This window comes from Anopheles nili, chromosome 2 (assembly GCF_943737925.1).
Source record: "Anopheles nili chromosome 2, idAnoNiliSN_F5_01, whole genome shotgun sequence".
Lineage (NCBI taxonomy): Eukaryota > Metazoa > Arthropoda > Insecta > Diptera > Culicidae > Anopheles > Anopheles nili.
The window spans coordinates 28,478,723-28,618,950 of NC_071291.1; the positions used below are offsets into that span (position 1 = coordinate 28,478,723).

General features: G+C 47.7%; 13 protein-coding genes across 23 annotated transcripts; 7 read left to right on the top strand and 6 right to left on the bottom strand.

The window, feature by feature from the left end:
• Positions 1–2,592: 2,592 nt before the first annotated feature.
• On the bottom strand, positions 2,593–3,678 carry LOC128720077 (uncharacterized). The gene has a single exon (XM_053813723.1). The coding sequence runs from the start codon at positions 3,643–3,645 to the stop codon at positions 3,412–3,414; it is 234 nt and encodes a 77-aa protein (XP_053669698.1). The 5' UTR covers positions 3,646–3,678; the 3' UTR covers positions 2,593–3,411.
• A 12,976-nt stretch (positions 3,679–16,654) lies between these two features.
• On the bottom strand, positions 16,655–31,730 carry LOC128720791 (protein hedgehog). Its single transcript, XM_053814489.1, has 3 exons — positions 31,356–31,730; positions 20,921–21,182; positions 16,655–17,301 (listed from the first exon to the last, which is right to left on the bottom strand). Exons 1-3 carry the CDS (start codon positions 31,728–31,730, stop codon positions 16,655–16,657), a joined length of 1,284 nt encoding a protein of 427 aa, XP_053670464.1.
• Positions 31,731–46,776: 15,046 nt separating this feature from the next.
• On the top strand, positions 46,777–55,973 carry LOC128720802 (ferrochelatase, mitochondrial). Its single transcript, XM_053814501.1, has 3 exons — positions 46,777–46,876; positions 54,465–54,612; positions 54,709–55,973. Exons 1-3 carry the CDS (start codon positions 46,777–46,779, stop codon positions 55,670–55,672), a joined length of 1,212 nt encoding a protein of 403 aa, XP_053670476.1. The 3' UTR covers positions 55,673–55,973.
• A 1,135-nt stretch (positions 55,974–57,108) lies between these two features.
• LOC128732090 (regulator of G-protein signaling 7-like) lies at positions 57,109–59,853 on the top strand. Its single transcript, XM_053825253.1, has 5 exons — positions 57,109–58,067; positions 58,163–58,276; positions 58,354–58,479; positions 58,567–58,858; positions 59,794–59,853. The coding sequence occupies exons 1-5, from the start codon at positions 57,109–57,111 to the stop codon at positions 59,851–59,853; spliced, it is 1,551 nt and encodes a 516-aa protein (XP_053681228.1).
• A 1,527-nt stretch (positions 59,854–61,380) lies between these two features.
• On the bottom strand, positions 61,381–62,303 carry LOC128720812 (DNA repair protein XRCC3). Its single transcript, XM_053814512.1, has 3 exons — positions 62,270–62,303; positions 61,868–62,208; positions 61,381–61,800 (listed from the first exon to the last, which is right to left on the bottom strand). The coding sequence occupies exons 1-3, from the start codon at positions 62,301–62,303 to the stop codon at positions 61,381–61,383; spliced, it is 795 nt and encodes a 264-aa protein (XP_053670487.1).
• A 305-nt stretch (positions 62,304–62,608) lies between these two features.
• Positions 62,609–64,610, bottom strand: LOC128731483 (twinfilin). The gene is made up of 4 exons (XM_053824605.1): positions 64,586–64,610; positions 64,337–64,414; positions 64,168–64,279; positions 62,609–64,105 (listed from the first exon to the last, which is right to left on the bottom strand). Exons 1-4 carry the CDS (start codon positions 64,608–64,610, stop codon positions 63,289–63,291), a joined length of 1,032 nt encoding a protein of 343 aa, XP_053680580.1. The 3' UTR covers positions 62,609–63,288.
• Positions 64,611–65,300: 690 nt separating this feature from the next.
• On the top strand, positions 65,301–69,791 carry LOC128730701 (cyclin-G-associated kinase). The gene is made up of 5 exons (XM_053823778.1): positions 65,301–65,433; positions 65,839–66,212; positions 66,285–69,362; positions 69,440–69,601; positions 69,681–69,791. Exons 1-5 carry the CDS (start codon positions 65,301–65,303, stop codon positions 69,789–69,791), a joined length of 3,858 nt encoding a protein of 1,285 aa, XP_053679753.1.
• Positions 69,792–72,664: 2,873 nt separating this feature from the next.
• LOC128720823 (uncharacterized) lies at positions 72,665–88,561 on the bottom strand. The gene is made up of 7 exons (XM_053814523.1): positions 88,476–88,561; positions 87,138–87,496; positions 86,950–87,073; positions 76,758–76,997; positions 75,390–76,423; positions 72,880–75,313; positions 72,665–72,794 (listed from the first exon to the last, which is right to left on the bottom strand). Exons 1-7 carry the CDS (start codon positions 88,559–88,561, stop codon positions 72,665–72,667), a joined length of 4,407 nt encoding a protein of 1,468 aa, XP_053670498.1.
• A 3,139-nt stretch (positions 88,562–91,700) lies between these two features.
• LOC128721056 (uncharacterized) lies at positions 91,701–92,105 on the bottom strand. Its single transcript, XM_053814764.1, has one exon. The coding sequence runs from the start codon at positions 92,103–92,105 to the stop codon at positions 91,701–91,703; it is 405 nt and encodes a 134-aa protein (XP_053670739.1).
• Positions 92,106–120,034: 27,929 nt separating this feature from the next.
• Positions 120,035–120,730, top strand: LOC128730484 (probable salivary secreted peptide). The gene is made up of 2 exons (XM_053823534.1): positions 120,035–120,296; positions 120,376–120,730. The coding sequence occupies exons 1-2, from the start codon at positions 120,117–120,119 to the stop codon at positions 120,547–120,549; spliced, it is 354 nt and encodes a 117-aa protein (XP_053679509.1). The 5' UTR covers positions 120,035–120,116; the 3' UTR covers positions 120,550–120,730.
• Positions 120,731–120,959: 229 nt separating this feature from the next.
• On the top strand, positions 120,960–122,121 carry LOC128720260 (helicostatins). The gene is made up of 3 exons (XM_053813920.1): positions 120,960–121,273; positions 121,369–121,535; positions 121,988–122,121. The coding sequence occupies exons 1-3, from the start codon at positions 120,960–120,962 to the stop codon at positions 122,119–122,121; spliced, it is 615 nt and encodes a 204-aa protein (XP_053669895.1).
• A 2,750-nt stretch (positions 122,122–124,871) lies between these two features.
• Positions 124,872–126,318, top strand: LOC128720570 (uncharacterized). Its single transcript, XM_053814244.1, has one exon. The coding sequence runs from the start codon at positions 124,872–124,874 to the stop codon at positions 126,150–126,152; it is 1,281 nt and encodes a 426-aa protein (XP_053670219.1). The 3' UTR covers positions 126,153–126,318.
• A 1,988-nt stretch (positions 126,319–128,306) lies between these two features.
• LOC128722201 (V-type proton ATPase 116 kDa subunit a 1) lies at positions 128,307–137,289 on the top strand. 11 transcript variants are annotated; one of them, XM_053816055.1, is made up of 9 exons: positions 128,307–128,423; positions 128,490–128,795; positions 130,685–130,785; positions 134,410–134,536; positions 134,617–135,996; positions 136,081–136,126; positions 136,160–136,324; positions 136,410–136,581; positions 136,657–137,289. In XM_053816055.1, exons 1-9 carry the CDS (start codon positions 128,307–128,309, stop codon positions 136,757–136,759), a joined length of 2,517 nt encoding a protein of 838 aa, XP_053672030.1. In that variant the 3' UTR covers positions 136,760–137,289. The 11 variants fall into 11 exon arrangements, with proteins under 11 accessions (XP_053672030.1, XP_053672023.1, XP_053672029.1 ...); XM_053816048.1 differs by lacking the exon at positions 130,685–130,785 and adding exons at positions 132,455–132,549; positions 132,966–133,007 and having other exon boundaries at positions 136,081–136,324; XM_053816054.1 differs by lacking the exon at positions 130,685–130,785 and adding exons at positions 132,455–132,549; positions 132,966–133,007 and having other exon boundaries at positions 136,111–136,324.
• The last annotated feature ends 2,939 nt before the right edge of the window (positions 137,290–140,228 follow it).

The window sequence follows — 140,228 nt, forward strand, 5'->3', positions numbered from 1 at the left end:
TCAATTATCCTTGAAAATCTATGCTGAATAAAGAATCTTATTTTACATGTAAGTATCCACTTTTAGCGAAAACAAAACGGTCTTGCTAAGGGTCGTTTACTATCCGTAATTAAAGGCGAATGTTTTTCTCCAACTCTTGCGGGTGGGCTGGAACACTTTCACCTTTTTAACATATGGTAAAATGGATCATCCAACCTGAGCCATATCACCCAGCAGGTGTATTTTTAGACGAATATTTTTCTATGTTGCGAATTACCTCACCCTTGCAGATATTTGCGCCCATGGTAGTTAGTGTTCACACCAATTTTAGCATTCATTTGAGCCACCCTTACACGACTCGGAAAGTTTATCCACACGCTGCCGCTGTTGCTGCTACTAATGAGGTGTATATTTCCCCAGTCTCGCAAGCATAACTCCACAGCAGCAATGCTCCACGGTTAGACAGCGCGGTCCATTACGATTAGGGGTGTTTATTTATTTGCTTTCTCCACGCCCTCCACGGACAGTTTACAGCACTCGCCACCCGGCCGGGAGCGGATTGATTGAGCGTAGGATTGCCGGCACCGAAGCGCGAAATGGAACCACCGATCGGAACGAATAGCCCTTTTCTTTTCGGGATCCGCTTGCCTAATCGAACGCGCACGAATCGAATGGATCACATTTAAAGCCAGCGAAATTAAAAAGTAAAGCAAATGGACGAAAAATCGCCCTCCTTCCCAACAGGGATCCGGGCGGCCGCAGGATCGTGCCCTGTAAATAGGCGACATCATTTATCTTGCCGGCTTCGTTGGTGGGCGACTGCCGCTGCTTCCGGTCGCTGGTTTTAACACCAATTTTCCGATGATTCGATTCGTTCGATGCTTTCGGCGTGGCGAGACGACCACCCGAACCGATAATACACCTACACTGCCGTACAGCTGGCGGATTGGCTAATTAAATTGAGCCAACTTCTCCCTGCCCCCGAGGGCTGGGACGGACGCGTTCGCTGGAAGTTGTAATTTTCTGTCGAGCGAGTGTTTGGCGTGAGTTTCCGGTGCCGGTGTGAGATAATTTGCACAGCAAGCCGTCGGGAGTCGTGAGAGAAAAATAAAAATGACGACGGTGTTGCTCGTGCTGCCCTTGTCTGTACGACGAATTTACGTATCAATCTTCAGGCCAAATCGGACGAATTTGCTGGGGAAGATAGCAACAGACAGCAGCAGCAACGGATGGGAGTGATTTGGGTGGTGGAATCGATTTGATTTGGCTCCAGCCGAGCGTGAGATCAGCTCGAGGTCGAGCTCAGGTTGCTAGCGACAACCTGGGGACGGGAGACCGCCAGAGAGTAACCGTCGAACGTTTCTTTTTTAAATCATCTTAAGGTGAAATACCGCGAAATGAAACACCCAAACCACCCATTTGTTTATGTCTCGTTAGGGACACTATCGGCGGGCCGGCATGATTCGATTTTATTACGTTCACAGCACGATGGAGGCGCCCAGTCCGCGACATCAATACCAATGTTTTATTTTTTTTTTGCTTCTCATCTCATCTTTAATTTTGTTTATTGTGCACGAATGTTTGTGCTTCACCTCGAAGCTTTTGTCCTGCTTTTGACGACTTGGTGCGCAAAGTGCGTGTTTCAGCATGGAAACCATCGCCGAAAGTAACGGTGGAATAACAATGTTGCGATTCGAGACACTGCCCCCAATGCGATGCGGGCAGGCGAGCCCGAAAAGCGAGTAAACAATCACATCCAATCGTATCCCAACCACCTTCAAGTCCACACACCCACACAGTGCGTCCCTGCGAGACCCTGCGAATCCCACCTGAGAACTGCCAAATGCCGGATTATGCTTTTATCAGCAGTACACGCCACAGCTTCTGGTGCGTATGAGTGGGCTTTTGAATTGGGGTTTTTCCTTCGGAACCCTCTTTCGGAATGTGTAAAAAAAAACGAGGCACTAGCAACCGATTACCTGCAAACCGGCAGGAGGCTTCCCGCCAGCTTTCCGGCAGCGGCAAATCAGTTTCCAGCGTGTGCGCACGGGACTGTGAAGCTTGTCAGAAGCAGTAACTGGTGGTGAAAATGGGCCAGTCGGAAGGAAAAGCCCGACCACCATCAACGTCGAGCCGGAGCCAGGACGGGCCGAGTGCGTTGGACGGGTTTTGCACCGAAAATTAAACACATCAAAAACAATCGACGGCTCTCGGCGTTCGAGCTAGTTTCTGGCACGTTTGTGCAGCCCTTTTGTGTTGGCACAACCGCAACCGGAGAACGGTGATCAAACGGCCGGCTCGATCGGTAGCGTGCGTGGTGTTGACGTGACCCATTGGGCAGTGTCGCTGGCGGTAGACACTTTAAGGTGCCTTATCTGAGCGTAAATACATGGTGTTTAGCGCCGACTGGCCAAATATTTGATCAAGAACCAAGCATTCAGACGTTGTAAATGGCACCCCGTGAATTGGTACACCAGAAAAATAAAACAACCTACCATCCAGCGGAAACTAGCAACCAAACTCAATGAAGCTTTGTTGAAGTAGTATGCTAAAAATTGTACATGGACACAGCATTGATTCTAAAACGTTTTATTCATCACACTCCACGGCCTGCTCTTCAAGGAATAAGTACAGGGGATTTAACAGATACCTTAAAATTATCCACTGCTGAATGTAAAGGAAATGCTTTTAACACCAGTTCAACAGCACAATAATACCGCAGATTCTAACAGAAAGCTTTATTACGAAAAACTCCATTCGTACGGTACATCAACGCGCGGTGATGGTTTTCCAGCTTTGGTGTGCATCGAGCATCGAAAACGCTACAGTTGTGCGGTGCTCCAATCACTTCGATGTACCACGCGTCTCGACGGACACACTAGCGCCTGTGATCGGGTGAATTTGTGTTAATCCACCGATAAGGACACGTTCTTCTCGGCGGATGGAAATGGGCACCGAAGCACGTCTCGAAAACAGACACACGGTATCATATGCATTCACGCGTAATCGCGCTTTCCCACGATTTCCATCCGCATTTTGTCCGCATCCTTCTTCTATCGACTAGAGCTAACAGATTGTGCTTTAAGACACGGACAAACACTCACGTACACACACACACACACACACATAGGCAAAGGGTGTGCTTTCGCTTTGTACAGGATTCGTAGAGCCGTGGATAGCGTGGAACCAACCACAGCAGTCGACTGAACCGAGCTTATTTGGATGGTTGCCGCTTTCGGCGTGTTGCGGTTCGTCACCTGCATTAGCTTCATGGTTTGGTCAGCTGCCCGGAAAGGCCCACACGGCACCGGCAAGGCGAGGACGGGATGCCGCAGGATGGACAGCTCGGTCACGCGTAACAACCGAGAGGGCTTGGGCTTGGCAGGTTGCCGTGTTCTAGAGCGAAGTGATGGCCTCTTCGCCCGCCCTTAGCTAGACTTTCTCGATCTCCGTTTGCTGGCTAGTGATGTTGGTGATCTCCGCCATATTGGTGCTGTCGCGTAGTGTGCGTTTCGAGCCACGCGTACTGTAACTTCGGTCCAGATCGGCGTCCCGCGAGCAGCACAACTGCCGGAATACACAGATGTAGCAGGCCAGCAGCGAGGTCATCAGGATCGTGCCGATGATCACCGTGATGACCAGCAGCACGCTGACCTCACCCTCCATATCACGCGGGGCAGCTAGATGCGTTTTGGGCGCCACCTTTGGTGGAGTCGGTCGAGTCGGTGGAACGAATGGTAAGTGATCTTCTCTACTGGTGCACCTACACACGCTGGGTATTGGATGCGGATGCAAGGAATTGACCTGCAAGCCAATTAACGGAACGTCCAGTTACAACTTGTTCTCATGCGCGTGTCTGAAAATGGAGCAAGAAAACTTTCATTTAACAAGCAGCATCAACACGAAAGGTAGTAGGATGTTTTAAGCTATGCCAATGGTTGAAAGCACGTAAGCATCGTTATTGGTCATTTGCATTTAATTCTCTCCATCATTGGTAGTGTACAGTGACCCTCTTACATCATAAAATGTCGAATAAATCGATGGCAGCCACTCGATGGCAGTTCAATCCCACACGCTCATCATCGCTTAATAAAGTGGATCGTGACCGGGGTTTCGAGCAGGTCGGTAATTAAATTTAGGAATTTTCATTCAATAGCACACCATAGCTTTTAAAACATCATGCATTCAGTACCACCATCGATGGCCTTCAATCACTGAATGTTCGCTAGGGAGCGGCTAAAAGCTCCATTTCAGGTTTCCACCAGCGCGATTCAAATATTGATTTATCTCTCGCCTCGGTCGAAATAAACAAACAAATGCAAAACGGGCTCTTATTTTATGGGTATCAACAAAGACATGCTAATGAGTCGATTTGGGACGATCGGTACGTTACCACTCGTCCAAGTGCTCTTCAAAGTGCGCCAAACTCCGGTCTGGCGCAAACCCTCCTTGGCGGATAAATCATTTCGCAACGACCGAAATGGCGAAAGGATGACGACCCGGGTCTTACTTTCTACGTGCCGTGTTCTTTCTCCGGTAACGGCTTTCGGGCAGGCTGTAAAATTCACCAAATCGCGTGGGCTCTGAAGCGTGCCGATAGAAGTCAGTACTGTTTGTGTAACGTGCCGCCAGCTAATGTGGAAATATTTGAAAAGCCCGCCTCAAAAACGGATGAACAACGCGCGAGGAAAACGCGAAACGCGAGTTTTGTTTACGCCGAAAGTGCGGGGAAATGATTTGCGATTGGAAAAGAAATTGAAACGAGCAGGCGAGCAGGTTGAATGTAGCGATACTTATACGGTTTTGTTTTGGCCGACTTGTATCGCCCGATAGTCCCTTCCAAAAGTATTAGCATGCGTGGCGAGGGATGTTTGCAAATCACTTTCCACGAACACGGCCACAGGGATATTGAAAACGATGCAACAATCCTTACTACGCGTTTTGTTTGCTTCCTCACCCAAACGTACGAAATCTCACCCGGATGGGCTCAACATTTTCATCCCTGGGTTCAAACACATTCTATAGAAGAAACAAAAAAAAGGACCCGGTTCGGGACCGATCTGCTCCACTGATCCGAATGTGATGACACCGAAGGGTTGAAGGCAAAAGGATCGGGTGCACAGCTTTCCCGAGTGGAGCATCCGACGAAGAAGTTTTTAATTACTTTTTGCGTAACATTCAATTTGTGGGCAAACAATTCGTCCCGTCTTTTCACTCATGCCAGGCTCCGTCTCGTTCACTCCCGGCTGAGCCAACGTGCCGGCAGCAACTGGTGGAAGGATATTAATTAAAAGGTAAAGCAAATCCGTTTTGCCGCAAAACGAACGCAAATGTTGATTTGTTGGGTTTTTGTTGCCACCCGCACCAAGGCGACCTGCTGCCCCCGAGCTTGGGAAATGCCCGGAACCGATTGTGATGGAGCATTCCGGCATTGTTGCATGAGCCCACGCGTACAATTTGTTTCCTTATCCATTTTTTTTATCACTCCAAAGCGGAGAGGTAACACTAACAATCGCCTCGAGCTGGGTGGAAAATTTTGCGGGAAAGCAAGCACGACCACAGAGAAGCGTAGAGAGAAGAGAGAGAGAAAAAAAAGATGAATGTTACCGTGCCGCACTGGGACTTCATATTTAAGATCGGAGGATTTTCTTGCTTGGGTATGATTGTGAAGTTACACTACACGAATGTTTTGGTATTTCACCGTCCTTCGCTTGTTTCCATAACGCACCAAATCAATTAAGGAGTTTAATCTAACGATTGTTCATCTTGGCATCATTAGGACCCTCGGCATCGAATATATATCATCGTTTACTACTATCTTTCAACGCAAGTTATGGCAATATGATAAAACAAATAAAGCATGAGTTATGCTGTCTTTAATTCATGAAGGATAGCTAGTGCTTTATGATTACAATATGTTTGCTTGTTTCAATTGCGCATTTTCAAAATTCTAGCAATTTTTTAGCAAGGAGAATTTTTCCTTTCGGTTGTTTTCGGAGGGTTTCCCCTAATCTTCTTTATAGTAGCGCTGTCGTGAGATAACTTCAAAACAAGGAAAAATCCCCTTAGCAAGCCGTAACGGAACCTTAAATTCGCATGACTACCCAAATCCCTCTTCCGGAGCATCTACCCGAATGGTTTTATTATGCTTTATCGTGCTTGCGTAAACACAAATTAGGAGCCAGAGGTATGCTTTACGCGACTCTAGCGTTTACTGCAATGGTTAATTTTTCATACGTATATTATAAAAGCGTCCTGTAAATTATAAGGCAGATCTGTTGAACTTGCTTCTACAAAAATGAACTTCATTTTTTACTCCACCATATTTCTACTTACTACTCCAATGATTTTTTTTTTCAACTGGCTCTATTAATGTAGCAAATCTGGAAGGAAGTAAGCGTTCATCAAAGCATTTGTACATCGAACTACATCTAGAATTCCTTTTCAGATTGAATATTTCACAGTTTGGAAAGCTAAAATATTCTCTGAATATAGAATAAATTAGGGTTTCTATCTGTGTAAAAGTATGGGCGTAAAATTTCCCCTAGCAAGGATAATCATTTTGAGCTCGTATGTCTATTTTTTTTTTGCGTATGAACAAACTTTCCAAAAGCTATATTTGGCTCGCGATCCTCACCGAAAAAAAAACACATGTTCAATAAACCATCTGATAGCAGAAAATGTGAATAACTTTGCAATGACCCATGCAATAGCGTATTCTTTCGGTACCGCTACAGCTCACTGAATTTGTCAAATAAACGTGGAACCAAACAGCTGGTAACCATCGCCACACGTGGCTTCTCCAACCAACATAACGTGCACCATGTGAGCCATGAAAATTGAACATGCGTCATTCATCTGATGGGACATAGTTGTGGCTTTGGATCCAGTAGGTCACCCATTTGAACCATTTGATTTGGTTTTTTTGCCAGCGTGAAACTTTCTTTCAATTTAGCAAATTAAATTAAACTCTCAATCGAAGAAGGGCTCAATCGTATCGATTTCAAGAATAGTTGCTATGTTTACGCATCAGTCGCACAAGTTCGTTCGACGACCGCAGTTTGATTGCTGCACTCAAACTGCACCGCAACACAGATGCAATACCTGCATCAAGTGGTTGTAATGAGTTTTTAATTGAAATCGATTGCGTTGCCAATGGTGCCAATCGTGCAAACGATGTGGTGTAGCGTAAAACTGCGACCAATTTAGCAGACAAAGGCTGCGCTGGTTGAAAACGCAATTCAGTTGCTAACACCCCACAAAGAGATAATGATGGTTTACTTTCAAGTTTACTATGTTTTCGATGTTTCATTAGGCATTTATATAAGGTAGTGCACAAAAATGTTTTGCAACCATTTCATAACGATGATGAAAAGCCTCTTCATTTTTCGCGTATTCGATATTTTCAAGAGAAAAAAAACCCAGCCAAATTTCAATCAATATCCTTGAAAGCCCAAAATATGAATCCTGAAATCGGTTGAACCTCCAATAACTCTTGGAAACTTTCCGCAATGTTTTGTCTTTGTCACTCTCCACTTCTCTGACCCGTTATCCGTTATTGATCAAAGGTGATATTTTCCAACAGGGCCACAAACATGGCAAATCCTCACCGTTGCCCACTCGAACCACTCCAGCAGGGCGAGCGGACGGGGGAAAATTAATAATCCTACCTGAAACTTTTCATTCAATTACAGGACTTATAACCCCTAAGCCTTCCCGCTAGAATCGTCGTATCGTTGGATTGATTTTGGAGAAAAAGCACTACGTTCCTTGGCCCACTTGCTTCGTCCTTGGTCCGTTGTACCCTGTCACGACCGATGTCGTCCGGTCACGAGCGGCTAATCAGCAGGCATTACGATGACGATGTGTTATGTAAGCCGTCTACTCCCTCTATTACAGGAGACTGAGCACCGTTTCACCGTGCGGCGTGTGGTTGTTCGGCAGGAGAAATTTGGCCTAACTGTGAGGGAAAAATCATCGAAATGTGCACGAGCACGACCGCAAATTCAATCACCTAAATCCTCCCGAAAATACCTCACTGACTCCCACCGGTGGAAAGGTCTTAGAGGTGACATTTTTGGAGTTTCGGCCATCTCTCCCGGGAAGACAGTAGCATTAGGCTTAACGGGAACAAAATTATCAGTCCATCGCCAGGCTACCTTCGCTCTTTGCCGGGCAGCTTCGTAAGACGAACATTCATCGTACGGATTCATTCCCACACGATATCAACCTACGGCCGTTACGACCCACGGCAGCAACCTACGACCGTACGCCTTAAAGCGGCTGGGGACTTTAATTTGGTGCGCTTTCTGTTACACGCGCTTTAAAAGCTTACACGGCTCATGCTGCCGTGGAATTATGTCGGGAAGGTTGTGCCTATTTTTGTAAACGTGCTCTAAGCGGAGTCGGAAAACCTTCGGTAATGAATGATTAATTAGGCTTGTAAGCAGCGCTGGTGTGTGCGGATCTGCAGCTTCTTGGAATATGCGAATTGTTCCCGCTCGTACCTCGGGCTTAAACAAACTGGTCCAACTCCCCTAGAGTGACGCGGATTTCGAGCAACACCGGTGTGGAGGCTAATTCACCCCGGATCTGGTACATCCTCTGAACAGCATACTCGGCGACGCCATGAACCGGCCGTGGCTCATTTTACCTATCACTTTTCTGGAAAATTCAAGCTCTGTATGCGTACGATATCGCTCATTTTCTACGTGAGAGATAATTGAAAAGCAAGCAATATTACACAGCTCAGTCCGTAGGATCGCTTTACATCATGTAGAATGCTTCACGCAATAATTTATCGCAAGGCGTTCGAATACGTCCCAGCTTGCCACGCTGGAGCGCTCGTGGCACGTTAATGGCGTGAGTTGTTTTCCCGGTTTGTTTGCAAGGTTGGGTTCTCAGCATCGCCTCGGGCCCGCTCGTTACGTTCCATAGTACGGTAATCTGCCTTATTCACGTTTGTTTACTATCGCGTAATCAGCGAAATTGAAACTCCGTATGGATCGGTTTTGGAGACGAAGGAACACATAATTGTATCAATCCATGCAGCTCTTCGAAAACCCCTTCAAGCAGCAACACGTGGTCAACGAGGGCACTATCCTCAACGTTCGGTTTCGCGTCAGCTCCTGGATCGAATCGATACGGGTTGAGATATAGTTTTCCTTCACCGGAGTCGCAGAGTACGTTGCCGGAGCAACTGAACGAGTCTTTAGAACACCTAATTTTCTTCCCGTGATCCTCCCCAACGCGGTAAAACTTTCCAATTGGATGACCGAGCTCAATCAACCGCAGCTGACATGATGTTAGCGCTCGTGGTGCGGACTTGCTCTCAGGACATTCCGCAGCAGAACGATGGATTCGTAAGGACGCAAACTTTCGATGCGCTGGCTACCTGTTGTGTCGTGGGCTTGTCCAATTCGAACCGCTCCACTGGAGTTGCACGGTTTTGCGACATCATCCATCATGCCGGACGGGTTGGTAAACTTTGCTCGGAGTCGTTAAATGCGACAAGATACTCTGCTCAAGCGTGAGGTTAAAGTGAAAGAGAGAGAGCAAGATAGATAAAGAGAGAGCTCAGATGGAAGTGAAAAAGGCAAACATTGTCCTCTGCGTTGCTCTTTGCCAGAGACGCCTTCGTTCGGGTTTTATTTTTCCTCCCTGTAACCATGGGTTCGAGTGGGACGACGTCTTTCAAATTGTTACACTTCGGTGTTAGCAATTTCTTGGAATTATGACTGTCCGGCAACCGAATGGGTCGGAATGGGCCAGCAACTGCCCAAGCGAATAGGTTGGTTAATTACGGGAAACGGGGAGGCGACAGAAACTTTTCCCATCACGAATGGAATGGCAAACAAAGCTGGCCTCTGAAATCACCCGTTTCTAAGGGAGTTAGCAAGAATTATTCGCATCCACTAATGGGTCGTGTTGCAGCCACTCGTTTATGTAGGCAGTTCGAGGGATACACAACCAAGTAGGCGGTGAAAAAAAGACAACATCGGAACAGTCTGCTCACATGCGTATGAACCACAGCTGACATTTATCCCCGCTGAGCACCGGTATGCAAATGAAGCAACCCAACTCTGACAAACAACCAAATCGCCCTTCCTAGTAGTATTTTTTACACAGTCGCCCTGTACAGTACAGCACATTTCCCGCGCAGGACGAATGCTCTCGCTTTGTGGTTTGCCCACCGTGGGACGTTTCGCATATGAGCTAAAAGCTCCAACCAACGGTCCCCTTGGGTGATGGTTGATTTTTCCACAAGATGCAATCGCGCGGTGCAGTCCGGGAGGGAGAAGAATTTGGGTGCAGAGAATGCGACCATCTACCGAGTGGTTTGCGAAATTGGACGTTCGATCGGAGATGATGAGTGACATTTTCCCGAGATACGAAGTCTCCGAGGTATGAAGGCTCCCTCGAGACATCCGGCCCGTGGTTGGTCCTTGATTGGTCGTTTGCGTGCCGGAACGATGGGTAATTCCACCGTTGTTACATTTCGCTCTCTAAAACGTCGCGCTTTTCACATCCCCGTACGCCCCCATCTGGCCATCTCGAACAGGCCACCGGTTTTCGCGGTTCCGGAATCCAATTCACGATGGCATCCTTCCGTTTCCCGGTCCGCTCGGAATGAAAGCGTGTTAATGAGAAGGAGAGCGTACATTTTCCTTCCGATCACCGCCGTATCCTGCGTCCCTTTGGAAAAGCCTTAATCAAAACGAAAAAGCAGGTCGCGCAGTTTTTTTTCCAATCCCAACGGTAAGGAACAGTAGCATCCAATACCCGTGGGAATGGAGCAGATGATGCAGGACGTACGCTAGTACCGTTGGAGTCATCAATCCGAATCGAATCCAATTTTCTTCGCGCAACAAGAAGCTGTTGTGCGTTTGTGGCGAAAATGGCGTAGCATAAGAAACCCAGAACGTCACCGCACCACGATCTGGATCATTGCCGGCGTAACGATAACGAGCCCGATGGTGGAACGCCTTGACGGTGGCAATCAGCCGAGGGCCCAAGCCATAGCGGACTATTATTGCTTGCGTTGTTCTGGCCGTCTTCGGTACAACCGAAGCAAACCGTCTGGAAGCGTGATTGGCGAACGGAAGAACTGCAACTGCAGATGATCTCGTTTCGCGTTTTGCCAATCCAGCGCAAAAGGACGTTCGACCTAGTCGGTAGATGACCGGTCTCCGTGCAAAAAAAAAGGCGAATCCACCGTCTCCCTTGACAAACGCTCATTGCTCGTTGGCTCGTTGAATTATTGGTGCGAGAAACAAAAGCGATGCTCAAGATACCGAAGCTTCTTTCTCAGTGTTTTATGAGAGCGTGTGCCTTACGAGACGGAGACAAAAGCAGCCACAATTACCCGCTTCAGTGATGGTGGACGATCTTTGAAATTTAATCTGATCCCGCAGTTATTAGGTTCCGTGGGTGGTGAACCTTCATTCCGCTCAAGAACGATGCGTGAAAAGCTTTTTGCTCTCGCTTCTCGAAGCTCAGCGTGGTTCGATTCTTTGGGTTTTTGTTTTTAGCCGTCCTTCTGTATCATGATAAGAATCGTCCACTTCCTGGCACCGGAATTGGAGCGAAAGAAGTGTATTATTTGACCGGCCCATCATCCGGTGCATTGACGGGGAAAAGCGTATCGAGCCGGTATGTGAATTGGTGCTTGACACCAACCCTGGAACCCATCCAGGTAGACAGTGGACCCAGCTCGGGCACGTAATTCTCTCACGCAAAACTCGTCCTGATAAGATGAGGTTCCGTGCCTGGGAACCTGTTTCCGGACTGTCCCGTTGGATGCCATCTAAGCCGCTCCTGAATTGGAACCCAAAGCCGATCCGTGCGAACGTGATTGGATTTCCCGATGGAACAAAACGGTGCTCTTTTCCGGCCACACGCACCCAGTTCCGCGAGAGTAATCTATCAAGCCACACAACCGACCCACGCATACACACACGTACAGGTGGTAAGCAGTCTGAGTGGCATGTGAGCTGGGACGCTTTTGGTTTCGGTTTCCTTTTCTTAGTAACCCTACGCCTTGGTTAGAGTGAGCTTACACACGTCGGTACACATCCGGTACGGTGAGGTGTGACGAAGAAGAATGATAAATCTGCCACTCCAACAGGCACGGTAATGGAATTCCCGGCGCAATCGTTGAAATAATTTCATTGTTTCCGGCGGGTAGAATTTGCTTCGGTGCCGCCCGTTTTCTACCGGATCGTCGTTAGGTTGAAAATTTAATTTCAAACGCCCGTATTTGATGGTTCGAAGAAAAAAACCAGAGGCCCGAAATCGAGCTCATTTTTGCCGGAGGCACCAAAAGGCAATGTAGCCAACGTTAGATCTCTTGAAAACACGATGTAGACGTTGCCATCGGCAGAATTATTCGATCGTCTCACAAGAAACCCAGCGTTGTGCTGGTTTGCGTCCCGGGAATAACACAATTTATCACTGTCAATCAGAAGCTGCATTTGCGAGACAGTCGGCGATTGCTTAAGACGCTAAGCTTGCCCGCATCCGACATCGACAATGGAGGCGCCTGGTACTGCTTGCGAATGGAGGCGCCTGGTGTTGCTTCCTAATGGAGGCGCCTGGTGCTGCTTCTGTTTTGTGAACATACTTTCTCTGGTACGCTACAAGGCACCTCCTTTCCATCATGAATCCATAATGTGTTCATTAACCTTTTGTCCAGTGTTTCGGTCTCAAGTGTGCGTGTGTGTGTGTATGTGTGTGTGTACGCGCAAGTGGCTGTATACGAGTGCGCTCGGATCGCACCCCGAGAGTCAACTTTTGACTTTAAAACGCTAATTTTAGAAGCACATTTCGAGCCATTCGACTCTGCTGAGAAAGTGGCCCCCAGGGAGGAGGGTGGTGAAATCAGATGAAAATGGAAAACAGGAACGTGGGTAGGGGGTTAAAAATGAATTTCACTTCAATTACATTACCCGACTCGCACGCCCCGTCAGCTTACCCTCCACGGCTATCAGCGTTGTACGGGGTTTCTGTGTTCTACTCCCCGGAGCACTTGACAATGGTTTGCGCAATGGCACTGTGTTGCTGTATCGAGGCTAGTTCCTCTTCATCGCCTCTGTATCCGATATCGGCATCTCGAGCGGTGCCTGCGTAAACGGTACTGAGTATCCGGTATTTCGATCGTCGTTACGTTAATCAACCGTCAGCCAGGAATAACGATTCCAGCAGAAACCACTTTCGTTCGAGCGTTGTTGCCACCTGTCACCTAGCTTTCCTGTGCACTGGGCCACTGGAAGGGTACTCTGTACTCTAACTGCACTTGCCGGCGTTCCAAACGAATGTGGAAGGTCGTAATTTAAACCCCTTCACGCGATGATATCACTCAGCACCGGAACGCGCCATTTTCATGCCAACGTAGTTAGCCGCTTGGTCGTAAACATTAACACATTACCCCCACACGGCCGAGACGGGTAACTTGTTGCTTGCAGGTTGATTCAGGACAAACGTCGCACACGTCCCAGCGGACACGCAGAACAGCTGCTGCAAGCTGCAAAACCTCACCGCCAGACGGCCGAACGGTTAGTCCGCCAAAACGAAACTGAAACCATCTAGTAGGCGCATCAACAACACTGCCAGAGCACGTTGCTTGGCTCTCCGAGTTCGGTACTTTGGTTCTTTCGCCCATGCTCACTTGGATAGCCACCCACTCGCGTTCTCTTTCTCGCACACTCTCTTTCTCTCTTGTTTTCCCGCTGTTACAACGCGCTCGGGGGTTTACTTTCGTCGCTTTCGTAGTATTTCTTACGGAGTTATTTCACTGAACCTGTGCTATCTGCTGTTTCGCGCCACAATTTACCTTCCAAAGGGCCCGTGGGGGGAGTACGCGAGGGGGAGAACAAGCCAATGGCAACGGAAATGCCAACAAGGCGAACGCTCATAAACGACATTTAATCGGCGGTAACGCGCTTTAATCCTGACAAATGTAAACAATCGGCCAACAGCGGCGTCCAACAGGTTGCGTAGAAATTACTCCCCCGTGCGTGTGCAAGCGTGTAAGTGTGTATGGTCTATCTGTGGAAGTTTGTTGCGAGTCGAAGATTCTGTTAAGAAGGCACGGTAAAAATCGAAGCGGCGATAAGGTGTATGTTTGACTTTATATAGGCATTTAAAATATCGTTAAAAGTTTTGTTTACCTTTCTGCTAGTCTATTGGCGTTTTGCTTGGTTTGGCTGGGAAAGATGCAACGTTTATTTTTCTAGCGAGCATTACGAGGATGAATGGTGAATCGTCCAAAGGCAAACGAAGGATCAGTGTAAAGTGAAAGTGACACAAGTCTTTCTACACAGCGCGTTGAAACGCTTGGAAAACGTAAGAGAAATCACCTATATGTTAAAACGGATGTCAAGGCAGGAAGGCGTTTTATTCAAGCAATCGATCTACTAGAAGCCCGTTTGTTAAGCAAGTGAAACAAAACGCAGTAACAAAAATGACCTCCAAAAATTAATAGAGGATTCCGTAATAAAATCAAACACTTTATATGGCAATCATTTTGGGTTTGATGGCAAAATTTACTGCGCACGTATGCAATCGATTGGGTTTTAATGAGCTACAAAACGATTCAGCGAACCATGTTAACTGTCGCGGCTATCGTGGTTCAACGCAATATTTGTTATCCAACATTTTGGTGACATATTGCCAACATCACCCGTTTTATGGTAAATCAATTGCATATTAACAAAAGGTCTTTTATGAGCTATATTCATACCAAGTGGGAAAGGTTGCGTATCTGATTGAGTTGAATGAAACCTGTTCTTAGTTTAGCCCTAGAGAGTACATTTATACCGGAACAGGAAGTCGAGGGAAACAAGTTAGTTATTTAGACATTAATGTTATTTCGAAACAGGTTTGCTAACAATCGTTGTTTAGTATCAACCTAATATTCCTCAGAAATCATCACAACGATATATTTTGTAAAAATTTTAACCAGATTTAACATCCCAGCAAGCAATGTAAACAATTTAATTTGAAATCAAGATTTTCGAAGGAGTTGTTTTTCGTGCTATATCTAACCTATCAAACCAACCCTCGTTAAACTTTCCTTTTACCACGCGCTGTTCAGTACTGTAAGAATTTTGCAACTAATTTGGAACGTATGTACAAGAAATTGACTCCACCCCGCACGTCACTACGAAACAAAAATATTTAATAAGGTAAACATGATATACAAATTCATTTTTTCAGATAAAATGAAAATCACAACGCAAGTAAAAAAAATTGCTACTCTTTGCATGCATACTATTGTATATACAATGCTATTTTATTCGTTTTTAAGTCATAATATTCATTCGAAAACTTATTGAAAAAAGCATGGCAGTTCACACATCTTTTGCAAATATATTATTTGTGAATTGGCGTGTTTCTACCTATGTACTTTCCTTCGTTTACTTGTGCTGGCATTCGGATATTTATTTTTTTTTCTTTCAGGTATATACAACAGAGGTTCAGAAATTGAGTCCAGGTGAAATTAAAAGATCGATTTGAATTTTTTAAAAGACATCTTCATGGAAACTTGAAGAGAGATCAACTTGAAGCCTTGTTCCAGAATCAGTTCCGAACGTACCCAGAATAAATGAAGGATGAACAATTCGCCGAATGAATCAAATGAACACCAACGCTACCTCAGTGAAACAAGCTCCGGTAGAAAAGTTACGTTCACGAAACGTTGCTTGAAATATTTCACCCATCCCGCGAAAGAACTGAAGACGAAACGTTTCCCGGTGTCAGACGAATAAAACGTAGTATTTTATTTAGAGAGTTTTTAAAATTATATATCACGGGTTCTGGTTTGCTCACGGTCTCCGCCCACGCTGGCGAGCACGAATGTCTACATACCGTATAATCATAACATGTCCGCTCGATCGAACGCTCAAAGATGTACAAAAACCGCTCGTACACGGAACGACGTTTCACTTAGGTTAATAAATACTCCTTGTCAATCTCTCTGGCCTGCGAGCGCATCGTTTCTCCTTCCGTGGCTTAAACAGAACATTTAAGGCAAGAAAATATTACACGAACAACTGCTGCACTTCTCCCTCAGCCACTCGCGCGCGACCACCTACAGTCACTGGCCTAGTCTTTGACGTTCACGAGAACTCTGCCAGTCAAGAACTGCCTGCACACACTTGCAATTGTGCCACAGTCTCCTGGTTCGCTATTAGTCGTCCTGATCCTGATCCACATGGCGCTTATAGATCGAACTGTCCGCTCGTGCGCGTATAGATAAAGTAATAAATTACGACCCTAGTACACCTGCTGCTTGCGTACACTGCCGCGTGGGCTTCGCTACTGCTAGTGTCCCTAATAGTACACGCTACGCATCTCGCCTGCTGCTCTTTGTTGGCTATCTCTCCTTCTCTATCCCCACTCTTCTGTTGCCCTACTTACACCTATCCCCTGCGACACACACTCACTCACACTCGTTACACAAAGTCCGTCGGAGCGTTTCACAAACGGTTCCAAAGATTGCTAGGCAGGGATGAGCTTAAAACCTACATCCGTCCGTCCGTCCGTCCGGCGCGCTGTACAGTGGGCGCTCTCCCGGCCGGAAGTCGAGAGCATAAATAATTTAGAACCGGTACCGGTGCTCCCCGGCCACGCTGCTACTGTACACTTTTTACACGGTGCTGGCGTCCGCCGGCCATCAATGGTAGAGCCAACCGGCTGGCAGCAGGAAGTCCTTAGCGGCGTACAGCGCCCTCGCATACCAGTGGATGCCGTCGTGACGTGGCAGGCTCAAACCGGTGTCCGCCCCCGTAAACAGCGCTCCCAACTTCCGGGCAGCTCGGTACGGCAGGAAGCTGACATGCGCCACCATCTGACTGTCCACGAGCGCGTAGCATGAAGCCGCCACTGAATCAACCACAATGGTGCCTTCGAGAGTGAGTGGCGCATACACACCTTCGGCCAATGTGGCCCCTATCCGACGGACAACACGTGGCTCGAGCACTCCATCCACGTGCACAAGCACGTGGTCACCTTCGCGCACGCGATCCGCAAACACGTACCGCGTTTCGGCGAGTTCACGTCGCCACACCATCACGAGATGTGCCGGTGTCACTGTGAGCAGAACACCATCGGTGGCCTCAATCGTGACGAACTCACGCCGCTGCACTGTGTCCCGATCAAGGAAGGCAAGGACCTCACTGAAGACGGGTTGACCCGATGCGTCCACGGCCTGGACACGCTCACCGATACGCAGCTCGCTCAGCTTCCGGTGCGCACCGGAAGCCGTCAATACGGTGCTATCTCCGGTGAAGCATCCGCTCGCGTGGTTCGATTGCGACGAATCTGTGGGAGAACAGGAAAGAAACAAAATGGCGATTAGCGAGGGTGTGATGACGCGAAAGGAGGGCAGGATCGAGCCGACATCAAGGATGCGCAGATTGCAACGGTCGAGAGAAGAAGCGGCCAAAGGGAGCGAGAAAGAGAAAGAGAGAGAGTGAGAGAGAGACAGATCGACGATCCCGAAGGCACCCAAAAGACACCCAAAAGGCGGCCCAGAAATGCAAGGCCCCGGGAACCGGCGCCATGCTGTGGTTAACATATTTACTGTCCATTGATTTATTACACCCCGGCCGTCCTCGGGGCTCGAGCCTTTTGCGGGACCGCAATCGCTTTCATCTCGTTCGCGCTCCGGTTCCACGGAATCCCTTTTTGTTCGTTCGAAGCTTTTTATTCTTTCTTTCTTTCTTTTCACCCCGCCCGGCGGCAAACGAAATTAAAACGGTTTCCCAACGCCGCCGCCGCCGTGGTCGAAGCTGGTGCGTTTCCCATTTCGGGACCGATTTTTTTTCTGAGGTATTCTGTGCTTTTTTTCCTTCCTCTAGCCGTTTGCCTTTGCCTTTGGCGTGTTCCATCATCTTCCACACGGGTTTTGCTGCGTTTGGTCGCCATTGTTGCGGTTTGCTACGGTTCGAAGTCAATGGCGGCAGCCCGCGCAGCTTGTTCGGAATGCGCGCCACACGACGCTGGGAAGGAAAAGCGAACATCCTTTTCGTTTTCTTTCTTTTTTGGTTGGTTTAGTTTCCAACGCATCGTTCGGTTCGAAGATATGATGCATAGGCGATGGTTTTTTTTTTTGGCTTCCTCTCTGATCGTAGCCTAACGGAAAAGGAAAATCATTTCTTTTGCTGGTTGATTCTTTCGCGCGAAACAAAAGTAAACCAGCTCCACAAGATTTTTGTGGATTTTCTTGGCGAAGAACCACAAGCCCTCCCACTCAGTACGATCATCGAGCCCAAATTGTCCCACCGACCGATCGAGCCCCTGTACAAGAGCGTAAGGACTCCTCGGTCCTCGGTTCGTCTCCATCAATTTTGCGCTTTTAAGTCCCATTTGTCAGGCGCACGGTGGTGCGTCCGATCCCTGCCGGTTGGCTTGATTGATGATGAACCCCACAACAAGCGCGATCAGGCGAGGGCAGATAAATCTTCACGTCCCACCAGCGCGTGACGGACGGGGAAATTAATTTGATTTCGATACCGTGAGAGCGCGATCCTCATTTCTGCGATCGGTCAAAATAAACACCCGCGTGCGAGCGCGCGCGGGGTCGCGTGTGAACTGTCGCTGGAGTGTTTATTTACGTTGCTTCGATCGAACCGATCGATGTCTGCCTGCACTCGAGCCTCATTGGGGATTGTGGGGAGCAAAAAAAGGAAGCAGAAGAAAAATGCGTAAAACGAACGTTGGGAATTTGTTTTTTTTTTTTTTATCGAGAGGTTCCCATCGAGAGGGCGCACAGCCAGGACCGGCAAAGTCTCACCCGATCCCGGATGAAGTGGCCTCGATGCACCCTCGATAGTTGCACGCATGGTTGTGTAGCGGCAGCCATTAGCTCGTTTGCACACGCCAGATAAATGATGGGCATAACGAACCGCGCCACAGACAGACGCCAGGCCGTGGGGAGTTTGATCGTCAAAAATTCGCCCACGTGTGGAATGCTGAACCCGCTGAGTTTGGCTGGGCTCCCGCGGTAGCAGAGGTACGGTTTTCCGAACGAATGCCTGCTCTGTGTCAAACCGACAACGCACGCATTGAAGTCTTTCGTTTCGGGCGCCTGTCAAAGAGAGCCAGTGGTTTCGCTGAAAAATAGGCGGTTGGTTTGCACACGCAAAGGATGGATTTTCCGTGGTATTCTTGCTATCGCCCACACACACACACACACACACACCCACACGCCAAAATGAGCCACAAAAGGGGCTCCCATCGATAGCCCACGCATGAGTGCGCATCTTTCACCGGTTTCGAGCATCGACTGTTTGGCGAAGGGCTTTCGGCAAGCGAACAAGTACGCCCTTGTCCGGTGGGCGATCGCAACACCTGAGCAAACCCGAACAAACCCACAATGGCTAAGCAAATAATCCTTCAACAGGGCTGAAGAAGAAGAAAAAAAATCCCCGCACATGCGCTAAAGCCAAGAGGCTTTCGATCCTGAACCTCGCCGGCTGGCTCAGCTGGGGATAATATCATTAGAAAATTAGTTTTTCCGCCACGACCCCGGCCCGATTAGCCGCGGCCAGGGATTATCCTCGAAGGGTTAGAAGGTGCGCTCATCCCCGGGGAGGCACTGACTTTGAGCCACTCGAGACAAGTTGCCTTTGACAGGTAGTCCGGTCTCGGTCGCGTTTCCTTTTGCCCTTGGGCGCGTACAAACGTACCCACGGGCACACATGCACATGCACGCTTCCAACGGGAAGGCAAACATTTACACGAGCTTAACCGCTCACGAGACAAATCCCATTCCGGGACGCAGCAGAATGGCCGTACTCGGTGTCCTCGTTCGTCCTGGTCAGCTCCGGTTCCCGTGCTCCGCTCACAGCAACACGGACGATGGGTGTTTTTTAATTAAAAAATAAAAAAAGCCCAACCAAGTGGGATGGCGATAAATTAAAACAAGCGCAACGCGCCTCACGTTCGCGGTCCGGGTGTGATGACTGCGCGAAAATAATAATCATCACTTACGATCGACGGGCCCCCCCGCCCGGGGGTTAGACGCATTAAAATTATAACCACCAGCGCAACCGGCCCGTACCTTAACAAGCTGCCGATCCTGCAAGCAGTAGGTAGTGGGGTTACGAGAAGAAAAAATGGCCCTCCCCCCGAAATGGTCGGCAAGGGTTGGCCGAGAATTAACAAGCTGCTCGTTAGCCCTTCGCCGCATGCTCCTACCAACGGCACTGGCCATTCGGTGTCGGTTTCCATGCAGACAGGAAGTGGAAAGGAGCGCCAAAAAGGGGGGGGGGTTCGTTTTTTTTTATTGTTTTATTTTTGGCGAATCGCCTTCACGCAAAAATGCAACGCCACCGATGCGTGCCCGCATGCTATGGAATGGCGCAGAAATGGAGGACCATAAAAAAGAAAAACACGCCGTGGGACGGACCCAGGATTTGCATTTCGTCAAGGCGAACGGGCGTCCTTTTGCTGGGCACACACAAACTACAGGCCACACACACACGCGCGCGCAGGGCGAGCTGTCGAAGCTGCGCGAAAGCTGACGCTTTCGGCGTAAACTCAATTACGCGATCGGGGTTGCGTTTTTCTTTTCACTTTACTCTTCATTTTCACTCTCTCTCTCTCTCTCTCTTCTTGAGTTTTTTTTGTTCTTCTCACATGTACCCCCCCAGGGGCACAAACAAAAAAAAGCAGTTGGGGCCATCCATTTTCCCCCTTATTTTCGTTGCCTCGCCGCATCTCGCTGCGTTTCGCGTGCATTCGGACAACGGCGGCGGCGGCGGCGGCGGCGGCGTGTAATCCTACGCCTCGTTCCGTTTTGCGTGTCGAGGCCGCCCGAAAAGCGATACCAAACCTGGGACCCGAAAAGAGCATCCTCAGATCGGATTTCACCGAAACCTCGCGCGATCGCAACGCAAGGCAAAACGCAAAAGGATCCAGGGCAGCAAACACTCACCTGACTTGACTGAACAGTGGATGTGGTTGCGGCTCTCGTAGAACACCCAGTCGAAGCCGGCCTCGACCGCGAGCCGGGCCAGCATGCCGATCTTCGAGCGATCCTTGTCCGACGTCATGATGTCGACGGCGCGCCCTTCGTAATGGAGCGACTCGGGCGCGTGCATGTGATCCTCGTCCCAGCCCTCGGTCACTAGCAGCCGCAGACCGGGCCACTGGTTCATCACCGATACGGCCAGTATGTTGAGCTTCTCTTTGCAGCGCTGTAGGACGGGAGGAAGAAGAAGAAGAAGAGCGAGAAGAAAATAGTTAGTACCGGAGCCGAACGTTAATTAAATTATCCCGTAATGATGCTAATTATTTGTCAACAAGCTAATACCCATAAACAAAGGCTGCCACACGAGGAGTTGCGCAGACTTCCGCCGGTCGTCTAGGGGTGGGTTTTGGTTGGCGCAAACCCTCGTGCTTGCGGTGGGAGAGTAAAAAACCGTCGACAAACATCACCAACGGCTCGCTAATGACGGACTTCGACACAAATTGATAACGGGGCACAACCCTTCGAGCACAAGCCCCGAACGCCTGTTGAAGCGGATTCCGGGAGCCAACCTTCCGGGAGGGCGTCCCGGAGATTCCGTGGATGGAAAAGCGGGAGCAAAACTGAAACTAGTCAGCTCACCGCTTTATCACCTCACCAACGGTGGCCATCGGCACCAACCGGTGGCCATCGGAGAGCGAAATGATGAGAAGGAGGGGAAAAAAAGAGAAAACAAATGCGCCTCATTTGCATGGCCACCTCTGTTGGGGCTTTACCGGGGAGGAGAGGTAGCATGTGCGGTGGAAAGGGGTTGCTGATTAATGAGGTGCGTGTAGTGATAAAAATAAAAATTAATCTTCCCGACCGAAACCGACCGTCAGCGCGCGTCAACTGGACGCCGCCGTCGCCGATGGGGTGTAATTTTCTTCGCCTTCTGAAGCTGTGACGGGACCGTGATGGGGCTGATGATGATTGCTTCAGACTGCCATCGATCGGTCTGGTGGATCGATTTCACCTGGTTCAACGCGCAGGAAGCCCGTTACATAGTGTGCAATGCGTCAGGTGCGATGCAATTGGTTCGGTTGGCTGGTCGACCGGGGGTCGACGATAAAGAAAAGCGACTAAAAACCGTTTAAAGACCATTTTCCAGCCTTCGATTAGAGGATAGAAGAAACAAATTGCTTCCCTTAGCCCAGCCGGATACATTTTGAACGAGGTGAACAACTGAACTATCGAACAAACCCACGTTACGCGGCATCGACAACGCACCGATGGCTAGGAAGACTGGCTTCCCACCGGAGGCGATTCAAACCTTGGCTCATTTGTCGGATTCCAGAGCGAGCAGGAAAAGCAAACCACAACCCCAGAAGAGGGAAGGAAAAAAGCTCAAACCCAGCTATCGGTGGAAGGCGCAACGGCTCGATAATGTTCGTGCGCGTTTCAAACGGCGGCGGGCTCCCAAATCGACATTCCTCAAAGCGTTTTTCGGTCCGTTTCAAGATGGCTCCACCTTGTCGGTGCGCACCCCGGATCGTGCAGACGGGAAAGGCGTGGCCTAAAGCTGATCGAAAAAATAAACCAACAGTGGAACCGAAATGGGCAAGATACCGAAAAAAAAAAACGCACACGCTCGAAAGAGCATAAGACGATCGCCCCCAGCAGCCTCGCGGTGGGTAAGGAGCGCCTCCGGGACAGGTGAATCCACCGTTAACCCTTGGAGGAGAGTCGGTTAACCCCTGACGAGTGCAAGGGGTTTACAGGCAGCAGCTGCTAGGCGGCGATCGAGCAGAAGCGATCATTTGGGAACGTTCGTATTTTCAAAAGACTCACCAGTTCCGAGGGTTCGTCGCTTTAAGTTTTTTGTACCGTTTTACGGGCGCGTAGTCGCGCACACACACACACTCACACACACACGTATGCTGCCGTCTGCTTCGGGCGTGTGTGCTTTTCCTGGAAGGCGCGGAGAATCTTCACCCTTCGACGCAACCCCCTAATTAACGAGCCAGGCGATGCAATTCCGGCCCAACGATGGGCGCCATTTTGTGTTTGTAGCCCGAACGTGCTTTCACCGGGTTGCGAGAGATTAGCGAACCGGGTTTTTCATGCACACAATCCTGCGTAGATCCGATCGCGAGCTTGGGTTCCCGAGGCTTTGCTTGACTTTTGAATAAAACGCTTACGCCACAGCCAGCCAACACATTCCTTTGCACCACGGATGATGGCGACGAGGAAGTTTCCGGCGATGGGCTCGAACGTTTTTTTTCTTCGATTCGCCCTTCGCGCGTTTCTTAGCGTCCATTGCGCTATCTTTCCCGCCACCGAGACCTCCCGTGGTGGGGATGCGGCTTTTCCTTAATCGTGTCGAAACTTTTCGTCACAGATGTCATATTAGGCCGGCTAAATGGTGTCACGCTTGTCAGCCAGCTCCAGCCCTCCGGGGACCCAGTCGTAATTGGATGCCTTTTCGATGCGCTGCCAGCACCGGGAATGGGATTTCCTTCGAACGAGCGCGTCGAATGCGTTCGCCCTTGGGTCACCTTCGTTCCCGGAATCCCGCACCGCCACGGCCGTCCGGACCCGTGGTCCGGGTGTTTGTTTTAAGGGCTACCGGAGACGAATCGATTCCGAGCTCGAAGCCCGTGTCCGGGACTTCTGCACCGATCCGGTACGCTTTGCTACGGGCGTCCAAATATTTGGCCATTTTGCCGGCCTCTGTGGCAGGCGCACCATTTGTCGAAAGCCAAAAACGCCCATTCCGGACCGCAGGACCTTGAGCGTCCCGCCGAGACGGTTCATTCCGTCCTTGGTTTCGTTCCTTCCGACCATAACCACTTCGTCCGTACCGCGGCCGATGGCGAAATGGCCGTCCTAACCTTGTCCGGCGAGGCCTTTCCGAGAATTGGCTTCTAGGCGTGCTTTTTGTTGAGGCCCTTATTGCGGTCGATCCCCGGGGCTCGAATTCAGGATCTTTCGTTTTGTTGGTGTTTGTTTTGCATGCGCGTATCGGCAGGTGGCCGAAAATCTGGTTGCGGCTGATAAATGCACCCCCTTAACAGGGACACACCCGGAACACCGTGAAAGGCTTTGTTTTCGAACGGCAGGACTCCCTCGAGGTTGAACGGAAAAGCCCAACACAGTAGCCCGCTTGCACGAATGTTTGCCAACCCAAATGCTATTCCCATGGGAACGATGGAGCAGTAGGCTTTGTGCGATAGGTTCGTTTTTTTTCCCACAGGACACCGCGCGCGCGCTCGCTAATGGGAATGGAAATTTACACCCGATCGTTAATTTTCCTCCACCCCCATGGGGGGGGGGGGGGAGGAGGCCACGGAAAAGCGCTCTCAGGGTGCGGTCTCCTTAATCGGTGGCCGCTTCCTAATTATGTTTGCGAAGCCGCTCCGTTTGCGGTGGCAATTAGCACTCTCGAGGACTCTCGAGGCCTGCCATTATGTCCTGCACGGTGAGGAGACGAAGTGTGTGTGTGTGTGTGTGTGAGAGAGAGAGAGAGAAAGAGAGAGAATACACAACCAACAAAAATCTTTACACAACTGCGATGGCGCTACGGCAGCTCAATCGAGCGGGCTTTGTTGGAAGCGTTTTTTTTTTCTCTCTCTCGAAGGAATCGAGTCAACACAGTGTCATTGTACGTGAGAGGGCGATTTGTCTGGCACCGTTTCCACCCATACGCCCCCCCCCCCCCTCCCTCGCGCCTCTTCCATCTTCTTTCCTTCCCGTTCCACCGGCCCGTCCGATCGCATTAATGCTCGATCCCACTCGACCGAAAGCCGCCTAATCGTCGGCTTATTTGGTTCCCGAGGCGCGATAAGGACTACCACCGAAACAGGCTAATGTGAGGGGCCACAGTCACACACACACACACGCGCGCTTGCTGTCAAAATATTTCGTCAGCCCCGTCGGTGCGTGGCCTTTTAATCGGCTGGGCACGATCTCGGACTCGCCACCGTAAATGGATCGATCGGTGGCACACGTGTGGTGTGGTGAGAAGGGAGGAAGGGGGGGGGGGAGAGGTGAATGAGGACAGCAAAGAGGGGTGAGTGAGGGGTGTGCCACGGTCCCCACCTAAGCAGCGTTTAGCCAAGATCTGTGCCGAGCGGATGATAAATGGCCACTCGCAACCCATTTGTCACGGGACGGGCGTGCATGCGAGAAAGGTGAAACAGGACGGCAACAGGGGGCGACGGCAACAGGGGGCGATGGCAACAAATCCGGCCCATCATCCTGCGCGCGTTCCTGAAGGGTTTTCGTGTGTGTTTGTCGCACCCGCGTCTCGACCACCACCACCGGGAGCCCGCGAGGGCGAGAAAACGGGGAAGCATTAAAAAGAGATAAGTATTAAATTACATCGCATTAATATATGCTCACTTATTTTGTCATTTCAAGTTCAGCGAGGGCGCAACTGGCGACCCTTTTTTTTTCTTTTTTTTTGTTCGATCACGCAGCACCCCCGAAGTGCGGAAAAGGGCCCTTCGAAACGGCACGAGCCTTGCGTTCTGCATCTCATTGCCGGTCGTTCGATGAAAAGGACGTCACACTCCGAAGGGCTGGCACATTTTTCGTTGCTTGTCCTTCCGCTTTCACATGCAAAACCCGACCGGTGATTAATGGCGCAAATGGGGTGCTGGGCGCCCATTCCCAATCCCCCTTGGGCCAATCCACTCGCCCCGGAGGTAGATCAAAAAATGATGATTAAATTGTAATCTCTCTCGAAACCGTACGCACCCTTCGGAGTGGCGCAAATGCCACGGGCTGGGATGATGGGCTGGCAACCGGGGGATGGGGTCGGGGATCTCAGATTTCAACCCGACCGGATGATGATCCGGCGGATTGATCTCTTCGCCTGCGAAGCGAGAGTGCCCGATTGCGCTGTTCTCGGTGAAGACCGCGCAGGGAGACCTCCCGAGTTGCGCTTGAGGCAGGTTAGTAGCGCCGGGATTGCTCGAGTTTTTCTCGGTGCTTTTCGTTTCTTCTGTCTATGGTTTTTTTTTCTTCTTAGTTTGCTCCCGAACGGCGAATCCTTAGAAGCGTGGACTGCCGCGCAAGCACAGCACGCCGGCGGACGAGGATCGGTATCCGGAGGATGTAATAGGATATTTGACCTCTTCTGCGGCTCGATATCGACACCGGATCGGTGCCGATTTTCCGCTTCCCATCCAGGCCACTCGGTTGGCTTGTTTCGCTCGGAGACCAGAGAGATGGTCCGACGTTTCCGACAGCGTGAAGAAACAGTTTGAAGTATGAGAAAAGAAAAAAAAACAACACATCCCCCAAAAGTTTGAGCCCGGTCCGACAGCTCACCGAGGAATGCGACAAATTCCTGCGGTTAGTCCACCGCACGTTGGTGGAGCGCAGAATCGACAAGTTCGAGTTCGGAAAAAAAACATACACACACACACACACACACAAAAGCACCTACGGCTTGCGGCTTGCGTGCGTCCCAGCTGTCGGAGGGAATTAATCAGCGAGCGAGCCTGCAATCGAGCCGAAAAGCTGAACAGTTTAGCTTCATTTGTTTGACACCGGGAACACCCATGCAATCCCGTGACAAACAGGCACTTTAGCTGACATAAAAAGAAAAAAAAGCAACGATCCGGAAGCGGCACCCGATCGGTTGCAGATTGCACCAAGCCCACAAGTGCCCACGGCCACCGACCGTCAGCCGGCTCCGGTTCAATTTAAGCTTTATTTATGAGACAACGGCCATGTGCACCATCGGCACAGTGGACCGGTCGCAGTTCACGTGATGGCCAAAAAGAAGGCACTGACGTGGGAGAAAAAATCTTGCACTGTTTGGAGTGGCCAATGAAAGTCCTCGGAGATTGGTGCAGGTGGCCACCTTCGACCTTGGCCCTTGGTGCCCTTTTCTGAACAGCTCGAGGGTCCCGTTAAGACTGCATCGCTTTCTAGATGCCCTCGGATGCGACCTCGGGGATTCCGTTGCTTTTAATAGCCACAGCCTTCGATTGAGAGCCTGACAGCACCGATTGTTGGGTGCCCTAAGACGCGGCCGTAATGTGACCAATAAATGTTGTTTCACGAGGCTAACGCTACCTCGAAATTTGCCAAGCTGCTAATGCTAATAGAGTGGTGATTTATTCGCTGCCATCCATGGGCAGTAGATGACCATTGTCCTGGCAGGTTCTCCAAATGCGTGATAGGAAGGATATCATGCGTTTTCAGTGACACGTTCATCTTCCTCACGAAGGGCTTGATCTGGCTAGCTTGCCATGCGCAGAGTCTTGTGATCCATTTGCCCTTTCGAGTTTTCCCTCCGATTACCAATTGCGATTGGCCTTTGGTTGCCAATTTCCCTTAAGAATAGTAACCAAGCAACCCAGAAGGGCAACTCGCAGAGCGAATGGTTACTGCGATTGTTTTAAACGGCTAAGCATGCAAAGAATGAATAAAAATTGCAACATCCCTTCGGATCGAGCCTTGTTTGATCCTCATGCCAATTGTTCGCAGTCTCTTCGCATCCCAAAAGGTGCCTGCTTTGTTTCGTCGGCGTTTGCATTCCACGCCGGTTTGCATTCGGCAAAAGCACCGCCCGAGCCGTTATAATCAATCGATTGACTTTTAATCGCAAGCCTTCACTTTACAGCCAACCCGCCATTATAATATTCCCTTTTCCCGCGATCGAGTGCGTTTATCGTTTTATAGGACGTTTGTTTTTGTTTCCCTGCGTTCCCTCGTGCTAAGGGTGGTTTGGCCCTGTTGCCTATTTCCCCCTTGCGGTTTCCCGACCGCGTGTGATGGAGCTTTATTTTGTTACTGTATTTTTTGTTTGTTTCACTTTTATTGTGCATCATTATCGTTTACGGTGTTTGTAGTCTTTAGCGGGCTCGCTGGATTCGCTCGATTCGGATGCAGCTCCAAACGCCCTAACAATGTGTGCTGCTTGCGAGCTTTTCGTCTCGCTAGCCTGCCGTTTCCGATCGCGCTCCATCGCTAATTAGCGCCTTGTAAATGAAGCTCCCATGTGCGCCACGGAATCTACTGCCCAAAAAGGGCCACCGGATTTGGCGGGTCTGCTTTGGGAGGCTTGCTTTGGGGCCAGCTCGTGGGGTCCGTTTACAACGCGCATTAACTACTAGCAGCGATGGGCAGCTGTTCCGTTCGGGCGCCATAAATTGTAAGCTCTGGAGGTGGTGGAGTTTGAAAGGCAAAAATAAACTCTCCCCACTCAACCGCCCAACTCGCACCACCCCAAAACCCACCCCACGGGGTGGCGAAATGTGCCATAAAAATTCCATAATTGATTGAAATGGGACCGATCGAGCGCGCTCTTCATGCTGGAATGTGGTATCGCTGGAAATATCCCAAGCTCGGCTCGGTACCGAACCGGTGCCGATCGTAAATCGATCATAAAAGCGCGGCATTCAACCCATCCTCCGTCGAGCTGGGAAGGGTGCAATTTTCTCGCGGCTTTTTAGATTTACAACGTATTCGTTTGCGCGTCGCTATCTGTCGTTTGGCTCGCTAGGAATACGTTTCTTTTTGTGAGCGTTCGCTTTGCTGCTAGCCAGCGGATGACGCATTAGAATCAGGTCAGATCATTGCCAAAAACGGCCGAAAACACCGACCAGGTGGGTGGCCTCGAAAGCTCGCCTCGGTTGTGGTTTTACAGACACCGCCAAAGGCCTAATCCCGCTATGATTTACGATACCGAGAGAACGATCGCGCGCACGGCAGATAAATCGTCCTCCAAGTGGTCCGATCGTCCCCACGCGAAACCACGCCGCCAGCCAGCACACCCTTTTGCCGCGAGGACTAATTTTTGGGGATGGATTTTGCTTCGTTTTTTGCTTTTTTGGCGGTGTTTTTTTTTTTTGGTCATCACGGTAAAACCCTCACACCGCACCTGTTGTCGGTGTCAGTGACAAAAGCTTGAGAGATGATCGCCGATCGACCGGGGCGAGGGAACTCTAATAGGGCTAATAAATCGCGCCCACAAATCGGGTCACCTCGTTGCGGATGGCGTGGAAAAACCATCGGTCGGGAGCCACCTTCTGAAGTCGCGCCGATCGCGGTCAAGTGTCAAAAGTATCGACCCGTCCGACCAGAACAAAGTGCGAACAAGGGTGGAATGTGGCACACACACACACACACATGCACACATGCACGCATGATCGCAAGAAAAATGCAGCCAAACGTGAACCCGCAAGGCAAACAATGGCCAGCGCGACTGACACCTGACCAACAAAGTAACCATCAAAGCTAGGTGCGATCGGCGTTCTACAAAAACCCTTCGCCATGCCCGGCAGATAAGCAGATGTGGATGGGGGTGTGGAGAGGGGGTGGTTACAAGCAGATCCGGAGGGGTGGTCGGTTTTTATTGGTTGCGCGTTGCACAATAAATATTTGACAACGTCGTGCAGCTGTCAAAAGCGGCGGCTAAATATTTACGTTCTGAGCCAGATTTATTTCCACCCTCCTCCTCCTCCTCCTCCTCCTCCCCCCGATCCTTTACCCCGTTGGTGTTACTCTTCTACCCTTCCACTCACCCTCTCCCATCACCCCATGAAACCACCCCTCGGAGGGAGCGACCAAAAGGGTAAGGTGGCAGTTTATCTGCTCAAGTGGCACAAGCCGCCGAGCCGTTGTTGAGTTTTTTTTTCTGGTTTCTCACCCCTACTCCTGATCCTGGCCTCTTCTGCCACCCAACCCGCCCCTCTCCCACCCGCCCATCCACCCTTAATTACGCTTGTCAAATAGAGTGTCCGCGCGCCGGGATCAAAACAAATTGGTAAACGAGATCCGTTCGCCGGTCCGGTTGTTTGACAATCGGATGTTAACAACATTCACTACAAGTGTTGTCGTGTGGCCCCCTGTCGCGTCTCCCCCTTTCACGCCCTGCCCGTGTGCCTGTTTCACACACGTTTTGCTGTAAGCGCGATCGAGACGCCCAACTGCACGCCGCTGAAACGCCGTAACGCCGGGCCCTTTTCATCAAGGCGGGAAAGCGGGGTTCACGGGCTAAAAGGAAAAACCCACCCGTGGTGGAGGTGTTTATGGTAATTTATTTTTTCCCGTCCGCACTCGATCGGTTTCGGGTGATTCGGGGGGTTTTTGCCTCACTTTCTGGCCACCCATACCACCCCCCCCCCCCACCCCAACGAAGGGGTCCTTCGCACGTTAAAAGCTTTCTCGAGCCCAACTGCCAAGGGGTTCGATCGATCGCCAGCAGGAGTGAGATTATTTAATTTTTAATGTGATTAAACATCTCGACCCACCCCCCCGGTGCCTCCCGGTGGGTCCACTTTCACCCGGTCCCTGGTTGGAGGGGGGGGGGGGAGGGGGGGTGGTGGGAAAGCGACCCCAATCGTCCCTCCTTCCCTCCCCCCTCCCCTGTGTCTCTCACCGCGATCGCGTTTCGTTTGTTGTTTTCTCGCCCGGGCGAGATTTGCTTAAGAGCTTAAGAGCTCAAGATTTACTCAGCGGCTCAGCGGCCGAGGAAGGAAAACAATGCGCGTGAGGTCAGGTGGGGACTCTACCCCTGCACACACACCCCCTCTCTCCCCCGCCATCCACACACACGCGCGCGTGCACTAGGTGCGATATTTCCACCATCACGCCATCCTTGCGCGTGTTTGAACGGGGGAGGGGGGGGGGGGGGGTTGGGGGGGTTCGCTGGGTTCGAGGGTGATTGTGGGTAAATTGTGGCCCATCAGCGATCGCACCCGCTTCATCCTCCACGCGATCGTTTTAATTGAATCTTAATAATTTATTTACACTTCCGCGAAACGCCCGTCCCGAAGCTCGAAGCCAGATGGCCCTTCTGGGGCGGATTCGCGACCCAGCGGATCTTTGGTGGGGAAGGCTGGGGCACAAGCGGGAGCGGGGGGAGGGGGGGGGAATATAAACAACGATCGTTTGTTCGATTGTCACACCGTGAGAGACGCGGTTGGTTGACGGTGGTTGAGAAATCGGGCACAAATCGACGAGCGCAACAATGCGTCCACAAAGCGGTTTTCCGAGCCGCAAAGGCCGAGCGTTAAGCCGGCCGTGATTCTGTCTTTGATAAACTGCAGACCTCGTTTTTTTTATTTTGTCTTTCAACTCGCTGCGTCGATTTCGGTCGGAAAGGGTTGCTGGGCGATGCACCCGGCCGACCGATCGACGAGCCCTTCTGCCAGCCCACCGAATAACGGACACTGGCTGGCGAGCCAGCCGTAAGCCACCCAGCCCACCACAAGTGCCATCAACCGGACCGTGATAAGATTAGCGAATCTCAAGAGTCACGCCGCGAGTGCTTTCACGATAAGGCGCCACCTCAACATCGGCGAGGTCAACGAGATTAACCGCCACATACAACCGCCGGGGGAAAGTTCTCCGGCCTTCGCGAAGGCTTTCGCACCTGAGCTTCTCCGCAGCCAGGACTCACCTGCGTCATCACACGATCCGCGCCCGTGCCTTCTTCGTCCTTGAAGATGATGTCCTTGTTGTAGTTCGTCTCGAGGCTGCGGAATTTGCTGTCATTGCGCGAGATCGCACCCTCCTGCATGCCGGACGCGGATAGCGAATTTTCGCTCACATTCGGCACGTGCTGCTTGAACACGAGTGGCAGCAATTTGCGCGTCCGGCGAGGTCCTCCGATACCACGGCCCGGTCCACAACCGGCCACTTCCGGTGCAAGCTGTGCTAGGACGACCAGCGCTACCAGCAACCATCCGGCTGCCCTTTGCTGGCTACTCGGGGTTTTTGCACCACTACGAGGCTTTGTGGACGATTCGACGATTCTACTCGTATCCGGCGCCATTGCGCCTTCTGCTAGCCCGAGTCGGGTCAGACAGGACACGGCCGTGGGACGGGGTGGGTCAATCACACCCCCGGTGTGATCCTCGGACCTTCTTCCGGTCACCGTCGGCCTCCGATCGCTGCACAACTCACACCGACGCCCGGTTGGCCACGTCACCGATCGGGCTGCACTGTTCCGGTGCATCCCTGTTGTTCGGTGCAACCGGCACTCTGATTACACTAGAATAGGTGTGTCCTTCAAGGAACACACACACACACACGGATCGCGTGGATTTGTTGGGCGCTTCCCCACTGTCTCACTAAACGCTGATGACCTTCCGACCACCTTCCGGAACTGGAACTGAAACGTGCCGGAAACGTGGCTAAATGGCCCACCGCACCAGGCGCATCCTGTCGATCACTGCGCTTCACGGGGGCTTCACCAGGACACACGAGCTTTTCCTCCCCGTTACACACACACACACACAGACGCACAAACCCCCCTGTTGCGGGGCTCGTGGTGGAAAGCCCGCTTTTCTTTCTCCCGATGCACACGGTCACGGAAGAAAAAAAACGAACACGGCCACGGACAAATCGAGCACACACTCGGACACTGTTCACAGGACGATCACAGAGCTCCCGGCGGCAACGCGTTGGAAATGGAGCAAGCAAACGACCGAACAAAGCAACACGCACGCACGCGACTCCGCAGAGGCGATGGTAATTCGACTAGCACTAAATTAGAACTAAGTAGACTGGCATTTTAAAATTTTCGTAGCGCGCCGTCGAGGCCCTGCGAGCGAGTCGGGTGCCGTGCGAGCGAGCGAGCATACAAACGAACGAGCGAGAGAGTGAGGAGCGCATGAAAGAGAGAGAGAGAGAGAGAGAGAGAGAGAGAGTGCGAACGTGCGAAGTGGCCCAATGGAAGGCGCGTGAGCGAGCTAGGATGCGTGATCTTCGTTCGGGAAAAGAAAAGTCCGTCCGGCCCTTCCGGGCCCAGGTGTCCGTAGGGCCTACACGCTACGGTTGGGAAACGAAGCGTTTCGAGAGGGTGCGAGTGAGCGAGACGGCACGCATCCTCGGGTGGGCCAATGAAATACGCTCGATAGTGCGATTTCGGGGCTTCTCGTTCTCGCGGCTGCCGGGCCATTCGACAGGACGGTACTGCGAGGACGAGTGTGTGTGTGAGCGAGACGGCTAGCCGTTGCATCGCAAACTCACCCCTAAGTCACGTCTGCACAAGGGTGGGGGTGGTAGGCGATGACGGTTGGGAGGTCGATTTGTTCGGATTTTCCCTCTGTGACTGTGTGTGCGTGCGTGTGGGGAGCTTTCGCGCGAGCTTTTCTCATCAGCTCGGCACCGATTGCGATGGTGCGATGGCGTCGAGGAAGGAAATTCCTTTGGTTGTACGGTGTCCGAGACGAGCCCTGATATCAGTGGCGTTTCTGGTGAATGAACATCGGTCCGGATGGGACGCGACCACGGATTATGTACGCCCCGATTGCCACCGATGGTCGCTGGGTTCGAATGATGGAGTCTGGCTTCGTTGCTGGGGAGAAGCGTGAGGATAAAAGGGGACACTTCCGGTGGTTGCGGTTGCCTGCGAACCGGATGCATCCAGATTGGCTGTGTCTTGGGTGCATCGAAGTCGTGAATCGGTCCTATTCCATGGCAGAGCACGATTATCGTTCGAGTGGATGAGTGAAGAGGGTGAAATGGGTTTGTGCAAACAGCCTGATGTGAATAAAATTGAGCAGAAAACAGTTGAAGATCTCGCTTGCTGGTCGCTTGCTTTAAAATTACCAACTAAAAACTAAGCAACATTGTGAAATTGGAACTAAGAAGCTAATGAAACCAACACAATTAAGTCAAACAGAAGTTGTCAAAAAGGCCATCAAATCAATGTTTCTTTCAGGAATACAGTAAATAAACGAAGAGCCTTATGAACCTAAATTAAAGAATATTTATCAAACGAAATAAATTTAATTATTTCCGCAGTATTTTCAACAAGTCGCTCGGAATCCAACATACCACAAACGCATGTATTTACTTCGATCTGCTGCTGTGCCGATTCCCATTCATTTTTACCATCCTTTTTTCTGAACGTAAAGCCACCGAACAACAAACGATTAAGATTCGTTTCGGTTGCCTCCACACGACGATCAGTTTCCAAAAAATCAGTGCCACACCACGCATTACATTTCGGCGCATAGCCTGCCAGGGATCGTTTCAGAGACCATTGCTTATCGACCGACCTTATGCTCATCTTGCGCGAGAATTCGGTTGCCCTTTTGGTGCACGGTTGTCCATGGGATGGTTCGCGAGATGCTCTCGAGATAAAAACGGCACGATTGAAAAAGAAAAAGGGCTACTCTGGCCTGGGAAATTCGTCCCACCGAACGACCGATCGTCGCACACGCACAACACACAACCGAACCCCCAAAAACATCGCTCCCCTGGCGGGTTGGGGCCACGGTGGAGCGAACTGGGATCAAAAAGAAACCAGACAACAAGAAGAAAAAACAACCCCAAGCAACAGCAGGAGCAGCAGCAACAGCAGCAGAGGCAGCAACACGAACGACAGCTCGCAAGGTGTTCGAAAGAGCAGACACGAGCTACAAGGTAAGGCGCACGCACGCGGAACAACCGGACGATGAAGAAGCCACGAAATGGGTCTCAAATCCCGCCCTTTCCAAAAGCGCGATCGTAGCCCACGTTCCGTCTCGCTCGCACATCGATCATGCCGTCTCGTGCTAGCGAAGGATCGCACGAAGCCGCCGTTTTGATTTTTGGATGCTCCTTAACTTTAAGCTTCAACTCACCAGGTCAAACTTGCAGGCCAAAATTGGCAAAGACGCGCTCGAAAGTGAAGCAGAGACGGAGAGAGAGTGAGAGAGAGAGAGAACCGAACGAGAACCTTCGATCGGATTATGATCAGGATGAACCGGATGGGTGATAATGATGATGACGGGAAGCGAAGAAACCAACCATGATCGGACACCAGCAGGGCCGCAGGAATGTTTAACGTTAGAAACGCAGCACATCAATGGCTTCCCTTCGCGTGAGTTGGTTGCTTTCGTGTCTGTGAAAGCATCAAACCGCAGCACGGAGCAAAAGTGAACGTGATCGCGAAGGTACCATCGCAGGAAAGCCCATAATCGTACGGCTCGTACGGGGAAACCTAACCAACGCAAACGAAACGATGGCCATTCATGCAGGAATGTGCGGAATCGTCGAGACGTCGATTGCGACGAGTCAGCGCGATGGATCATCCATCGCTTGGATGAGCCATCACTCTAGCGTTAGGTGATCGTGATGGCCCTTTGGCTGCGTCGAAAGAACCCTAGAATGCTGCTGGTGGTGGCGTTGCCGAGCCGGCGATAAACAACCGGCAATTTTCATTAGCCAAGTGGTTTAGGCATGGCGCAGCGAGCGAAAAGCAAGTAAGCAAGTCGCCAACAAAACTGGAGCGTCAGCGGCTGATCGATCGATCGAACGATCGCTTATCGGGCTACGGAACCAGAAGTGAAGCTAGAACGGGGTTTCTAGGTTGCGCAAATTGCGGTAGAGATGTAAGCAACATTTCGCGCTGTTGGCAATTAGCAACGGAGCGTAGCTAACGCGAGCGGTGGGTAACACTTTTTTTTTCGTTCTAAATTTCGTCTCATTTCATTTTCTAACACGTGCGCGGTCGCACCATTTCGGTTGGCATATGGATTGAAAAATTGGGTTACAGTAGAACTACCGTTATCCGCTTTTGTCGTTCGAAAACGTTTGATAAAGCGCTGAAATCGATCAACACCTTGTCTGTTTTGGGTTCTTGAGGTGAGCTAAATAGGGAATAAAACGCTTGCGTCAACAATTATCGACCGATCGAGCGAATGTAAGCACGATAAAATCGCGTATGCCTATTTTAAGCAAGCCCTCCTATCACCTTCTACGAGGTTCCATTCACTTCGTTCGGTCTTTTATCACTCACACCTGATGAGCCACAGCTCTAAACATGTCCAAAAAATCATCCACAAACCTTCTCCGGTAGATAACTCGTCAGGTTACTCGAGCTGAGTCGTTCACTGGACCGGTGACAGGTAAGGCGTTGGTGTTGCGAGTGCGTCAGACGGTACGGTGCCGGCACTTGTCCTCCCGCGACCACCCTTCACCAATCCGGAACGTGCCGGAATTGTGTCAGCAAAGTGCAGAATTCCACGGCGGCCTACGCGAGGGCTGATAAGCCACCCTTCCGAAAGGTTCAATGGCTGCTCGAGAGTGCGGATCGACGCGGGATGGTTGCACGTACGCGCGCGCGGGAAAAACGGATCACTCAACCCCCACCTTTCTCACCCACGCAAATACCCTTCCGCTAAGGGAACATTCCGTCATCAGCCGTGGCGTCATGGCGATAAGCGCGACATCGCGAAGGCATTTGCGATTGTGTCATGTACCGATTACGCCTTCAGGTCCGGTTCCTAATCACCTGTGGGCCCTTTGCGTCGCGAACACGACTCGCGACGTTTGTTGGATTTTTCGGTGATTAGTTAACGTGAAACCAACAGAAAGAAAACAAAAAAAAGAAATGAGCCCAACTCCACTCGGGCACTCGGGTGCAGGTTGCATTTCGCTCGAATGCCATCTCTCTCTCTCTCTCTCGAGCGAAACCATAAAACGACCCCATTTTGCGAGCTTTTTTTTCTCCACCAACGAGGTGAGTATCGCATTTCCCGCGGTCCCATTCACGCGAGTGGCGACTAATTTGCTCGCCGTTAAATGATCCCAATAAATTATCGTCCTTCCTGACCCCCGGGAGCAGGCAGCTTTGGCAGCAGGGTGAAAGGAACCGAAGGGGAACCTCCCAGCCCAGAGACTAATGGCGCCCGTCCGTCCCGCCCTTGCGTGTGTGTGTCACTCGATACGAATTATATTCAAATTAGCGAAATCATAAAAATTAATCAAATCAAGATAAAGCAACCCGCGCGCTCCGCAGAAACGGAATGCAATGCGCGCTCGCAGTTAATCTCGGTCGGGCTTTTCTTCCATCTTTTCCATTCGTTTTTTTTTTCCCCTCTCCATCGCCTCGCGACTGCAGCAGTGCGTGGTGGCGACATAAGTCCCACTTCTCGCTCCTCCATACCAACCCGGGTCCAGCCACCATTTATGACACGTTCGCACGCTACACACCAGCGACACCGGTCTGTACCGCGAGCTGTGCGAGGATCGTGACGTTAGGGATTGCCGGGAGGGATTTTTCTTTCTTTGCTCTTTTTTGGTTTTCAATTTAAATCTTTCCATACACCCACAGCGAGACAGAGAAGGCACAACACGCTCGGGCGCGCGCGCGCGGCAGCCGAATGGCGAGATGCTCAACAAATTTGCACTTTATTACAGCGCGCCGGCGAAGGACGACGCGAATTCTTTAGCCTCCGTGCTGAAGAAAAGGAGCCCATGAAATGGCACACACACACACACAGACAAAATAACAACGGGCTGAGCTTGAAATGCGCATTTGCTGTCCCAAAATGGGGTGTGGGAGAGATATAAAAATGAAACAAATCACCCCAAAACCTCCAAAACGCCGATCCAACGCAACCGACACCGAATCCTGACCGATCGCGCGATCGTTGTGGGGCTTTCGGGACGGAAAAGGACACACACTTGCGCACAAAACCCGTCCACTGGGGTATTTTACGGCCTTCCGACGGTTTTCGTTCTCTCGCTCTCTCACTCTCTCTCTCTCTGTCACTCGTTTGAAAATGCAAAAAGATTTGCGCAGGCAGATAATTTACGACCCCGGAGCAGGCGCGTCACGGCGCTGATCGAGAGGTGCGATCGGATCGACGGATGTTGCTCGGATCGGCCGAGGGATTCTCGCTTCCGGCAGAAATCTGTCCGCCCGATTCCACAGGGTGCCCCGTTTCGACGGTTAAACACGTCAAGGTGGTTGCAGAATTCGAAGACGAGCCCGAAGACGAGGGATGCCATGGGATCAATTGGCATTGACGTTTCACGGACGCACGCCCGTTTACAGCTGTTTACGGACACGCATTTGACAAAACGGCTTCGAACACAAGAGGAAAAACAGCACCCCCAGCTCACCGGATGGCCTCGTGTAAATCACGAGATCGAAAGCGCGCCCTCGGTCTTAGCCCTCGGTACTGCGCCCGGGGGTGTCGTGTCGTGTCCTTCGAGTGAGCTTGCGCTTTCCCGGAACCCATTATCCTTCGAGCGGCATTAGAACGGCAGGGCGCGAACAATGACGCTCCGGTGGCGCATCATTCCGGTGCACAAGGACCACGCCGGGTTGTTTGCCCCTGGTTTCGCCCCGTCTCTGGCTACCGTTGGGACCCACAGAGCGAGAGCGAGAGAGAGAGAACGAGAGAAAAACGGGCTATAATGGCTTTACGGCGGGTCCGGTTGCTCGAAGTTCCTCCGTAAGGAACTGCGTGCGAGCCCACGGGGTTCCCGGCCCGTTTATGGTCCCACTCGTTGGGATCGTCCGACCCGGTAGCCCTGGGACCAGAGCTTGGGCACATCCGCGCAAGGTCATTGTCATCGTTAAAAAGGCAAACGATGGTGATTCCTGCGAGTTCGGTTCAACTCTCCTGTCTCGTTCGCGGCACTAATCCATCCCGGCCCAGCCACACGGTGGATGATAACAGAGGCAGTGGGGAGGTGGGTGGGTGAGAGAGGACAGTAATGCAATCCTGCGATTCAGCACACACACGCGCCCGCGTGTGTGTGAGTTTTGTTGTGCTTTCGGGGTGAGTTAATTCTGCCGAAAGCTGCTTAAAATCACACCGCTCCGGTCGGCGTTTGGACAATGTTTTGAGTTTGTGCTTTGTTTTTTTTTTTCTTCTCTTTTTTGTTTTATGTGTGGCTGGGTTTTCATTTAGTTTATCTCTTTTTTTTTGTTGTTTTCCTGTGCCCCCTTTTTCGGCTCCAATCCAATACGTGCTGTCGTGTTTCTGTTGTGCACCGTGCTCCCAAGAACACCGAAAGGTCACCGGCTGTCCGGTTGGGTTTTGTGCGTTCTCACATTACGCCGGGGTCTCCGAACGGTCTCAGAAAGGTCTCGCTACGACAAGTGCATCCCTGCAGGTCCCAGATATCGAAAAGGGGTGGCACACCGTGTGACGTGAGCAAGCGTTTAGGGTAGCAGCGACAAGGCGTTTAACAAAGTTGATCGCCCCGAAAGCAACGAACGGGCCACCAGGAAGCGCCCCAGGTAGGTGCCGAAGCTGTCGTTTAACACCGGTTGTCGCTCCGGAACGGGTTACCGACTGGGGGCTGTTTTTCCGGGACTATGGGAAAGTCGCGTGAGGTGCGCTGGACAAACGCACGGGTTGCAACGGTGCTTGAGTGATTTGATGAGCCAGCAAGGAGTCTGCATGAAAATAGGACGAAAAGGACGAGCATTTTCCCAAAGGATGAAATGAGAGCCTCCCAAAAGCTGGCTAACCTATTTAAATGAATAAAACTCCCCCGACATACCGGCAATCCCTCTGTGTTGAATTCCACTGCGGCAGAATTCCGAACCCAGCGAAAGTCCCGCCGAGATCGCAGCCAAGACAGATGGAACGATAAAAATAAAATGTCCAAGCATATTGCCGCATTAATCTTCGTCGCCGGACCATCCACTGGCTATTAATTTATCGTCGATGATTTGCATATTGGCATGTTTGCCCGTGCGTGTGTGTGTGGGAATGCAGCGAAGCGGGAATGTCATCCGAAGCGCGTTGCATTCGAATGCGTAACGCAACCGGAACGAACGCCAGGCGGGCTTCGCGGAAGGCGACCTGCGTCTCGAGAGACCGCAATCGAAGCTTACGAAAGAAGGCGAAACAAACGGCCACAACAGCAATGAAATAAGAAGAAGAAGAAGAAGAAGAAGAAGAAGTGGACGGAAAAAAAAAGCACAGTTGAAATAAAAGGCAAGGGCTCTCGTGGCGTCGCGCGGTTTGTTTGGCCGCCCAGCGCCCCATTGTGAGGCCCCCTTTTCCTGCCGCCGCCAGCCCGTTTATATTGCGCATGGGGGCGCGAGCAGTGTTATTTAAATTTCCATAAGCAAACAAGCGCCACTTAGCGAGTGTCAGAATGGGTTGGCGTTTTGATCGGTACACCATTACACGGTGTAATTGTTGTTTTTAATCTTCCCCACGCCCGAGCCCGGTCCGGGGTTTGGGAATCGAACCGAAACGCACCCCTGTGCGTGCATGCGTGCGTGTGTGTGTTTCTTTCTCCTTCTTCAGGAGGGTCGCGATCGGCGGCCAGTCTCTCTCGCCGGGTGAAGTTTATTTATTAATGAACATCCACGAGTGGTTGCGAGCATCGAGTGGCGTCGAAGCCGGCCCAGGGAGTGAAAAACATTGTTTCGAGGCTTCTTCTGACCAAGAGCCGGACCTCCGGGGTCGGAGACGCACTACTCGAGATCGGTTCCAGTGAAGCCGACGGTTGGAAGGGTAAAATGTAAAGAATGGCACCTGCACAGCGCACACCCGGGTGTTGCAACAAGTGGCCCTTCGAGGTCGGTGTCATTAGGCCACCCTTCGGTACGGTACTGGCCTCATCCTGGGGCGATCCTGGTGGCGCCTCTATTTGCCCATCGGGCGATCGAGGGTGAGCTTTTACAACCCACCTACCAAAACGCTCAGGACACCTCGAAAGGGAGTGCAAGCGATCCGACCCGCGGGCCACCAGGGAGAGATGAAATATGTAAGCAGCTATCTAATTTATTACACTATTAAATTAATTGGAATTATATCAACTGTTTCGGATCGCGAGTGCCTACCAACTTTTATACCTTTGCCAGGCGTCCCGTGTGCCCTTCCACACGCGGCGGTCCGTTTGTCCGTGTGGGCATTTTATAACCCTCTCCCTTGTACCATCCACACGTTCGCCCTTGTTGGGACTTCTCGAAGGTACAGAGAGAGAGAAAAAAAAACCAGTCGGGCGTATAAACGCACCAACACGATTTGTTAATCAATCTTATCTTAATGTGATTCGCTATATGGCCTTTTTTTCACTTCCTCAGCAGCTCGGGTCCCGGGATCGTTCTTCCTTTTTTTTTCTCTCTCCTTTTTCGTTTCGGGAACGCGTCCTGTTGAGCCTTCATCGTTTTGCGTTCTCGCTGCTTCACGCTTCTTCGCTGCATTCCAACGCGATCGAGCATTCCTTCAGCAGTGCGCCGGCAGTGGGCGATCGGCTTTTTTCTGTGATTTGCATCCCCCACGCGGTCGGTGATGTAACCCGTTCTTTTTTTTGTTTCGTTTGTTTGCGGAAGCCAACCCAACCCAGCACAAAATGGCGATAGAATTATCTCACACCCGGGGGCTGAGGCCCGATAAGCCGGCAAACCATCGGTTGGTTCTTTGAGTGAAGCCAAACGATCCCTCTCGAAGGAACCTTCTCAAACCCAAACGACACGAACGAAACTCAAGCACGCGTTTGAGGTGATTTATTACGATTTATTCCTCTCTCTCTCTCGCTTTCCGATTCGATCGTCGATCCGTCGCGATCGGTCATCGTGGACCTGCACCTTCTGGCACACTCATGGGGTGGGCCGTGAAATCCCGCAATCGAAGCAACCGCACGAACCAACAGTTCGGTAGTCAGCCATCTGTCAGATTCGGACAAATGCGAAGAATAACGTGCGTTCGAGCAAGCGATACCGCCAACGGTTTGCGCGTTGGCGGCTCGATTGCTCGCGCGCTTGAAGCCTACGCAAAAGGTGACGCCGCAATGTGGCTCCTGCGCCTGGAACCTGCACTCTCAAAAGAGGGCAGCATTCGCAGGGCAGTGGCTCAACTTGGAGAGTTTGCTTGTGCGCCAGAAAGAAGCAAACAAAAAAAAAACCTCCCCCGATGCGGAGGTTTGGATTTGGAACCCTCGTTCCGGGGGTTGGCCTTTTTAGCTGCAAATTAGTCATCATCACATTACGACAAATATTTATGGCCCCCCATCCAGACTCGGTGTGGCGTGTTCCTGCTTTTTCGTAAAGCTCGCCCAGGAGTCCTCGAAGCCAAACGTTCGACCGACGGTTGGGAAATGACGTGATAATTTTTTCACCCCCAACAGTCCCCAGGGGATGAGGGTTGAGTTCGGGACACAAACCACGGAGTGGATGAGCTTCGACGCCTCGGCGGAATTTTATGATCGGCTGCACATTCGAGAGCAGCACGCATCACGGCACACCGCGCTTGCCTGGCATTTCCAGTGGGCCAACATTCCACGGACGAAGCACGCCACGGTGCCCGATGACGATGACACTCGGTGCTGTGGAACCGAGTGTGTGTGTGTGTGTGTGTGTGTGTGTGTGTGTCACGCCTTATGCCGCCTGAGGGCGTGAGTAAACGGATGAGTTTAAACATGCTTCAAGTCGCCTGACCCAAAGTTTAATTCCCTCCTGTTGGGCGGCATCAATCGCCAACGATTTGAAGAATTTCACGGTGTGCGTGTGTGTGTGCATTAAATCATTTCAGAAACTAACTTACTCATCGAGGAAAGGTTGCACATCTCCCCCACAATTCCAGAAATGCATCACCCAATGAGATTGCTCACGCTGCCCAACGCATTTTCTATTTCCACCCCAACCGTGTGGAATGAATTCGTTCCTATTGTACCCAAAACCCCAGCGAAACGGCCATTCGATTCGCCGGTCCCAAAGAACCGAGCCCCAAAACCAAACATGGAGCCGCCGGCGTGAAGGCAAACGCGCCGCAACGCATGTCCGTGGCCACTCGAGGCGCGAGAACCGCGTCGGACGCGCTAACCGGTCAGAAGGCCGGCCGATGTCAATATTTGTCCGGTAATCGATGCGCATGGTCGCCGGCCAGTTCGACGGGCGTAACGATCTTCAACGCCAGAGCAGCGGAACGGTTTGGCTCTGGGGCGAGGTGCGAACGATCGTCAATGGTCGCCCCATGAATCTGTCTGCCCTGGGTGCGAGCTGGGAGTGGAAATGGTTTTTAATTAACGTAGATTAGGCTCGTTTTAAGTGTCATTTACGTGGCGATAGCGCGAAGGGGAACGCTCTCAAAAGGCGCGTGTTTGAGACGAAAGTCCAGTTTGTTCGCGTGCAGGATGCAGATTTTTTTTTACCCCCTTTTATTAACAATCAATCACGAACATCACGTGATCGCAAAGTGCTTGTGTGGCTTCTTATAGCATAAGCACACTCACTCATCTTTACCAGCATCGTTTAGGGTTGATGGGAAACCCCCAAAAGCGCCACAAAAAATGCCCTGATCGGTGCCGTTGGAAGCCACGCTACGTGCTTTGCATCTCTAATAAGCTTCCAGTAGTAGCTTGAGAGCTTGCGCGATCGTTTATCACCTTCACCGGGCGGCTTGTTGGATGGGATCAAAAGGGGCGAATTACAAATGGCCGGCTGTGGTGGCGTTGTTTGCGTACCCATGCACACACACACACACCCTGGGATCGTGGGGAGTTTGATCCTTGCTCCCGAAAGCACGCTCGTTTGCATTCACCGCTTCCTAATGAGCTGTTTGCGGTGTGTACGCAAAGTGTGAACAAACGGTGTGGCGAAGCTCCTTGAGCTTACCGACGTCCTGGCTCGAAAGCGGCGCAAACAGACCACTCACAGGACCTTGCTTAAGTGACCAACAGCAGACAGCGGTGGCAGAATCCTGCCGGTGGTTTGAAAAGTCACAGCGAGATCCAGCTGCCTGGGCGGTTTCCTTTTGTGTCCCGCGGTGGTCGCCGTGTCGGTGGACACAGCTGCTGGCCGGTTTTTTTTCTTTCAAGTCTTTCGGACGGTGCCCGCCAAGCAGGGGGCTTGGGAAGGAATCCGGAAAAAATCCACCACCACCTAGCGGAAACCACAGCCTGCGCCCTGCGTTTTGGGTGCGAGTTTCGACGCAAAATCGACCGAAATCTGTCGAAAAACCGTCGGCCGCCCCCAGGCCGCCAAACGCTGGCATAAATAATCCAATCAAACGGTGCCGAGGTGCCCGAAGTCAATAAATTAACCATCCTCCTGCTCGGGAGGCCAACCAGTCTCAACCACTAACCAGGATCCCGGAGGCATGCCGCAAAACATCAATCAGACCCATCCAGGTACCGGGTCGGGGTTTAGCCAGCCAACCAGCCAGCCAGCCGGCCACCCCGAAAACGAGAGAGAGAGAGAAAGAGAGATGGAAAGAGAGAAAGCGAACCCGTGAGATGGGAGCAATTGAGCCGAGGAGAGAGAGAGAGAGAGAGAGAAAAAAGGACAATAAAATCACACGCACAAATAATAGCAACAATAAAAGAATCAATCGAGCGAACCCAGGGCCCTGGGATAGGGCCAAGTAGCCGGCCGATCCCGGGATGAATGGAAGCCCCTCGAAGCTCGAACCGGTCAGTTCCCTGCAGGCAACCCTAGCAAGCAACCGAGGGCCACATAAACGTTAAACCAAGATAAACAAACACGACTCCTCAAGCGGGCCACGGTTGAGCGGCGTTATAAAACTATGTGTGAGGTATTTTTCTGCCTTTCCGTGTCTGCCCTGTGGTCGGTTGGATGAGCGGGACAGGGGTGGGCTGTGCGGGACATTCATCCACGCTTAAGGACGGCGCACTGAAGCCCATCACCGAAAAGCCAAGCCAAAGGATCACTCCCGCGCGGAGCAGAAGCACCGAAAGCGAACTGAAATACCTTCTGAAGCCTCGGAATCTCGCAGTCACGGTGACAGAAGGTGACGCCTGTTTGCGCCAGGACAGGTGTAGAGGACGCGCATCTGTTGTTGTCCACTCGACACCCGGTGACAACATTGCTTATCTGCCGCACTCGGCGTTCGTCCTCCGTCCGGTTGAGTTCGTTTTACTGCGTTTTTTTTTGTATTACTATCTCCGCTTCTATCTCCTTGATCGGGGAAATTAGCTCACTCGGGGGCTGAAATGGCGGCCCGTTCGAGATGCCCGTTTTCCGGGCTTAATTGCTTCCATTACTCAACGCTCGATGGGTAATTGTCGCGTTCAGACTACTCCACTTCAACGCCCTATCGAGAAAGGGCACTTGAGTCAAAGCTCGTCACTCCATCCGGTTATGAATGGCCCCGGGGCTTAGAACTGATCCCGAAATTAAGCGTACGAGATCGAGGGGATTTTTCTCGAGGTGCCGGTGCAGGAGCTCAGCGATTTGGATGCGCCGGGGATTTTTGTGGACGAGCTCGGGCTTCCGGAAGAAAAGGAATTGATATCCGCAATGGTTTAGGTTTGTGTTCGAGCACTCTTAAAAGGTTGTTCAAACTGTAATAATGTGTGATTATCGATCACTTTTTACAAGTACTAAGGCACTGTACTCTCACCCTCCTCAAAAGAGGTATCCTTTTGACAAATCTTTGTTTAAATAGCTTCCTTCAATACGACTTCAATTCCCCCGGGTATGTAACCCTTCGACGGCATACAGGAAAGGTGTCAAAACGAGCGAAAGGGATTACATCCATCACCTGCGCTAAGTTGACAGTCGATCCACAAACGATCGATCGAGCCCGGTTCCGATCGGCACAAACGACCCAAGCAAATGCATTAATTGCTCGCCTGATCACTCACGGAGCCTAATTAGCTGCACAACCGTTCGAAAAATCGCCATCAAAACACCCAGCCCCCGGGGCGAAGGATAAATCTTGCCCCCTTAAAAGATCTCCGGCCGCGGGAAACGTTTCCCAAAAGCGGCACAACAACACCCAAAAATACTCATTAATTTTGTCTTGTTTTCATGAGCTGCGGCCCATAAATTATGTCGACCCAGGGCGAGAGAGAGAGAGAGAGAGAGAGAAACCCGAACGAAAGGCAGATCCTCAGCCACAACCGTAGCGAAATACCGGCCACAATGGATAGCCCTTCCGGCGAGCATTTTGCGAGGCTCGTGAAGCTCATCGAGAACCGGGGCTTTGTGGTGGATTCCGGGAACGAGGATGCTACCGATTGGCAATTGACTTTTACGTGCGTTTTTATTTATTTATTTTGTCGTTTTTCTGTCAACTTTTTTGTTGCCGTTGCCGTTCCGTTCGCTCTCCACCATTATTCGGTGCCACCATTTCGCTTCACCACTGTGGCCACGCCGCGTGTGATTCGAGTATGCCAGCCGGCCGAGAAAGTGGCCGCATCAATGACTTCCTAATTCCTGGTAAATTCCTTGCTTCCCGACAACAAAAAAAAACCCCGTCAGCAGATTCCACCGGGATCAGCACCCCGGAGGATTGGCCCATTCATCCCGGAACCGCACGCCGCACGAAACAAGGACCACAGGACGAAACAGGGATCCTGCGGTCGGGCACTTCGTCGTGTGACAAAACCGCGCGACCGCAAAATACCCCCAGGGCCCGAGCCCGAGTCACACAGCTCTAATTTCGAACGTATTGTTATCTCTCGCCCTGTCAGCCTGTCGAATTGACGTTTCCTCGACGGACGAATTCCACAATTCCCCTTTGTGCTTTACTGGCGGGTGATGGTTTGGCCTCGGAGGACCAGATGGAACCGTCCGGAAGCTCACCCCGGAGGACACCTGGACATGGGCGCTGCCCTGAAGGATCGTCATCACTCTTTCTCTCTCTCTCTCTCTCTCTCTCTCTCCATGGTTCTCCCTGTGGCCATAAATATTTGTAAACACCGGTGCCGCCTTGTCATCGTGGTTGTCGCCCTCGTCAGCCGTCCGCGTTCGATCGCACCGTGGGCCACCGATATTTTATCGGTCGACGGGTCTACGGTCGGAATTTGTTATGCTAACGCATTCACACCCGACCCTGCGGCTGTTCGTTCCCAGCCCAGAGCCCCGGGGCGGAACCCGACTGACGCCTTTGTTATTAAATATTTGGATAATTTAAATAAAATAATCATAAAAGCCGTGAGCTTTATTAGCAATCGTTTAGCGCGGCGGAACGGACACGCTGGAAAATCTCTCGCGCCACCGCGATCGGTAACGAGCTGGAGATCTCGCGCCAGCACCGCTTTCTAGCACTCGGTTCGGTTTCGTTCCGATCGCTGTGTGTTGCCTTCTTTTTTTCTTCTTTTTTTTGAATCCCTTTTACGCCCGGTCTATCATAAAATGGGACGCTTCGTAGAACGAATGCACCATGGGCGATATATGCCGGCATCAACCGGAGTGGATGGAAAAGCTCGCCTTCGGTTTCAACGTCGGTCTAGAGGATCTTCCAGCGTTCCTGGCTTTCCAGCGTGTGTGTGTGGTTTTTAGACACACAATTTCGATTCCCCCGTATTTTAGCCACCCAAAGCCACCGGGTCTCGCCCACTGTGCGGGCGGTGGTAACATGATCACGCTCGACATTTGCCTAAATCTCGTTCTAATCGACCATTCGAGGGCTGGTTCCGTGGCATTCGTAGCGACCATAAAGCCACACGGACGGAGCCCAAAAGGCGGCAGTGTTTTCGAGCCGGTGTCATAAACCCAACGCAACCGCCCGAAGATAGCCGTGCGGGCGTAGGAAAACGCGCAACGCAACAGCCCGTATTGACCGGGTTTTATTTCCTGCGCCGTTTACCTTTTCGGGCTTTTCTTGCCTTCTCGGCGTACGGTTTCTTCCACTTTTTCCACTTCATGAATGGTGCCCACGGTAACGGCCAGGCTGGCGGGAGAATAAAAAAAAAAAAGCGCACCAAATCCTCGGTTCGCCAGACGTCGGCTGCCATTTGTGCACCTTTTCGGGGTTTTGGGTGGGTTTTTAAATTGATTTTAATTGTACAGCCGGCTTTTGGGCATTGAGTTGGAAATAGCGGCACTCGTTAGCACGTTTACCGCTCGTGGTTTTTGCTATCCGCCGAAAGGGAACGCGTGCAAGGCGGCCAAAGGGACACGCGGCCGGTTTGTGGTCTAGTTTAGGGCCCACTTTCCGGCCACAACAAGGACTAAAAACCCACACGCGCGAGACCGCAATAAATGTGGCCGTGGCCGTGGTGGTCGGAAAAGCTGTGCCGAAAAACCTTACACGCAGGAAACGGCGAAGCCTTATCGCTCCGGGTTTGGCGAGCAGAAACAAAAAATCAACAACAACAAAAAATGAGGGCGGAAGGACCAGCAGACCCGGGGAATGACAATATTTACCCCCAATTAGCCATCCGGTGTGTAAGGCTCGGTTTAGGACCTACACGGGACTCATACCTGCCGCTGTTGTGACATGCGTGAGTGTCCGTGTGTGTCCGTGTGTGTGTGTTTCTGCTTGTGGTCATTTAAAGACCGGCTCTCGTCCCGCATTGGAAGGAAAGCCCGAAAGCGCGTGTGCGAAATTTTTTTTCCGGCAAAGAAATTGAAGAAGAAAAAAAAAACCTTAACCTAGACAACCCGGGAGGGCGACCAGGGTGATCGAAAAAAAAATCAAACACCGACACCGCCGTCGGCGGGAAAAACACTAAAGCCTGGCAAAACAATCGCCCACCGGGGCGGAAAAACGGACGGGACCACCGGGCACGTCTCCGACGGGCGAGCCAGCGATTTGCGTGCGCCCCCAAAAAGCCGTTGGCCCTTTAGCGTATCTCGTTTTTTTTTTTGCTTCATTTTTTTTTGCTTCATTTTTTTTTGCTTTCTTTTGTTACCCATTTGTTACCCATTCTCTTTCGGTGCCCTGGCTGTGGCGTCTATTTTGACACATTTCCCAGGCCGGGACGGACCGAGGCGGTGCGGAAACGGATGCGGTATCAATGTTTTGACACAACGCGGCCAGCTCACACAGCACATCGCCCTGGGAACCTGGGCAGGTACACGCCAACGTATCCTTGCGATTCGGAATTCCCCGTTTGTTGCCGCTCCGCTTTGAGTCGTGCGCTCGAGCTGCGGATTGAAGCGGACAAGCCAGGAAAGGCAGGCACGAATTAGGCCCTGCCACAACCCTAGAGTAGAGATTGTAGATCCGATGGGTCTTCGCTTTTCCGCTACCGAAGCGCACGAACGCGAGCTTCACTTCGAGTGCTTCCACGCCGCTGTCAGGACACACGGGGTGAGTGTGGAAGGGCCGGAAGGTGGGGAGAGGGGAGGGAGGGCGGGAGGGGGCGCCACCAGCAAATTAAAATGGAATGCACCTACCACCGTGCACCACCCATTGTCGCCCTTCTCTTCTGACTGCGGCGGCCGAAAAACGATGAACGATGTGCAATGGGTGCCGGAAAATCAATTATCTTATTAGGGCGGTTGGCGGAAAATGGGGGGTGGAAAAGCGAAATGAAACACGCGAACACGTGAGAGGGTGGGACGTCAAGGAGGGGGGTGGGAGGGAGAGGCACGGGTGGGAGTTGAAACGGAACAGAACGCAGCCAATAATCAGTTAAGGAGCGAGTTTCTGTTTCGTTTGGTTGTGAGATTTCAGGGACCTCAACACGTAGGACGAGAGAAAGAGAGAGAGAGAGAGAGAGAGAGAGAGAGAGAGTCGCATCGAGACGAGTAAAGCCCGAAAAAAAGGGTCCTTACGTTGAAAGTGCATAAATAAAACACCTTCACCGAGCGATGGTCAGCGCGAAACGAGATCGGACATCCGCCAAAGGGCACCCGCGGTAGGGTCCATGAAATTCGCTAGAAATGAGTATCCAACCGATCGTCCGACCCTACCGGCCAGCTCGAATATTACCGACCGTACCGACCGTACCGACCTGTGCCGCGAAACGATACCAGAAATGGTACCGGTTGAGGGAGTAGATTCCTCCCCACAAGGGGACGATGTGGGATGAAAAGTTACGCCATTTTCGCAAGGGCTCGCAAAATCAACTGCACTAAGCCGGGCTTACATGCTCGGATGGAAGCGATGGTTCAACGCGCGGATCTGGGAGCGAAAAAGGAGCCTTACAAAGAAAAAAAGGAAAAAGCTTTGGCAACAAAACCTGATTTATTATTTTCACACTAGTTCGGGCGATGCTACTTAGAGTATGCCGGGTTACTTGGATGGTTGGATGTTTTCTACATTGCGCTTTTCGAAATGTCAAACAAACAAAAATAACAAGGACATTGCATTGCGTTGGATGGAGCTTTGTTTGATATGGCAATCGAAAGCATCGCAAGCTTTTCTGCTCGAGCGATATGAAGAAAATGTGTAGATGACACTTTCACCTTGAACCTTTAATCCATTGTTTCTCGACGAGCAGAAGCATCAAAGGGACCACCTGGTTGTCGAAGCCTGCCTCAAAGCACCCAGGACCTGTCGCCTGACGTCATCAAAGGTCCACCCTTCTCCTGCCGGGCTTCTGACCGGGTGTCAAACGACAGATAATAAGCGCCCCAATTAGCAGCATTTAGATAGGCTGCTCAAAACTAGGCCCGCTCGGACGGCACCACCGGCGCTTTTCGAGAGCTTTTCAATCCACCCACTCAGTGGCGCATACCCACACACACACACACACACACACACACCCAGGCGGGTGGGTATCATTTAGCATGCCTTTTTCATTGCTTCACCCTTCGGTTGCGATGACCGGGACCGATCAGCTCCAACCCTCTGGCACTCTACACGCCACCCCCAACTCACTCCGCCATATCCCCCCCGTTGCCGCCGAGCAGTGGCGATCGTACGGATCCGCTTCTTTTTTCCCCCTGCTACTCACCCATCCACCTCTCCTGGGAGGTTCTCCTGCGCCACCTTTGCTCGAGCGAGCTGTTTGTTGCTTGTTGTTTTATTTTCATTTTATCTTTATCTTTTACCTTTTGCTTCTTTTTTTCTTTCTTTCTCTCTCTCTCTCTCTCCTCTCTCTCTCTCTTTTATCTTCTTTGCTTCTCTGTGTTTCCCCTCCCTTCGTTTCCTTGTTTGCTGCGGGTGTTTGTGTTTTGTACCTTTTCTTGCTTTCATTCTTTCGCTTTTCTCCTCTATTTTTATGTTCTGTTGCGCTGTGTTTTGTTGCCTTTTTTGTTCTCTCCCCCCGTTCGCTTCGACCCGGTTGCTGTTACCCCGCACCTCCCACCCAACCCTCCTCCTGGTTCCTTTCTCCTTTTCCCACACCCCCGCCACGCGGGCTTTCCCTTCCTTGATCACCCGCTCTCGCTACTACTCCCGTGTGCATGTTTTGCCGTTGTCCTTCTTCTTGCCCATTTTTCTTGCCTGCCCGGCCCGGGCTTCCCTCTACACACACACACACACACACATGGTCGGTCCCATTGCCGCTCGGATTCCCGCTGTTTCATGTTTTCCCATTCTTCACCGCTTCACACAACACTAATATTCAATTTAAAATATTTTGAAAGCCACCAGAAGAAACACGGCCAGCGCGCGAGAGAGAGAGAGAGAGAGAGAGAGAGAGAGGGAAAGCGCGTGCCAAGAAAAGAGAGAGAGAGAGAGAGAGAGAGAAAAGGAGATAGCGAGCCGACATTCCAGCATCCACCATCGCATCGGCGGCACAGGTTGGAAACGGTGCGGCGCATCCCTGGACCGGCGGAAACCGGGCCCGTGGCGGAGTGCGCGGATCGCTGGACCGGGGGGGGGGGGGGGATGCTGCGGGATGCAGTGCGGGCGGGACGGATGGTGAGCGGAAGGGCGTGAGAAGTGGGCAGCAAATGATCTCGACCGTCTTCGTCGGGGCGCTGCTCCCTGCACGGTGCACCCGAGCGAAGGGTGGTAAGGGAGATGGATGGTTGGGAGGGGGAGGGAGAAGGGAAGTGATCAAAAAAAGCGAACCGACGGCGCGACTGACAGGACCACACACATACAGGCACGCGCGAAACCGGCTTCTCTTCACACCGCGCGACCCCCTGCCGGCCAGCAACAGAGAGAAGGGGGTGAGCTTTAGGGGGTGGCGGTGCGCGCACACACTCGCACACATGGCGCATCTCGTGGGGATGTGCGGTGGGTGGAAGAGAAGGGTGGCAAGGATGGAAGGGCGGCCCGTTTAGGAGGTGATGACGATCGGACGGGCCCAGTTAACGATCATGGGAAATGTGCAATGATTATGGGATATTCGACCGTTTTCTCGTCCGTGCGTCCTGCGACCACCTTCCCCGTTCCCTCTCTTGCCCTTCTTCTCCTTCCCCCTTGCCGCTTCTGCCTGTTTGAGCAGCCTGCCTGTTCCTCCTGTTACACGGCGAGAGCGTTGTCACTAGCGTGCCGTTTGCTCGTTGCGTGGTTTTGCTTGTTTGCTGTCTCCTTTTTGTTCGCTTCCTTCCTTCCTTTTTCCGCCTGCGGCTGGGTATTTGAGACCCTACTTCCACGGGCCCCACCCTCCAGACCGGGTGCCCAGTCCAACAGGCAGAAGCAGCAGGAGCCGGACCAGATCGAGCAACCGAAATTCAGCCGCTCCAGTGCAGGCGTGGGGGGGGCCTGGTGGCATCCCCACCCGGTGGGAGGTTGAGTACGGGGGGGGGGGGCGTGCAATGGATCATGCTTCCAAGACGCGACCACTCGAAAGTTTGCTCCCGATTTTCTGAGATTGCGTGAAAGCGAACACGTACACGGGATGCGCATAATAGGGGGGTGAGGTGTGATGGTGGGGTGGAGAAGAAAACCCACCACCAGAGCGTTGTTTTAGGGGAAAGTCGTTAAGCTGCACAAAGAGTGTGTGAGAGAGAGAGAAAGAGAGAGAAAGAGAGAGAGTGAACTTTGGTGGGTGAGTTTTCAAGTGCAAGTGATGCTTTTATGCAGGCGATCTTTTCCGTACACTACTGTAGCAACAGTAACGTTCGGATTTCCGTTGGATGACAAGCAGTGCATCTCACTGCACCCAATGCACGGCGATCAAACGACCCTCGCAGGTTCGTCGGCAACATGATCGTCGGCTGCGGCCATTTCGAATCGAATGCAAACGGCTCAAACGGCGTGTCTCCGATCGGGTTCCCTTTCTGCTACTGACGACGAGCCAGTTGATGAATGGAAAACGACCACGATAACGGTGATGAGCTGTTGATGGAGGGAGGGGTTTTCCTTCGCCGGGGGATGCGAGTGAAAAGCTCGCACAACGCATCTACACCAGAAACAAACCCAGCCAGCTTTATTGCGCCATCGCCGGACCGAGGAGCCGTCTAAGAAGAAAGCACCCGTCGTGGTGGTTTGAGTCAGTTTTCAGATGTGATCGATCGACACGTTGCTGATTGACCTCGATTCGCCACTCCGTTATTCGGCAATCACGTACTTCTCGGAGCTTGGACAACGGAGATGTTGGTACACATTGTACTAGAGCTATGGCAGAGGGCGCATAAGGCGTGTTTGCATAAGGCGTAGGAGATGGGCAGAAGTTGTTCGAGCACAGGTCCTGTACGTTGCATCACCGTGACGCGTGGTGGGACCAAAACAAGAAACCTTTTGCTAGCGGGGTGGAAAATGGAACACGAAACCCGTGTTGTCTTTCGTGCGACTGGTGTAACATTGTCGGACAGCATGAGTCCTTATCGCAACCGCTTTGTCGTCGACCTTTCGTGTAATGTTTGTGGCAATCTTTGGGTCATCACTGACCTTGGTTGGTAATTAAATTGATCTAAGACAAATGAGCGAAATGTGTGTAAAATGGATTACTCCGCTTTCGGACAATCAATCAGACCTGCAACCACTTTTGTTCTTTTTAAGGTTTTGATACACGATTGGCTAGAAAAGAGATCACAACTGATATAATCTTGAAAGCTGATGAATCTTAAATACATTATATATCATAGAACTGTTGATAACACTAAACAAATGAATGTATGAACTATAAACCAAATTGTTTTTGTGTAAAAGCTTGAACAAGAAAGAAATGGATCGAATCTATAGACATTCTTGTAACACCGTTAAAACATTCAAAGAGTGTACGATGACATTATTTTGTATTTTTGCATTTCGGTCGTTGTTGATATACTACATCCTTTTATCAAGAACAACTTTTAAGATGATTTAATTTGATATTCTATTTATTACTATGTAGAAGGGGAATCTAAAAACCGGTGAGAGAGTTTTAAATAACTACTCATTAAATTCTAATCTTCAATTGAAGAAAAAGAAAATTATTTCAAATTGTTAAACCTATTTATGATGCATATATCTTTCAAACGTTACCATTGTGCCTACCAATTCATGATATATCTCTTGTACATTTAAGCGTTTTTTCTCTCTTGCTTTGTTCTCCCGCGTAAAGGTCTCCTTAATGAGAGAGCGACATTGAAGAGAGAGAAAACGCTTAAAATGCTCAAATAAATTCGGACGGAAATTTGTAATGATTTTTGCATACATTCTGGCGTTCTAAACGATGAAAAGTTTGCAATTATTCCAGCGAAAACTGTTTTAGATTTTTCATAGTGTTATTTAGTATAAATGCTAGAGCTATCGTCCATTATTGCATGGATCTTTATTTCATAAACGGACGATATTTGAAATCCCTCAACACAACAGTCGAATCGAGTCGCGTATAACAACAATGTTACACGTATAGCCGCGCGCTTACAACTGATGACAAACGTCAAAATGGGAGAATTTCGAATTATTTAAATAATATTGTGATATTCCGTCCATCAAAACACTCAGGGAAAAGCAGAACGTCTGGCCTACAGTCGCCGCCACACAAGATAATACCGCTTTCGTGAATATTAGAACCTCTCATTATCTTGAGACGGTCCAGGAACCTGAATTTTTCATATCAGCTTGCGAGACAAAACAGAAGAAAAAAACATATTTTTCCTGTGTCGTTTTGTGCACGTGTACCCCATGTTAAATGTACAGAAAATGCATTCGTTTTTGAGAAAATGTGTTTTCCCCACTGCAGCAAACCATGGTATGTGTGTGTTGAATGATTGTAATATTCCATTTGTTCATCGCGCTCGCCTTTGTTTCTCTTGGAATTATTGCTAATTTGCTATTGCTGTGCACCTTTTAAGGCTTTCACCAATTCCGAACCATGGCGACAAAACCGCGAACCGCAGTGGTCATGCTCAACATGGGTGGACCACAAAACACGGACCAGGTGCACGACTACCTCCATCGCATCATGACCGACCGGGATATGATCCAGCTACCCGTGCAGAGGTGAGATAACGCATCCCCACCACCGACGGGGATGTCGTAACTCTGCCATCTCCGGACCACCCTGCAGAACGCTGACCCACCGTTTACCTCTTGCAGCAAGCTCGGCCCGTGGATTGCGAAGCGCCGCACACCCGAGGTGCAGAAGAAGTATGCCGAAATCGGTGGTGGCTCACCGATCCTCAAGTGGACGAATCTGCAGGGTGAGCTGATGTGCAAGCAGCTAGATAAGCTGTCTCCTGAAACGGCACCCCACAAACACTACGTAGCCTTCCGGTACGTGAACCCGCTGACTGAGGACACGTTTCGCGCCGTGGAACAAGATCAGCCCGAGCGGGTTGTACTGTTTTCGCAGTACCCACAGTATAGCTGCGCGACATCCGGATCCAGCTTTAACGCCATCTACACGCATTACAAAACTAACCCGTCCAACGGCCTGGCCAAGGCACGCTGGAGTATGATCGATCGCTGGGGAACCCACCCGCTGCTGGCAAAAACGTTCGCCGACAACATTCGCAAAGAGCTGGAAAAGTTCCCCGTCGACAAGCGGAAGGACGTGGTGTTGCTGTTTTCCGCACACTCGCTGCCGCTGCGTGCGGTCAACCGGGGCGATGCGTACCCATCGGAGGTGGGAGCAACGGTGCAGAACGTCATGCAGGAGCTCGGCTGGTCACACCCGTACTGTCTCGTGTGGCAGTCAAAGGTTGGCCCGCTACCCTGGCTCGAGCCTTTCACTGAGGACGCCATTAAGGGCTACGTGCGGCAGGGAAAAAAGAATTTCATCCTTGTACCGATCGCCTTCGTTAACGAGCACATCGAGACGCTACACGAGCTGGACATCGAGTACTGCCAGGAGTTGGGCCACGAAGTCGGCGCAGAAAAGATTGGCCGGGCAGCCGCCCCGAATGATCATCCACTGTTTATCGACGCGTTAGCGGATGTCGTGCGGCAGCATCTAGCAAATGGCGTTACGATTGGGCCAAAGTTCCTGCTCCGTTGTCCGGCCTGCGTCAATCAGAAGTGCTCGGTCAGCAAGCAGTGGTTCCAGCAGTTGTGCAATTAAATAGGCGTGCATTTGGGCTTACGAGGTTTGCGACTGATAATGGGTGTAGAGGGTGCGTAACTGGTGATGATAATAATAATATAAAAAATGTATTCAATCTCGTTCGGCGGTAAATGATGAAATTTCTTCCAGCGTGTTATCTCGCGCATGAATTTGAACAACTGTCTTAGCGTGTCATGCATAGCGGATTTTGAAACAGCGACCCAGCTTGTAGCAAAACGTTTGTTATCGGTCAAGTGCAACAGAGATTGCCCGCGTATTGCTGTTTCAACACGTCGCAGGGCAATAAACTGTATCACATTTCGTGACGGTCTAATCCGGTGCACTTAGTTGGTGGTATACATTTATGAGCTAATGTACATTCGAACCAACGTGCGATTGGTAATGTTCATATTTCATCATTAGCAGCTCTTCTCTGCTCGCTAGCGATTTGTGTAAAATGTTTCCGTAACTTTGTTGTTGTTGCGAATTTTACATAGTAACTGCACCAGAGAAAGAGAGCATTTGCTAGCTAAGAGAGTTGCAAAAACGATGTTGCCTATGTTGCTATGAACGATCGCACACGCCGCTTCCGTCCACTTAAGCCATCCAGGACGTTCGGCTACCGTGCGGTGTTGTGTCCTTTTTCCATCCTTCTCAGCACGACTGGGACGCTCTCGCAGGGTACACTCTCTAGCAACGTGTTCCATACGCTCGCGAGCTGATTGCAGCCCGCTCGCAAATGTCGGAAAATTGCGCTCAGGGACACGAGAAAACTCTACCGATAGCCCCCCCTCCCAACACACATACGCGCGCGCGCGAACGCATACACACGTGAATGTCCTTGCGTGTTCCCCGTGCTGGGTTGAGATGTGAAAATTGCCATTTTCAATTTTGCACTCCGTCGGGCAGCCTCGCCACCGTCGAAGGCTGGGTGTTTCTTTGCTGGCAGAGAAAGTCCCGACCGACGGCCGGATCGAAATGTGTTGCCACGTTAGCGTATCGATCGGTTGACCACCGTTTCGTCCGGAACTGACGGCCGTACGGCCACGTTCGTGTGTGCAGCAGGCGGCTCGGAGCTGCCCGGAGGTTCCTGCTGCGACCAACAGCAGTGCTTTTGGCAGGGAACAGCGTGCTCGAATAGGTGGAATATCCTTGGTGGTGCAGGACCGGAGTGCAGCTTCAAGGCTGTTTGTTCAAGGAGTTGGGTGTGTTGCGTGTCCGTGTGCGCCTAGTGAACCGTGCTGGCCATCAACAACTGTTCCGATTCAGACCCTTCCGGGGGATGCCGTTTGCTCACCTGTGATTGCAGGCGCACCCTCGCACAAGCACATCGAGTCCGCGTGAGAAAAAGTGGCGAAAACCCAAACGCGCACTGGCCGAATTCGTCCTTTCCCGACTCGAAAACCAGCCCCGAGCCATACTGCAATACATTTCAGCCCTCACCGTAACAAAGGATGGTTACGAAGAAAAGTGTCGATATAGAGAAGGAAAATCTTGCAAAAAACATGTTCTCCGGATCCAGCAGCGGTGCCGCGGGTCTTGCGCCAAAGTCATCCGGTACGGGTGGACCCAGCGGCGGGTCGTGCAATGCGGTGGTAAGCTTTAGCCCCAGCACCATGGCCAACAGCAGCCATATGGTGCAGCAGATCCAGCCACACGGCCAGGATGCGCCCAACATTTTGGTGTACAAAAAGATGGAGGCCATTGTCGAGCGGATGCAAACGGAGGGCACTGGCGTGTCGGTGCGCACGGTGAAGGCCTTTATGAGCAAAGTTCCGTCGGTGTTCACGGGAGCGGACCTGATCCAGTGGATCATGGCCAACCTGACAGTGGACGACATCAGCGAGGCGCTGCACCTGGCGCACCTGCTGGCGTCCCACGGATACCTCTTCCCGATCGATGACCACCAGCTGACGGTGCGGAACGACGGCACGTTCTACCGCTTCCAGACGCCGTACTTCTGGCCGTCCAACTTCTGGGAACCGGAAAACACCGACTACGCCATCTATCTGTGCAAGCGCACGATGCAGAACAAGACGCGGCTCGAGCTGGCTGACTACGAGGCGGAAAACCTGGCCAAGCTGCAGAAGATGTTCTCACGCAAGTGGGAGTTCATCTTCATGCAGGCGGAAGCGCAAAGCAAGGTGGACAAGAAGCGCGACAAGCTCGAGCGCAAGGTGCTGGACTCGCAGGAGCGCGCCTTTTGGGACGTACACCGTCCGATGCCGGGCTGCGTCAACACGACCGAGATGGACATCAAGAAGGCGTACCGGAAAGGCGCCTCGTCGCTGGGGTCCGGGTCGGCTGGTACGGCGGCCAACAGCAACCCGGCGGAAACGATGGCCAAAACAATCACCCTGCTGAAGCAGAAGCTCGACCGACGCACGATCAAAGTTTCGAAGGTCGCCGAATCGTACGTACACTCTAGTTCTCGTTAATTTCCTCCGTGGGTTGTGCTTCGGTGCGGATTAATGAGAGGTTGGTGTGTTTTCTGTCTTCCGTCCCAAGGTACATGTCGTACTACGAGCAGTACAGCGAGTTTGATTACTTTTTTTCGGCTCCGGACCATCCCAACCCTTGGCAAACGGATAATGCTGAATTTTGGGACGCCGAAAAGTTGGGGTATGACGGCCTTGTACGAATGTGATTGGTACAATTTCATTCCACGTCTGACGATCCGCCTTTGGGTTCACTTGCAGGAAGGACATTCCGATGAAACGAGTCAAACGGTGGGGCTTTAGCTTGCGGGAACTGCTGAACGACCCGATTGGACGCGAACAGTTCACCAAGTTTCTGGATAAAGAATTTAGTGGCGAGAATTTGAAGTAATGCTTTAGATTGTTTCAGACCCAACGGCGCGCGCCGATGCAAGGTGAATAATTCGGGTTTCCTATACTTATTCAATTCCGCAGGTTCTGGGAAGCGATACAGGACATGAAGGCTTTACCGCAGTCTCAGATCAAGGAAGCGGCTCAGGCTATCTGGAACGAGTACCTCGCGCCGGATGCCGCCTGCCCGGTAAACGTCGATTCCAAGTCGCTCGAGCTGGCCCGTGAGGTGGTCAAAGAGGGCGCAGCTCAGCCGACCCGATGGTGCTTCGATGTTGCGGCCGATCACGTGTTTTATCTGATGAAGAGCGACTCATACTCGCGCTTTCTGCGTTCCGATATGTACAAAGACTGTCTGAACGGCTCGAAGAAGAAGGTAAAATCCATTCCTAACCTCTTTGGCGTAAAGTTAAACTACTAGATAGCTTAGAATCGAGGACCACCTTGGTACTCATTACAACACTAGAATAGTCGTAGCTGGCGCTGTACATCGATTGCCAGACTTTATTAGACAGCGATTCGTTGCATCCTTGCTGTTGAATTTATCTCAAAATCAATTTGTTGTGTACTGGTTCTTAGTAATGCTGCTTCTAGATATAGATTTATTGCTATGCTTGCCATTTTGTAACGTTCGAACATTTACTTATAGTCGTCTATTCGATCATTCCACTCTTTTTTCTAGCCATTACAAAACAATTTCGTATTTCGATTTGCATAGAAAATATTCATTCAAGAGCGATACATATTTCTATCATTTGAAGCAATTTGTAGCTGGATTATACTTCATATTTGTTTTGTTAATTAGTATATTACTGCTTGACATTAGTTTGTGAACCAGATATCCGTTTTAAAAAAAATAGAGGCTGCATAAAAGATGTTTGCTGTGTAAAGAGAGTACAAAAAAAATAAATGAGGCTCTAAAAATCACCCTTAAGACACAAACAACATGTGACAGAGCTTTTTTACATTTTTGATAACCTGCGAGCATATTTTTCAACAAAACATATGTATATTATGTATATCAAGGACATATTGGCTAGTTTGCTCTGCTGACAAACACGTGCGAAACCAGCAGCAACAAACATGTACATTACTTTTATCATTCTATGGTAGTGATGTTTCATCCAGCAAACCAGCATCACAGCGAGTTCAAGCTTCACAAAAGCAGTAGGATTTGATTGGCGATAGTTAGAGTATAGCATGTGCTCTGTAGCAGTATTCTACATCCTTTCTCATTGCATCTCATTTCATGGAACTCATATGTAGTGTACGCTGCCATACTTTACTCTAATATTCCCCACAATTTTTCAGACATCCGTCAAAGGACTTCGAATATTTTCCGGAAGAAAAGATACGCCTGTGATAAATTAACTTTTATCTGTTGTTCGCAAATGTTTGTTTCTAACGCGCATGTATCGTTTTGTGATGAGTTTCTAGTGAACGGCTACCATGTCTGTTGGAAAGGCGTTGAACAGAGTACAACATTTGAAAGTATTGTTGCTTTGGTGTTGCACAGGGCAAGATCTATAAAGCTTATGTTTTTTCTTATGGAAACCATCAACACCGCCTCGTCAACGGTCATTCTTGTAAACGAATGTTGCCGAATAAATACTCTAAAAAACGAGAACATTTACTGCAGGGAGGCTTGAATTTAGCAGCACATTAATGTTTTAGAACGATAAATCTGATGCTGATATAAAAGGCACCTAGGGTCACAACATGGTAGCAAATACCAGTAATTATTGTATGTTTTTATTTCCTTAATTAATTACACAATCGCTGTTCATGTTTTGACTACAAAATTCGATAGGGAAAGGTACTCCTGCAGAATAGCAAATAAAACAATAAAACGACCTAAGCAACGCTTTTTACTTCTGTTGCAAAATTTTCCACGTAATCACGTTAGGAGTAGCGGCAGGACAAAATAAAAAAAACAATGTCTATCGGGTTCTTGTTCAGAATGTGATGTGTATATAGCGTTAGGTCGTAATAATCAAACAAGAAATAGCCGAAGAAACTACTAGGATGTTTGAAAAACAATCCGTGTCTATCAGCTGTGTATTGTTACTACTGACAATCTGATTTCACTAGAAGAAAATGCATCTGCGCTGGTATCTTACCTTGTACTTACTGGTACTTGAGTTACCCTACGATTACTACTGCTATATTATTAAAACTACTACTAATGCTACTACTCTAACGTGTTGTTAAATATCGACGTTTTAAAAACGACATTACCCACCACCGTTCGTAAACAAGAAAGACAAACAAACACTAGTGAGAAATGTTTTAAAACATACGATTACAGAGACTAGACTAGTTGATTATAATTAGTGCGTACGTGAGCAGCATTTTAAAAGACTCAAGCAAACGGTAGCAAACATGTGCTTAGTTTAGGAATGTTGTTGAGATATAAAAGAAGTAAAAAAAAAATAGACAAACGTGTCCGCACTCTGATGCTTAAATCTGATATAAAATCTTACTACTTGCCAAAGGTGGATGTTATCGCGCTCATAGGATCTGTTTAGGAAACTGTTTAGAAATATTACTAAACAAAGCATTTATGTACCGTACCGTTAACAAACAATCCTATATACTATACTTTTTACCATATTTGCTCGAAAAATGATTGTATTGCTGTGTATGGGAAGGAAAGAAGGAAGAGAGAGAGAGAGAGAGAGAGAGAGAGAGAGAGAGAGAGAGAGAGAGAGAGAGAGAGACCGATAAATAGAGACTACAGCTAGTATATCACTGTTTCGAACCCGATCGCTCATGCAAAGTATTTGGCCGGTAGGCGCCGCGAATCTATCTTTATGAACAATAATAAATCTGTATACTACTGCAGGTGTGTACACTACGAATGTCTTTTCATTCCGGCTTATTTTAGTTAATACCGTGCTATTCCTTTAAGTCAATCGGACCAGACGCGTCAATTCCAAAATATCCGTACGTGGGGATCAACGAAGGACCGAACACCACCGAACATCGCCTTTCGTTGGAGTTTGCTATTCGAAAGAGCTGCAACCTTGTGTGCACCAGAGAGCCCCACGCTAGCCCAAGCGCAGGAATGATGCGTTCATCTTCAAGCGTTGCCGAATCGATCACCGATCGTACCTGGTTCGTGACGAATAGTGCAAAGTTGTATCGCTCCTGCAATTGCTGCAAACGATGCACTATCGTGCGGAATGTACCCGCACGAGAAACGTAATCTTTCTCCTCCAAAAACGGATTCGTAATTGAATCGATTATGAGAATACTGATAGGCGTTTTCTGCAATAGTTTCGGCAACCGATCGTACAAACAGGCCGTCAAGGTAGTCTGATAATTGGGACACATTTCAGCATATTACTAGGTAGTGTGGGTAATTTTAATTACTATAACTTACCACACAGCGTATGTGTTCTACGAGAATATGGTCTGCAAAATTGCGAAGCTGCACCAGTTGATCGTTCGCATTCGATCGCTTACATTCCATTTCCATCTGCATCAGCCTTTTGGAGGGAAACATGTGCTCGGTGCAAATGTATACCACGGAATGATTCGGAGCTTGGCGCTGGGCTTCTAGCGCTATTTTTAGTGCTATCTGTGTCTTACCGGAGCCTGGATCTCCAGCCAACTCGAATATCCCTCGCATTGGAATGCCTCCATTCGTCAAGTGGTCAAGAACGGCCACACCAAAGCTTAGTTTGCGCCAACGGTCTGCATGTTTCGTGACTATATCGTTCCCTGAAAGAAATGAGGATCGATGATGTTTACAAGTCCTTAAAACAACATCTACATCTCCTACCACTGGTAAATCCTTCGAATCGACACTCTTCCATCTCTAGAATAAAGGTAAACACTCAAATAGATTGCCCTCATCACATCTCGTTGCGCGCCAATTTTTGACGGAATTTTGAAAACAATTCTTCTGACATTCCAAAGCCTGCACGATCAACAGTTTGTTTATTTGGAATCGGAAGGATGAAGTTCAAGGTCATCGCCTCTTCTTATGAATACTTAGCAGCATGAACCATCTCAAAAGCTGCAGATTTAAAGTAAATTACGCTTCGTTATCCAACCAGCAAAGTCAGGAAAAGAAAATACATTTTCGTTGAAAAATAGAGTAATGTTTTATTCAGTTTGATCATTATTGAACAATTTTATTGGATAGTTTGAGCTTGCGCAAGAAAATCATAATATTGTTAGATAATGCTAGCTTCCCACAATTGAGCCTCTCTACAGACAATACGTCCCATACTTACGTGCATATGTATAAATAAATTTGCGCTCGAGGAGCTTCAACTAAAAAAGGCAGCGAATAGCGAGTATAATATCCTGTATTCGATGGCCGAATATTTAACGACGAATGCCTTTTTGGTAGTCGTGATGCATGTGTATGCCGAACATTGAAAACCACAGTAGTAAAATTTGAATTTCGAGAAATGCCCTTTCGCACACATGTTTACTCTTCTCAAAATAAAATATGTTTCTTAAATTGTGTTTTGTATGAATAATACTTTCGATACTGTACACGTTTCATGGAGAAATTGTAAGGATTGTTTGAAGATGGTAGATTGATTCTCATGTGGATGTTCGTACTTGCCACTGCCACTTGACCGTTGTTCTTAGATGCTTGAACTACGTGAAATGGGTTCAATAAGTTAGTTTTTACTCAGACAAAAACGTACGATAGTGTTGCATTACCACAATGCGTTTGTGAAATGCAATGAAAGGTGGGTAGTCGGTAGCCAGTTCAGCGTAGCCTTTTAGTGTTACCCCGTCAATAATCGATTCTTTCGGCCAAATTTTAGCACCATTCACATTCTATTCTACAGCCTGTGGTTTTGTCAGTCTTTTGGCTCCGCGGCTTGGTGGTCCTTTCGGCTTTGAAAATTGAGGCCGAAGGTTGAGCTTCCGCGGATGAAGCTCTTCGTGCAGAAACTCTTCTGTGAGCTCTGCTCCGTCGTCAATTTCAAGCTTTTTCGCCACCTCGATGCCATGTTTTTCAATGGTCGCAGAAAAAGGTCCCTTACAGCTGGAATACATCATTCTCTCTCTGATTGAGCAGCTGTATCCGGGCATAGAGTAGACAAAAACGACGCTCTCTAAATATTTTTCTTCGTGATGGTGCTTGAAAATATACATATGGTAGCGTGCATGATCGGTCGGGATTTGCGCTGGCAGTGCATTCAGCTCGATGTTGGCCGCCTTCACTAAATGAATTTTTTCTTCTTCAAGATCGATGCGGAACTGTAAATAGTTATACCCGCCTCGGCGCATATCATGCAAGGCTTGTGCAACCGCGTCCGAAATCGGACAGTTGATACCACCAAGCGTTTGTTGTTTCGTGTCGATGCCGAAATCTGTCTTTACCTCAGTTTTCCGTAGCTCAGCCAACTCTTCCTCTCGGCTCGTCAGAGGTGCCGGAGAGCTAAAATCAACTTTATGTTTCTGATATCCCTGTAGGGTAGTTTCTTCCTTGGACGTTGCATTTAGTTCCTCTTTAATGTGGCCTGAACCGAACTCTAGTTTTAGCGTTGCCTTTGTTGAAGCGTATAGCATTTTCTGTCGCACCGTCGCTGATTCTGGCACCCAGCTCATTAGTAGCCATGCGTACCCAGTAGGAATTTTATAATCCAGTCTGCAACATTGGGATACCATAATGTAGCGTGGTATTTTCCGTGACCGTACAATGTAAATTACCTATAGAGTATGTAGCATGGCGTGCTTTCCTCGATCAGAGGTCTCACCAATGCGTCGTAATCCTTTTCCCAGTCTCGTTTTACATCGTTATGGCTCACCAACCGCAGCTCCTCTAAAACGTTATTTCAAATTAGCTACAAAACTGGTATGCATTCAAAATACGACTTACCATTATCAATTGAAACTTTCAATACTCTCGTTTTTCCATCCTTGCATTTACCGAAAAATTTCAACAGCTCGGCATTAGCTGAAAGTTAAACAAAAACCATTCTATAAGTCAAAACTGTACTGCATACCACTATATCATGCTCATGCGAAAATAAATTTCCTTTCTAGGGAAAATGGACAAAGCAAGCTTTCCATGATGGAGGCGTTGGCAAGTGAAGAGGATGATTCATTTGGTCAGTGGAAAACTTACCCTTAATGCCAGTCTGGTGCGACATACTACGATTTGATTAGATTGTTGCGCAGAAGAGGTGCGTAAACAGGAACAATAAACTGTACACTAGCGGGGGTATTTTAGGTTGATGGAGCGAAACCAAAACAAATCGTACGGGCAAGACGGGCGAGATCACAAAATTTCTACTTTATGGAGGATGAATTTCACTTGTGACGATAATGATTACATCAAAAACAGCTGTCAAACTGCAGTCCCCGAGGCACTTGTCAGCTTGCACTAACTGTTGGTCGGTATATGCAAAAAATGCTATATTATCAATGAAAAGATTAAAAGGTATGATTCAAAGCCAGCGGAAAATATGTGGAAATAATTTAGAAAAATGCTTCTCCTCAGCGCGTCTGGCTTGCTGGACGTAAATGTAAATTTCGGGCGTATTAAAGTATTCGGCACCCGGACACAAACATCGTTTGTTGACAGCGTGGTGAGAATGCAGCTTGACAGCGGAGCAAAGATGCCCACCCACCCTTCCCTATCCAGGATACACGGCTGTCGTTGTCGTTGTGCATTATCGGGAAGAAAGAAGCAAGAATCCCGTATTGTTCCAAGGAAAGGGGGTGTTTAGCGATTAGGATTTTACGCGCAGGAAAACGGATCGAAACCAGCCCCAACATCGCATAATCACTGTAAAAACTACGGTCCAGCTGTGTGTTGCGCTTACGAGCGAGTGGTCAAGATGAGTGACTTTCTGAAATCGGCCATAAACTACTTCAACGCGGCACCGTCGAACGGATTGGACAACGATTTCGTGGGCCAGACGGTGCAAGTGGCAAATGTGAAGCTGCGTATCAAGCGCGTTATAGCGGAAGGTTAGTGCCACCCAGATCCGCGATGCGTCTCTGCTTGTGAACCTCTTTTTATCGTTATCGCAAAGCAGAGCTTCCCTATGTAATCCTACACTAGCTCCTAGCCAGCTGTTAGTCATCGGGAGAAACCAGCACGTATCATATTTTAGCAGATCCCGAGCAGTGTGGTACACGCGTACCGTATCAACATTGCTGGTGCAGACTATGCGCTTTACGGGGCGAAAGGAATGTCAAAAACATTTAAAGGACACAGCTGTAGTTCATGGTGCTTAACGGGCAAAGGTCACATTTAAAGCTTGTCATTTAAGAGAAGCAGGATAATCTGCTAGCAGGAGGCTGTCGTCGTAGTTAACGAGCATTTCATGGTTTCACTAGAGGAGCTTATTTTTGACCGAATTTTTCTTCCAGGGGGGTTCGCGTACGTGTACGTGGCTCAGGATGTTCAGACCAACGTCGAATACGCGCTCAAGCGTTTGCTCGGCACGGACAAGGAGGAGTGCAATAACATCATACGTGAAATCAACATCCACAAGCAGGTGTCGGGTCATCCTAATGTGGTAAAATTCGTCGCTGCCACATTCATCGATCGCACGCAAAGCGCCAATTCTCAGCGCCGTGCTGAATATTTGCTCGTATCGGAACTCTGCAAAGGAGGATCTTTGTACGACTGCCTCGAGCAGGATCTCGCTCCCGAAACGGTGCTGCGAGTGTTTTATCAAGCGACCAAAGCCGTCGCCCATCTGCACAGCCAATCGAAACCGATTAATCATCGGGACATTAAGGTACTATCATGAAGGGGGGGAGTCACGTGTAATTGAAGTACAAATTACTAATTGAAAATGTTTTGTTTTTAGATTGAAAATTTCCTTCTTGGAAGCGATGGGCTGTTAAAGCTGTGTGACTTTGGATCTGCTTCCACGGACAGTTTCGCTCCTGATGTGACATGGAACGCCCAGCAACGCGACACACTCGAGGATGCTCTGACGCGCTGCACGACCCCTATGTACCGGGCTCCCGAGCAGCTCGACACTTGGGCAAACTATCCTATCGGTATCAAGATGGATGTGTGGGCGCTCGGGTGCATTCTATACTGTCTCTGCTACCGGAAGCACCCCTTCGAAGACTCGGCCAAATTGCGCATCATAAACGCCAACTACACGATCCCCACGACCGATTCGCGATATGCGTGCTTCAGCGAAACTATTCGTGGATGTTTGCAAGTCGATCCGAACCAGCGATTCGATACGGCCACGGTCCTGGAGCGGTTAGCAGCAATAGCCGAAACAAAAGGATGGCCTTTGAAAGCCCCACTAGGTTTACTGGGTAAACCATTGAATTCGCCATCGTCCGGAATGACTCCGACACCTAGCCCAAGCCACAATGGACCGAATGGTGCGGCAGTCCCGGAAAGACCTGCTCCACCGCGTCCCGTGTGCCCGCCAGGTGGCCCGGTGCCAGTTAGCAGTGATGGATCACTTCGGCATAAATATCCCCAGCGGCCACCTGATCCGGTGCGCGTTACAGTGAACTCGGCACCCCTGCACCCGGGAGCTGGACCGTCGCCCTATCCGACGCCCCACGGGCAGCCAACGTTTAGCCAGCCCGTTCCACCTGCGATGGGAGGAGGCGGTGGACTTTTCTCGTCGATAAAAGGTGGCGCAGGTAGTTTTCTAAAGAACCTAAAAGACACGTCCTCCAAAGTGATGCAGACGGTGCAGCAAAGTATCGCCCGGACCGACCTGGACATGAGCTACATCACGCAGCGTATCATTGTTATGCCGTGCCCGTCCGAGGGCATAGAGTCGGCATACCGTACGAACCACATCGAGGATGTGAAGGTGTTTCTCGACAGCCGCTACCAGCCGACAAAGCTGAGTGTGTACAACCTGGTCCCGCGCAACAGTTGCCCACGGTTACCCCCGCCAGTGCGCACGGTTGATGTCGGCTTCATATACGCACCGGTTCCGGCTCAAAGCGGAAAAGCACCTCTGCTTACTGCGTTGTACTCGCTGGTGGAGGATATCTACGGATTTCTGAGCGCAGACCCGAAGACGGTCGTCATCATCCAAAGCCCTGATTGCGGGCGAGCGCTGGCAGCAACAGTCGTGTGCGCGCTTCTGATCTATGCTTCGATGGTAACGGAACCGGAGGACGCTATGCAAATGTTCGCCATTAAACGGATTCCGCCCAACTTACGGCCGTCTGAGTTGCGCTATCTGTATTATTTAGGGGACATCGTTCGATCGGTGCCCCACCTACCGCACTACAAGCCTGTAACGCTGGTATCACTCGCGGTTTCACCCGTGCCGCGCATGACAAAGGCCCGCGATGGCTGCCGCATGTACGTGGAAGTGGCCACGGCCGATCGGACGATCTTTTGTACGCTCCAGGATTACGAACGGATGCGACTGTACCACATGTCGGAAGGCAAAATTGCGCTCGCAATGAACGTGACGGTGTGTGGTGACGTTACGATCAGCCTGTACCACGCCCGCAACGCCCTCGGTGGAATGGGACGTCCGCAGGGGCTCAAGATATGTCAGCTGCAGTTCCACACCGGGTATATCCCCGAGGAAGAAACGTTAATAAATTACGATCGCTCGGAGTTGGATGAGGTGCCCGATTTGGAGCACGTGCCGCAAAAGTTTAGCGTGGCACTGAGTGTGTTTGTAGGCGACTCGGAACGACCACCGTCCACCCAGTTGCCCTGGCGGTCACCTAAGGCGGCACGAGACCCACGCATCCTGTTCGCCTCCTTGCAAGAGTACGAAGAACACGTGGAGAATTTTGTCACGAAACCAAGCGGTAACACATCGAGACAGGGCGGCACCGATTCGACGGCTCCGCATAGGCCACCCCCTCCTCGACCAGCCCCACCGTCACCACAACCGATTCGTCGGGTGTCGGGTGATGAAACCCTGTCGGAATCACCCGGATCTCTTCCTAACGATGCAGCGGAGCAGGAGCAACGCGAGGCTGATCTTTTGAACCTAAGCAAATCTAGTCATGGCGGCGATCCACCAAAATCGCAACCACAGGTTTCAAAAGTTGAAGAATCGTTCGATTTGCTCGGTGGTCTATCGGCACCGGGAACGGACAGTAACGCCGGAAATGGGCGCCCGAACACCGATGGTACCAGCGCGACGAAGACCACGGCTGTGCTGGATGACATTTTTGGCACCTTCGATGATGGTGGCAGTTCCCTACCAACGGCAAAGTCTAGCAGCGATCTGAACGGATTAAATCTTAACTTTGATCACTTTGGTGGAGTAGCCCAACCGGCGGGTGGTAGCCCGTTCACAAACGGTGGTGGACAACCGGACGCGACGGCTAACAACGCCAACAACAGTTTCGGTTTCGACGCGTTTGCAGGAGTGGCACCGCAAGCATTCTACAACAGTGCCGCTCCGGTTCAGCCAACATCGGCGGCACCACAGCAGCAGCCCACGAGCGGCGGGCCCGCGAAGGATCCGTTTGCGGATCTTGGCAATCTCGCGGCTGGCCTGGCAGGGGGAGCCAGTGGTCCTACCACCTCGGCCGGCTGGAGTGGAAAACCCGGAACTACGCCGAGTCCGCGTTCGACGCAGTTCTCCAGCCCGACGCATCAATTCAGCGGAGCCAGCACGGCCAATCCGTCTCCGAGGGCGCCATCGACTCCGAACCACCAGATGCGCAGTCCAAATGATGGCCAATCGCAGGCACGGCCCGACTACAGCCGATCGCATTTTGAACCCCCCAAGAACGGTGGTAATGGTGGTGCAAAGGATGGTGCAGGTGGTGGCCGCTCCGGAGACATATTCGGGGATATTCTCGGCCAGCAAGGCTACTCGTTCGGAAATACCAAAAACCAAGGTCCACGCACGATGAACGACATGCGAAAGGAGGAACTGGTGAGAGAGATGGATCCCGAACGGGTGAAGCTGATGGAATGGGTACGTACGCAAGCAATCGTGCTTCTTGAGTGATGCATAATGGTTGAATTTGGCGTTCCATTCATTTCTCTTTCTAGACCGAAGGTAAAAAGAGCAACATCCGTGCGCTGCTTTGCACCGTGCACACCGTGCTGTGGCCAGGTGCTAAATGGACAAAGTGTGAAATGCACCAGCTCGTGTCGGCGGCCGACGTGAAAAAGACCTACCGTAAGGCGTGTCTTGCCGTTCATCCGGACAAGGTACGGAATTTGGCTGCTCTCTTGCTGGCCTACTGACCATGCAACCATTAAACTTTGTTTTTCATCACTGCTATTTCAGCACACGGGCACGGAAAATGAGACTATGGCCAAGATGATATTCATGGAGCTGAATAATGCGTGGACAGAGTTTGAGAGTGATGCCACCCAGCAAAATTTATTCGCCAACTAAGGCGAGTGGCTGGACACATCCAAAGACTGGTCGGAGTGGTCGGTAGGTGAACATTTTGTTGATTCGTTGCAGTGGTTGTAGGGTATCACCACGGAATGTCCCTTATGCGCTGTAGATTGGACAAATTGCGCCCTAAAAAAACAAACATTTTTCGACACACATCACATAACTGTTAGTGTCTTGTGCGGTATACTTACGATCGTTTCGCAATGTTGTGTTCCTATCCTCAGATTAATTTCTATCTTCCTTATCAACGAACACACAGGCCAGAGATATAATCGAGATAACCACATCAGTAACGGAGAGAATGGAGGGGCAATGAACTGAAAGGCAATGTTTGAATGAAGCTAATGTGATAATTTGTCCTTTTCCTGTTCATTTTAATACCGAAGAAGTGCATTTTGAACATCACAGAGTCAGTCGCTACGCTCGAATGCCCTAAAGAGTGAAGCAAAACGTATGATATCGACGATTTTTTTCTTAGGCATTTAACACGTTAACATGAATGCAATCGAGAACTACTTATTTGTCGCATTGACTGGTTGGTGATGGAAAAGTATTACAACCGTGATATGTTGAGACATTTTACCCACATTCTGTTTGTGTATGCCATTACAACCGATGGCACGTGCGTATAGTGTAAAGTTTAAAATAGCGGAAAAGCCTAACTTTCTGTTTCGAAAAAAAAAAACATAACCGGCTACCTGTTGTACATGGTACCGATTTCGTCATAGTAAATGTATCGAATAATAAATTTGATGGTTTACTATCTCGCGAAGAGTTGCATGTTGTTGCATTAGTGCACGAACCGAAGTATGTTACTACTTTTAAATAGCCAATTAGCTCAGTTTACACCTGCAGCAAAGGGCATCTGCATATATCACAACAGATCAATTACTGCTAGAAAAAAATGTGTTCCGAATAGCATACTGCATGCCTCTGTATATGATTTTTGTTGGCATGGTAAAGAAGAAAAGTAATAGCGTTGTTCGGCAGGAACAGGAACAGGATGCCCGCTTGGACGACGATTAGATGTGATGTATGAAATATGCTGTATGCACTAACATATGATTAACGAGATTAAGATGAACGCTTATTGCACTCAATCCACACTAAACAATTTGCCTGCAATTTTGGTGAATGAAGCAAGCAGCAGTCATTATGGTAGCCAAATGGACAGTTTTAACAATCTGCATGCTTGTTACCCAAGTTGTTGATCGTTTATTGTAACGTTTATGTGTGTACGAGCGCGCATATGTGCGTGTGTGTCAGCCAGTAACTTATTCCCCAGCTAGATAATGTGCAAATAAAACTCAATTTCCATTCATTCTGCCATGTGCACATATATATTGCATAGGATACCAGACGTGCTGGGAAGGATCTCCTTCCAAGAGGAGTAAACAGATGAATACAATATCGAGTAGGAAGCTACACTCTGCAGCAGTGCTTGCATTAACAAAACGGAATGTGTATGAGGCTTTCGAGATGAATGTCGGCGATCAAGTACAGTAGGAAATTGGAATGATACGAACGAATGGAGATAGAGATAATATCCCGCTTGCACCAGCAAGTCACATAGTAATTTACTTATTAAACAAAGAAGCTACCATATAAACGACGATTTCAATCGTAACTGTTACGAACCGTAACAATAGACAACGTTACGCGTGCTTGGTGTGACGTTGATACCTTAACAAAACGTTTCCGGATGCTCGATCAAATGATTTTCGAATTTGCATCGAAGTAAGCTGTGCGCTTTACAGGCGAGTTAGTTGATGTCGAATCCAGGGATGGGGAAAGGGCACGAATGAACTGTGATGTGACGAGTTGGAGGAAACCCCTTATTCCCAAGCATCTGTGTCGTGCTTACACGGGCAACAGATCCACGCCTGGGATCCCGATAGGTTAGATGAGCGAATCCTTAGGAACGAAGCGCCGAGAGCTTGCATGTAGTACACTGTTTTGCTGGTAATACCGCGAGTTAGGATCAATAGAGAACGTGAAGAATAGTGTACGAAGCAAGCGTCAGGAAGCATTATGCAAATTGCTTTGTGGGACATTGCAAATAGACACGTGTCGGAAGTAAGACCATCTTGTGTCAGAAAGCTAGTAAGCAATAATGAAAACAAGGTTGAATAACCGATTGGTTGGGATGCGTGGAATCGAATGTAGAATGAGACAAAATGAGAAGCTAGTTTTAACACTCGTCCTGTCGAATCGCTTGTTAGTTGGATGCGTTTGTTTCGAGTGAGTTGAGGGAGGGAACGATTTGCCCGATGAAGGTTTGTTTGCTTACGGCAGATGGGCACATTATACATTCTTACGTAAAACACGTTACGTTCCATAGTTTTATCGTTTTTCGCCCGTAAGGGAGAGTTTCGGCGTTAGGTTGAGGGAGTGTAATACTGTACGAGCGGAAATTCAGATACAAGTACGTAGCAGTACACCATTTCCAGATATACTATTGTTGTTATGCAATTAGGATGCGAAGGCATGAAAAATTATAACACTTTCCACTCGTACTCGTATACAGCAACTATCCAACAAACCGTATATACATAGATATTATCTAAATACATAGTGTTGAATGATGAAACCAGCAATCGAGTAATTAATTCTTTCCTAACCACATACATCCCGCCGTTACGTGTCTCCATGTCGGTTCGGTTCGTGTTATGAAAACGCTTTGTTAAAAGAAAACGACATGCCTTACATCTTTCTTTTTATGTATAAAAACGATCCTTTTTTATTTTATGTTACGGATAATAAATAAATAATCATATGATGATAATGTTATACAAGCAGTAAAATGAAGGAAGCTATGAAAATGCATTTAAAATTGGCCGCCTTGTTCCGCGAACACGTGTCCAGCTTTAGTCCGGATCTGCGATCGGTTTTGGGAATTCGCTAAGCGAAAACGCGTCACTTTTCAGAAGCGGCACCGCGATCGGTGGCTTCCGGTTCTTGGAAGGTTTGGAATGGTACATCACCCAATTGTCAGGCCTGTTTTGGGGAGCAGAAAAACGAAAGCGTTCGTCAGTACAATGTTGCTAGCTCCCGGAATGCCCCGAGGGATGGCGTCACTCACCTGTCTATGCTGGTCAACAGGACGAACGGTACCAATGCGATGGAGCTCGGTTTTTTGGTCAAAGTAGTAGCTAGTCCGTTGCTGATCGGTCGTTTGTTCTTAAGTTTTGTCACTGGCGGTGTCTTGGTCTTACTCGGTCTGTCCCGTATAGAACGCTGCTGTGGCAGGGTTCGTTCCACTTTCGTCTTGACGGTTCTGGTTCGTTTGTCCAGGTCTCGTTTGGCGTCGTCGAGCAGGAGTCCAACGAACCTGTCCGAGTAATCGTCTAGCAGCAGCGGTTGGTCATGTCCGGGTGCGTATCTGCTGTCGGATGTCCCGTCTCGGTGCAGTGGTGTCGGTGTCTTTCGGTCGAGGTAACCGGCGTAGGTGCCGACGTTTGTCCTGTCGTTTGTCCAGTAGTCTCGGTAGCCCATCGCCATGCTAGGTTCGGACACGCGTACAAGTGGTTCGTAGTGCGTTTGTTCCGGTCGCAAGTACCCGTCGTGTTCGTCAATCGGAAGTACCAAAAGTCGGTCCGCGTCACGTACGTTTGTGGCCGTTCCGTCGAGCCCGTTTTGTGTCTGGGGCTTTGTGTCCTGTCTCGTCCGGTCAGCATCGTCATCGTCATGGTCATAGTCAGTGCCGTAGTCGTCGGTAGAGAAAGATTGCGAAAGCTTCATGGGAAGATCCCCGGAAGTGAAGACAGAGCGAGAAACCACCGGAACGGCAGAGGAACCGTTCGCGGTGGTGATAGTGCTGTTATCAGTGGCTACCGAGGCAGCGTGAAGCAAAGGGCTGCTACTGCTGTTAGTCAGAAGGTTACGGCCCTCAGTGGGAAGGCTTCTGAAGTCGACAGAAAAGACAGAAGAGTGAGCGAGAGAGGAAGGCTTTTTGAAAGGTTTATTGGGCGTCGCCGGGTGACCGTTGGTGGCCATCGGTGGTCGCAAAGTTGAGGTCTTGTGAGGTCGCTGAGTCACGTGGTCGGTGTCTAGCGTCAGTTTGTCGGAAAGTCTACGTCTCGGGGTCGTCGTTCGTAGCGGTCTGCGTGTGTCGAAGTAAGGGTTTGGTGGCGCTGGAGCAGCTGTCGGTGTCCCGTAGTAACCTCCACCGTAGGGCGGATAGTACCCGTACTGTGGGGCCAGAGTAGTGGTCGTAGTCGTCGTTGGTCGGTGATATCCGTACGACAGGTACGGCGGTGGCGGTGGGTCATAGTCCGTCCCATAGTCGTCATCGTAGTCACTGTAGTCATCCGGAGGTGCCGGAGTCTGGTAGTACCCGTAGCGTGCGTTTTGGTCGTGTACTTTTGAGGTCTCACGTCTCGTGCGCTCTAGAAGGCGTTGTTTCGCCAGGTGTTCGTCGGAAGTTAGCGTACCGTTGGTGTCACGTGATGCGGAAAAATCCAAGTTATTGCTCACGAGTGGTTTGGCGGCTGTGGCTGCTTGGGGTCGTTTCTTGGTGGTCGGTTTGCGTGTCGGTTTGCGCTTTTGAGTCGGTTTCGTCGTCACCTTAAGGTCCAGCTTGTGGTCTATTACTGTCGGTGTGGACGACTGTCCACTCGGAGTTGGTCGCGTAGATGTTGGTTTGAGGTCAACCTTGTTGCTTATCAGTACGGTCGGTTCCACGGTCAGTGTCGAGAACTGTTGTCCCGCAGGTGGAGGTCTCTGTCGGTTGGGTTGCAACCCTGTGTTTCCGTTCGTGATAAGGTCCACCTTGTTGACGACGTTTTTGGCGGTAGTCACCACCAACGTCGGTCTTCGCGTCGTCGTCGACGTCGTCGTCGTCGAGGAGAAAGTCGAAGAATGTGCCGTACCAAGGTCAGATAGAGACAGGATCCCGTTCGCACCCAACACTCCTGCGTCATCTCCATCATCATCGTCGTCCTCGTCGTCCTCGTCGTCCTGGTCTCCGTCCGTCGCGTCGTTGTTGAATGGGTCGCGTTCCTTCCACGGTACCAGATCGATCGGTGCCATCAATCGCGATTCACACGGAAGTCGCTCGTTCTGGCTAAAGTCAGCAGGAAGAAACACGAAGGGTTGCAACGTACCGCCACCACCCAACGCTCGACAAAGGACCTGCGAGAGGGCCACCTGCCGGATCGACTCGAGCTGTGCTGGTGTGAACGACGACTCAAAACCCGGATTCTCGTACCAAAATCGATCGCCCTTACGCAGATTGCTGAACTGCTGCGCAATGATGCAGGAAAAGGTGGGCCCTACAATTCCACCAACAACCGGACGTTCGGCCAGTCCTCCCACGAAAAGATCAATGTCGTCAACCGTTCGATACGCCTTCCGTAGTCGATTCGTCGACGCTGAGCCCATGATGCGCTCCAAATCCGACCAATCCTTGATGTTGGACAACCCGCACGGTCCACGCCAGTTCACGTACGCCGGTAGACCATGATCACGACCACGCTGGATGTTGATCGCGGCCAGATCGAGCCCAAACGGGAAGCCTGCAAAGTTGTGGGTGAAACGAACGCCAATTAATTAACGCCTGCCGCCGTAGTGTGCCTCGTTTAACGCGCTTACTCTTTGTCTGAAACAGATGGTTCGTCAGCTCTGCGGTGATGAACTCGTCACGTTTCAGTGCCCGCTGATTGACCATCCCACGGAGCAACCGGTGCAACGAGCCTGGACCACCAAAATCACCTTCGGACGTGTCCTCGTGCAGACTGACGTTGTTCGCGATAAACCGGTGGTGCCGATCAGCGCGCATGTACGTGCTCTGGATCAGCGAATGGCCAAACCGGAAGGCGGCAGCTGAGAACTCATTCGCTACCGTCGGGTTCACGTTCGCGTCGTAGTTCCGATAGTAACCACTGGTCTCCAGCTCGAGATCGAACAACCGACAGACCTCCTTCCCAAGCACTAGCGGCAGGAACTCCCGGTACGTGATGTGTTGCACAAGCGCTCCGACAATACGACGTGTTTCCTGGTACACCTTCTCATCGCTCCAGTGTGGGTTGATGTCCGAGAGTCGGGTCGCGATCTGATTGTGCTCGTTCACCCAGATCATGTGCATCATCAGCAGGCCCGGTTGTTCACCACTTCGACTGTCCCCAGGCCGGATGCATTGGTTTGCGAGTGCCGCCCGGAAGCAGACGTCCTCGTGTGGTGGACCTCGACCGAACAGCAGCATGCCGTTTCGGAAAATCCGTGCGTTGTCTGAAGATCGCGGGTTGCTCGAGTAGATCGGTGATGCGTCCAGGAAGGATGTTGCTTGGTTGGTTTGCTCACGCCACGAAAGCAAACAATCACGCCGTTGGGCTGGTGCTGAACGAAGAAATTCGAGGCAGCGTACACCGAGATGCGACAGCCAGGGATCGTCCTGCGGCACCTTGATCGGCAGGCAGGATGGATGGGTGCTTTCCTCGCCACCATTGCAACAGCGTGGAGTGGAACCGTTGATGCTGCGTGGCTGTGCCGTCGCCGTGATGTCGTGATCGATCAGTTGACCCCAGAGGGCTAGCATCATCGTAACTGGGGCTTCTTCATTGCGGGATCCGTGTACTACGAGGCTGACGAAGCGGGCCGAGGGCAATGACGCACCGGTGACGGATCGACTGCATGGAAGAAGGCAAAAGGACGTTGTTAACAATCGCGAGAACTTCAGGACAAATAACTTCGACTCTGTCGCAAGCTAGACGATGTTTTAGACAATCAATTATCGAGGGCTATCAATTCTAAACCAGTCAAAAACTAATCAAGCTAGATGATGGTTTAGGAAATGTCTTGAAGAAGAAGTATCTTGATCATATTTTCATGTCTATTAGAGACCTGAACTGAATGCGAATGGTCAAGAACTATGAAGAATTTGGCACACTATGCAACTTTTTCTATTCTATCATGACCTAGAACTTCACATCCCATAGACCACACGTTAAAGCTAACACTTACCGTATATCCTCGACGCCATCCTGATACTCGGGAGCCAAAAACCTATGGAACGGCATCTGCGCCGAACCCCAGCGTGGCCGGCGGGCATTATTACACGTGCCATCGTGCGTTCGATACCGTAAACTGGCAGGCACGCAACGTGGTGCATCCCGCGATGGGCACAGCTTTTCCAGTGGTGTTTTCTTTAACGAAATCTTCGGCGGTGTCTGGCGACCGATCGCGACATACTCGACGTTAGTGCTGCACGTCACATGGTGGAAAAACGTAGACACACAATTGTTACACAAAATGTAAGATCACGGATGCCCCAGTACGCCGTCAACCACCCTCGAACTCCCAAGAGCTCTCATCACCGAGGCTTTTCACTTTCACTCGCGACCCGTGCATTTTGGGTGCCCAATTTGTGGCCAAAGCGTTTCTAGGTTACGGTTTCGTTGCCGATTTAGCTTAGCGATTGTACTGAGCGCGAGCTGCACTGCACTGAAACGTGTGCCACACTGACATGCCTCACCATCGCGGTGATCGTATTTATAAAGTTTTCCACCACTCGGGTGGATGTGCCCGAACATGTGCGCTTCCGACTGCTTCGGTCTCTCGTGCGTCCCCACCACGATCATTTCGTCGATCTACAATCGGACCGCTTTCCACTGCTGGTGAGTGGGGCCAATGCAGTGGTGTTTTCTTTTCCTTATCTGCCTATGGCGAAGTCGTGGAGAAGCCTCGACCCGGTCGGACGCTTTGCTGCGTTTTGAGGCAAGAAAATAGCTAAGCACACACGATCCGGTAGTGATCTTCCACCGAACGCCTCGTAAGATCAGTAGCTCTCAATGGGGCGAAATTTATCCGACCACCTAAAGCAGCATGCTAACCTAAGGTTCCTGTTGGTTTTCCTCCCAGTTTTGCGCAAGTATTGCCTCCGGGAAGGTTTCTCCTTTCGGTCGGTTTAATCAACCCCCTTACCAGCCATTGCGGTGTGGGATCGCGTTTTTTTTGTGTGTCTTTCCCAACCAAACCCACCATCGGTTTACGGAAACGGTTGGCGAAACCGGAATTGAAGCTTCACCTCACCTCCACCTCACCGGGTACGTTGCGTTCAAGGGAAAGTGAACGATCACGTCTTCTTCGCGATCGTGATCGTGAACCGCGACACTCGGCCCGACCTATTCGCGACGCAGTTTCTCTTTTTGGGCCTTCTTTTTTTTTTATCATCACTTTTTATGGGCTTATGCTGTGTTTTACTCCCTTCCCGTGTTTTTGTGCGTTTCCGTTGGTTTTTGTTTTCTCTGTTTTTGTCTTTCTTTCTTTTCCCGTTGAGCGTTGAGTGTTTGCTCGTTGGGGCGTTTGCTGCCGGGGTTCTCATGATTTTTTTTCAATTTCGTTGCATCTTCGCATGGCTAAATGTTGAGACCCTGCACGAAAATTAAGATGAAGCCTTCTCCATTTTCCGCTGGTTGGCGAAAGTTAATTGAAGCTGCAGTGATCGAGCGACCGAGATAGGAATGGGATACTTGGGAAGCTTGGGAACCACACGAATGTTAACAAACGCTTCGTGCGACATTGCAAAGAACAATAGCACGTGTGTGTGGGTGTGTTTGCAAGAGAGATATTCGAAATATAATTGCTGGGATTCATTTATAGAGGTCGGCATCGACATCGATGTATTATTATCACAATATAGTGCCAAATTCCTGCAAACTGCAGCCTTGCAATCTGAAGCAGATCGAATCCACCACGGTGAAAGCGATGAAGGGCTTTCCTTCCTGCCCTTTGCACCGCCAACAAGCGCAATTGTAAACAAACCTTACAGGCAGCTTCACCACCCCGTGGCTCGACCTCGCGCTGAATCGGGGTGAGAGAAATTGAAATTCCACCGATAGTGTACAAATAAAAATAGCAACCCGAAGGCGTCGGCGGACACCACAACGGGTGCATCCTCGGGTGCCGGTTGGCTGAACTTGACGCCAGTGATCCCAAAGCGAAAATCAACCGACGACAATAGCCACAAAAAATGGTGGCACTTTGAGTTATTTCGAGACCCACCTCAGGTCCTCGCGGTCGTGGTGCACGCGAGTCGAGATCAGGGTTTCGAGATTCGGTTCGATCCGATTGTCGATGCAGCTCGCGCAACGGAAACGTGGTGTATGGTAGGTTAGTATGCGCCGCAGGCAAACTGGCACACGTGCTTGTGCGTGTTGGGGGTTTTCCATTCGGGTAAACTAGAAATCTCTAAAGGTCTCTCTGTTGGCTAGGGTAAGTGTTGTTTGCGAGTCGGGATCTCATCTCTCCTGTCGATCCGATCGATCTGCGTGACCTGCGTGACCTGCCATCCTTAAGAAGGGCTTAGTTCATGCGCAAAATAACGGTTCTTTTCAACGTGATCATGACCGTGCCCGAGCTCTGACTTCTAAAGGGCTTTTCAAAAGGGGGTTCGCCCCAGGAAGATTGATTGGTAGTGACAGTCTACCCAGCTGACCTGACACAACATCGATCACGTAGGGGTTTAGCCTGCACCAGCCAACCAGTTGGATCAACATTCAATTTATCCGATCCACCTCTTCGCTTGCCTGTCTCGTTACACCTCGCTCTCCACGCGAGTGACCGGTTTTTGGGTCACTGGCCGAGTGCATGTATCGAACGGTTCACGCATTGGAGGTAGCTAAGTGAGCGAGAAGCAAAAAAAAAAGAAGCCCATAATGAATGTAAAAGAAAGTCTCTGGCCCAACCTCGACGAGAGCTCGGCGATCGTGAACTTTGGGGCTCATTTCTCCGTCTGGAAGAGGCACAGAGGCCTGTTTGTTCCCTTGCAACGTGCTGGAGCAATTGTTTACGGGCGGCTTTCTGTTTTCTTTTTCCCTCACTCAAACCCCAAGCCACTCATCGCCATGTGTGCTTCGGTCTCGAGGGTGATCTGTATCGGATCGCTAAGTGAAATCACGCTGGCCACCTTTTGCGCCCCTCGTGGAACGGGTGCTGAAGCCGTACGCGAGAAAGCCGCCCTTAGAGCAACCTTTCGTTTGCATCTCGTTGGCTCGAAAGCGCGCCAAGGGAAAATGGCAAACCAAAGCATACCCAGTGCTGCCGGTGGGATGCTGCGGTCACCGGGAGATTGCTGAGGGGTGAAGGAAAAAAAAACACACACACAAAACTACTTTCTACCCTTGGCACATCCGTGACGCGCCAGGTCGGAGTTGGCGCGGCCGGAAATAGAAAGTGTCTCGAGCCTTGGCCGACGGGTTCGGAAAATCTGTGCCGGGTGGTGGACGATGCGGGAGAGTGATGGAAAAGAAAGGCCAAATCAGGTCGTACGATCACAATCCGAGGGAGAGACGCGATCGAGGGGCAACAGATGCAGCGGGGCATAATCGGTGGAAAACACATCGAACGCGTCAATTAGGCTGCTGGCTGCTGGGGGTTGAAAAATATGGATTTTCTTTTGTTTTCTCAGCGAACGATCGCGGATCGCGCACCCAAATGTAATTAGGCAGACCGAGATGCTGATCTTCCGACTCTGCGATCGGTTCCGCAAGCGACCTCGCGTGGTTTCAGTGGCTTTTGAGCTTCTGCGGCTCCGGCCACGAGATTGGGCTTTCGAGAACGTGCCACTATCGGACCGGCCTCGTGGGGCTAATGGTTTCCACGCTGGAAAGTGGTGAAAAAAAAAATATCGAAGAGCAATTTACAGGTGTAGAGAGCCTTTCATTAGGTGGTATGAAAGTGTACGTTGAATAAATAACCACACTGTGCAGTATCGAATTTGATCTTGAACAACCATAAGGCTGGCAATGGTGTCGAGATGATCATTTGCGTGACAGTTCACGGTACACATTTAGCGATACGTCAGTATTTCGAACGAATGGAAAAATATTTGCTATATTTCGCTTTCAGTAAACCCGTGTTTTGTTTGGCTTTGTAACGCAACCCACCTACCAGTGGACGAGCAAACGAGATGTGTTCAGCAAGCAAATGAAACAAATTTGATTGAGAACGCCCGTTTCGGACTATTAGCTGGTTTCTTACACAACATAATATTCGGGGGCATACATAATATTCGATTTTTGAGTGTCTGTTAGATGGGCGGGTAAAACTCGATCGGAGCGAGCTGATCCGCGCGAGTCCTCCGAGGACACACACGGCCGTCCATTTTGCAGGCGCGATTGAATCATCTCCTCAACCCCTAATAGACGATCTGGTGAAGGAAATGAAGACGCCAACTGGCCACGCGATACTTCCGCAACGTAACGTAATGCGCAGGGTCGGGTTCGGGGTTGAGTTCGCCTCACGCTTGGTGGGAAGATTCGGCACCGGTCCGTAACCTGTTTGCTTCTTTTACCAGCACCCCGAAGGGGGGATTATCGGTGATGATGGTGGCCACAGCGATCGACACGGTCACAAATCGCTGGGGCTGGAGGTGGTGAAGAAAAAAAAAGGGCAAGAAATCACTCCTCCGAAACCACGCGCTCGCGATGTGGGAGAAAGTGCTTGCGCTTGCGCATCGGCTTACGTAAGGTGAGAATTAATTCATCGAACGCGAGCTCGCGGTGGCTGTGGTTTGGGTGGCGTTTGGGGATTTTGGGGCCGTTCGTAACACACACAGGCGGTTTGTCGTGGATGGAAGGTGGCGTGGTGTAATGGCAGGCTGGGGAGGACTTTCCACACGTAACCAGCTCCCCCCAGGGTCGATAGCCTGGCGAGGATCGATGCGTGCCATCATGGCCGATGGTCACTTATCGATCGATCGTTTGTTTCGTTAGCAGCATCACAGCGCTCCTGAAGGATGATTCGCCATTTGCATGGTTGAATCATCGCACCCGGTCGGACTTGTTTCGTTTTCTGATCTTTTTTTTCATTGAGGGCCATTACGAGACAGTAATGGCGAATGGGAAGGATGGTACTGACAGCGTTTTTGAGCTCGTTTCTTGTGCACATATGCTGGTGCTTCACTAAAGTAAAGCTGGTGCGTTCGTTTGAGATAATTTTCTTCGCTCACCTGCGATATATTCAACGTGCATAACCATGCTAAGAGAAATGTGTTATGTGAGAAAGATTAAACCCACGTTGCTGTGGGCAAATCTAAAGAGTCGTTTAAAAAAGGTATGACTTTCCAAGTCGATCGTGGTTTCTCTCCGACATTTAACCCTATCTACCTTTTGAAGGCTGAAGAAACTATTCTTCTGCAGCCACTATGGTTCTTTGTAACCTTTCCAGCCGGTCAATGCCGGTTCTACACCCCGACCTTGGTTACAGAATTTTCCAACGAAACATTTAAAAAATCAATTAATCTAGTTCCACGATTGGTAACGCAATTTGCATTAGCTAATGATAGGATCGGTTCCGATCGGGTTCGATTTGAAGCCACCACTAATTGGCGGCCCGTTGTGAGGCTTACGGAAATGCAAATATCAACCAACCTCGCTAAAAAGCCACCCCGTTACAGCAACCACCGACCGAGCAACCGTTAATCATCTTCGACACAACACAAACAGTATAATGTACGGTTTCCGGCCCACTCAGCCGGGAAACGGTCGCGACTCTCGGCCGCAAGGGTTTTTGATTTGTTTTACGATTTCCCTCCATCGCCGGACGTTTTCGCGTGAGCCCGCGGTTCGCGGTGGCTGCAAACTGGCTCTGCTACCGGTTACCCAGCGCCTGCAATCAATCGCAGAAATGGCACCAATCAAACCCTAAATTGCACCCAAGATCGTTATGGGACCGAGTTGGCAGGCTGACAGGCGCTCGCGCAAAGTTTAGCTCACCACCAGCACCGACCGCTGAAAGGTGTAAATTATATCTGTTTTTTTTTGTCGCTGTGCCATTTGAAATCGAAGACCAAATGAGCGATTATTGACGTGTGGGGCAGGAATTGACGTGATCTCCGGGGCTACTGAAATGGATCTGGAGAAAGCGCCCGCAAGCGGTGACACAACGCACAAGGCGGAAGCGTGGCAGCGACTAAGTGAGCGGCCTTTTTTCCGAGACCTGAGACCTGAGAGGAAATACCAATATCCGTGCCAACAGCTGTGGCGTGCGAAAGCGTCATTTAATTGGCTCTCGGGGACGTCGTAAACGACGTTAGTCTCCGGAGATCGTGCTAGGATGCTGCGATTCACATTCATTGCTCACCGAGAGTGTGTGGAAACTCGCGCATTTGAAAAACACTCAAGAAGCCACCCTCCCTTCGCTTACTAAGACCGCCTTTGAGCGGCTTTCCAAATCCAAAAGCCATCATATTTAATCATTGAATTGTTTTGTCTGCCCAACCCGAACGCCTTCCGTGATCGTAGCAACCATGATTCCCACGAGATCATCGTCCGCAAGTGCTGGTTTTACCCGCGCATGCAAGTAAACCGAGCCGAGTCTTACAAGTGTCCCGGACGCCAGCCTATCCAGTCGGCAAGGGTTCATAATTTTCGGCCAGTTATGCGTCGCTTTTTCCCGCCCCTTTTTACATCAACAGCGCTAGACAATGCCGGTGCAGGTGGTGGTGTGAAAAGTCTCGGCTGTCTTCGATGTGGGATGATGCGGTTTAGGATTATTTGCGTGATGAACATCGTGGGGAGCTTTTTTTTTGCTTTTTTTTCTCTCCCTCTTGTGTGTTTTTCTACCGCGCCTATTTGTTTGCCGCCCGCGTACGCCACCGTGCCGTATGGAGGTTCTCATCGTTGTTATGCTTCGTTTTTATTGTTTGTTTGCCGTGTCCATGCTACCCGGTTCGATGGGTGGTTTTTTGGTTTGCGCATTGCGTAATGGCGCAGTTGTACGACTGGGTGGCATGCGTTTAAGCACGTTGCGTTGCGCTCGTGCCAAAACGAGCCGCGAAAAGTAGTAATAATAGTAATAATAGGCAACGACAAAGAAAGATACACACGTCAAAAAATGGAAATCCAAATAATGGAGAAAAGCCCGCGCTTGACACGGGCACGTTTGGCGGGAACCAAAACACTCAAGATGTTGCTTTATCTAATCATTTTTTCTCTTCTTCGCATTCAACAATAGGTTTTGCGACTGCGATGAATGGAGGGGAAAAGCGGGAGATAACTATTTTTTTTTAATTCATTTGATTGTCCTATGAGCGGATTATGTTTGCCCACGCTCGTACAGCGCGAAGCGGACTGTTGGGAGTTGAGGTTTGATTAGACGTGCCTGCATCAACATCTTCGTGACGATCGGAGGGTACATAAAAGCACAAACGGAAAATGCACTAGCTTACGAGCGCTGGAACGGTGGCACAACGTGGTTGCAATGTGTCTTGGGAAAATGATTTAGAAAAGGAAAGTACTAAGAAGACAATTATGAACAATTGCGTCATTAAATTGCAATTGATCAAATGAGCAAAAAATGCAATTACTTTGTTTCGTTTGTCCTTTCCGTTTGCTCAGGCTGATTTCAGTATGGTTTCCGTTGTTGATAATACTCAAGCGGGTTGGTTTAGTGTTACAATCTGTGGACATGATTTTCTTCAAAAAGAAAACAAAATTAAAGAAATAATTTTACGTTAAAAAGTCGTTTATACGACAAATATGCAATTAATTAACCATTTATTGTTAGAAATATTTACGTTTTTTATACTTCTTGCTACAATTTGCGACTGATCCTGAATGTGGCAGCCCAAAAATTGATTTTTCATTTTTTTAAACCATCCACCGTCGTTCACTGCTCATCACTCACTATCTGTTATGTGATCTGCACTTTCGAGTACGCTATGATGCCGATGAAAGTTGTGCGATATTTGATAGCGCCCGTGCTCGTGATGTGAATTTCATCTATCCACGCAACATCTTAAACACAAACTGGCCCGGTGTTGCCCATTGTGTGTAGGGCCAGTTTTTCTCGCGCGAGAAATGCCGCACCGATAAAAGGCGATTGCGGGCTTCAACACACCATACCGGCGGCTGGTGGTCGCGTAATGAAAAAAAAATGCACGCTATTACTCAATATCTTCGAAGATGGCCCACGACAAAGGCAGGTTTCGTGTTTCCTCTTCGCTCTCTTTCTCTCTCTCTCTCTCTCTCGCTCTCGTCCGGTGACGAGCGTGATTACGAAACCGGCCGTCGGAAAAACTCGCTTCGATCGACAGCAAGAGAGAAAGGGCACGGTGGTGAAGCAGGGATGATGGAAAGAAATTTTCCATGTTCATACGCTCTCACGACACGTCCCTTGCCGTGGCATGCAAAACTGTCCGCTACTGTCCATCTCAATTTGCCAGCGTCGGGTCGCATGTAAAATAATGGCCAACGAAAAAATGCTTCTTCTCTCGAACCGCCCAGCGAATGGTCGAGGGATGAGAAGCTCACTTTAAATACGGGTGATTTTATGCAGCTTCTGCCGAGCGGGGACAAAAAGGGCATGTTACTAAGTTGCAGTGAAGTTGTCCAATCGTGACATAGATTATCTGCCGTGCATTTGAATCCATGGGCGTCTTCGGTCGGGTCTGGTTTTCATCATCCTTATGTTGCGGTTGCGATGGTGGTTGGTGCGATTGAACTTTCGCACAAGCAATAATGCCGTCCTCCCCGTGGTGTGCATATTCCTCTTGTTACAATTAGTTTTTTAATAATTCTGCCCTGCGAACTATGCAAATAGCGAGGCGGCACAAACTGCTTAACGCACCGTGGAAATTGAGCGGGAAAACAATTTCGCCTTTGGCGAAACACAATGACAACAGCACGATAACATGCCAACACTATTACACATTGTCTGGTGGCTGCAATCCGATGTGGTTATCATATCGTCGCTTTGGTGAGGCTGTTACTTAAAGCTAGCCGTTCCGTGTTTTATTCAAATGGCACAATGTTTATTTATTGCAGAGTGCAAGATGTTAGCTATTTATGCTATCAGGCGAACGATAAGAGAGCGATAAATTTCAGTTGACCATTTTTCTGCAACATTTTGTTTATAAAACTATATGGATGGATGGACCGACATAAATATTCATTCTTAAACTTTATCCAGCACATTTCAAGAGAAAATTGTTAGCACCCGCTATTAGTTCATCCAACTGAAGATGGATATGGAGCTAACGAAAATGTTTACTAATTAATACTTGTTGTTTAGCATACCGAATTAGCTTTCGGCACACAACTCGAATGATTCGTCATGAGGGTCATGAGGCCACACTTTCCCATTCGGCCATGAGCTGTGATGCTACACTTTCAATATTTAAATCAGCAACTCGTACCAATCCGATCCACTACAGAGAACTGGAGCAGCAAAACATCGCATCCGTTGGGCGAACTCACTCTCCACCAAAGCGGATTGGCGTTATGGATAATCGTCCAGTAAAAGGGTGTTAAAATATTCGAATACCAATACCGCACCGTTCACAATTAATTATGAAACCGAACGCACCAAGCGTGGCCCCAAAGCGTGCCGTTAAAAACAAACAGGCGGCGCTCCTTTGGCGATGAAACCGATCGCTCATTATGAGGTGCCTATTTGTTTTGGGGTGGTTTCTATTGCCATGCCGGCGCCCAGTGCATCATCAGTATGCAGACGGTGGGCTTTCGACGCAACCAGCACACACGCCCGATCATTAACGAGTGCCCTTCTATTGCGCGGGTGCGTAGCAGTTCTACGCAACGGAACACGTGCCGATCGTGCGAGCCAAACGCATTGGCGGGTTACGGTTCAGCTGATCGAGTGGTTTATTTTTTTGTTGTTGTATTTTCAGCCTCGCTCCCGACTCCATTTCTGGGTCAAACGTGCATGTGTTTCTTCAAATCAATAAGACAAACTCATTCGGTTGGAACATATAGAAAAAAAAAATGTCTCCAATTGGTAAGCATTTGCGTATGCAAAATGGAGAACATTGTGATTTAGGCAATAACGTGCAGAGACGTGAGGCTTTATGGTGCAAGTGAGTAGTGAAACTTGTAAGAAAAAAAATAGATGGAAGGTTACTTGAGTGGTATTATGTGCTAGTGTTATTAAAATGTTTTGTGTTCGTTTTTTGCAACGGTGGCCTCGCGTAAAAGTCTGCTTCAGGGTGTCAATGTGTCACGTATTAGATATCAAACGATATGACTTTGCTGCCAATCGAGATAAAAAAAGCTACTCGACTCCATATAAACAGCCGTTTTTCCGCCATACAACTGAAATGCAAAACTGATAAATCTCCCTGCAAGGTCTTTTGCTGCTTCATCATTTTTGCCTGCCTCAAAACGTGCTTATACCACCTTCTGAGCTTAGAATGTACCTTTGCTTGAACTTCTTCGCCGCCACCAGCGACGCGTAGGCGGCTTTCGCATCCGTTTCCGTTTGGTTCGAAGCACTAAACTGCGCCAATAGAGCTCCCGGTTCGTTCGCATCCAGAATAGCTCCTAAAACAAGCCGAACAAAATTAGTGGTGCGTTCTCCAGTCATGACGCTTCCATGGATACTTACCTCGTTTCAGAATCATGGGTTCCTCACGATCGTACAGCTCGATCATCGCTTCCAGGCCCTTGCGGGCGGCACTTTGCAGCGCCACTTGCATGGTGTTTTTCCGTTTTTTCGGCTTATTGCCTTTTCGGTGAGGCTTATGGCGTCGCGGGGAAACGACCATCCTGACGGGCAGAGTTCCGTTGGGCTCCGGTGTGACTGTAACGATCGGATGCGGAAGTTCCTTGGTGGCCGAGCCCTCGGGAATGACCACCTCCACCTGTTGGACGTCGACAGTTGACAGGTTTTGTGCATTGCCAAAGCATGGCAGCAGCAACAGGAACAGAAGTGGTATCGTGATGAGCACACGTAGCCAAACATTGCTGTGGGTGTCGGAAAAAAAAACCGTCCAAACGCAATTAGAAATGTTTTATATGAACCCAGCGATCGCGATCGTGCTGAGTGGTAGGAAAGGAAAATGCTTTCCGTCATGGCTACGAAGGTGGCGTGTTTGATGGATTCTCAGAATTTCCCCCCACAACCGTTGGGGCGAGTTACGAAAGCATAATCCGGCCAACGCGTTGGAAGAAACTTTTACTTTCTTTTCCCTCCGTGTGAACGTGTGGAATCGAAGCGCACGTGACTCGGAACCATGTGGCCGGGCTCTCGATGCACCATTTGCCCACCCGAAGGGACCACGATGAGTCACGTAAAGGGCCGTAAAATCTGGCTAAACAAAGGCCGCCCCGTTAATTGAAACAACGAGGCGTTGAGTTTCGGCTGTGATGCTTTACCATTTCGCCGGCGTTCGGGTGTGCGCTGTATATGTGTGAGGCAATCGTTATGGGTTTGAATCCACTTTGGTGTAAGCATTCACACGGCCCCTTGCACCAGCGCTCTTTATTTGGAGCATTTTATATGGAATCGGCATGTTAACGTCGCTCGAACCGTTCCCCAGACGCAACAGCGAGCTAATGGTGTCGGTAAGCGAACGTGTTTCACGGTAAAGTGCATGTCTTGTTTCGTTTACAATATTCAAAAAGTTGCCCTTAACTTCTGCGTGCAGCAGAATTCGATTGCGTAATTGATACACGTTTTTTAATTAGTTTGCATTGATGTATCATTTCGAAAAGCAATATAACGTCTCCTTTTTTCTTGCAGTAATTAAAAAATGGCGCAACAGGAAGGAATCAACAGAGAGAGAGAGAGAGAGAGAAAAGATACTCAATACACGTTACGCCGTGAAGCCTCATTTTTCAGGAGGGTTTCTTTTTACGCGCAAAACGGATACAGCTGGAGAAAGCACGTCCGTGCGGAGGTGGCAATAACAGCTGAACCACTTCACGATGCGATCGTACTTACCGATGGATTGTCGATGCTGTCCCTGTTGAGGTCACTGGATGTCGCCGTTCCGCAGAATGGACGGTGCTTCGTTTTATCGGCTTCATTTGTCGATCGGCGGTGGCGGCGGAATTTGTGTCGAGTGGATGACCGAGTTATGTTACGATTTAATATGTTTTATCAATGTCCATGCGCTATTGGCAGCTTGTTCAGCGAGCTGTGGAAAAAAACGATAAAGAGACACCCATGTACTGCTTGATTGATGTACGCGCGTAGGAGGAGAGATTTATTGAGTGCTTTTTTATGGCTTAGGTTGGTAACTAAGCGTCGAGCAAGCAATAACTGTTAAACAATTAAATGTCGTTTAAATCCTTCTTCCGGGATTGAAAGCTCTACTGAATCTAGTAAATTTAATGCAGTCCAATCATGAATTGACACCATTTACTGATTCGAATGCTTCATTATCGCCTTTTCCAGCTTTCGTAACATGTGCCCTCGATATTGATTTCTTTTGAGATGCCCTTTCGTAATCATTTTTTCACCGTGCTTTTTTTCGTCTAGCTTAAATTTTATATAAACACGAATTAGCACGAATGACATGGGAACATAATTTTACATTGTGATACTTAAATTATAGAAGATTCATTCTCTTTTTTCAGATACTGTTGTTTACAACTTTTCGAAAAATGCTCCAGAAGTTTGTAGCTAATTCCTATCACGTTACAGGTGCCCGTAAGCTCAACATAAATGGAATGAGCACGAGATATCGAGCTTCCAACTCTCACACACACATACAATTATCCACAGTTCCTGATGATCCTTGCGTTTGTTTCTTAACTTGCCTTTCGTTTTATCGTTGGAATCCGATTAGAGAGCAGCCCCAAGGAACAACACAACAGCACACTACCAACAGCAAAATATCCGTCATAGAGCGTTTGAAACTGCGCTGGTCGCAGAACCGCGACACGTTTAGCCCCGAGAAATCCGTACGCCCAACAACCCGGAGACAACCGGCGCGAATCGGGCACTGGCGTTGCGTTTGAACTTGACTTAGCCCAGAGAATGACTGACCTATAAATCGAGGCATCGCTCCCGGGGCGGATGTCTCCTTCCTTTGGCGATCATCCTCGGCATCATCGTTATTATCATTATTTTCACCGTCATCGTCACCGACGTCAGTGAGGCGACCGCGAAGCCCTCCTGTCTGTTGTGGATGCGAGCCCTAGCACCCTGGCGAGCCCACCGGCCCGCCCCGGTCCAATTGAATTCCTGTTTGGGTGTGTTCCGGTAAGAAGAGTTACACATCTTAACGCCACGGTGAAACGAGGCATAATTTCACCTCATTTCCCTTCGCCAACGATGGTTGGCACAGATATATGACGAGCGCTAGAAGCCCGACTTCGAGACAACCGCACAATAATCGAGTCGAGCCCCGGGAGTGGAGTGTCGCAAATTATTCAAAGATGCGTCTTTTAAAATCCCATCAGCGAGGCTCGGGCACATATGGAAGGTGGCTGTCGATCAACGGCACGCAACACCACAAAACCACACGCGAACGGGCTCCTTTGCTGATTGAATGGCGTGAACACGAGTTCCCGGAACAAGGGCGCGATGAAAGTGATATAAGCCGCACCGCGTGAAATCCGCTATGTCGAGTCGCTTTGATGCGCCATTTTATTGCTCGTTTGTCCTACTGGTTTTCCCCCGGTTTTCGTTTTGCCACCAGCAAGATCACGCTAGAAAGATCAGTTCTGGTTGACCGAAGGCTGAAGGGATCTCCGAGGTAGCTGGTGAGTGAGAGTGGTGTCAACAATAAAAAAAAACGTAAAACAGAAAAATGAAATATACTCTAAAAAGATATCGCAACTTTCTATCTACGGTGGGCTCGCTATTTTTTCAACATTTTTCTTACCAAACCGCGATCAACTATCAACTGTGCGAAGGGTGCCAAAGAAGCCGGATAAATAAACAACTCCACTTATCGCATCCGTGCAATCAACTCGAGACGAAGGCACAGGAGATTTTGCACTTGACCCTTTCACCAAAAACCAACAGAGGTATGTAAATCGATACGATATTTCAGCAAAAAACAAATATAGCCAAATATTGCTGGGAGCAATATTTCAACAAACGAGACAAAAAAATGCACCAACTCGTGCGGAGCCTGAAATACAAATTTGTCAGTGATATAATAAAAACAAACAAAAAATGCATTAGTAATTCCGTGCATTTCTAGGCCAATGTCAACCGAAACAATTTAATTTTTATGCGGACGCGTTGTCTTGGTAACCATGCATTCGTTTCACGTGGCTGCTACGTAAGAGCGAATTTTGATTAATTTTGTTTTCGAGCCACGCAAAGCAATTAAAACCAATTACCACAAAAGTTAAACTTAAATAAACATGTATAACTAAATTTATGTACAAGCTTTATGCACATAAGCCTCTGTTTTTTTTTTCAAAATTGAAATCATATAAAAGAGCCACATCGCCACATTAAAATATGTTAAATATGTACGCCAGACATATGTCGATTTATGCTATATGTTTTGAGTGATTCAGAACGGATCTCATATTTTTCCTCTTTCTTTTTCCAGCCTCACTTAACCGCAGCGAAGCAACGATCAATTTCCATAGACCGATGACCTACTTTCAGGCGCGTGCAAGACATTCCCATCCCACCATCCTGGAAGTGCACCCCTTTTAACCATCTACCGGTCCAGTGCTGTTAGTGTTGGTGCCCTCGGGTGGCATAGGAACTCACCTGTGCACCGTCGGGAAGACAGTGTGCAAGCTCGAAGCTTTTATTCCGGTTACGATAATGGCCACCAGGCTCCTGATTCCACGATTCTTTCCCACAACTATTTGCTCGCCCTTTCGAATCTTCGTTTATCTAATACACGTATGCAATATATCACACTGGTCGCTGGGTGGGAAGCGGGCTTCGCTCATGTCCTGATAGAATTTTTCACCACCTCCAACAAACCCAACCCTAGACGGGAGGCGTTTGCTTGGCGTTTGTTTGTTTGTTTGTTTCGTTTTTTAAATTAGCTATTCACAGCACCACGTCGCGTCGAAACCGCTAGCAGTAGGAAAAGGCAGCGCTTCTTGCGCACATTTGCAACTCGTTCTACTCGGGTTGTGTTTCAGTGGATAACAGGAAGCGCATACATACACACACACACAAACACATTCGCACATACAAACACACAAACATGCTCAAACACCCACACGTGTGTGCAAAAGCTCACTGACGACGTCCTGCGGCTCGTGTGCCCAGTTGCCGTTCGTTTTGCTCCTTGTCGCGTAGCTCCTTGATGGCACTGACACTGCCCCACATCACTTTAGCGGTCACTTGTGGTCCCCCGCCGGTACCAACTCCACCCGCCCCGACCGTCCCGGCGTCACGTTGTGTCGTCGGAGCTCCGCCCAGCGACGTCTGCTGGTTACGGACGCCAACGCTGCGTAACACCTGCTGATGATGGTGATCCTCGCCAACGCCTCCACCGTGAGTTGCGAAGCCCGCGCGAGCTGCGGCCCTTCTCGCACGTGCCTCTCGATCGATGCCCGCCCCGCCGTGAGCAGTCGAGTTGACGAAGTTGTTGTTCTGATCCTTCTCCCGATCACCGTGCTTGCACGGATTCGACGACATGCTGCACCCGGCGTGGTTAGGTGTAGCGCGTTGATCGTCCCAAGGCACGGGCGATGGTTTGTAAACTCGCGAAAACACCCGGCAGTCCTTATCAAGCACAGGCACGGGTACAAGGGACGCTTTCAAAGCACGCGGATTGCGCCCAACCCCACGCGGAAGCACTCGAAAAGGGCGCCCGAGCGCGATCACCACCTGCACCGAAGGGAAAACCTGCTACCGAACCAGCTGAGGATGGAGTGTCTTATGCAACCAGCGACCGACTCGATCCCGGTCCCGCTCACAATGCACTACCGACGCGCACACCGACCGTCCGATTCGAGCTGCCGAGCTCAGTCGAGGTTCAGGTCCACGGCACCCGTTGACGAATATTTTACGAATAAGGCAGAATCCCCGCGTGGTCTGGGCCACCCCAGAGCGGGCACCTTCGAAGCCGAGCTGCAACAGCGACGGCGAAAAACGGCAACAAAACAAACAAATCGACAAATAAAAACGACAAACTCAAAGCCGCAGCTGATGGCTGCTGTGGTGGAGCAGGAAAACCGAAAAACCCGAACAAATCAGAACGAACGGAGAACGCATAGAAAATAACTGAATAAATGGGGAAATGCGCGTTTACCGAGCGCACCCTCAGCCCACACACACACACACACACGATCGCGCACGTAGCATACGTAGCATGTGCGCACGATCGACCTTTCACGAGAAGATCGAGCCCGCGTGCTCGAAGCATTCCTCGCGTATGCTGCGCTGGGTTTGGGGCCGCACAAACACCACCAGGCGCGTATTGGGAGCGCGTTATGCTGCAGGTGAGTCCCGGTGCAGATCACCGCTGACCGGTGATCGTACGCGGGAAGGGCTTAGAAAAACGTTTGGACTCTTTGTCTCCTTCGGTTCGTGGTTGGCGCGCAATTGCTCACCAGAAAACACGCACACAGGTACGAGCGAAAGCTAACTGTGAACCCCTTGTACGATTCCGCACGATCTTCGATGGTGAGCTTTTTTGCATGGCACACCACGGAGCTAATGATGAGCAAGTGCCCAAGCTCGAATCGGCGCACCCGAAATTGGGCTGCTGGGGGAGAAGTTCGATCGGGTTCGTCGCTTGAACCAAGTGAACCAAGTCTTTCGTTTCAAATGCACCGCGGTGCCAGCCCAAAACGAACACGCCGGAGTGTGTGTACGTATGGGAAGCTTTGGAACAACAAAAATCACCTGTTCGGAGCGTGCGGACATTCACTTGCAAAAAGACGACAATCGGTTTGACCCCGCGTTCAACTGGTTTTGGGGCATGGGTGAGCCTCGTCAGGTGGATGCTTGTCATTGAGGATCTTGTCCACTCGGAGCGGTTGGCGCTGTTGCTGGGCAGCGACGGATGCCCTTGGAAGGTGGCCGTTTCGTCTTATCTTTATAATGTTGCAGGATTTTATTCCCCCTGTCGAGGCGCGATGAATTTAGGATGACGGTAAAAGTGAGGCCAAGGTGTGCTGCCCGTGTGAACATGACGAAGCATGATGCAGTGCAAGGGGAACCTGTGTTGATTGGCATGCACAATTCATCGGTTGGATGATGGTTCTGAGATGCAAAAGGAATGGGATGCGATGGTGGATGCATTGGGGAATTCTTTGGCAACCGGATCGTGTGGTCCGTTGCTAAAGCAACAGGTTACAGTGCGTTACACAAGAAGGAGTCAAGCAAATATAACAACCAGCAAAAGGGATGAGGTAGTGAATTAAATTGGTAGTTGGTTTGGTGGTTTCGTTAACAGTTGATAAACATTCTACTGTAATAAAAATAAAACATCACCAAAATATTATAAATTATATGCATTGAGAATTCATTAAAAAAAAGTCCTTAAATAAAAGCTCCCACTTATAAGAATGAAGCCCTTGTAAAACTTTTAATCAAAATTTTGAAATGTGACACATCAAAATTAAAAAATTGCTCAGGTACCCATCAGGTGCAGTTATTGCACACAGTGGCTTAGTGCAGCGGAATGCATTTCAACCGGTATTTCTCAGAAATGGCGTTAAAGAAACGAAAAAGCTCCCCAACGTTTGCGCGTGACTGTTCGATAACACGCTCACCAGCTAAAAAAGAGAATTGGTGGTACGGATTCGTGTCGATCTCGCTGATCTTGGGGTCAATGCACGTTGGTAACGCCGGGTTCCGAGCGAAAGCCAAGCGGTTCGGGTTTCGGAATGCTTGCGGGAGATTCTTTCTGGGGGTCGTTCTTTCTTCGGCCGGCACACTGGTGTTCGTGAGCGGGTGCCAAAGCTCCGAAGATCACCACCCTTTGGCGCAGCTGGTTGGTCAACATTCTCTTTTGCCCGCCCGTTTGCCACCTTGCCCTTTAATTGGAGCCACCTTGAAAATGTGGGTCATTGCAAATCGCACGCTGGAAAGTCGAGGGGGAACCCGTGGAACGGTTTCGAGCCAGGTGACTGGTGGCCCATTGGTTGACTGATGGGGCCCACGAATGTGGTTGTGACGGTGGAGCATTGCTTGTTTTGATTTGCTTTTGTTGCGTCGCTTTTATGCTTTCTAAGCTGCTTTTTTTGCTCATGCCATGGAAAAGGAAGCTTTTTTTTTCGATTCCACGTGCTTTTAAGGGAAGTGGTGCATCGGTACACTGTTTTTAATCATTTTATACTGCTCATTTGTGATAAATGTTTTATGTTGCTTAAGCTTTTAAAATAATGAGCCATGTGCAGACAAAAATTTAATTGCTCAAATGTTGTAGATCTTTCATGGCAAATAAATTATTTGTATTTTAATTGGATATCAATAGTCTAGCAATGAACATTAAATTCGAAAGCAGTTGGCTTACTTTGAAATTTTTCTCCTGTTTAAATGTCGTTACGTTTTAGCTTCAAACATGCGGTGACGTTGCGCTAGATACACGTAGTCTCTAATGCAATGTCATTGTTGTGCAGTGAAATATTTGCTTGCTTGCGATAAAATATGTGAAATGTATTACCCGAAATAAAACGAAACAAACGAACGACCTCTTCCGAGAAACAATTGTCGGGCCGAGTATGCCGTCCAATGGACAAAGAATTGCAATCAACAAGCTACGAAATTGTTCATCCATCCAGTCTCGTTAGGAGGCGGAGCCACCGGATGTGTTGGAAATACGAAGGACATCTTCGAAAGAAGAAAAAAAAAAAGCATATATCCGCACGCACAGTTCATTCCACTGTAGTACAAATCCACCCACATGAAACCGCTCGGTTGACGCAACCCACGCAGGCAACGATGGCGTGCTTCCCACGTAGCTCAGAAATTTCCCGCCCATCCGTCGTCAGGAGAGAAGAATTCAATCAAATCCCGCACCATCCCCAAACTCATCGTGACCATTCAGAAGAGAGCTTTCACTCGTCCGTCTCTTCTCGCCTGCCTTCTGCTTCGAGTGTATCTCTTAGGGAAAAGCTCTAAACGAGCTTTCGCTCTGTCAATGACGTCATTCGTCATTGAGTTCACGTTGCCCTCGGATGCTACTGGCTTGATTGGGTCCGTATTTAAGGGGTGAGCGTTTTTCGTGCACCGGAAGTATCGCGCGTAGACCTCATTGTTCAGTTTGTGTATGAATTCGGCCGGCTCGTGGTATCCACACCAGCGTCATTGGTACCCCTGATAAGCCAAATACAATGCTTCCGTTCCTGGGTGGCGGTTTGATTGAAAATTTGCTACGCTGACGCTGAATTTCACCCACTTGCTATCAGTACGGGGTACAGTTTATTGGCGTTGTCGCTTTGATTTTGCCCACGTCCGTCCCAGCCCACCCTCATTAAGCCGATCCCCAAACTCATCACGCTGGTGCAATATCGAAACATAATTGCCCCTGCTTGCGCCCGCAGGCTTCGAATCGAAATGGAGAAATTCAATTGTCACCTCAACCGTATATTATCGCACCGTAACGGGCATTCATTTTTTTATTACCATTTTCGCTTTATTGGACCCGGAACCGAGTAATCGACCGTGCCCGGGGCAACGCGTCACGACGCTCGGTGGCATATGAATTTTTGCTTTCCTTACTTTTCATTCCTATCTCCAACTACGGTTTATCACCAAAGTGCATGTGTGCGTTCTCCCTTTCACCACGGATAGTGCTTTTGATTATCTCACCGGAGAGCAACCTCCAAGGGACAACGACGGGGTGGGTGCAAAATATAATACCACGCTGTCGTCATTATGCACACAGAATATCCATTTATATGTGCCGTGCAAGTGTCATAAATTATGTTCCTTCGCGCGCACACGCGGGGCAAAAATCGGTGGCTAGATTTACTATCGAAAAGGCGAAGGTGACTCCACCGTCACTTGCACGGACTTTTCCCGCGATTTTCCGACGAGAAGCGCGTAGGAGCGAGTGCGTTGAAACAGGAAACATATTTTGCACTCCCGTTATCAGGCAGTAAAAGCACTCGTCAGGACCCGATATGGCTTGGGATCGGAGGAATCAGAGGAAACTGTTCCCACGAAGCGAGAAAGCGGGACAAAAAGACAGGGAAATGAAGAGAGAATCAATAGCAAAGGCACAGATTCGAGAGGTCTCCCTGGGATCGTAATAGTGAAGCTAGTGGTACTAATCGAAACGTCCTCTACGGCTGCACATCAACACATGCATTGTTTTTCGTTCGGTTTTATTTTCCAACGAACAAACATCCATACTCAACCCGTCGGGAAAAGGCTCACGGTGCGCTCCATATGGTGCGAGTAGAAGGGGCTGAAATTTAGGACACCGGAAACGAATAATAGCCACCGTTCGCAGGCAATAAAGAAACCAAACAGTTGTCACCAGGGACGGAGACGACGATTAATATTTCCGGCTAGTCTGCATCAGCCATCAACGGTTGTGCTCTTGAGTCACGGTGCGACCTAACACACATCGTCATTCCGCTTTTCCAGGGCAAACCATTATGCTGCTGCAAAGGCGCCATCTTTGCATTGGAAGGACACTCGAAATGACATGTTGCACGTGGTATCAGCCGGGCACGGTGTGCTTCGTCGTGCCGAATGAGCTACGCACACCTCGAGATCTAGATAGCTATCTCGGCTTCGCAGGCAGGCACCATATTTTTGTCATTTACAACGAGCGCACAAGCGGACAGGGCACGGTGCAGGACGGTGCCGTCTTCGACTGTCAGCTTAATTTAATAACATTCACCTAGTTTTCCACAAAACAACCTGGCAGGTGCCTTTCGTTCGGGGCATAATAATGGACCACACAATGGTCTCAATCGTTCGCAAGGACATTCCGGCGAAAAATCGCCTTGGAAGGAGCTTTCACTCGTGCCAGTCTGTACACGAAAAAGGTGGCAAATTTCTCATGCTGCTTTGTAGGTCAACAGGAGCTTAGCTGTGACTAGTATCGTTGGGCCTGTTGGTGTGATTATTGTTTCGCTTGTTGCTGAAAATGACTCGTTAAATGTAACACACATGCACCATTAAGATTAAAATCGATTTTTCTTCGTTGTTGTGGGGATTTATCTGAAACACATATCAAAAGACGATTCCGTTAGCCATGATTTCTCCTCGCTTCGAAGGTCGCGTGAGCAAAATTTCCGGTAGCATCATTGTGCACTTTGCCACGAAGCACCCTTGCCATCCAGAGCGTTTATGGTAACGAATGGGGTTGGTTGTAAATTCTCATCCATCTAGCGGGTACCCATCAGCGTAAGAAATGATTTTTATCGCTCCATTTCGGGGCTTCCCCGAACAAACGCGTCCCTGGGTGCATTTTTTGTTGGGGTGCATAACGTGGGGTTCATTTCGCTTTTCTTTTTTTTCGTAAACCACTTCTCCACATGCCAGCAATGTTTAAAGAGCGTTTCAGAGTCATGGTTCTATCGCCAAAAAGAAAAAAAATATAACAGCTACCGTGGCGGTCAGCGAATTGACCGAAGGGCTTTTGAAAAATTGCTCGATATTTTGCATGAATGAAGAAGGGTCCGGGCCGGAAGTTCATTTGTTGCTCAATTCATCAACCGAACGCGAAATGATGGATTATCGGTGGCATTTGTTTGTTCGACATGTTGTGCAGAGCTCTGCCATAACCTAAATAGAGACTTAGACATAGAAGTTTGACTAAGTTCACAAAAGGATAGGTATCCTTAAACTACACGAAAAGGATGGAAAATCGTTTACTCTGCTATGTTCTGTAGAAACGAATTCATAATCTAGCATTTTAGAAAAGGGAGGATTTAAAGACATGAATACGAACGTTGTCCTTTGTATTCCCTGACTTTCTTTATCGATCAACAGTTGCTTGAGCATTCAGATCAATAAGATGGTCTGTACGTTCTTTTCCCTGGAATCCACCAAAATCAAGTGCTATCGAATATCTCTGACGCAAAAGAACGACATTTTGATACGAGAGCGTTTGTGCAATTAAATAACATGTTGTTTTCCAATCCCTCGAGCCAAATTTGGCCCTTCCAGTACACATCAAATCCCCGTCTGGAGCGATGAAGTGTTTGAACCAGAAAACTCAATGCAAACGCCTTTTCCGCCAAATCGGAAATTGGCTCGTTATTGTCACCGGAATAACAGACGCATCCGTGTCGACGCGCTTCTACGCAGCACTCTGTATCTTGGGTAGAATCATACAATCGATTAATCCGCGAGCGAATGTGATGGATGAATGTTTGTGCGAGTACAATCGATAAACAAACACGTGCTAAAGTTAAAGTAGGCATTGAAAAGGGCAGCAAAAAAAGATACAGTCACGCGTACATTCTGTTGAACTAGTTCAAGGCTATAGGATGTTTTTACTTTTTGATGGCTGAAGATCCTTTTACCTCGTTATTTCTGTGGCGTTTTATGTTTTATTGCAATACAAATATTTTTTCAAATAAGTTTTTGAGGGTATGGTAAACATTAAAATATTTTAAATGTTTGTAATATAATTAAATGTAATTAACCCCTTCACAGTCCTTCAATTTAAAAAAAGGGTTAAAAAAATGCCACCCTTTTTTATTTGTGGTTTGGGAAAAACTTGCTCCAAAATTCGTAAAACTAAAAGTTTTTATTCTTTTTTGTTGAGATTTTATTCTAAAAAATGATAATTAGTTCAGTGTTTGAGAAAACTAGTTTGAAACTGCTTGATTGTTTTCAATATCAATGAATTCTATTATTTAAATAATAACATAATTTAAATTTTATCGTAGTTTTTCCTTTGCCTGGAGCAAGAAGTTCTAATCAACGTCTTATAATAATTTCATTGCGTAGCTTTATATCGCACATGCTTCTGAACGAACAACAAACTTTGCACTCACGTAACTTGAGCCTAAAAGTTCAATTTTCTTATATTTTAATGACGATCTGGTCGTAATGCTCTCAAAACTAAATTTCTAGTTCATAAATACATAATTCATTCATTCATATTCTATAAATTCGCATAGTCCATGGCTGGTGGGCATTTCCTTCCATCAAAAATTTGTAGTAATGTTTAAAAATTTTACGATTCAAAAACATAAGAGTAAAAAATTGCAACACATCTTTCTGGAGAGTCTGCATGCTCATAAAAAATGAAGAAATAACAGTGCACAAGGCAAATGAGGAAGAATAAATTTTAATATAATCTGTGAAGGGGTTAAGCTCAACAAAAACCCCCACAAAAGGCACACGAATCCATCAATCCGATAGTTTTCAGCCATGCCAAACGCTTGCCGAGTTGCAACAATTGCACAAAAATCATGCCCACGGGGCTCTCGTCGCTAAGCGGTATCGATTCGGCATCGCATTTTGAACGTCAAAATCGCCAAGTTTGAATTTGCTAGTAACGAGAGATCATGCGTCGAAGAGGTTGCATGTACCAGCCGAATTCCGTTTCGAACATCACTTGTCACTCAAAGGTTACCAAATTTAATGGATTTCCCCTCCAAATGTTATCAGTACATATCGCCGATCTTTCCAGCGCATGATAATCAGCATCCCATCTCGTTTGCTTTCGTTTGTTATCGATCGCAATGTTCTATGCATACTGTAGGATCTTATTGAGCGTCTTATCTAACCGGTCATAATTCGGTCGCAGTATTTTGCCGGTCATAATAAAATGTCTGGCTGCATACATTAATTCTTTTTTTGATACAAAACATAGCAGCAAACGGTGTACGATTAATTTCTGTTATTTAAACCACTGTTTTACATATCATTGAGTATCTTTTTATTACAAAACTATATGAAAATAGCGAGATGATCAAACACAGTGTCCAACTAACGCGCATCACTCCATAGTACAAGGAAGGCGTGCGCCATGGGCTTAAAAATTAATATTTCGGATAACAGGAGCAGCACGTGAGCGCAACAAGGACAAAGCTACTATATTTTGTACCAGGCGAGCTTAGGAGGTGACCATTGCCTGCACTATGGAGTGAAGCGTGCTAGTTGGACACCGTGTTTGATTAACCCGCTATTTTCATATAGTTTTGTGATAAAAAGATACCCAATGATATTGAGAACAGTGGTTTAAGAAACAGAAATATATCGCACACTGTTTGTTGCTTAGATTTATATCAAAGAAGGATTTAATGTATGCAGACTAACATTTTATTATGACCGGCAAAATACTGCGGCCGAATTATGACCGGCAAGATACGACACTCAATAAGATCCTACAGTGTGCGTAGAACAATACGATCGATAACAAACGAAAGCAAACGAGATGGGATGCTGATTATCATGCGCTGGAAAGATCGACGATATGTACTGATAACATTTGGAGGGGAAATCCATTAAATTTGGTAACCTTTGAGTGACAAGTGATGTTCGAAACGGAATTCGGCTGGTACATGCAACCTCTTCGACGCATGATCTCTCGTTACTAGCAAATTCAAACTTGGCGATTTTGGCGTTCAAAATGCGATGCCGAATCGATACCGCTTAGCGACGAGAGCCCCGTGGGCATGATTTTTGTGCAATTGTTGCAACTCGGCAAGCGTTTGGCATGGCTGAAAACTATCGGATTGATGGATTCGTGTGCCTTTTGTTGGGGTTTTTGTTGAGCTTAACCCCTTCACAGATTATATTAAAATTTATTCTTCCTCATTTGCCTTGTGCACTGTTATTTCTTCATTTTTTATGAGCATGCAGACTCTCCAGAAAGATGTGTTGCAATTTTTACTCTTATGTTTTTGAATCGTAAAATTTTTAAACATTACTTCAAATTTTTGATGGAAGGAAATACCCACCAGCAATAGACTATGCGAATTTATAGAATATGAATGAATGAATTATGTATTTATGAACTAGAAATTTAGTTTTGAGAGCATTACGACCAGATCGTGATTAAAATATAAGAAAATTGAACTTTTAGACTCAAGTTACGTGAGTGCAAAGTTTGTTATTCGTTCAGAAGCAAGTGCGGAATAAAGCTACGCAATGAAACTAAATATTATTATAAGTCGTTGAATAGAACTCCTTGCTCCAGGCAAAAGAAAACTACGATGAAATTTAAATTGTGTTATTATTTAAATAATAGAATTCATTGATATTGAAAACAATCAAGCAGTTTCCAACTAATCTTCTGAAACACTAAACCAATTTTCTTTTTTTAGCTTATAATCTCAACAAAAAAGAATAAAAACTTTAAATTTTTATAATTTTAGAGCACGTTTTTTTCCATTCCACAAATAAAAAAGGATGACAAGTTTTTTACCCTTTTTTCAAACTTGAAGGACTGTGAAGGGGTTTATCAAAACTGCCCGAGCAGTGCTCGGACAAATCAGTGGATGCACGCTCAAGCACTGCTCGGGCAAAACTGTTAAGGGGTTAATTAACAGGTTCCAGTTCTTGCAGCATGAATTTGTTCTTCCACATTCACTTACAGTTTGTTTACCACTCGCAGTATGCAACTCAAACAACCTTATAGTAACGATTTTGCTCTATTTATAATAAATAAAAAAGGCTCAAAACTATTACTTTCTCCTGAGTATTGCATCTTAAATAAATCCTTCAAGAAGAGCCTGATGGTACCATGGTAAATCGCTTTTAAATACAAGGCTCGGATCGCTCTTTTAGAAAGGTGGCAGAAAGAGATTAATGAGCACACGGGGCTTGTATTTGTGCGGCATTGTTGACCGGAAAGTTAATAATGGAGGCACTTCTCGGGTTCGGTTCTCGTGTTCCACGTTTCGCTCACCCGGATATGTTTACGTTTTTTTATAAGAGCAGATTTTTGTTGTATCGTTCTATAGAAAACCTACCGGGAGCTTATGTAGTCCTGTTTTTCCGGCCATTGACCGAGAGTGCCTGCCTGGGATGGTAATAAAAGTTTCCAGATTTATTAACGGGATTTTTGGTGAAACGATAAAATGTGTGACATTAAGCGGTTCGGGGGGGCGTATCAGGTAGTCCGCTACCGGAGATAAGGCGTAATGAATCATTCTTGCGGTGGTATCGAACGAGTTTCGCGAGGTCACGGGTTGATCCTTGTAGGGAAAGGGTTCGACGCACGGGCCAAGTATAGTATAAGGGATCAGAAGTACATATTTGCGGGTATTCATTCACAGCTGTGCTGTACTAAAGAATCTGTACATAGAAAATTGCCTGCTAGACATATAAATGAGCACAAGCTTTTATTATAAGCAGTACTTTTAAAAGTGATTATACAATATACAATAGTCCATTTATAAAATTTCCATAGGTTAAAGACGCTTTCGAAGTTCGAGAGTAATTTTAATAGAGTTATGTTGCATAACTAATGTGATATGCAACGAATGGTTGTCATTATTTTTAAATATATATTTAAAAAATGTTCTTAATAAGCGTGCCATTCATCTTTAAACGATCCACAATAATGCATAGCTGCTTTACTATACCTATACTTGACAATCCACACTGAATACATCGTATCGCTTTGATTATTTTAAGCGACAACAATTAAACTATTATCTCAGCATTTCCTTGCCGTAATTATTAAGTAGATATTAGTGTGGTGCAATTTGAAAGCCAAGTATGAATCTTCTGTTTTCATGAACCTTCTAGTTAGTAAACAACTTTTAAATCTTATGTCTTTGATTTGCTTTAATACTTTTGATTTTCCGCTCAAATAGCTACATATTTTCACATGCAAACACATCGTTACGAGTGGTGGTATGTATTAAATGTAGTTCATAGTTCGCATTGCCAAGAATTTGTTTAAGCTATATATATTTGATAGTGTAACAGCAGGCAGCCAGATTTCTTAGCCAGCTCTTATGCTTCACGTCATGCGATCAAGACTAAAGGGACCCAACGCTATCCCGCGCCAAATATGAACTAAATTGATAGTCCTCGCATTAATCAATCTCGCTGCCTGCGACGATGAGTAAGTGCCACGCATAATCCTGTGCAGCTGCGGCCAAGACACCACATCGACTGGTGGGCCCCGTTTTCGGCAAATGGTGGGCACATGTTGCGCGAATCCAACGGCCAAAAGCATTGTGCTGGGAACACGTTAAATTGTCCCGACGGCTCGATAGCGTGGCATGCGGTTTGGTGCGATTGCAATTACAGCCCCAATTCGACCGCTCCGGGAAGCCGACCGGTGGCAAATAGTGAACTTCTGGTTCGTGGTTTTTTGGTTTCATCGTCGTCCGAATGAACAGCCGCGGATGGAGCTTTGTTGGAAATACACCGCAACACGTGGTCGGTGGCACTCATATCCCAGCAATGGCGGGTGCGTTCATTCGAGCAGGATGGCTTCCGGTTCGTTCCGGCCCGGTTCGGAAGGTACTCACATGAACACCGCTCGCGGCACGATCGGCTACCGATGTGGGAACCTGTACCGGGTGCCGTCTGGTGACTTTTTGCCCTTCTTGCACCGTAGGGTGCCTTGGGAAAGCCGCAGGAAAACCCACTCGCTCGGTGCCGGAAGAAACCGACGCGCGGCGGGATGCGAGACCGTTGGGCCGAGCAACAGTTAGTTGCGGCGGGCGACAAAAATGCTCAACGCCGAATAATATAAAAGCGCCAGGACGATAAGCGACGGCTGTAAATGCTCATCAACTGCTGCACGGAGATAAAGTCCACACTTTGGTGAGCTGTGCGTTGTAGCCTCCGGAATCGTAGCGAGGATCGCAGTGAGAAGGTGCAAAACTCCTACCGCAAAACAGTGCGAGTGGCGCGAGTGCATTATCAGTTCAAGCGATTGTTCGGTGCACAATAGCGTCGGTGAAAAACCACACATTGCGGACTAACCCTCCGTTGGGCGTTTGCGTTTGCTGTTTGTGAACGCGAGTGGACAACCTTAGTGTTTGGTGCAATTCTTGATCCTGCAGGCCTGCGATTAGCTAGCTCCAGTGGTTTGTGGTGATCTGTTAGCCGACGGAAGGGCTGATTACATTCACATACTGGTAAGCAAACCCCACAGTGGCAGTGTTCAGCTTTTGGGATCCTTTGGCAGTGTCGAACTCCTGGCAAAAGTTGCAACAGGAAAGAAAACACCGCAATCTACCAGTACCATCTGGCATTTGCAGACCTTTTTGATTATGTTTTAGACAAATGAAACAGCTCCATTACCGATTCGTGGAATGGCTCAATTTTGTAGGCCAAACATGTGAAATTAATTCCATTACTATTGCTTCCCGATTTGCCATCCAATTTGTGCCCCCGAAATGGGGCACCGGAATTTGTAAACGAGAAAAAAGAAACCATATTCAAAGAAAGCTCACCTGAGCTCACCAGCTCCGAGAGACACCCGCAGCGAAGCAGCAGGGCGACAAATGAAGTCTTAGAGTGTCTAATTAAATCAAGCATCACTCCGTGGCAGGGATTCGGCAAGTGTGCTTTTAACGACACAAACGACGCAATTAAAGAGCTTACGGAGTGAAATATGCCCATCGTTTCCGGTGTGGCGTGCTTTTTTTTCTATTCTTCTGCGAGTAATAATTGCATTTCTCCTCCCCTGTGCTGTGCGCGTCCTGTGGTGTGGTAAGAGATTTTTCGTAAAGCCTTTTTGCAATTCAAATGTATTTTGAATTACCTTACCGTTGGGTGGCTGTGGGCGATAAGCTAGCTCGTTCGTTTGTGGGACATTTAAACAGTTTATTTTTGAATTGAAATCGAATTGTAAATTGGCATCGAGGCATTCTTGGTGTGAATGATAAACAGGACTTTCAGCAGTCACAGCATGCTACGATTGTCTGCAGCCCGTTTGATGTTGCCGCAGTTCCGATGAACTTGAACAGAGTAATTTGGCGTGGCATTTCCATCGATCCATAATTTTCACCTTATCGGTGACACCATCAGCAAAGGCGGCAAGTCTTTTTCTTTCACCCTAAAGCGTGCAACCTTCGGTCAGGTGCTATAAAAAAGAAACCCAGCCCAGCGTGTACCCTTGAGAATCCGTCTCGGCCTGGCCAGAATTTACGATCCGTCTCGCGGGGCCGGTTTTCAGTGCGAATCGATGCGTGACGCCTCGAAAAGACCGCACCGATGCTGGATCAAATATCAAAGCCAACGGTGGCGCACGTCTAGGTCTGGGAATGCGCCAGGAGTGCCTGTTTTCGTTCGTTTGGCCGCGCGTCCGGTCACGGGAGCTGCAGAAATTTAATTAATTCTTCCGTTGCGCTCACAAAATAATACGCCTCACGCGTGCAGTTGATTGGGTCGCGAAGTGTGAAACCGTTTAAGCATGATTCAGGCAAATTTATCTCGCCACGCGACCATCACCGGCGGAACAGAAATAAATGCCCCTTGGCGGTGAAATGTTCCTTCCGCTGCGGAAGCAGATAGTCTGTGTTGGCGGCGGTAATGCTTCTCGCATCTTCACATTTTCTACGGCAAGCGAATGTCACTCTCAGAATGCCATCGAGCGCAGTGTGACGTAAAATAATTCTTGGCCGTTTTTGCGCTGGAGGAGCAACGAGTGCGGCAAGAATATTAGGCGCGTCTTTGTTAGTAGTAAGGACATGGAAACCAAGAGACACGTGATGGCCGATAAGCGAGCGATGGCCCCAAATTTTGTGCCCCCCTCCAAAACGTGGAGCGTTGTGTTGGGTTTTCACTCCGAAACATTACCACGTCGTACAAAAGTAAGTTCAGCTACCACCCGATGCGAGCCGTTTAATGATATGTCATAAAGTTCGGCTTCGTCCTGCCACCGAGAAGAACGTACGGAAGAGCAAAAGATGAATATGACCGACTTTTTCGTTGCATTTTGTAGCACTACAGCGAGCGAATGTATTGTTTCCGGCTGGACTCGCAACGGAAACGTGTCTTTCTTTGCTCTTCGAGTCACTTCTTGGGCAGCTAACGAAGCAACCGATCGAAGCCAAACGCTACCCAACGGTTGTGCTACTCTCTAAGCGTTCTTAAGCGGTGTCCTCGTGGGATCCGGTCAACCGGAAAAGCGAATGCGGCTGCTTCCGGCAATGAATGATCCTCGCCCGAACGCGTTCGGAAGTTTTGCTTGCTTTGCTTGCAACCCCAACAAACCCCGGCATCCTTCCGGTTTCGATGGCAATTTGCCAACATTCAGATCTATGCGTGTGTGTGTGTGTGTGTTTGCGTGTGAGTACGTGTGCATAAATCGGGACATTTGTTATCCTCCGCCTCTGGGGCCGTGGGGGCCACGAATACTAGATAAATATTTGCGTCAGCTCGTGCCACTGCCCGAACGAAATCATTCCCAACCCCAACCGATGAATCCACGAAGCACCAGAGTGCGAACGGTGCGTTAATGTTTGCATGTGAGCGGAAAAATGGCACCGTACGGAAAATACGCACCCCCACATTACGCCTTCTGCCCTGTGGGCGTGCTAGCGGCGTAACGTTCCACCCGAAATTATGATGAACGAAAGTGCAATAAAAGCGACCTGCTCGACGCGTTCGAGCAACATACATCGCACCGTCACATCGCAGGCGGAATGCTAATGATGGCGGTCTCGGTTGTCGGTTCGCCCTTTAGCGCGTTGGTCCTCCGTAGTCCTGCAAAGGGTACAATTTTCACGCCCGGTCCGGCTCGACCGCTGCGCAGGAAATGGAACCAAATAGCCAGATTTGTTAGCACGGTTTGACGCGGGTTCGTTGCGCTTTTTTTTGTAGGACGGTTTACGTGGGTGCTCGGCCCGTGGGAACTGGAAATAGACGGGCCGACTGACTGGCCGGTGCGTTGGCAGAATGTCGGTCACAATCTGCCGTGCCATGTATTTAGACAAATGAGCACGAAAACAATCGTATTTATACAGACGGGTTCCGTTTTATTATCCGTTTCGTATCGTACCAGTTGCATGGCCGTCGGTGTGGTGGAAATGTAGTTTTGCTTCATCCATTCAACGAGCTTACGCTTTGCAATGGTGTTGGTAATGTATTTAATTATTGAACGAAGTGCAAGCCTTGCACAAATAGTTAGCATTAACAATTGAAAACAAGCGAGGATGGGTCATAATGTACATTTGTAAGTGGAAAACAAGTTTTGCGTAGATATTTTCAGAAGTTATAACGTGAAACAATTCAATATGCTCCAACTAGATGGCTTCATGACGCGCATAGTAGTAAAAATAATATATTTAATTCACAAAATACCAGCTCTACTACTAGCATTACAAAATTCAATTTGTGGAAACAGAAACAAGTAATTAAGAGTTTTTAACTCAAACTGGGTGCGAACTTAAACATCCTGTCTCAAAAAGATTTACAATCGTTCAGATAAAATCATTTAGAGAAATTGACTAAATCACATGCCGATTTGTTTAGTAAAGAACATAAACTATTCTGAGACCATTCCAACTGCATGTTCTCCTGTTGACGATTGTAGTACTGCGTTTCACGCTAGCACAATATTGGCACCTTTGAAGCCGATTAGATCGACAGTACAGCGTGTGATGAATTTCACGTCATCCTGGTCACTGAGCATCAATTGACCGTAGCGACACAAGTGTCGAGTGGACATGGAAACAGAGAAAATGTTCACGGACCCAGTTTAGCGTAAATGATCAGCCTCCAGCCCGATGCCTCAAAACGACCAGGCGTCTCCATTCGATGATGCCACGAATGACCAGGCGTCTCCATCGCACGGGACAATACCTCACATCGACGAAAGCTAAAACGAGCTCGTGTTGGAAGAAAAAATTGATAACCTAATTGTCACGTTTTGGACATGTTTTACTACCTCCACGTCACCCGCCGACCCTGCCAACGATGGTCACGGGCCAGTGAATCCATCATATCGGAGCCTCGCTTCGAAGAACAGAATCTCCATCTCGCTTCAACAGGCACGCGGTTCACAAATTTTCGCTCACACTTGAGCAAAGTGGGAAATGAAAACAAAAAGATGCTACCCACCCACGCCGAGGAAGAGACGCAACAAAAATATTGCGGAATCCACAATTTGATCACGTAGCTTCCACGACTCCATCGGTCCATTCGGTCGACCATCTTATCTGCCAGCCGTTTTGAAGGGAGCAGATTAGCGTGGTCATGGGTTTCGTTTTCTTCCACCAAAACGGGAACCATAACAAGAAAGACGTTGTAGCGCATTTTACAAGCATCGGCAAGACGCTGGATGCCTACTAAAGCACACTGAAGTGAAACAGTTTTGCGCACATACGCGGTCTCCGTGCGCGTTCGTAATTGAAAAAGTTTCGTTTGAAAATCGCTCCATACCCACGGGGACATCGTCCTGCTGCATATTCTTTGTGCACGTTCAGACACGCCGCTGGGTGAGCTTCAGTTGATCCAAGAGTGGCTTACTTCCAACCGCAACCTCAATGCGACAGCCACTCCTAGCGAGTTGTCGATCAGCTTCCTATTAATCACGTCATTTTCGCGGGGAAACCTTTCGTAGGGATGCGATGCTCTCCCGTTATTCTGCAGCAGACCATAGTGGACTTCTTCTGTTTGTAAACTGTACTTGTGCGAGGCGTTCGAGAGGTTCGCTCGTTTGCGCTGGTTAGTGTCCAGCTAATCGGCCCTCGGGGTGCAATGTGGAGTGCGTGGAATTCTTAAAGGACTCCCATTCAACCATCGGTGGAAAGTGAAGCAGACAATCTGAAACAAGCAGCTTGGAGTGCACCGTCCCAAAGGCGCGCTTGTGCTGCTGTTTATGGTGACACTGTTTCCGTTTTGGTGTTGTTTATCCGCCCTGGGTGCCTGGGTTGTAGGTAGTAAAATGACCAACCTGCACACGGAGGAAAGCATGGCTTTAATCTGGTCGAGAATGGTGGACCTAGACGCCGTCGAACACGGCAGAACCATACAAGCTAGATAGCACCGTAACTGTGGCTCTGCGAAAATATCAGATTTCAGAACCAAAAAGCCACCAGATGGCCGTAAAAATGTACAATCAATTCGAAATGGCTTTAGCTTATTTCATGCGGTTTTATGGGCATTGGTTTGCTTTGGGATCAACAGAAATGTTTCTCTAACATTTTCGGAGTTTTAAAGAAGCGGAAATCATGTGCACCGTTGTGCATGGTATGTTTGGCAAGTTCACCCAAACACGGGTTGACTGTGTCCGGATTCAAAGAGCCAACATGATTTTCCGAGTAAAATACATACTTTTTTATCGTTTGCCTTGCGCAACATTGCGCAACGCAATAAATTGATTGCTTCGATGAGACTTTGAATTGTTCGACAGCATGTCAAATGTCACATCAAATAAATGCTAATTTGAGTGAGCAATATTTGCGTGCCAGATGTGACCTAAATTTGTTGTTTTCTCCATAATCTTTATGCCTTTGTGCCCACCCGCTCAATCGCAATGGTCACATCGATTTGAACTGGCAGTCGTCTAAAAGGAATTTTTTTTTCATTATTAATACCTTCTCACATCACTGAGAAAGTCACCAACGCACAACAGGCTGCAAGCGACCCATCGAAAGTAGCTAAAGTCATTCCTCGGATATGCACGAATGAACGCCGAGCCGTCGTTTCCTTCGATCGAAAGTATCGTTGGTTTCTGCACTGGGACAGCCAGAAGAAGCCCTCAGAGCGTGCTTTCACTCCGGGGCAAAACTGCCAACGAGGCATCGGGAAATCGCCACAACAGCAACACGCCTTTCCACGCGGATGCACACAAGACGCGCCACCAAAGATCTCAAACAGCTCAGTGACGGCGGCCATATCTAGCATCGCGATTGCAACGTTCTTGCGTACCAGAAGGCCTGATATGCGGTACTGATTTCCCTTCCGAATGGTGCGAAAGAAAGTGGCAAATGCTTACAAATTGCTACAATCGTTCCCACGACCGATACTCAAAGCCGCCGTATGCCGATTGCGTGAGTGTGTGTGTGTGTATACGAGCAAGAGTATCGCTTTTTTTCCGTTGGAATCTGTCCCCTTTGCCCAAGGCATTCTCATGCACTGCGCCAGAATGCAATAAATATCGCGTCCCCATTCGAGTGCGTTGCCAGCTGGTGGTGGTTTACCAATGCGGCAGTTGTTGTTGAGTTCTCTTTCGCTTGTCTCGATTTCATCTCGAATGGAACCCAACGATGATGACCCCGATACGTCCCTTCCGCAACCAAACAGGATGTCGTGAAAGGTCTCGAGAAAAGAAAAACGCGACAGGAATATAGTTCGCGATGGAAATGGTTGGGGAGAGCAAAAATGTCCCATTGTACGTCGGTACGGTCGGGAGGATTATCGCTTTCGAATTTCCGCACGGCGTAAATAAACTCGCTGCAATGGCGGCGTGCCGGGAAATGGCGAAAACGATACACGGCCCGCGTTGGTGAGAAATTCAATTAAATCTGTCACATGCCGGCTGGTCGGGTGCATCTGAAGCAAGAAATGCTGGCGACAAACTACGCTGACCTTGCTGACAGTTGCAACATCGACAATGGCGCGGCTTCACACAATTCACATTCGCGAAGCAGAACGGACGAAGCAACTGCAAGGAACCTGTTGATCGGTTTGTGATTCCTTCCAACCAGTGGAGCCCTGTTAAAGACCTGACGGTGGAATGCGATTGCCAAGTGAGCAAGGAAAACATCGCGCCATTGTGGACGATTGTGCTATTGTGTTTTCCCAGCCACGTTTTCCTTTTTGCTTATTTGCTCACTTTCCCAACGCGGTGAGAGCGTGATTGCGGCGCTGTTGAGTTTGGCATTCACATTTGCGGGACCTGCTGGCGGTGGCGTTCATTGTTTGTCCTGGGTGTGAATGCTAATTACAATCTGCATTCCTATTTGCATTGCTGGAATCGTCCCGAAGGAGCCGAAGCGGTGATTGTGTCGTTGAAGGTCCGGAAAGCAAAACTTGTTTTTTTTTTCTGAGTCTCTTGTTCTTTTGCAAAAGAAAAAAAACCTACTCACACTGGTTTTTGAATCCGTCACCGTTCAACCTATAGATTGCAATTTCGTATTTTCATGCGCCCCTGCGAAAGCATTCCAAGCATTGATTATATGCTTTCTCGAAAGAAGTGAAAACTAACAGAACAACGCACCGCGCACACCTAGCAAAGATTGTAGCGTTTTTTTTTCACCACGAACCATAAAAGATAACATTTAACCATCTCATTTCCTTCACCGCGCTCGAATGACGTCGTTCGTGCCTCGATAAAACCTGCAATCCGTAAGGTGCACTTAATTTCCCGCCAATCGGTAAGCATTTCCCGTCTTTCTTTTATCCCGTGGAAAAGAAGGAAATTAAAAAATGAAACACGACACAAAAAAAACCCTGGTATCACCCAAAGGATTGTCCCTTTTTTTTTGCTGCTCTCCATCCACACCGAGTTCCGAGATTCGAGGTTTCATCGGCACGTTTGCCACAACGTTCGTCATTTTGCGAGGAAGTAAAGAGAAAAGACACACAGCTTTGACTGCAGCTAGACAGGACGCACAAGTGTCCAACGGTGTCGTGGTGCAATCGTTCTGCAGCTAATCGGTCACCTCCTTTTGTCGATGACCAATTCACCGAGAGCTTCATAAAACTTCCGTCCGTTTGTTCGATTTATAGCTTTGGCCTCGTTTTCACGCGCAGTTAAGCGACAGCCAGTTGCCCTCGTTACTTAATGAAGGTGCACGGTGAACTCGACAACGCCGGTACCAAGTGTCCTCTTGCGTGAGCTCGAACGGAATGATGGCGCATAAATCATACCGGCACTCGTCGAGCGACCGGTTCGTTTCAGACGCAGAAGCTACACCAGAACCGTTTGATGAGAGGTTGATTGCCCTTTACGTGCCACACCTAATTGATCGTCGGTGACTATCAACGCGGGCCACTTAGCTGGACCTGGACCGCAGTTCACCACGTCACGGTTGAGGTTTCGAGCTTCACCATCAGTCGCTCTCGCATCGTTGCGATGAATCGTCGCAAATCAAGATGTGAAGACGTTTGCCGTTAGCAACCGCCGCAAGGAGGAACCGGAAAGTCACCCAAAGAACCGCACCGGATGCAGCGTGACGTCGTGCTCCGTTGGTCCTTGCGTTCGCGTCGACCGTTACAGATGTGCCACAGTGAGGATGTGCTGTCGAAATTCATTATCCCTTATTACTTGGCATAATTTGACCGACAGGCCCTTGGGCAGCCTGTCGCGCTACATCGTTAGCATTCGCCGTTTGACGGGATGCCGCAGGATGCCAGTCGCATTAACAGCTTCCCTATCTCACTAGGCTTGGGAGGGTCTTTTTGAAGCACCTCAAGCCCGCTTCGGCTTGGATTGAAAACAAAACCACCCAGTGGAAGGAAGCAAAACAGCACAGCAACAACGGGAACAACATTAACACAAAGAAAAAACCCAGCACAGGATGTAGGAATAATCACATTCGCTTCCGGTGACGACAGGCACCGGAGGCAACTTCACGCCCTTCACGGGGGTGTTTGTTCTAGTGTTTCGCTTTTGGTGCGTTGTTATCACGCTTACCGCTACGATCGATCGCTTGACGATGGCGTGACAATTGCATTACATCACCGGTGTGCCTTTGAAGTGTGGTCGCATCCTTTCTGGTGCATGGTGAAAGCGTTGTTTGTCGTTATGCTCGCGCTGGCATGCCGGCAGTGTCATCGCACCGATGTTATGCAAAATGACGGTGGCGGGTTTGGGTGATGTTTACTCGTGCGTTGGGTGGTAAACTTTTCGGCGGATGTGGCAGATGTGTGCTTGCCAACGTGAAAGCACTAGCGGGAAACACTTTCTTCGGTGTGGAGCATAACAATTTATGCCATCTTTTTAGCGGACATGAACTCCTTTGTAGCAATGTAAGCTGCGATGATATTTAAACGTAAATACATTTCTTTTTCGTTCTATGTTCAAACTGAACTCTTTTACATACCTATCGTTTTACAATGTTCCATTTGCAAATGAAACCAGATTTACGACATTTCATAACATCATGAAATTTTATTCCACAATTGTTAGATTCATCAACTAGGGGTCCTTTTATTTTATGCACATATTTGTATGTTTAACATATTATCTGAGGTTCATTTGTTAGATTCTATCAATTTCTTGGTACAGTTTTTTTTAAGATACAATAATAAATATATCTAATTATCTGTAAAATATGTCCAACCAGTTTAAATCGCATGTTCAATCGCACTTCCATCGAAACATGCCGTTAATCGCAGCATTTGACCCCATGCGTTTAAACGCTTGTGATGATTGCGTTCAATTGGCCACGCCAAAAATGTAATATGTAACTCAATCAGCAATAACCGGTCGGTTTTGGTTCTCTGGTTTTTTATCGCGTTTTACCGCGGCTACGGCCATTCTCCTCCCCAGACCCAACCATGTCTGGCGCGATATTTATGTGCTTCTTGCAATCGCAATTATGCAAAGAATGCAATCAGGACCAAATCCACCAGCATATCATCCTTCCAAACCGACGTAAGCCCACCACGGCATACACGGGATACGCTGCCCACCGGTCCACCAGCCCGAAAATGCCTGCCCAAATCGGATGGACGTGATTTTTTACCACTCCCAGCGATGTGTTTCGTTTCGATTCGGATTGTGGCATCCCTCCACCTGCGCTCGGGCTCGAAACCACATGGGTGGCAGGATTTTTATGGGTGGCGAGGGCTTCCATTTCCCTACCTTTCCCCCTATTTTGTTGCTGTTTGACGAGCGATCGCAATGATAACCTGACAAAAAAAGAGCAATACCAATGCTCCACATACGCCTCGACGTCAGCGTGCGTATGCGCGTCAGAAACGATAGGGACGAACTGAAAAGTGCCGTTTCGTTCGCCTCCCGACCATCCCATCGTAATGAGCCACCAAGGATGTGATGGTGTGAGGACAGGCTAATAAAAAAGAGCAACCCATCATAGACGACGGTATGGCAGATGTGCGACGAGTGAGGCGCCAACATCCTTACTCCGAGCTCACTGAACGACAATATTGACTCAAGCGGAAGCATTGCAAATAAACTTCCCGCGAGTGGAAAACCGCGTCGCAAGGCACACGGCATGCCGACATGCCAAAAAGTTGATATCAGCATTTTTGTTTCGGAGCCGTTCGCCGTTCGTAGAAATGTCACCGTCTCACGTGACAATATTATTATTGGACCTCGGGTTCGTCCTCTTCGTACCTTGCGGGGCCAATGTTCGTACACACCGGGGACAGGTGGCCCATCAGGCGGTGGAAGCTTCTGCGCATCGTCCCGGAAACCATCATAATCGTTATGTTAATCCCCGATCGAAAAAGACACCTACGCACGTTGAAAAGATGTCGCCTGAAATGGACCATTAAAGTGTGTTCAAAAATCACACGACACACGAGTGGCACAAACCACCCGGAGTGAACTATTCTTACAGGGGTTTTTAATTGTTTCAGTGCCAACAAGGAAGGAACCACACGAATGAAGTGTGTTTAGAGTGTTTGAAAACAGTGTGTGAAAGCTTAATGACGAAAATTGACTCTCACTTCTCCGGACGGTTTGTCACAATTTGCTGCTAAGCTCGATGGCGTACAAAACCATGTAAGCCGAGTAAGCTACTGGTTAGACAATTAACGGCCCTGATTGCGTCCGAGAGCCGAGCTTCATCACTGCGTTCGTTAGATTTGATGAGTCTCATGCCTGGGTGGAAACGTGCGAACAGTTTTCCCTTAAGCTCCTAGCAAACGAGCGGGCCTCGCGTTTGTTTAAAGAAACTGAAAAACGCTTTTACCACCATAAGACCTACCATTAGCCGCCCACTGACCGGGGCCGTTCATAAAAATAAAATGGTGACGCCCGGAGGACACCGTGGCGTATGAGTTTCCACGAACGATAAAATTAGCTCCAGTACCGCTCACTTGAGGTCATATGGGTTTCGATATTCGATGGCGGTGGGTTGCTGGAGGGTTGTAATTTTTAACGACTCACTCGAACCGTGTGGACCACTAGCGAGAAAATGAACGCAAAGAACGCTAGCACCCGATGCTCGAAGTAAATTGAGCAGCTTATGGTGCTGTGCGTTCCGTAACCCGAAGTAAATTGATTTCACGCTGCCCTTGTGCTAGAGGATTTATTAATTTTTCTCTGCCCATACTCGCTTTTCTCGAAGTGCAGCTGAATTTTCTTCCTCCCTTGGCGCAGCACGCTATTCGGCAATAATCGAGAGACGATGGCGAAAAATGAAATTTATCCCTTGCCTATGATGAACCGTTACGCTGCCACGAATGTGATCGTCGTGCGGGCATAATAATGAAACGATTACTTCATTATGTAGCTGTTTTAGCGTTTCCATGTGGGCCAATATCGAAAGCGATGCCACACGAGAGCGACACTGCGGAGGTTTTGGAAAGATGATAATCTTCGCTGATTGATTTTCTGATAGCAAAGCGTGCATAATACATTCTCGATGGGAATAAATGAATAAAACAAAAGAGCGCGAAAATTGCAGCATCAATTCATAAGCCTATTTTGCTCTCAAGATAATCCAATCCTTGTCAAGACAAAGGAAATTTGAGATCGACGGTTCCATGAAATGGATGTTGTATTATTGAATTTTCGGGGCAAAATATTCTGCCGGTTTTGGACAACGGGAAGATTGCATCGAAACGATTTGCCAGGAAATTCATACTTATAATCATACAGTAGTTACGCCACTTCATTCATAAAACCAGACCTCAAACCAGTAAATGGAGATTTCATCTGAAGAGCAGAGTTAATCCTCTTTGGGACGATCACGACGCGGCAACATCAGCGGTTTAAGTCGGTGTTTCTTTAATGTGCACCATAAAGCCCATACAGCCAAGCCAATTTCAGTGCAATACCGCACCGTAAGTAGCCAAATGTGGTGTGTTTGCGCGGTGGTTTCTTGAATTTGCACACGTCAACCACCAGGCGCCTCCATCAGTCCCGGTGGTGGCCTCGCGAGCTGCATAAGCACGTCTAATCAGGCCATAGTCACGCACCCGCTGCCATTGGCGGGATGGACAAAAAAGCCAACAATAACACTACCACTACGTTACCTCCACATCCTTCGGCGGTGGTCTCGCTGTGCTAGGATATGCCAGGATTATATGCGGAATGATAAATAATGCCAGATAATAGCTATTGTTGTTGGCGATTTGACGCTTCGGGCGTATTTGGCTTTTCCGATCACGCCCCACGACGCTTGGGGTGAACGTGCTGCGATGGTTCGTATTCACACCAGCACGGTTTCATTTTCCGCTTCAATAACAGCGGCACCAAACAAAACATTTGAATGGCACACGTTAGGCATCGGCCAATATTTTCGTTGCACTACCACTGAACCTTTGACGCGTTGGAAAATAACGTGCGTCTCGATTGTCCCTGCGTATCTAGTTTGCCATGGATTTCCTCACGCTTTCTATCTCTCTCTCTCTCTCTCTCTCGCGCGCGCTCTTCTTCTTTGTCATCCAGTTTTGTTAATAAATTCAAATTACCTGCCACGCGAAGTAGCCCCTCGGAAATAGGGTTGTTCCGGTGGCACGATGAGACGCACAATGAGTGCAATTAATTAACAATTATTTAGCGGGCTTCGCGGGAAACGTCTCGTTCAGCGCTAATGTCGTGAGACGTTATTATGAATCGTTTACGGAAGACTTCGTTAGTCTTGATGACGCTTACGACACAGCCCCGGAGGCGATGGAGACCGTATTTTCGATTTGTACCGCCCGAGTTGAGGTCCCGTGTTGGCCACATTTGCGTAGGAAGCAAATTATGGAGGTCATTCTCTGCGGTGCACAATCGAAAGCCATACTAATGTAAGGGTGCCGTTTAGGCCACAAAACAATGCGTCTAATTATCGCGTTTTGTCTCGACTACTACTCACCATAGTCACGATCCGTTTTGCGTTATTTAAACAAAACTAAACCTACAATATTTAAGATAAATGTGTTTACCAACGCGAAACCCACAGTTCATTCGAACCTAGGAAAAGTTTCAGCAACCTGATATATTGTGCCGTGGCGTTTTCTTTCGCTTCGTGTCAACAGCAGGGTTGAGCACAAATAATCGTTCCATCCGCATCATTTACTATCCTACCGTTCAACTGTAGTGACAAACACTGCAATGTTCGGAACAACATGGCGTGGCCGGAAAAACGGCGCGTCAATTAGTCGCACAGTTAAGTTTAGTGACTTTTTACAAGTTTTGTTTTTCATGAAGCGCTATTGCCACTCCGAACAAAAAAAACGGAGCCCTTTGTTAGGCACAACATTAGGACAGAGCGGCACAATACATTGCGTTACAAAAGAAAAGTAATACTTTGTATTTTTTTCCCCATCGTGACTGTTTGAAATATTAACTCTCGATATGTTTCAGTGTGCCTTTTTCTTTCATTATTTCATTAAGCTCTAGCAGATCGCACTGGGTGTTAGGAAAAAGGACTGCTAAAATGAACGCGCCACTACGTCTGGCTCCGCATATCAATTGGTCACAGACTGGTCGAGATCCATTGTACTCATGCCGGCAGGGCATTTCTGTTCACTGCACGCTTCTAGCTAAATGTAGTATTGTCCATTTGATATTAATGTAAGTTGAAGAGTTCATGCTTATGGATCAAAATGCTTAAGTAATATTATGAAAGCATTATTTCAACATAGGAAGACGCAGCTATTTCCAGGTCTTTCTTAAATATAAAATGTCACTCATTTAAGCAAACCGTTAATTCCCGCATCCTCCAACGTTTAAATTTGCTCTGGAATTACTACTTTGTTGTGGTAACATAATTTTCCAAAGCGAAATTCAGTTGACTGGTGATGAGGATAATCGCTACTCAAGAAAGATAAGACGGATAATTTTGTTTCATTATTGTAAAAGCTTTTCAGGTATTTTTAAATTTTCGGATATTGGCGTCTGAGCTCTGGAAAGTAGGATAAAGTATTGATGTGCAAAAATAGATGTTTTCTTTTTAAACGATCTTTAATCATCAATACACCGCTACTGACGTTACTTATATACAACTTCTGTACAAATATGGCAAGCATACCTAGCAGCCTGTACCAGGGATTAACTGAACTTCTTATCAATTTTACGACACGATAAATAGTTCTTAATGATGTTTATTTGCTCCCAGAAATAAACTATTGCCATATCGAATGGCACATAGGCTAGCGTTGAAAAACTTTGAGGATAATCCGTCGTCTTTTAAAAGTAAGAGATGATTTGTGTACTCAAGAACTATGATTCTCCAGATTATGAAAAATAGATTTATACTAAATTAATTCAAATGACTTGTTTTAAAACAATTAGTAATTCATTCCTTGTCCATACGCCATACAAAATACGCCTGAATTCGTTAAATTTGGGCAGTTCGGCTTCCAATGAACATTTTTCATTACAACATTATAATTTTCGATTCCATCCGTTTCGTTTAATTTTCATAATGAGCACAACGTAATCTTCCACCTACTGTGTAATGGCTCGTAGCATCCAGAAAGTGGGTGCTACTTTCGGAATTTGTAACACAAAAAAATGCTTTCAGCCGGAGTGGGCACGGAAATAACTTAAGCGCAGAAGTAAAACAAACAGCACAAAAGAAAGCACACAGAGACACCAGCTCAAGCGTGTCCGAGATTGGGAGTAATATTGAAAGGATTATGCAACTGTGGTAAATAAAAGTAAGCCACTGATGAACTTGGATAAAAAAAACAACCGGACACGAGCTTGAATAAGTTTCCCCTTGATAGCGGGTGCGGTTAATCGATAAGAGAGGTGGAGTCGTACAAAAAATACGATAAATAATCTTAGCATTGATTATACTGGCCGGTACAGGTTTTACACCATAAATATGTGTCATATAAAGTTGCTTTTTTTGTCGTAAAAACATCGTTGTTCTTCCAACTTTGCTTTTATTTCTTCCATCCTGTACTACAGATTACGTTTAAATTTTTTTTCAATCGTATACTTTTTACTTGTATTTATTGTTTCAAAGTAACTGCAACTTTTTTTTACGCGATGTAACACCTGTCGAGAGATTAATGAAATATTTTCGGTTTTCACGTTGAATCGATTTTCTTATTGTTATGCCGCTCTGATAAAATAAAATTTAAATCTCTTAATTTGGTTGATGCATTTGAATGTTCTTTGTTCTTTGTCTTCTACGGTATCCGTTGTTGCTAAGAGAAGTAAAAATAGTACTCGTAGCAGTCGTCATGGATATAACGCTTATCGCAATTAAAACAAGCAATCAAATCATCTGGTCATTCGCGTGGCCAGTGAGTCATCCTTCTACTGGCCGGAAATAGATAAAGCCCAATGTCACCATCTAGTCTAATCAGATCGAGCCAGGAAGCTGTCTATGGGAAAGAACTCTAAACTCTCGTTTTTTTATACATAACCTTTCGTGCCTCACCACCAACCCATAACATGTGCGCTGCCTTGCCCTTGATACCGTACGATGTATCCAAAAGACACGAGGGCTCTCTCTTTCTGTTTGAAAACAACAACAAAAAAAAGAATGACTAGCAAAGATGTAAGTGTGTTATTGAATCGTGCCCGCATCCGCCACTGATAAGATAATGATACCACCTACCGTTAGGTGAACCGAGATTGTTGCATTATAAATATTCTAATTGCCTCCGATTGACCCAACAAACGGTGACCAAAACGAAAGCAAAGCAGCATCTTCAGTCGCTCATCTCGTCAGTGAACGGTTCTTTTTTTTTAATAAGATTTCGCGTAGTGTCAAAATGAAAGGACTCGCCGTTGTTGCCGCTGTGCTGTTGTTCGTGTGCCTGGTTGCAAGCCAAAGCCACAACTATTTCTGGGGAGCTCGGGATCCTCGAGACGTGCTCCTTAACCGCACGATCGCCGTACGATCTGGAACGATCCTGCAGGTTAAGTCTATAGATCTCGTGTACCCGCTGAAGGTGAATGAAAATGAGTAGAAAGCGAGACAGTAGGCAGGACTTTGAACACATTTGACCTCCTACTCTCTTCCAACCGTAGGGCCAGCAGGGTCGGAACATTTCCGCCATCAGCGTGACCGACCAGTATATCAACGGTAATGGCGGCTATGCCAGCTTGTACGCCGGTGGAATTGGTTTCAACTACACAACGGTGCACCTGAAATCACAACGTGGCCACGGTTACAACTTTATCGTGGAAATTTACGGCCGCTAGCGATAGCGAATGATACAACCAAGCAAACACCGGCTTTGGATGATGACACGGGACCATCAATCGGATTTCGTTTTCTCTCGTGATTTGAGAGATTAAGCACTGCTACTGAGATAGAGAGTTGATAAAAAACGAACCAGAGACTTGGTACATTTGTTGAATAAAAATGTGTAGAACACCATAAAAATCAAAAACAAACTTGCTTTCCCAAGCGATTCCTTAAGTATTTAAACGGGCCTCATGTGAAAAAGAATTCCCACTTCATCTCAATGCCCATCAATTTAGACATCTGCAGATTCAGTTTATCAATCTGAACGACCCCTCGTTGATTAACACATCGTTGTATGTTCGATTCTTCCTCACAGCTAGTTCCCGCTCGATTGCACCGTTAACCGTCCGAAAAGCCCGCAAGGATGCGTAGCTACACCTGGTTCCTGGCGCTGGTCGCGTACATGATGCTATCACTCTGCCTCTCGGTCGGCTGGTCTTTACCGGCTTCCGGAGGTGGTTCATCTGCTGGCAGCAGCAACGACCTCGACATGGATGAGCTTGGACGGGACCGCGTCTCGGGACAGGGCGAAATTTCGACGTCCCAGTTTCAGCACATGCTGGCCGTGCGGTCTCCGAAGTACAACTTCGGGTTAGGCAAACGGCGTTACATCATAGAGGACGTGCCCGGAGCGAAACGGTTGCCTCACTACAACTTTGGCCTCGGCAAACGCGGCAGGTGAGTGTATGCCTCTCGGGCGGAAGGTTCGAGGATAGCTGAGTCCGGTACTGATCACATTTTCCCATGGTGTTCTTGTGCGCTCGGGAGAACAGTCCGCTCGGTGGCAGTGACTACGAGTACGATGGGCTGATGGGTAACCAGCTCGGGTGGAACGATAACGACTACACCAACCTGATCACAAAGGATGGCCAGTTCGACTACGATGCCGAGAAGGATAAGGAAGCTGCTAAGCGGACCGCTTCTGGTAATGGCGCCGGTGGTAAGTTCCGAATGTTCCAATTAGATTCTGATCGATGAAACCCACGATGCATATTCTACTTTGCGTATAAACATGGCAGAAACCTACTTCAGATGAACGTAGTTTCATGTGAAACTTTAACTAAACCATCATAGGAGTTATTGCCTTTCTGCAAAAATAAATCTCAATTCTTCTAATAAATCTCAATGATTTATACAAACGACACGAACGTTCGCAAAGAAGTTTTTCTGCCTTGTTTTGTGCACAAGAAAAATGTAAAGAAACGCTTAAAAAAAGCCTGATGTAAAGAAAGCTCATTGGGATGCAATTGAAGCTGGCCTATGTGAATGGATTATGTAAAATATAATAGAAATTGAATCATCCCGTTCGTAACTAAGCCTGAAACGAAATTAAGCATAAAATAAAGTTTCGATTTGTCGTTTTCCTTTGTTTTTCCGCGATGGAAATAACAGCCGCGTACCGGTACCACTTCGGACTGGGAAAGAGACGCATGTACGATTTTGGGCTCGGTAAGCGCTACTTCGACGCGGAGGATTTCAACAAGCGGCTTCCGAACCGGTACAACTTCGGCCTGGGTAAGCGCTAATCAGTTCCCGCATCCTGAAACATCCGGTTCCGGTGCCCGGTTGTATACCGCAGCGTGGGCCGCGTGCGAAACGACAGGTGAATGAAGAAATAACAATCTGGGAAAACGATCCTGCGAGTGTGATTGGAAATGAATGCCCCCGCTCCCGCTTGCTCCAGCACCGCCGCGTAACTGACCCGCCGCAAAAAAAACACCGAGTCCGGCGGAATTTCTTCGTTTTCCGCTGTACAATCGCCACGGGTAATGTAGCTGTTTGAAATAATGAAAAACTAGAAACAAGCATAGAAAACAGCATATGCACGTTCCAGCTAATAACACTTTCATCATTGAGCGCGACATTACACGCTGGGTGAGATACAAACAGCGCGGGAGAAAAGGTTAAATTGAATGGAAAACTGTACGAAAGAGAAGCACCCTATACTATACTTACGATGTCATCAATCAATAAAGTAAAGCCATTTTAAATTGATTTACTTACATTTCAACACGTCAAAGTCCCGAAGATTCTAAAGAAAGTTAATATAAAACAGCATGCAGGAATGAAAACCCACCCATTATGGAACAGCATGCAAAGCTCATAGGCATACGAATAAAAGAAAAGCTCACATCCTTTTCCAGACTAGTATCGTGCACAGAAAATAGACAGTAATTACCAAAATAATCGCATCGGTGGCAGCTTTCTTTCTTCTAGCTTCCAAGTAACGTCTGCCACGAACCGAGTATAACTCACCTATTTCCCCTCAATACCTTTGCCATTTCTCGATGGCCATTTGCATACGACGGTTTCTCGTTCCGGCGTTTGCTTCCCTTGGACCTGCCTCGGGAAGGATCAAACGCCACGAAACCGTATACCTTCCCTACACAGATATATCAGGCAGCTGTGTGGCGTAATGGACAAACTAGCAGCGGAAAGCATGCATACGTATATTTATGTACAGATTACGATGTAAGCAAGGACTGATGCGAGTAAAACTTTCTGGTTGAAAAAGTTTACAACAATATGCGCGGATGGGGTATGCCATTTCATGCATTTAGCATGGCTGCACGCCCGCTACTGCATGAAATCACGCACAAGATGTTGAGTTGCTATTGGAATGGAGTGTCTCGTGGCGCCAAATAATTTTAATCTTCATCGGTGAACCTTTGCAATAAGGTAACGTAACTTCAAAACTATCAATGTCAATGAGTGATTTAAACATGAATGGAACAAGATCAATTTCAACATGGACGAGGAACGAACGATACAAGGACAGGAACTGACAAATCAGGTTGCTTCCGGTCATACCGGTTGCACACAGAAACAACGACTAGCAAGAGCATAGAATCGGCTTACTTCTGAAACATGCGATATACGTCGAAAAGAGCAAATTGTCTGTTTTCTCCGGACGGCTGTATATCGCCAACTATCGTTGCATCAATTCACGCGCAGCAATTGTGGGACATGAATGTATTTATGTACATCTGTACTTCTAAAATTCTTGTGTCAGTACGTGTAGTAGAAGTTTTCTGTAAATAAGCATCCGCTGACGCTCCAGCTCAGAGTAACATAAAGAGTATTAAAACAATTATTATAAATATTATGCGATGGACAAAACAATTGCAAAACAAAAGTCAAACCAATAAAGTACTACAATATAGTGGTAATGAACATGGCAGATGTTCTTGCGGGTGTTGAATTTCCATTTCTTATGCGTTTTAGTTACATCGATGCCGATGCATCTGAGGTAAGTATTTTTTTGGATCTCAAGACTTTTTTTTTCAATAATGCCTGATATCAGTACGAATAGGCAACCATATTGTAGCAATATTTAAGCTGCGATAATACCAACTTCCAAAGCTAATGTTGCAAAACGCACTTTGCATTAAATGTATGCGAACGTTATCAACGAAAGAATAATTTGAAGATTAGAAAATTTCAAAGTAGATGCTTAAAATAAACATTAATATTTAAATTCATATTAGCTGCAACATCTGTGTAGGACTAGAAAATGCACTTTTGTAACTTGAATCTTTGGAATGCATTTTTCTGCATTCTAACTGAAGCTGTTACATTATCGTTCCATGCAGCAAAAGCTGAAAGCCTTTGGTGAACTTACGATGCAGTCTGACAGCAACTGACAGTATTTGGTTTTTGTTTATATTCCTGATATGTGAGGAACCAAACGAGGATGCAATTTCCAATGGTATCATTTTTTAGTCCTATTAGTGGTATTTTGAAGATCTTTTTGAGGTTAACTCCGGTGATTATTGTAGTTTATTATTTACCTAACAAAAAGCGCTTCGAATTACAAACTAAGAAAAAATCAAACGTTTTAACAGACCTGCAGTTAAGACGTATATTTTTTAAAAACAACCGTGTCATTTATGTGTCAAAGAGCCGATCCTGCAATGGTCGCGGTTGTTGTTTTTTCAAGTGCAGAATTTTAACAATATAGTTTCCTAAAACGGAACTTTATTTCTTGCGTCTCTCCAGCTTTTACGACAAATAAAGCAAAATATATAGCAAAGAATTACAAAGCGCTGGAGCATCATTAAAGCCATGTTTTTTTGTGAAATAACAATGCATCTTGTACCAGAAATGTAAACAATCATTTGGTGGCCCAATGTAAAGAAGAAGATGAAGAAAACTGTTTGTTGTGGCAAATAAATCAGTGACGCAAAACAAAATCGCTAGGCAAAGTTGGTAAAGAACGTTCCGGACGAAGAAACGATGTGTCCTCCAAAATTTCTATCCCGAGGCTTTCATTAGCATGTCCGCGCAATACAATAAAGGTATCAGTAGGAGAAACATCGATACGCGCAACAAATCGTTTGATAATACCGTGGGCAGTGATGATGACGACGATTCGGATACGCTAACTGAGTTATCCCGCGAGTCGCTGACTAGCAGCCAGGACCGAAGCAGTATCGGTTCTATTCCATGGGCAGAAGATGCCATCAAGCAGAACCAGATCGAATGGGAGCGAATTGACCGGATGTTTTACGGCGAGGAAGACCTTCCATCAGATCCGAAGCTTCGAGAAGAAATAATAGAATGGACATCTGTTTTTCCGTTCCTGCGTGTGACGGGTAAGTCGATAGTCATCGTCGAGTCACCGCAGGCGAAAGGAAATGATCCGTTTCACGATGAAGTATTCGTGGTGGACCCCCCGCTGGGTAACCGATCGCGTTCCTCCCGATCTGGGAGGGATGGTCAGAACAAACAGTCGACGAAAGACATCGACTGCGTGTTTACGTCTGGAGACCTGGACAAATGTTTATTCATTAGTTCGGGCCAGATATTTCATCAGAGCAATCAGCCTAACCAGGCCAAAATTAGACAGCGCTGTGGAGCAGATCTCAGCCCAGAGTGTGGAGAAAGGATGGAGAAACCATTCATAAAGGTGAAACCCCTGAACAGTCTGATGGTCCCTCAGGTGCCTGTCGTATCGGTTCGGTCGTTCGGGCTCCTAATATCAAACCATTGCGTCGGTCCAGGTAGCTATCAGGGTCTGTCTGGCGGCAGCAGAAATTGCAGTGCACAATCAATAACACATCTGAGCCAACACAACACAGACGGCAACAATCTCGGAGGACGCAGCAGAAACGGGAATTTGCAACGAAAATTGGCACCTTTGCCTCACCGGCCCCCGCAACAGCAGCAGCAACACCAAAAATCTTCAAAAGCTGTTGAAACTACAATATTATCCGCTTCGGCAACACATCATCGCATCCCACCGTTGGCGAAGAACTATAAGTTTCTGGTGCAAAATAGCCACGTCGCTCCAACGCTCTTGGCAGAGATTGAGCAGCGTCACCATAGCAAACTAAATGTGGTGAAATCGGCAACTACACGATACATGGCGACGTCGCCGACCAAGCATATATTCGCACTGCCGTCTCTTGCGGGAATCGACAGTTTGGTTCATCCCAATCGTGTCACAGGTGCGGTTGCTTTACAGCGGAGCCCGATCAAGAGTCGAGCATTTCGCTCTGAAGTAATCGGCCGATCCATATCAGCTGCTGTAACGCAAAAAGGAAACCCAATCTAGTGGGAAACATAGCATGGAAAAGCATTCAGAAAACCGTCCGTCTATTTATTGAATACGCTTCAACTAAGTCAGAGCAAGCAAGCATAACGAATGTATATGATTTAGATTGTAAGTTACATATTTGCTGAAAATCAAACAGACTATGATCTCAATTAAAATAAAAACTAAGCCCATAAAATAAAACAAAAAACTGCCTTTCTACGTTACTTATAAGACTTATATTCACCGCTTGACTGATGCATCATCGTCGCCACTCCTACTTAGCTTTATGCAGACAACCAAGGAGGAATTTACAAGCTGTTTCTGCCAGTGCCATAGCCATCCCACCGGAGCCAGGCAAGCTGCATTCACTCATAGAGCTTGTCGTTACAGTGGCTTATGTTACATTTCTCTTACACATGTACAACGTAAAAATCCCTTTGAGCATCTTCCTTTCGAAGATGTGTAGTTTATATGAGGTAATCGGTGCTGTTATATGCTTCTGTTACGAGGTAATAAATGTTGTTATGAGGTAATATGCTTCCGTTACGAAAAACAGCCATAGCAATTCAATTCCCAAGCAGATGATGGTTTCGAGCTTTCCACTCCTTGATTGTGAAATTAAAATACAGAACAATGTTATGGAATAGCACCGAAAAGTATTATTGGCTAATAATTTATAATTACAGCTAAAAATTTAATTACAGCATTATAATATAATAATTGAATACGTATAATATGAATACAAGCTAATCATCTAATTTTTCCCAATTGCAACGTACTTTTTTCGTAGCTAAGATTTTAAACTAATGATATTCAGGTGTTTACGAGTCACCATCTGGGTTATAGGCAATGCGCATAACGACATTCTTATAATGGCTTCTTCATCGTACGGGTCTGTAATTGGCTTGTTTTTGATTTTTCCTTTCTTAAAAATAAACATTGAATGTTTGAAAATATACTTCCATGTTTACTGTATGAAATATCGTCCCATTTTGTAAAAAAACAATCCTTGGTATATTTTTTCAAGTAGGCTCGAAAAATCGATCAACGATTTTGACAGCGACACTGCTGTCAGGAATGTGTCAACAATCGCGAACGCAGCCAGCAGTATAAAATCGATTCAATTACTATTTTATTTAGACATTAGTGCTGGCTGGTAAGTGGCATCCAAAATCATTCGTAAGCAATCGTTACCTCTTAGCTCTCAACACGAAATAAGGTCAGCAAATCGTTTGCATTCGGGGCACGCATTGCAACACCGTCGTTTAGGACGACCTTACGTCCAATTTTGGGGATACCAATACGTGTAAAATCATCCAATGCGCCAGGGCGCGGTGGCTAATACAGTTTGCCCTCGGAGGCGGATACAATAACGCGATGAGTAATCAGCCCACAGCAATTCCTTATCGATATCCTGGAAGTGTTGTGTTTGTTTTTTGTGCTAGCCGATGCATATTTGTTGATTGTTCCACTACCTGAGGTGCTGCTAATATCGTTTTCTGGTTAATCGCACCATGATTGCATGAAGTAAAGAGCAACATGGTGCATAGGCAAACATAGAGCGTTTATGCGACTGCGCGAAAGAGAGCGAGCAAGCACGTATCGTAGCAAACGGTCCGATTTCGGAGGGGGAGAAAGTGTAAAAGTGGTTTCAACTTATTATTTCATTAAATTTGGGCTCAATAGTTACAAAACTCATGTAAAGATTATTTGTCTATCGTCCGAGCACATGTGATACTTGTAATTCCATATCCCCCGGAGCTGTGTGATTAAAGTAAGGCTTAGTTCAAAAATTTAGACACTGGTTTTGGGAGGGATTTAGTGGATTAACAGCTCTGTTCTGCTGATTCGTGCTTGGGTTTTTGATAAAGCCAGCTTTGTTCGACACATAACATTTCCTTGCATTTAATCTGTCTCGGGAACCCGTGATAGCAAAGGCATTTTTTATACAGATTTTTTTTATTTCACTCAAATCCTATGTCTAGTCCGTTTCGTGACGACATGTACGACAGGTTTCGATTGCGTGGATATTATTTAATGAAATTTTCTCAATAAAATTTCTCAATCAATTCACTTTTTTTCAACGCTATAAAAATTTTGTCTATTTTCAGCCTGACTCCAGCATACTAACGATTTCAGTTCGGAACAGGTACCAGATCCGTAACATTCGCGATGGGGTCGCTTTTCCGCAGTGAAGAGATGTCCCTTTGCCAGCTCTTCTTGCAGAGTGAGGCGGCATATGCATGTGTTTCGGAATTGGGAGAGCTCGGATTGGTTCAGTTTCGTGATGTAAGTTCTGGTTTTATTGATTTCATGTTGCATTGCATCTTTTAATTTTTTATGTTCTCGTTTTAGCTTAATCCCGACGTCAATGCGTTCCAACGGAAGTTCGTTAACGAGGTGCGTCGATGTGACGAAATGGAGCGCAAGCTGCGTTACCTTGAGAAGGAGATCAAGAAAGATGGTATCCCCATGCTGGACACCGGCGAAAGTCCTGAAGCACCGCAGCCTCGCGAGATGATCGATCTAGAGGCAACCTTCGAAAAGCTAGAGAACGAGCTACGCGAAGTGAATCAAAACGCCGAAGCTCTCAAGCGTAACTATCTCGAGCTGACCGAACTGAAGCACATCCTGCGTAAGACTCAGGTCTTCTTTGACGAGGTAAGTTTGTGTGTGGTTTTGTTGCTCCATCGATTTTTATTTGATTGTTTTGAGTTAAATATCGTTTTGTTAACTCGGTGAAAATGCTGCGATGTGCAATTGTTGCATATGTCGTAAAATGTGTTTTCTGTTTTTGTTTTCAGTTAAATTAGGGATTTTCTTTTATCGTTGCGTATAGTTTCCTGGTTTTACAAGAGCCTATGCGGTGTTAAAAGTCAATTCTCTTGAAATTTTTTTTTTAAATAGTATTTTATTCGTTGAATAGAAAACACATTGGCGAGTTCATTTCATTTTAAGTTCAGTAAGATAAATTAAGCTGAATGTCTTGATACTTATTACGTCAATATCCATCCATTTGTCATAAAATATTTCATTCCAACTGTACCATAGTATATGGAGGAATTAGTTTATAAAAGTATAAACTAGCAAAATGTACAACCATTATTTAAACGATCCGTCTCTACGCCAGTACTTGGGTGTAAGAATAGTTTTACCGATCACGTTCGTTACTGTCTATTAACAAAATCGTTTCGCTTGGCACTCGTTCTAACGGTCGAACTCATTTTCTTGCATCATTTCCCATTTCCTTCTACCGAAGGCTATGAGCAAATGTTTCATATGTATACACTAGATATTCAGAAATGACTCTGCGAACAACATTATCGGTTCTACAGCATTATTTGCATGCTTTGTTTATTCACTTATCTTCAATAGCTCGATGCAGGCAATGTGCATTTGTTTTTTATCAGTTTCTTCTACTTATGCGATAGTTTTTTTTTTCATTCTTACAAAGCATATTCAACACTCAATCGATCGTGTTGCTCAGTTATATATATTAGGTTAAATTTTTACTAATATTTATTGAATGCAGATGCTAATGAGCCTGTTTTTTCGTGACAATCAAATCAACTGTATTTATATCGCACCATTTATATATATATAACAATAATCGCAATGGAAATCAATCGCAACAACACAACTGAAAGCTACAGGTAACTGGTAATATGCAAAATCAAAACACACCAAAACAGCTCTGTGCCTATTCATTCATTAATTCGTTAGCTCACTGAACAATTTCCTATCGATACTCTTTTAGTGATTTGGAAGGATGTGAAATACTATATTGGTTGATTATTGATTAGACCATGTCGTTGTTTAATTTCTGGATTGGCCATATTTTATCATACATGTAATATATGTGAAGCGTCATTGATCATCTACTACAAACATGTCAAAAAAGAGCATTTCAAAATCACAGAAATTGTTTCAACGCGTTTGTTGTTAGTGATGATTACAGATAGACATTGTTCAATGTTAATATCAGTTTTTCTCATTCTACAGAGCACGTTAATGCAGCAATTGTCACACTAACATACCGCTGTTGATGTTATTGGTTTGGTTTTCTAACATTAAAACGAAAACATAGGTGGTAATGGTCAGATGGTTCTGCCCGAATGTATGTACTAACACTTCATTTAACATTAAAAGCTTCATCAGATAGAGCTAAGCGTGTGTTACATAGTCGTATCGTTCAGGAACAGGACAATCCTAACGAGTTCTATTTGAGGACGAGTTCTTTCTATTTCCTCAAAATTCCCCTACTCGGGAATGAATCATGACGATTCGCTTTATTAATGAATTTATATACATTTCTGCCCCCTTTCCTCACTACCTTCCTCTTTTTGCTATGTTGCCGGTTTGGTACGTAATGTTTCGGTTGTGTTATGGTTGCAAAATTGAATTAAAAAATGTGTCCATCGAAAAACGATGCATTAAAATATTACAAACAAAAAAAACATACACAAAATGAATCGAAACAAATGAAAACGAAAAAACAGGCTGTGTATACTGGAAATGTACCTAATAAGACAAGAAACCGCTATCAACAGATGGCGGATTCGCACAGGGAAGAGGAGCAGGTTAACCTTCTTGGTGAAGAGGGCATTCGAGCTGGTGGTGCCGGGGCCCAGGGACAAAATCTAAAACTAGGGTAAATATATACACATATTTTTGCTAAATTTCCAATCTTATTATTCCCTTCTTCCTCTATTTTTCTCCAATAAAATGCGCCGATCTCATTATAGTATAGTTTTACATCATATACTTCTTCCCGCTTTAAACCATTTGTCTCTTGTTTCCGAGAAAATCTCTCAAAATGCGTCCCATACATTTACTCTTCGGTCATGAAACGTATCGCTCTAAACTGTTGCTAACCGTGTGGGTGAGTTTGTGCAAGAAAAGTGCACCAAACATGTTATGTTAACGATTTATGTAATGCTAACACATGAGTTTTACAAGAAAGGTGTCTGTCAATAAAATTATGCATACAGATATATTACTTTATTCTTAGAATTACAAACCGTGCGTTTCTGAAGGCGCAATTTATATTGCACTGACTACCGCTATCCATGTATGTCCAAATTGTTGCTAACAGTTTTTCATCTATCTTGCTTCATCTGCTGTCTACTTACAATTTTCATGCAAAACTCAGTCTTATTGCATTATTTGCTTTTCTATTTCTTCCTCCGATCCATGGGTATTGGTGTGTCTGGTTGGACGTATTTTCGCCTGGCGTGTCAACCTATATGTACAGAAACGTTACGAGCGTTTTCCTGAGTTCAACCCCATTTATAGTCGTCATTTAAGGCAAGCTTCTGTGATAGTTCAATCGGAAAATGTTAACAGTGGAATTGGTAGTGCATAACCAAAAGCTCGGAAATGAACCGAACATGTCTCCCTAACCTTGTGTTGAAGAATGAAATCTGTACTTTCTTACCAGTTGTTTAAGCTAGTCCCCTTAATGTATAGATTTAGCGGACAAGATACACTGCAAGTGAGTTCGCTTTGACTTGAAGCAAACGTTGCACATGTTTAGTACTGATCGCACTACTTTTACGATGCTTTGAGTTTACCGGTGTGGGAACGATTTCTTAGTCAATAGGTTACGTTTTGCTTGATACGCTCTTTGTTGCCGCTGCTTTGCTATCGGCCATAGTTTTCCGCTTTTCGACCTGATGGCCTGTTGATGTCTTAGAGAAAAATTCTGCTGTTAAGGTATTGTATCCTTGTAGTGTAATGTAAGCTCTACCTAAATCTATTTTACTTTGCTGTTGTTATTTACGATCGTTAGCTTTGCGCCATAATTTTCGTAGCTTTCGTCAATGATCGTATCCGCACGTATACTGCTTTTCCTACGAAATCTTTTGATGTAGACTGACATTCTCTAGCTTGTTAGATCGTTCGACTACTAATGATTGTGATTAAAAACGTTTTATTTAAATAATGGTATGTATTTTTTCGTATTACCAAATCGGAAAATTTTATGCGAGAAAAAAACAATGTTAACTCATTTAAACATTAGCGATTCCTCCTTCATAAGTTTATTTTTTCTGTCAATTATAAATTCATTGTGTATATTTTTAAGTTAAATGAATGCCGCCAGACGATAGAAATTCGTCATTATAATAGCGTTTGTTCGCCATCGTTCAGGTTGTGAATATATTTCTGTTATCCTTTTCTGTCCTAGTCTTATGTTATCACATTAATTATCACACTGTCATACAATCATTCGAAAATCAAACGTTTGCCATAGCAACAACAATATAATATACCAAACAATAGCAATTTCACTTACACGAACCTGTTTGTTAAATGTGCAGCAAGAAGGTGGCATGCATACCACCGAATCGATGACCCGAGCGTTGATCACCGACGAATCACGCACTGGCAAGGCTATGGGTCCTGTTCAGCTAGGGTAGGTTTGAAATTAATCGTCTCGTGAACTTAATTTCTTTTACAATTTGGTTTCTTGTATTGGTTGCTGTATCTTCTATTAATGCAATTGGTTTTATTCTTGTTTTGGTTCATTTCTTTAAATTTTATTCTCTTATTAGTTTCTGTTATTAGTTCTATCTAAAAAAAACTAGCTTAACAAGTTAGTGCTTAAATAACGTTTCTTTTACGGCTTTTTTAATTAAGAAATTGTTTAATTACATTTAAATTAATTCGTTTTTGTATTTGAATTTGAATGGTAAATCGTTTTCTGTTTTGTTCTACTCATTTTTTTATTCAATGTTATTGTACTCTTACACAATCCTGCTAACAGTGTTTTCTCTCTCTTTCTCTATCGTTTGTTTATATGATATTAACGTAACTAATTTCTAACTGCAGTTTTCTGGAAAAATCACAAGACACAGAAGAATATCTTCCATGGTCAGTAGTAGTGATAAATATAAAAAAAAGTATTTTCATGTTATTAGTAGTGTCTATTCAATGCTTTATGCTGCATAAAAACGGCTTGCATATTTCATGCCATCGTACTCTTGCTGCTCATCTTTTAGGACTTGCTTTTGCCTTTGTTATTTTGTTATACCATATCTTTGTTCTTAAATGTATGTATTGATAAAAGTCTGTACAGGGCTCTAAAATTGCATTAAATTATTACAAACAATTATTACATTGTGCCGTTTCTAGCTATTTCCCGTTGATGTTACCGTAGCATACTTTTATTTGAAAGCTTATTCTTAGGTCACATTCCTTTTCAATGTGGACAAACTGTTGTCCTGCGTTGATTTAATTCGAGCTGTAAGTTATTCATGACGACACCATAAACATTCGACTCTTTATTTGTGTATTAGGCACAGCTTATTAGCTTCACTTTGAAAATGTGCATTTTCTAATAAAAAATAAAAATTTACGTTTGGCAAATCTAGGGCAATCGTGATTGGTTCCTAATATTGTCTATATTCAACAATTCATGGCTCATGGTAGCCTATTCGGAAAATTATATTCAAATTCATGTAGTGGCCTGGGGATTTCTAACTCTGTAAGGTTTCTGGGTAAACGTAAAATATTAATCGTTAAAGGTCGTACTCATGGTTTAGTATTACATAAATCGAAACACATAAAATGATCTAATGAAAAAAATTGAAAATAAAATTCACAAACCTTCGTTGCAATGAACGATTGCTCAGGTTATTTGCATTCGAATGCGCCATAGACTATTGCAAATTCAATTTCTACTCTTTGCAGAATTTTCTGCTCTTTGCTTTCGATTTTGTATATCATCAGTTTAGTAAGACATTGCCCTCTTATCGTTAGTTTCAAGCTGTTAGAATAATTATGGTATATTTAGTTGAATTTTTTTACATTTCTTTTTTATTGTCCAGTTAAATCGTGTGCAAATCATTCGTTTATCGTTGACTAGCGGCATTTATTCTCTTCATTTTTTTTTTCGCTCCTTTCATTAATTTCATTTCTGACTGCTGTAATTGCATTAATTGCTAGAAAGTGATATAATAATATGCAGTCAGCTTGATACGTTAGTGCCGAAGGGTGTAAGATATTCAATTTTTTTCAATCCAATTTCTTGACACACACGAAAATAGAAATGATCATCATCACACTATCTAACAACTAAATGCCCATTTGTAGCTGGCTATTACTGTCTTTCCTCCACTTATCTTCTTGTGGTCCTTGTTCCAACCAATCCTTGATCGACAGACCATTGCAGTATTGTCAATAATATATGTTCTTTTCGTATATTTCGTTTGATTGTCGGACATTCTTGTCAACATTGTAATTTGTCAAACATACCCATGCTTGATTGGCGCAGCTTCGTGGCTGGAGTGATTCTACGAGAACGTTTGCCAGCGTTCGAACGCATGCTTTGGCGTGCTTGCCGTGGCAACGTGTTTCTACGTCAGGCAATGATTGAAGATCCGCTGGAGGATCCTTCAAACGTGAGTATTTTGCAGCAAGTGAGAAAGCATTGGCAGATAAGCATACAAACCACTAAATTATTTTTTCTCTCACGCCACAGGGAGACAAGGTGTACAAGTCCGTGTTCATCATCTTCTTCCAAGGCGATCAGCTGAAGACACGTGTGAAGAAGATTTGCGAAGGCTTCCGCGCTACGCTGTACCCATGCCCGGAAGCTCCGACCGATCGGCGCGAGATGGCGATGGGTGTGATGACCCGCATCGAGGACCTGCATACCGTCCTCGGACAAACGCAGGATCATCGGCACCGCGTGCTGGTTGCTGCGGCCAAGAATTTGAAGAATTGGTTCGTGAAGGTGCGCAAGATCAAGGCCATCTATCACACGCTGAATTTGTTCAATTTGGACGTAACGCAAAAGTGTCTTATCGCTGAGTGCTGGGTGCCACTGTTGGACTTCGAGACGATCCAGATCGCTTTGCGGCGCGGCACCGAGCGGTCCGGGTCCTCCGTACCGCCGATTCTGAACCGGATGGAAACGTTCGAAGATCCACCGACGTACAACCGGACGAATAAGTTCACGCATGCGTTCCAGGCTCTGATCAATGCGTACGGTGTCGCGAGCTATCGTGAGATGAATCCAGCCCCATACACCATCATCACTTTCCCGTTTCTGTTCGCGGTGATGTTCGGGGATCTTGGTCACGGTACGATCATGGCGCTGTTTGGCTTGTGGATGGTGTTAAAGGAGAAACCGTTGGCAGCTAAGAAATCGGACAACGAAATCTGGAACATATTCTTCGGCGGGCGGTACATCATCTTCCTGATGGGCGTGTTTTCGATGTACACGGGCTTCGTGTACAACGACATCTTTTCCAAGTCACTTAAGGTGTTCAATTCCGCCTGGGTCATCAACTACAATACCTCCACCGTGATGACCAACAAGGCGCTGCAGCTGGACCCGAAGGGTCTCGACTATGCTCAAACGCCCTATCCGTTCGGGTTGGATCCCGTATGGCAAGTGGCTGGGCCGAACAAAATCATCTTCCAGAACGCGTACAAGATGAAGATATCGATCATCTTCGGTGTGATCCACATGTTGTTCGGTGTGTTCGTGGGGCTGTTCAACCATCGGTACTTCAAGAACAAAATGGCCATCTACTGCGAATTCATCCCTCAGGTCATCTTCCTGGTGTTTTTGTTCTTCTATATGACGCTGCTGATGTTCATCAAATGGGTGAAGTATTCGGCGAGCTCTAAGGAAATAGCCTTTTCGGAGGGTTGCGCTCCTTCCATTCTGATTACATTCATCAACATGGTACTGTTCAAGCCGGCTGAGACTACCAGCAAAGACTGCTCGCCGTTCATGTTTGCCGGGCAGGAGGGAATCCAGAAGTTCCTCGTCGTGGTGGCGCTGCTTTGCGTCCCCTGGATGTTGCTTGCGAAACCGATCCTGATTATGCGCAGTCGCAAGGAAGCTGCGGTAGGTAGATGAATAACTTTTTTCTAAGCTTCATGAAGAAGTTAACGTGTTGTTTCTGCTTTACTCTTGAAAATAAAACAAAAGCATCAACCGATTGCGCCGTACAGCAACGAGAATGGCGACGCTGACGGTTTGAATCAACATAACGCACCCGCCAATCAAGGCGGACAGCAACCGGCACAGCAGGGCGGTGGTCATGGCCACGATAACGAGGAAATGTCCGAGATCTTCATCCACCAGGGCATCCACACGATCGAGTATGTTCTCGGATCCGTTTCGCACACCGCATCGTATCTTCGGCTGTGGGCTCTGTCGTTGGCTCATGCCCGTAAGTATAACTGATGGCTGATTGAAAAGTGTGCCATTTCGTGCATGAACCACTCATGGACGATCGATGCTTATCTTGTTCACAGAGCTGGCCGAGGTGCTGTGGAACATGGTGTTGCAGAACGGGCTGAAACAAGACGGGTGGATCGGTGGCATCGCTTTGTGGGCTGTGTTCGCGTTCTGGGCCGTGCTGACGGTGGGCATTCTTGTGCTGATGGAGGGTCTCTCGGCGTTCCTGCACACTCTTCGTCTGCACTGGTAAGTCGCACTACTGTGGCATTATTCGCACGCGCGCTTACTCACGAAGAATATCTCGATCGGTGGCGTTTTTAGGGTTGAGTTCCAGAGCAAATTTTACGCCGGCCTGGGCTACGCCTTCCAGCCATTCTCGTTCGAGGTCATCCTCGATTCTAGTTCCGGCTCGTCAGAAGACTAAGCACCACCGCACAACGAGAACTACAGCGCGGGAAGAGGCGAAGTCGAATGCCGTTGGATACAGAACAAACGAGATACTATATGCGCATATATACTCTTACACAAACTGCTCTTTATCGATGTATGTCTAGCTAACGCTTTCTTTATTCTTCAATCGCCATGAAATGATGAGATAAAACGCACGTAGCTTGCGGCATAAGACGTATAACTTAGCACCATCCACGTTACTAACCAACTCGAAATATAAATTGTACGTGTTGCTCCCTTGGAAATGAAATGACATTTGCGAATTTAGCGTCCCCCATAGCTGCGAGATGTACGCATCACACAGCAAAAGGGGACTTTCTGTGAACGGAGCCCCTAGAAGAACTAGTTTCGGCATTATCGGTGTAGCATATTAATAGTTGTTTCCCTCTTGGAGTGCTCGCGGCTTGGTGAGCTGGTCACAATCCACGGGATGGTGGCTAACCGCTCCCAACGGCAAGCTCATATTAACTACAGGAATAAATGTTACTTGTCCATTAGTATCAGCAAAGCAATTCTGTGTCGGACTTTTTATCCGCGCGTTCGAAACCATTTCCCGATTTCACCCCATCTTCAGCATCTTATCAGGGAAAGACGGCTTTTGGGACACGCGGCACTCAGCTTCACTCCTGGCACCGCAAGGACGAGCATCATCATTTCGGATCATCCATGTTTGGGATGTGAAGCGGAAAGGAAAGAAAAAGCTGTCACTTATTATATTCATCAATTCTTTTTTTTTCTTTTTTGTTCTTGGTTTGGTTTTTCTTTGCATTGAATTTTATAATTAACAATAAGTTTAACGTTAACAACATTTTCATCGCGCGTCTTGCATACGTCTTAATGTGGAAAAAACGACAACTAATATCAGCGCGCGGGGACGTGCGAAATAAAAGTATGAACACCGAGCACACGTCGTCGTCTTCGTCCTCGTCCTGCGTATTCAAACAAAGTGGTAAACCTCGTCCTGCTCTCCCCGTCCGCCGCACGAAATCTAGCGTTTAGGTTTTAGTATAGGCGAATACAAAATGGAATAGCAAAAATCATACCAAACAGGAGATAGAATATACGAATAGCACTAAGTGTTTCTATTGCCCTTTATAAATCCGCGTTTTGTTTCTTATTTGTGTTTTTATTTCTTCTTCTTTGGTGCACGTCCGTCACCAGGCCATTTCGCTGTGTGGGTGTACAATGTGTGTGTGTGTGGATGTATGTGTGTCTTGTGTAAGTGTGAAAGAGCATGTTGGCCTGCCCTACTACCGCCGTCGACGGTAGTAGAAGGCTTCGTCGCTTCCAACCTGCTGCTACTAGAGACCGGTGTATCTTAAGCTGCTGCTAACTGCATGATGGCGTATGTTACGTTATCGACGGTGTCCACTTATGTTTGACTACGTATGTGTGTTCGTATGTTCGATTGTATATATGTACCGTTATTCCACGCGAGGAAAAACTGTGGAAAAATGCACTAAAGCAAATGTCTGTTTTTGTTCTTTTTTTGTAAGTTTTCTTTTTATACAGATTTTAGCATGCACCACGTCCCACCGATTCTATCCTTACGATTTTTCCTTCTCAGTTTAATCCTTCGCGTTTGCGGTTGGCGGACACCAGCCAGGACACCTTTCCTTCCTCAATCTTTCTTGCTTTTCTCTTTTCTCTCGATCTCTCTACTTCTCGCACCCGTGGTCATGCTGCCTGGCGTTTGGTTTGAATGCACGGAGTATTTTTTCTGAGAAATAATTTACGACTTTTATGTACACACACTCATACACTTTAGCGTTTCGCTTCGTACTCCTTTTTTACTCACTAAACCATTATTCTAGCTGAAGTAGTTATTTTTGTATGTTTTTTTTGTCAATTTTTTGAAAAATCTATAAAAAAAGGACTGTTTTGTTTTTATTCCCATGACATTTTTCGTTTCGTCTCTCACCATGCCATTTCTTGTGCTTTCAACCTCATCTGTACCGCCAGCGTTGTGTTGCTTCCCTTCGGCAGGGGCTGTACGAAACGACTCCTGCGGAACCTGCTCTCGCAGGAGATGTATTTTCTCCCGCCAGTTGCCTGCTTCGCGGGTTAACTACGAATAGTTATAGTCGTTGCCCCGGACACCCACTGCGCTGCGAGTACGATCCTGAATGCACCCTTTTAGCGTGGAAATGATCGTAAAAAAAGAGCTAGCTCTCGCTACCACCAATGTACCCACAAACAGCGCACAGAATTTGATATCTTACATGACAAATACACTTAGAAAATATAACGGCTATTTTCGATTCACTTAGCTTTCCGCGCATTGCTAGCATTTTTTTGTTGTATTTTTTGTTTTAAACTTTTTGGTTTTAATTCATAATTTTCTAGGTTTGCGGCGCTATGCTTTGCATACTTGCTTGGGGGCAAACTGTTTCCCACTGGCGTGCCATTATTATGTTGGTTGCTGTTGTGTATTTATACGTGAAATTAATTAAACTTATCTAGTAGTACAAATCTCGCGCTTGCACTATGATCCACAGCATTCGTAGCATTAGCGGCTGATAATCTCTACGACAACCGTTTTGCACTTCCTCGTCCACCAGCGCGAGGTTTCTCTAACGGCCTATGTTCGATCATGTTTCGTTTACCTATCTTGCGCATATGGTTGCAATGGTTGTGGTTTTAGCATTACGGCTCACCTACTCTGTGGGAGATGCGCTTTATTTGTCACACACTGTATGGAGCGCGCTGGCCCACTACTGTGGTTGCTGCGTTTGTTAGTTTTCCTTCCGCATCCTACGAGGTTGTTGCTGCAGCTCAGTAGGCTGTTTGTTGCGGATATTCTCCACATGAACACAATTATTTAGTTGAACATTACCTTGCGTTGCGCGCGAAATTTCTGCGCAAAAGGTCAGCAAGCTACACCGCGTGACGAAGCGTGTTAGTTTGCATTTCTCTCGATCCATATGCAGATCGTGTGAGTGTGTGTGTGTCTGTGTGTTCCGCCGCTCAGGCCTCTTAAGCCACTACGCTTCTAATCAATAGGAGAAAGTGGGTAACGAAAAATGACACTGAGAAAAAGAAAAGTCAACACTTTACAACGGTTAGAGCAATGGGCTTTTGGGGCTCAGTTGGATTGCAGGCAACGTCCGCACCAAAAAGCCCCCAAAACGAACCACAAATGCGGCTCAGAACTGAACGCGTCTGAATCGTTCGTCGGAACTTCATTTCGATTCCTTTCCTAAGGCGCTATCTAGCTAGATCAAATATACTTAGACATAGTGCATAGCCGTGTGCATGGGTGGGGTGGTTTTTTATGATTTGTTGTATCTCATTTTTTTTTACTATACTTTATTTTTTTCGTTTTTTTTAGTTCGTTTGTTATGCAGCGGTAGCACAATGCCACCGGGCACACCATTTTGTGGGCGCGTGTGCCCACGTGTGGCGAATATAGCGCTACAACATTTTACTAGAGGCGCCTGTGT

Coding starts and splice junctions, on each gene's coding strand:
- LOC128720823 (XM_053814523.1), bottom strand. CDS start 88,561: ATGAAGCCGATAAAACGAAGCACCGTCCATTCTGCGGAACGGCGACAT. Junction 87,074..87,137: donor ACCCATGATTCTGAAACGAG/GTAAGTATCCAT, acceptor GGCTTGTTTTAG/GAGCTATTCTGGATGCGAAC. Junction 72,795..72,879: donor CTGTTGACCAGCATAGACAG/GTGAGTGACGCC, acceptor TCCCCAAAACAG/GCCTGACAATTGGGTGATGT.
- LOC128720802 (XM_053814501.1), top strand. CDS start 46,777: ATGGGCGATATATGCCGGCATCAACCGGAGTGGATGGAAAAGCTCGCC. Junction 46,877..54,464: donor AGCGTTCCTGGCTTTCCAGC/GTGTGTGTGTGG, acceptor GCACCTTTTAAG/GCTTTCACCAATTCCGAACC. Junction 54,613..54,708: donor ATCCAGCTACCCGTGCAGAG/GTGAGATAACGC, acceptor TACCTCTTGCAG/CAAGCTCGGCCCGTGGATTG.
- LOC128721056 (XM_053814764.1), bottom strand. CDS start 92,105: ATGTCGTCGAATCCGTGCAAGCACGGTGATCGGGAGAAGGATCAGAAC.
- LOC128722201 (XM_053816046.1), top strand. CDS start 128,307: ATGGGGTCGCTTTTCCGCAGTGAAGAGATGTCCCTTTGCCAGCTCTTC. Junction 128,811..130,633: donor ACGAGGTAAGTTTGTGTGTG/GTTTTGTTGCTC, acceptor ACGAAAAAACAG/GCTGTGTATACTGGAAATGT. Junction 136,582..136,656: donor CACACTCTTCGTCTGCACTG/GTAAGTCGCACT, acceptor TGGCGTTTTTAG/GGTTGAGTTCCAGAGCAAAT.
- LOC128720077 (XM_053813723.1), bottom strand. CDS start 3,645: ATGGAGGGTGAGGTCAGCGTGCTGCTGGTCATCACGGTGATCATCGGC.
- LOC128731483 (XM_053824605.1), bottom strand. CDS start 64,610: ATGTCGCACCAGACTGGCATTAAGG. Junction 64,415..64,585: donor GCACCAGACTGGCATTAAGG/GTAAGTTTTCCA, acceptor TTTAACTTTCAG/CTAATGCCGAGCTGTTGAAA. Junction 64,106..64,167: donor CCATGCTACATACTCTATAG/GTAATTTACATT, acceptor CCAATGTTGCAG/ACTGGATTATAAAATTCCTA.
- LOC128720260 (XM_053813920.1), top strand. CDS start 120,960: ATGCGTAGCTACACCTGGTTCCTGGCGCTGGTCGCGTACATGATGCTA. Junction 121,274..121,368: donor GGCCTCGGCAAACGCGGCAG/GTGAGTGTATGC, acceptor TCGGGAGAACAG/TCCGCTCGGTGGCAGTGACT. Junction 121,536..121,987: donor TTCTGGTAATGGCGCCGGTG/GTAAGTTCCGAA, acceptor TGGAAATAACAG/CCGCGTACCGGTACCACTTC.
- LOC128720791 (XM_053814489.1), bottom strand. CDS start 31,730: ATGGCGCCGGATACGAGTAGAATCGTCGAATCGTCCACAAAGCCTCGT. Junction 21,183..31,355: donor CGGATCGTGTGATGACGCAG/GTGAGTCCTGGC, acceptor CCCGTCCTACAG/CGCTGCAAAGAGAAGCTCAA. Junction 17,302..20,920: donor CCACTGTTCAGTCAAGTCAG/GTGAGTGTTTGC, acceptor GTTCTCCCACAG/ATTCGTCGCAATCGAACCAC.
- LOC128720812 (XM_053814512.1), bottom strand. CDS start 62,303: ATGGAAGAGTGTCGATTCGAAGGATTTACCAGTG. Junction 62,209..62,269: donor ATTCGAAGGATTTACCAGTG/GTAGGAGATGTA, acceptor CATTTCTTTCAG/GGAACGATATAGTCACGAAA. Junction 61,801..61,867: donor TAGAACACATACGCTGTGTG/GTAAGTTATAGT, acceptor CCCAATTATCAG/ACTACCTTGACGGCCTGTTT.
- LOC128730701 (XM_053823778.1), top strand. CDS start 65,301: ATGAGTGACTTTCTGAAATCGGCCATAAACTACTTCAACGCGGCACCG. Junction 65,434..65,838: donor CAAGCGCGTTATAGCGGAAG/GTTAGTGCCACC, acceptor TTTTTCTTCCAG/GGGGGTTCGCGTACGTGTAC. Junction 66,213..66,284: donor TTAATCATCGGGACATTAAG/GTACTATCATGA, acceptor TTTTGTTTTTAG/ATTGAAAATTTCCTTCTTGG.
- LOC128720570 (XM_053814244.1), top strand. CDS start 124,872: ATGTCCGCGCAATACAATAAAGGTATCAGTAGGAGAAACATCGATACG.
- LOC128730484 (XM_053823534.1), top strand. CDS start 120,117: ATGAAAGGACTCGCCGTTGTTGCCGCTGTGCTGTTGTTCGTGTGCCTG. Junction 120,297..120,375: donor ATCTCGTGTACCCGCTGAAG/GTGAATGAAAAT, acceptor TTCCAACCGTAG/GGCCAGCAGGGTCGGAACAT.
- LOC128732090 (XM_053825253.1), top strand. CDS start 57,109: ATGGTTACGAAGAAAAGTGTCGATATAGAGAAGGAAAATCTTGCAAAA. Junction 58,277..58,353: donor TGGGACGCCGAAAAGTTGGG/GTATGACGGCCT, acceptor GTTCACTTGCAG/GAAGGACATTCCGATGAAAC. Junction 58,480..58,566: donor TTTAGTGGCGAGAATTTGAA/GTAATGCTTTAG, acceptor TCAATTCCGCAG/GTTCTGGGAAGCGATACAGG.